The sequence below is a fragment of the Monomorium pharaonis genome, chromosome 6, assembly GCF_013373865.1.
Source record: "Monomorium pharaonis isolate MP-MQ-018 chromosome 6, ASM1337386v2, whole genome shotgun sequence".
Lineage (NCBI taxonomy): Eukaryota > Metazoa > Arthropoda > Insecta > Hymenoptera > Formicidae > Monomorium > Monomorium pharaonis.
The window spans coordinates 12,845,892-12,978,781 of record NC_050472.1 but is presented as its reverse complement, the minus strand read 5'-3'; the positions used below and the strand labels follow the sequence as shown (position 1 = coordinate 12,978,781).

General features: G+C 35.8%; 2 protein-coding genes across 2 annotated transcripts; both read right to left on the bottom strand.

Moving 5' to 3' along the window:
* Positions 1-27,137: 27,137 nt before the first annotated feature.
* Positions 27,138-129,182, bottom strand: LOC114254534. The gene is made up of 8 exons (XM_036289055.1): positions 128,460-129,182; positions 106,164-106,209; positions 105,938-106,080; positions 30,210-30,336; positions 29,946-30,053; positions 29,600-29,673; positions 28,671-28,987; positions 27,138-27,312 (listed from the first exon to the last, which is right to left on the bottom strand). The coding sequence occupies exons 1-8, from the start codon at positions 128,559-128,561 to the stop codon at positions 27,138-27,140; spliced, it is 1,092 nt and encodes a 363-aa protein (XP_036144948.1). The 5' UTR covers positions 128,562-129,182.
* Positions 80,224-83,826, bottom strand: LOC105838291. The gene is made up of 4 exons (XM_036287935.1): positions 83,526-83,826; positions 83,129-83,387; positions 82,967-83,022; positions 80,224-81,457 (listed from the first exon to the last, which is right to left on the bottom strand). The coding sequence occupies exons 1-4, from the start codon at positions 83,588-83,590 to the stop codon at positions 81,451-81,453; spliced, it is 387 nt and encodes a 128-aa protein (XP_036143828.1). The 5' UTR covers positions 83,591-83,826; the 3' UTR covers positions 80,224-81,450.
* Positions 129,183-132,890: the final 3,708 nt, after the last annotated feature.

The following is a 132,890-nucleotide window of genomic DNA, read 5'->3' as shown; positions in this document are numbered from 1 at the left end:
TTAATTGTTGTGCGGCGCGGAAATCCGCGCCTGGCGCCCAGAAAATTAGAGCATTTTTGGAGTTACCGTTCACACAGTCTACCATTTTCGAACGTTACCGATCTCGCGAGGAAGCGTTACCCGCGAGCTGTTAGAGAAATTATTATTAATTATTGTTAATTGGGCGTAGCCCCTCGGATCTGGCGGTTCCCGACGGAAAGTTACGTCGCAGCGGTTACTGGTAAGTAAGAATAGATCCTAAGGATTGTGAAAAAACTGTCTTTTCTGGGTAATGGTTTGTAGCAATTTACTGTCATGCCTTTTGGCCTTTGTTCCTGCAAGTTTCGAACGTCTTATGAAGAAAGTGTTAAGAGTATTAATTTCAAAAATTTTGTATTTGGATGATGTTATTATTTTTGGAAAGGATTTTAAAGAAATGATGAAAAATTTGAAAGAAATCTTTTCTTGTTTTTGAGACGCAAACCTAAAAGTTAATCCAAAGAAATGTGTATTTAAAAAAAAAGTATAATATTTGGGACACACAATTTCTGCAGAGGAGGTTGCAACTGACCCGGAGAAGATTTCTTGTGTTAAGCAATGGCCGCTTCCTAAGTCTTGTAAATACATAGTTTTCTCGGTTTTTGTTTTTATTATAAAAGATTTGTTAAGAATTTTTATTGTATTACTAAACCTTTATATATACAAATTGACAGAAGAGAGTTGTAAATTTCCTTGATGAACTGAGTGCCAGGAGGCATTTGAAAAATTGAAATCTGTTTTAACTTCTTTTCCGGTTTTATCTTTTCCAGTAGGGAAAGGGCAATTTGTTTTAGATATTGATGCCTTGAATTACAGCATCGGGACGGTTCTTTTTCAGTTTTATAAAGAAGAGGAGAAGGTTATCGCTTATTTTAGTTTGTGTTTAACAAGGCGAAGCGGAACTATTGTGTCACAAGATGGGAACTTCTGACTGAGATCAATTTTATCAATTTTTTTCATCGTTATTTATATAAAAGAAAGTTCTTGATAAGAACTGATCACGTTTCGTTGCGATGGTTGACGTCCTTTCGGAATCTGGAGGGGCAACTAGCAAGATGATTGGAACGTTTACAACAATATGATTTCGATATTTGCTGTCGCAGCAGAAAAGGACATGGAAATGCAGATGGCTTATCCAGAATTCCATGCTCGGAATTATCTTGCCGCTATTGCACCAAAGTGAAACTCAGAGAAGCATCTTCCAAGGACGAAATCTTCGGGCGATTGATTTTTATTCAAAATGGTGTACAAGAATGGCGAACTGCGCAGCAGCAAGATCCTATCATCTCCAAAAGATAACAGAATAAAGAGGTCGGAAGGCGACAAGTATGGCAAGAAGTTGATTCCGGGACTTGCTTCGAGAAGATGTACTGGAGACACTGGAGTTATTCGGAGATGTTGGAAATGATCGAGGCAGTTTTGTATAAAAGGTGGACTTCCCCAAGCTTACAAAAGAGCGTCTTCCAAATTGTTGTGACTCAACAAAAGGTGAAGGAGGTTCTAGACGAGGCACACGATTTTTCTAGCGGTGGACATTTCGGTATGAATAAAATATTTCAGATTCGCAAAAGATTTTATTGAGCAACTTGTAAAAAAGATGTTGAAGAATGGTGTAAGTTCTGTTCTTGTAAGATCTGTGTGGCGAAGAAAGGTCTTCTCCACACAAGAAAAGGACACCTCTACACATTTATAATATGGGCAGAAGACTCAAAATATCTACCTCTATCCTTTGAGAGGATAGAGATAGATATTCTGAGCTTTCTGCCAACCTCAATACAAAGAAATAAATATCTTCTAGCGGTTGATTGCTTTACAAAGTGGCCTGAGGCTGTTTCCCTTAAGAATGAAAGAGCTAGTTTAGCAGCTAGATCCCTGATCGACCAAGTGTTTTCTCGTCATGGAATTTCTTTGGAATTGCATACAGATCAAATTAGGAATCTTGAGTTTCAATTTTTTCAGGAGGTGCCGACATTTATGGGAATTAGAAAGACTCGGACAATTCCTCTTCACTTGCAGTTTGATGGACAAGTCGAATGATAACACCGAACGATTCTAGAGTATTTATCGAAGTTTATTTCTGAAAATCAAAAAGTTGGGATCTTTCTTTGTTTGTTGGCTTTTTGTTTTTCAAAACATGAAGCAACCAGAGTGTTTCCAGCAGAAATGTATTTTGGGGCAAGATCTACGTTTGATTTTCTGAGAGGAAGTCCTTCTACTTCAGAGGAAGAGGAAGAAGAAAAGTTACATACTTCAAATTAAATCCAGGAATGTTAAGTCTTGATATGATCGTTTATTCGGATATGTCATGCGTGTTCTCTGTTCGAGTCCGTTTTCATTAATAAAGTTGCTGAAATTTGAACTACGGCTTGGTTTTCCGGACGTTCCAGCACGAGTGAGTATGTGCGTGAGTATTTTTTTTGTGCTGCGGCGCAACAATAATAAATAGTAAGTTAAGGATTGAATTCCCATGGCATCATATCGTAAATTTAATTCTTTCCTTTCTTCACTATGCGTGGTCCACAGAAGATTGATATAAAAATATTTAGAAATATCTAGATAATATCTTACCAAATAATTGCTTGGTATCCTCCAAAGTTAAAAAATGAACGCTACATTGTACAAAAATGTTAAAATTTATAATTAATAAAAAATGTATTGTTATTTTTTAATTATATTTTATAGCATTAAAAAAATTATTAAAACAATAAAAAAATTTTTTTAAAAATAAAGAAAATCAATTTAATTGAGATACAGACTGAAAAAAAATCACAACTGGTTTCGAACCCAGCTCGAATAGCAAAACAGTAAACACGCACTTAGCACTTGCAGTCACCGCGCTTCATGCCGAGAAGTGGCTTTCCATTGTATTTACTTTACCGGCCGAAAAATGCACATTTAGATGCAATTTTCTCAGAAACTAAGGCCTATTCACCCAAAAACCAAAATATGGTTTTTGCTTTTCACCTCCCTTTTTGAAGGTACTGACTCATTCAAAAGTAGAATTACCAGTACTTTCTTGTAAGTCGCGTAGCGTTTTAGCTCGATTTTATGACGTTTACTTTGCTGTGGTCTGGTTCGTCAACAAACTCACATTAAGAAATATACGACCTTTTATCCATCTTCCTTCTTTAGAACAATAAGAATACGTATCTAGCGCTTAGAACACAGAAACTCTTTCTTTCATAAACCTATCTTTATCTCGTATAATATGCATTTTTGTTTTAGCGCCAAAAGTTTTCCTCTTAATTCTGGACATTCCCGAGTTTATTTTTGTTAAATAGATACTTATTCACAACGTTTCCAATAATTTTTGTCCTTTCCGGCGAGGGGTGAAAAAACGGGGTTTTTTAACATTGTTTATTCGATGGAAAATTTACTTCTCTGACGATGTCACGGTAGGTTATATTATTAAGTTATATTTATGAGCAAGCAAGGAAAAGCGAACGTAAGGCAATGTATCGCGAAATTGATAATCAAATTTGATGCTAGCCAGTCTACTGAGGATCCATTGATTACCAGCCTATTGAAAAATTATCGGTAATCGTGTCAAAGTGTTGATCATCTTCAACGTCTGCAAAATATTAGTTTTGAATATTGCATTGTTTATACAGCAGAGTAATTGCAAACCATAAAAAGTTTATAAAAACTTTTATTAAAAATAATACGATAAACAAGTCAATATATCGAGCCAAGACAAATTTTCCTACTATATTATAATTTATTAAATAAACATTATATAATTATAAACGCGACTAAAAACCAGTTGTGTTAAAAAATGTTAAATTTCGAAACGTTTCGACTATACTTACAAGGAAACGACGGATAGAATTGTTTCTCACCGATTTTAATGAGTTTTGAATATGTTGTAGAACATGAAAAAATATTAGACCCATATTTTTTTAGCGGCGTATTTCGATGTTTAGGGGTTGAAACTACCCCTCGAAAATAACGCATTTTTCCGTTTTTGGCGAATATCTTTAAAAATCCAAGGTTTATGAAAAAATGTTTTATACAAAAGTTTTATGGAATTTTATACTCTTTGTAACGAGCCGTATGGGCCGTGACGTATGTATACTGGTACAGGGCCGTTACCCCCCTCCTCGCGTGGTCCCCTCTCTCTCGCTAGCTCCTCCACTCCGTACCTCCGCTCTCGACGGTATAAAAGCCGACGCGCTCGTGCGATAGACACCGAGTCCCGGCCGACGCATTGAGACGGCCACATCCTCCTGGTGGAGTGAACCAGATATCCTCGAGCGTGCACTGAACGCCTGTCTCTCACTCCGAACGCGCCTTGAGCGTTCTCCTGTCCGCGCACTGAGCGGCATCCTCACGACCCGAATCCCGACACACCAACGGCCCGCGCACTGAGCAGGCCATCTCGCCGGTCTCCGACTCCCTCGTAATGAGAAAAAGCCGGAGACACTCGCCACCGGGAACCGCGACCGAGGAGAACAGCTGATCGACAAACAGCTGACGCCGCGCCGAGGGCCGGACGCGACTGCGCACGCGCCGCTACCGGGCCACAGGGCCACCACACGTCACCGACCGACGCACATTATCCGCGCAGGACCGAGCGCCCCGACGAATCCGCGTGCCGCCTTGCGCCGACCGAGCGCCGCCAGCGAATCGGCACGCTACCCGCACCGCCAGCGAATCCGCGCGCCCGCCGAGCGATCGACCGCTCCAGCACGACAGCGGAACACACCGCCAACTATAGCGAGCGCACCACCTCTCACCAGAGGAGCTTTGTACATATTAAAGTAGGGACCTTGTAACTATTAGGGTAGGAATAACTATTTTGCAATAAACCTAGAATTAGTCCAACACGACGCCTACTTATTCAATCGAGTCCGCCGCCGAACCCTGAATTCCCGCGGCTATCCGTAGTAAAACAGATTCACGGTTACATCTTTACAACAGTACATTTAGATTTTTCAAAATTTCAAACTTTTTAATTTACCCCATCGCCACCGCTTTTTTTTACATTTTGAAAATTCTGTAAGAACAAAAATTAAAGAGCATTAAAAGCAGAATTCATCTATATATAATAATATATAAGTTCCATCATTCTGAATTATTGGCAAAACAAGATGATAATCTCGTGCTATAGGCGCCGCGTTAAAAGTTGCGTTATTTCTTTAGTCGCGTTACATGTAATAACTGCTTCTCCTGTATATATTTTTATATTAGAACATAAAAACGGATTAATCTTACATAATACCCAACGTATTACACGGTATAAAGCATAAATGCATATATATAACAAAAGTAGCATATATGTATATATATAAGCTTAAAATGTCTGCTGTCAAAATTTTGTTTCAATATATATTTTTTATATTATTAAATTTTGTTATAATAAGATATAAGTTTAATAATATGAAATATATACAGGGTAAGCCATTTTAATTAACACACGCAATTATTTCGGAAACAAAGCATTTTAGAGAAAAATGTTTCAGACAAAAGTTTTATGGTTTCGAGGAGGCCATAAGATGGTATCATTGATTTGACACTGAAGAGTCATTTGAAGGTTACGTGAAGGTCACTTCAATTTTTTTAAACCGCAATCCCTATTTTTTATTGCATTTTTTATTCTTGTAGCTTGCCTCGAGAGCTTTCTGAAACACTATAAACAAATGTCTTTTTATGAAGCACTTTTCGAGTTATAAAGCTCCGAACTTGTAATATTTTGATAAAAATACAAAATACCTTGTAAAATATTCACTTTCTGATAGTTTTATCTTACATTATTCGACCAATCAAGCAAGACTCGAGCATGATCCAGCCAATCAAGGCAAGTTCCGAGCATGATCCAGCCAGTCAAGGCAAGACCCGAGCATGATCCAGCCAGTCAAGGCAAGATCCGAGCATTCTTTTAGCATCTATCGCAGAAACTGTTCAAAGTTGTCATCTTTCCGAAATGGTCGACCGTTTTAAGTAAGATGGCTTTTGGTATCGCTCTACAAGCAATTCGAATCCGTTCGATCATGTTTTTTCTTGTCGTCGGTTCTCGTTCGTATGCGACATTTTTTAAATATCCCTACAAGTAAAAATCAGGAGAAGTCAAATCTGGTGACCGGGCGAGCCATGAACTGGACCACCTTGTCCGATCCACCTGCCATTGAAGTTTTGATCCAGAAAATTCTTTACGAATTGTGCATAATGTGGTGCCGCACCATCCAGCTGAATCCACATTCGCCTCGTCTCCAAATTGACTTCTTCGAGTAAAACAGGTAAATGATCCCTTAGTAACTCCAAAAAGACATATCTGTTCATATTCTCTTAAAAAAAAAATGGACCAATGAGATAACCGTTGACGATTCGACACCAAACCATTACGCATCAACGATGTTGATTATCTACTTGTTTATGCCAATATCGATTGGCATCTGACCAGTAATGACAATTATGTGTGTTCAATTCTCCGTTATTTTTAAATGTCGATTCATCGGAAAATAGAACATATTTGAAAAAATCTGCGTCATGCGCAATCATCCGTATGGCCCATCGACAAAACAGTATACGCTGTTGCATGGCATTTGAAGTTAGAGCTTGCGTTAATGTAATATGGTATGGATGATATTTTCTTTTTCTCAAAATTCTCTCTCTCTCTCTCTCACAGTTGTTCTCCGTGTGTATACCGTGTGACGTGACGTTTTTCGTCAGTCACAAGGGCCGGATGGCCGGGAAAGGTCATTTGGGGCCGCTTATTACTCCGAAAGGGAGAGCGGCCTCTCATTTTCTGAGTAATATTTCTTTTAGTATTAAGTCACTTAGGTATCCGCTAAGCGGAAGTCGCGATCCGCGGGAGAAGTGGTGTGCCACGACTACCAGTTGTAATTAATGGAGCAGCCGTCGAGGGAATGTTAATAAGAAGCATAGACGACCGAGCGGCGGGGCCCCGGACAGCCGGAAAACAGCGAGTAAGGGCAAGTATTTACCTACAGTACCGAGGTACGTAGGAAAGTCGAGGGACAAACACTGCCGCTGTATCTTATTATAGAGAAAGGAGCAGCAGTCCGGTGCAGCCTGGGATGACGCCGGGGAAAGAGCGTGCGCCTTTACACCCGGGTGGAGGAAACCCCAGCCGGAGCGATCGTCACAGCCTCACGGAATAAACCGGCCTGATCAACCCCGAGTCGGCCCAGCAGCCGCCGATACGACGAGGAAAGACATCGAGGCGTGCAATCCGCATTTTTTTAATGGCGCGGCGTCACGGCCAGAGACGCCCTCGGACGCTGAAATCCTGCAGGACTGGCGAAGAACCTCCCATCGATTAGCGATCGGTATACGCGCGAATCAAAGCGCGATCAATGCGCGGGCCGCTGCCGGCGTCCGCGGCACCCCCGATCGCTCACGGTTCATCACTGTTCGGTGAGACATCCACAAGAGCGGTTCCACGGCCCTCGATGACGTCAACTTCTGTAAGGCCACCACTTCGACCACGCGGTAAGGGCGGAGACGGCCGGCCCGGCATTTCGTAAGACGTAATTACCCTACCGAGCGTTCGGTGGGCGAAATAATTGTATTCTGTTTGTACCCTGCGTAGCAGGGCCGTGTCGATCTCCGCCTCGTATAGATTACTAATTGCGCCTATTGTCTCCTCCCTCGGGGAGTATTTCGAGCCGACAGTCGATCTCTGTATTTATGTAAGAATTAAAGTCTCGCAACGGGATAGTGCGTAGATTGATATCATCGGGATTCACTTGCCACATACCGAGAGTGAGCCAGGTGCACAGTACCGAGGCGAGCTTCCGTAGATGAGAATATCTACACGGAATGCGCATATTACGTCGCAGTCTATCCCGTCTATTGCTAACGTCGCGTGTCGTATTGTTAAATGTAGAGTGTAGCCTATACAGTGTAGTTTTCGAGATATTGTAAATGCCAAGTTAAGTACGATACCGCCGTACTAAAGAGTCATGTCAAATAATTAAAATGTATTCGTTGTACAACGTTGTTGCCATCCTAATTTCAATACACGCTTATTATACTTATTAATTCGATCTAGTTATTCACGCAAGACCTCTCCTCTCCTATTCCGCGTACCGAGAAAAAACCTCGCCCCTCTGCCACTTCGTGTAGAGGCAGACTAGCCGGCATTTGGCCATCGTGCAAAGTACCGAAAGTTTTGCGATTTTTGTACGGCGCGGATTCCGCGTCTAGCGCCCAACTGATAGTAAAGGAAGTGACGAGCACGACGAAGTTGTAGACGCCAAAAAAGTAACGTCGCAACCGATTTGTCTAGCTATTTGACGACTGCTAATATGAGGATTAATGTTAATAGCCGCTAAGATAGCGAAAACACATACATCGTTATCACCATATTCATGATTTACGCGACAACGGGTCAACTTACCTTGTTGGGCTCTTATCTTAAAACGCCGTATGACAGTATCATTTGGATGTCGTCTGTTTGGGTATCGATTTTGGTAAAGTCTCGCAGCTTGACGATAATTGCCAAAAGCTCCCAAAACTAGTAAAATAGAGTGAGGCCCGATTGCGCACATAAGCGATTGGACACAGTAGTATTTCCCGTTTGGACACAGACCCGATTGGACACGGACCCGATTGGACACGGACCTGATTGCACACCGACCTGATTGCACACGGACCCGATTGCGCACCGACCCGTTTGCACACGGACCCGATTGCGCACCGACCCGATTGCACACAACCCGTTTGCACACGGACCCGATTGCACACCGACCCGATTGCGCACCGACCCGTTTGCACACAGACCCGATTGAACACGATACGATTCCGCATCGCAGAATAATGCAAAAACAACCTGGATAGTACAGAAAATTTAGAATAAATTTTTATAAATATTTTACGAATTTATTTTTAAAAAACATTTTTTAAATTATATAATTGTTTTCATAAATTATTTAGAAATTATTATTAACAATATATAAAATATATTTTTAAAATGTACTAAAAAATATTCATGGTATATAAGCTCGAAATATTTTTGTATTTTTGTATAATAACATAAATATTTATTTTTAATATTTTCATAAATATTTATCATAATTATTTTATACTTGGCAAACTCAGACATAAAAATACGTATAAAATATTTATTATAATATCTTTTTTTCTACATATCTTATAGTCGCAAACCTATGTGGTGCAGAAAACGCTTTGTGCACACACACACACACACACACACACACACACACACGGGGGGAGAGTGCAAGGGGGGCTTTGCCCCCCTCCTGCACCCACCCCGTTCAAGTCGCTAACCCATGTACTATCTGAAATGCGGAATCGTATCGTGTGTAATCGGGTCCGTGTGCAAACGGGTCGGTGCGCAATCGGATCCGTGTGCAATCGGGTTGGTGCGCAATCGGGTCGTGCGCAATCGGGTCCGTGCGCAATCGGGTCCGTGTGTAAACGGGTCGGTGTACAATCGAGTCCGTGTGCAATCGGGTCCGTGTCCAATCGGGTCCGTGTCCAATCGGGTCTGTGTCCAATCAGGAAATACTACTGTGTCCAATCGCTTATGTGCGCAATCGGGACAGTCCCAGTAAAATATCGACAATTTCTGAAGAAGTATAATCAGCCATCGTAAAAGTTCATAAGCTTAATGGTTTGAATTAAAGTTGCTTATAATAATCAGCAGTAGTATCGGATTTTGATTAAATAGTTAGTTAGGAATATCAATATGTAATTCAGTGCAATATCATTCTTTAAAAAAGAAGTCAATGTAGTTATTGATATAAGCAACTGGGTTTGAGAAGCTGTGAAAACAACTGATTTTAAAGAGTCGCGAAAACGGGTGGCACTTACTTGGACATAGTTCAAATGGGCACGGTGCTTTTGGACACGATATCTTGCGCACGGTTCAAATGACCACGGTGCACTTGCACACGGTGCATTTGCACACTGTGCATTTGGACACAAAAGAAATTTTATTAAAAATGTACACCAGTTATATGCACACGTAAAATTTGACCACCGGATATTTGCACACACAAAAATACCCACCGTTCACTTGGACACGTAAAAGTTGTACACCATTTATTTGCACACCGCCCACTTGCACACCATTCACTTGCACACCGTTCACTTGCTCACCACTCATTTGCACACAAAGAAATGCGCATCGATTATTTGTACACGGAAAGATGCGCACTGATCATTTGCACACGGAAAGATGCGCACCGATCATTTACACACGGAAAGATGCGCACTGATCATTTGCACACGGAAAGATGCGCACCGATCATTTGCACACGGAAAGATGCGCACCGATCATTTGCACACCGTTCATTTGGACACGGTGCTTTTGGACACTGTTTATTTGCACACCGCTCAGTTGCACACCGTTCAATTGCACACCATTTAAGTTGCAAACTCATGTGGTGCAGTGAATGCTTTACACACACACACACACACACACACACACACACACACACACACACACACGGGAGGGGTGTAAGGGAAGCCTTCGGCCCCCCTCCCGCTTCCACCCCGTCCAAGTCGCTAACCCATGTACACATTGCAAACGCAGCCACAATGTATGAATATTTAATATGCGTTTGATTGAACGGTGTGCAATTGAACGGTATGCAACTGAACGGTGTGTAAATAAACGGTGTGCATCTTTCCGTATGCAAATGATCAGTGCGCATCTTTCCATGTGCGAATGATAGTGCGCATCTTTCCGTGCGCAAATGATCGGTGCGCATCTTTCCGTGTGCACATAATCGATGCGCATTTCTTGGTATGCAAGTGAGCGGTGTGCAAATGAATGGTGTGCAACTTTTACTTGGTGTCCAAGTGAACGGTGGGCATTTTTTCGTTTGCAAATATCGGTGGTCAAATTTTACGTGTGCATATAACTGGTGTACATTTTTAATAAAATTTCTTTTGTGTCCAAATGCACCGTATCCAAATGCACTGTGTCCATTTGAACCGTGTGCAAGTACACCGCTCCCAATATTGGCTATGTCAATATTGACCACATGTCAATATTGGTCACGTCAATATCGGCCATGTCAATATTGGCCACGTTAATAATGACCACGCGTAATATTGCCCACGTCAATATTAGCCATACGTTAATATTGGCCAATTAGAATCTCGTTTTGCGTGGATACACACATACACACACGCGCGCGCGCGCGCGCGCCCGTGCGGAGGGGGTGCAAGAGGGCCTTCGGCTCCCTTCCCGCGCCCACCCCATCGGTAGGGCAGAAATGCGTGTCCGTTATTAATGTGGCCATTATTGACGTGGTCAATATTGACGCGTGGCCAATATTAACGTGGTCATTATTGACGTAGCCAATATTGACATGGTCAATATTGACGCGTGGCCAATATTGAATAAAATCAGAATTTTTGCGAGATTCTCTTGTAAGTTTAAGCTTAAAGGAAATAGGAGAAACCCTAGAAGAAAAGAACAACAATATATTTAAAAACAAATACTTTTTATATCCTACGAGACATTATATCCTACGACGGACCATTATAATAATTGTAGTAATAGCAGTAGCAATAGTAGTGTGGACAGCGAGGAAAAATAAATTGCGTGGACAAAACAAAACGACAAACGAAAATCAAGGACAAAGAAATGATGCAATGTTATATTAGAAAATCAGAACACAATTGTAAACAAAAACTGTAACGTGAAAAAAGACATAAAATTGTAAAATAATTCTAAAGAAATTCGCTGGCCCCTCATTTTTTCTTCAACGGAGGAGGGAAGTTACGGGCCGGATTTCCCTATCTGACCTTATAACTGACTTATGTAAGCTGCACTTAAGCATTCGGCTAAATATAATATGTAGCAAAATAATAAGATTGCGCAACGCCGAGCGCGACAATGGACAATAAGCGCAACGGCCCAATTAGAGCCGGATAAACGAAATTTGGACGCAGCAGCCTTGCCGAGTAACAGAAACGCTGATCGGCAAGTATGCATTTTAACTTATAAAATTGGGATAAAAAGGAAAAACCCAAAGCCAAGAAGGACTCAGTCAGAATCAATCTGTCGCGTGATTTTGTCGCGTAATAATGTTGTAAAAATAATCCATCGAGTGAAGTTAAGCTGTAAAATAAAGTGGAAATAATACCCGAAACGTGACTACCTTATTAAACTCCAGTCTCTGGGAACGCGCAATCAAATAAACAGAGTGGCAACAGTTGAAAACAACGAGTGGCTTTCACTTGGACACAGTAAAATTGGACACGGTGCAGATAGATACGTTGCAAATAAACACAAAATGATGTACACCGTACACTTCTACATCATAAAGTTGTACACCGTAAGTTGTACATTGTAAAGTTATATACCATAAAGTTGTACACCGCAAAATTATACACCGTAAAGTTGTACACCGTACATTTCTACATCGTAACCGTGGCCACACACACACGGGAGGGGGGCAAAGGAAGGCTGAAGATCCCCCTCTTGCACCCACCCCGCTGATAGGAGTGCCCTAAACAGAAGGGTATCGAAATATACGGTGTACAACTTTACAGTGTACAACTTTGCGGTGTACAAAATTCCTGTGTCCAAATAAACCGTGTCCATTTGAACCGTGTACATTATTTTGTATCCATTTGCAACATGTCCAATTGTACTGTGTCCAAATGAGCCACTCCTGAAAACAACAGTGATTTTATTTGAAGTAATTAATCCATAATAAAAACGATAATAAAAAATCAGCGGTGCAAGACCCCCGACGGAAAACGGACCTCTACGTGTCCGGAGCGTCACGATAGTGATTTTAGCCATCTCCAATGTCATACAATCATCTAAGATATACATACAAGTTTCGTCATTTTGATAATCCTCTGATAAGTCACCAGTGAGATGTAATGTGCTTCCAACCAGTTAGGTAAAAGAACCGTATAGAAATTCTTACTATGTGTCCCCTGAGTTTGTATATGAAAAATTTTTAAATTATTATTTGATTTAATAGCTAGCGAATTAATCTTACAAAGTATCAGCAGAATATTGCTTATTTAAAAATGACGGTTAATATTTAATGTCATTGTGATGTGTTGTGCTTCAAAAAATATCATCGGAATTATTTTAATCACAAACATGTCGCAGAATAAAACATCATAAAATAGTGTATATACGACAAACCTTAAGGTCGTCATCTTACCCCCATTTTCCTTACATATTTAATATTATAACTTAATATTATAAGCTATGCTGTTCTCCGATTAATTTTACACTGATGTTAATGATTAGATGGATGCTGTACTTATGATAAGAAGTTATGCGTCGATTATTGATGTTGCAAGGATAAAAACTTTATCTTTTGTTGCCGGAAATTTTTAAAACTCTTAAATCATTCCTACATTATAATGAAACATAAAATATTACACATCCCATGTTTCAATATTTGTGTTTAATCATAATTTGGGAATATTTGGGGAATAATTCTTTCGTGCACAATTATAATTTTAAATGTTTTAAACATGTTGCGACTGAAATATTTATCTCAATTATTGCACAATTTATTTCTGAGTTTAATTTTACAAATGTGCTGTTAAGATTCGCTATATCGCTATTGTTATGCCAACATATTATTTTAAAATTTAATTGCGCAAACATTTATTAATGTTTTATAAAAGTTTAATGTTTCTATACCTATTTTCTCAAGTATGCCTTCATAATGACGGATTATAAATTTTTTACAATATTTTGTCATACAATTTTATAAATCTTTTTTTATCAGGGATATTATAATCTCTTTTATTTCATTTTTGTGTTATACAGCAATCGTTTTCTAATAAGCGCATAACAACCTTGTGTGAGTACACACCTGCAAATACTTTAAAATTAAAAGCTGGTATTCAAGTTGCTTATTAAAAAACTATTGCTGTCTAATACAAAAATGAAATAAAAGAGATTTTCTTTCATAAAATACTCATACTGTTTATAAGACGCTTAACAAAAATGAATGATATGCAAACAAAATTACCTTTACAAAGAAAAGATAGAAAGATTGGCTTGCGACTTGCACGCGTTGTTCTGTTTGCGCGTAAGAAACGAACTTTATAATCTTAATAGAGAGTACAGTAGGTCAAAATCTCTTAACGGTATATTGTATTGTGTATTTTTTGTAGAATCATTATACATAAAGGTCGGTATTTATATAGTTCGGACTTGAGTTTTAAGATGATTTTTAAACACTGTACGAACATTTTATTGGCTATGGAGTATGCGAAAAAAATTTTTATATAAAAACGTATAAATATATAAAAATATGTTTATATATGTTTATACTAGTTTCTTTTCTTTTGTAAAATTTTATTTGGTGTAAAAAAATAATAATTATACCGAAAAGACAAAAACTATTTAAAAATTTTTATTTTTACATTGCTTTTTTTACAAAAAACTAGATATAAAAGATAAGTAAAATTTATATAATCACATATATTCTATGAATCAAAAATATATATGATTGTATTATATTATAAGCATTTTTTTATTTCTTCAAACTTAATTTTTTGTAAAAGAAAAAACAATATAAAAGTTTTTTAAATTAGTTTTTGTTTTTTTAGTATAATATAATTATTATTTATTTTATACCAAACAGAAATTATACAAAAAAAAACTGGTATAGGCATGAATGGATATATTTTATATATATTTATATGTTTTTATATAAAACATTTTCCCAGGTATCTAAAGAGGAAGCGTATTGGTCAAAAGTCAAGTCGACGCTAAGTATTTCAGAAGCCTATAACTTCTGAAATCTTTAAATTACTTCCTAAAAATTTAAACTGCAGAGGTCGGCAAGAAATGCATTTTTCGGTCGATTTCAGCAGGCTCCGCTATTCTTGTTAAAATGTGAGGTGAGCGGATTTAATTGTAGAACAAATTGTTTTCTATATCTTTGTCTTTTCTTATACTTATAACTATTTAATACATGTAGTCCGCACGGCGTTCTCTTCTGCGTTCTCTTCGTACATTCCCTTCATTCTTATGCCTTTACGCACTGCTCTATTTCTACTAAGTGTCAGCACTCATCGGCCCCATCTGTGTACTCGTTACAATATAAATGTACATTCACACAAGTGTTATGAGTGACACACTCATAACGATAAATAAGGTGTCAGTAGCACGATGACGTAAGTCGGTCAGCTGCAGCAGTCAGCATCAAGCGCATCGCGCGAGGTTTCGCGCAATCCGCTCGACAATTAACGCAATGCTCCTTAGACAGCACTTGCAATAATTTGGAATACTGACCGATTTACGCCCTCACGCAATCCTCCCCTTCTTTCGATCCAACTACCGAATTATCGGATATATAAACCGGCGAAAGAAGGTGAGGAGCGGGTCAATCCGAAGTAGACAAACTAAGACAACACACGACACTCTGCTTTGCGGGGTCATGTATCGCCGAGATAACTTATTGTAAATACACAACCACGACGCTCTGCTTTGCGGGGTCGTGGACAACGAGCTCATAGACGCGACACTCTGCCTTGCGGGGTCGCGATCTATTCACTGTAACTGAATACAAGAATAAAAGTGTTCAATACAACTAACGGTGTGAGTGACCAAATACCTTCCTCGCGAGATCTCTGGCAGCGATCCCAAATCGTACTCACAACGAGTGGTACAACCCAAGCATTCAAATACGCCTCTTTACATTTATATTATATATTTAGTTTTACATCAGTCTTTTTTTATTTAACATTTAATAAACGTCTGAACTTTTCGAACTTTTCTTTACTCAGCATTTTGTAAAGATGTCTGCAATATTTTTATCAGAGTTAAGCTTAAGTACATCAATGATACCCTTTCTTACATATTCATATAAATAGTGATAATGAACTTCAATATGCTTCGAGTTCTTTGTGAAATTTCCGTATTTTAATATATTAATCGTTTTAGAATTATATTTATAAATCTTTATTGCTTTCATTAGATTTATATTGAATGTTTTTAATAACTCTTTTTTACAAATTTCAATTCGCTTATTGCCCCTGACAATGGTACATACTCTGCAAACGTAGACGCTTTTGTCACACACTTTTGTTTTTTTTTATTTCCAGTAAATTACATTTCCAAATAGTGTAATTACATATCTTGAGGTAAATTTGCTATTTAGGTTATCATCAGTGCAATTGGCATCTACGAAACAATCTAATATTTAACAGTTTTCATTTTTTATGAAATTAAGTCTTTTGTTAAATAGAAATATTTTAATATTTGCAAAGCATATTTATAATGCGTTTCATTGTAACAGTTTTGGAATCTACTTAAGTAATTTACACTAAAGTTTATATCAGGTCTAGTGCTTGAATTATATATAACAATGCTCCTATCAAATTTCGATATTGGATATTTCGCTCGCATGTATCAGACTTTTCAATTTTTAAATTTACTTCCATAGGAGTACTATAAAGTTCACTGTTTTGTAAGTTATATTTTCTAGCTAATGACTCAATATATTTCTCTTGACTTAGTTTTATTTCATATTTAGCATAATTATAATCTATATTAATGCCAAGATAGAGGCTTCCGCTTCCGGTGCGACGTATGCAAACACGCGTTTTTTTCGTGAAAGCATTGTCAGTGTGCATAGAGAGAGTAAATGTGAGTGCAAGGTGAGAATGTGCAAGGCAGAAAGAAAAGAGTGAAGAGATTAAGTAGAAAAAAAGGGTTTAAGGATAGAGAAAGTGCATATGAAGAAAGGAGGAGGTAAAAAATAGGAAGCGAAGTGTGACTGTTAGAGTATAGAATAAAAGTTGTAAGAGGAAAAGTAAGAGAAGAGTAGGTGACAGTTAGACATAGAGTATAAGTAGATAGAGAGGAAAGAGTGTGACCAGACGGGGGAATCTAGAGGGCGCAATCATGGAGAGAGAGCTAGGAGTAGGTAATATAATAGAGAGGAAACAGAGGGAGAGATGTAGTAGTATAGGGAGCACAGGTAGTATAGATGAATATATGAAAAGAAAAAAAGAGGGACCAGAGAAAGAGAAAAGGGAGAGTGGGAGTCTATTTCATAGAGTAAAAAAACGCCGAGATCTCCGATAAGGGTAAAAGGAGAGAAAGGGGGTGGGAAAGAAAGATAGAAAAGATGGAAAAGAAGGGGCGGGAAGTATAAGAGGAATAGAGGATTTGAAAAGGATGATGGAAAATAAGTGACAGGATCAAAAGATAAGGAATAAGAAGGTAAGAGGGGGGTTAAAAGTCTTAGAGGAAAGGATGGAAATGATGAGAAGGGAGCAAATGGAAAGATGGCAAGAAGAAAGAAAGGAATTAATGCGAAGAATTGAGGAGTTAGAAAAGAGGGTGAGGGAGATGGAGGGAGGGGAGAGAGATAGAAATAGGAAAGGAGGAGGAAATATAGAGGAAGGAATGAGGAGGTTAGAGAGAGAAATAAAGAAGAGAAAAGAGGGAAGGAGAAACCTGATAATTAAAGAGTTGGAAGTTAAGGAGGGAAAGAAGAGAGAAACAATGAAGGGCTTGTTGAATGAGATAGGAGTAGAAGCAAAAATGAAGGAGATAAGTAGGGTAGGGAGGAAAGGAAAAGACGTATTGTTAATAAAATTAGAAAATAAAGAGCAGAAGAGAGAGGTAATGAATAAGAAAAAGATACTAAGAGGACGGAAGGAAAGGATAAAGAAGGATTTAACATGGAGGCAAATGAAGATGAAATGAAGGTTGGAGGAAATAGCAAGGGGAGAAAGAGAGAGAGAGAGAGAGTGAGAGAAGGAGAAGAGCGTAGGTGAGTTATGGGAAAATAAATATTAATGGAGAGTTGTGGGTATGGGGTGAAGGCGAAGAGGTGTTAAGAGCTTAAAATAAGGGAAGATGAGCGGAAGGGAAAAGGAAGAAGGGAAGAGGTAGAATTGGGAGATAGAAGGGGAGGAAAGGAGAAAGGAAAGAAGAGAGGAATGAAGGGCATGTTTCTGGAACGTGGCCGGATTAGCAAACAAAGACAGAGATTTTTGGAAGAGATTGGAGAAATGGGAGGTGATAATGTTGTTGGAGACATGGGTGGAGGAAAAGAAGTGGAGGAAGTTAAAAAGGAATATGCCGAAAGGATATAAATGGGGAATGCAATTCGCGGGAAAGGAGAACAAGAAATGAAGGGCGATAGGGGGTATTTTAATGGGAATAAAATGGGAGTTGCTAGAAAAAGGAATGGAGATAGAGACGAAAGTGGAGAGGATAATCGTGGGAAGGTTAAAATCGGAAAGGGAAAGACTGAGAATAGTAGGAGTATATGTTAATGGCGATATAAAGAGTGTTACAAGTTTCAAAGAGATGAGTAGAAGAGAGAGAGAGATGAGTAGAAGAGAGAGAAAAGGGGATAGTAACGTTTATGAGGAGGATTTTAATGCGTGAATGGAGGGAAAGGGGAGGCGGGTGAAAAAAGGGAGAGTGGGAGGGAGAAGAAAAGGAAAAAGGAAAAAGATCGAAGGATAAGAAAATTAATAGGAAGGGAGAAAAATTAGTGGAATTTGTGGAGGAGAGAGGATGGAGTATCTTTAATGGAGGGATTAAAGGGGATGAAAAGGAGAGTTTGCGTATACGGGAAATAGGGGAAACACGATTATTAATTACGTTATATGAAATGAGGTAGTAAGAGATAACATTGTTAGGTTAGAAATAGAAGAGAAGATGACTCGAACCATCATCCTGTGGAGGAAGGATGGAGGAAGAAGGAAAAAAAGAAAGAAGAGAATGGAAAGGATGGTGGGGTGAGGAGGGGGCGGAGTTGTTTAGGAGGGAAATGGTGGAAGGTTGGAAGAATATGGGTTTCAGAAGGAATGGGAAAAGTTAGGGTAGAGAACGGTAGAGAAAATAGAGGAAGAAAGGGGGTTAGGAGGGAGAAAAGGAGGGGATGGAGGAATGAGAAATGCAGGGAGGTCTATAGAATAGCAAAAAGAAAGCTGAGGGAGTGGAAGAGGGGGAGAGAAAAAGAGCAGGAATATAAAAGAATGAAAAGAGAATATCAGGAGTTATGTAGGAGAAAGAAAAGAGAAGAAGGAGAAAGCTGGATGAAGATAATCCAGGAGGCAAAAACAGAGGGACAGGTGTGGAGATAGTAAATAGGGAGAGAAGAAAGACAAGAAGGGTGAATGAGGGAATTGAGGAAAGGCAATGGAGAGATTATTTTATGGACGTGCTGAGAAGAATAGAAGGGTGGGTGGGGGAGAGGAGGAGAGAGAAGGGTTGAAGAAAAGGAGATAAGAAGAAAGGAGATGGAAGAAGTAATATAGTGGTTAAAAGGCAGCGGGAGTAGATGGAGTGGTAAATGTATGGAAGTATGGGGGGGGAAGGGTGAAAGATTGGATTTGGAATTTCTGCAATAGAATATGGAAAAGAGAAGGGTGGCCGGAGATATGAAAAGAGGGGGGGTGATGGTTCCGATTTTGAAGAAGGGAGAGGGAAACGTAGTGGGGGGTTATAGAAATGTGACGCTGATGCCAACGATATATAAAATTTACGCGACAATACTAGCAGAGAGGCTAAAGAAAGAGATAGAAGGAAAAGAGATAATCCTGCATAATCAGACAGGCTTTATAAAGGGAATAAAAACGATGGATAACATATACGTTCTAAACTATCTGATTAATAAACAAATTGATAGCGCTATTTGCAGATTTAAAAGCAGCGTTTGATACAATGGATAGGAATGTACTATGTAGGACAATAAGAGAGAGAGAGAGAGAGAGAGAGAGAGGGGGGGGAGGGAGAGAGAGAGAGAGAGAGAGAGAGAGAGAGAGAGAGAGAGAGAGAGAGAGAGAGAGAGAGAGAGAGAGAGAGAGAGAGAGAGAGAGAGAGAGAGAGAGAGAGACAGATTAGAAAGGGACTGGTAGTGAGAGTTGAAGAATTGTTGAGAAAGACGCAGAGCAGAATAAGGGTGAAGAAGAAGGTTAGCAGAGAATTTTGGACAGCGAGGAGGCTAAGACAGGGGTGCCCATTAAGTCCGATCTTATATAATGTATTAATAGCAGATTTGGAAGAAAAAATAAACAGAATGAGATGGGGAGAGATAGAATTAGGAGGTGAAAGAGTATATACGTTAGCTTATGCAGATGATATAGTGTTAATGGCAAAGGAGAAAGAGGAAATGCAGAGTATGATGGAGAGATTAGAAAATAACCTAGATGAGAAGGGTTGGTCCTAAATATAAAAAAAACAGAGATCATGAGATTTAGAAAAGAAGGAGGAAAACGGAAAAAGGTGGATTGGAGATGGAGGGGAAAGAAAATAGAAGAAATAAAGGAATTCACGTACCTGGGATATGTATTATGTATTACAAAGGAATGGCAGACAGGAGGCACATGTAAGAAACAGAGTTAAAAAGGCGGCAACAGTAATGAGGCAGGTGTAGGGGATTGAGAAGAGGAAATTTGGGAAGGATTGGAAAAGGAGAATATGGGTTTTTGATAAACTAGTGTGGACGTTATGAGTTATGGGGTGAAAATTTGGAGGTGGAAGGAGAGGGAAAAAGTGGAGAGGCTAGAAAAAAGGTATCTAAGGTGGGTACTAGGAGTAGAAAAGAGAACACCAGGGTATATGATAAGAGAGAAGCTACAGAAGGACAAATTAGAGGGAAGAGCAGGGAAGAGGGCCTGGAATTTTAAGGAGATTGATGGAAGGGAAGGGAAGTTTGTTAGCGAGGGAGTGTTTAATAGAAATAAGGGAAAGCTGGAGTAGAGGAAAGGTTAGAGTGGGATGGGAGAAGGAAAAAAAGGAATTTTTTTAGAGTAAAGAGGTAGGGATGAAGGAAAGGAAGAGAAAAGGAAAACGGGTGGGAAAAAAGGCAGAGAGGGGACAGATAGGAGAAGATAAGGGAATCGAGGTATAATAGATGGTACAGAAAAATTAAAAGTGAAGGAATTCCAGGATATTTGAAAAAAAGGGGGAGAAAGTAGGTGGCAAAGAGTAGCGAGATTCAGACTACGGAATGAGATAAGGGAGAGTAAGTACTGGGAGGTGGAAGAAGAGAGGATGTGTAGGTTATGTGGAGGAGAAATAAAGTTGAAAACACGTATGGAAAACGTGTAGAAATTGGGGAGCAGAGGGAGGAGGAAGTTGGCAAGAGGAGGTAGGCAGGGTGTTGGAAGATGAGGGGGAGGGGGAATGGTGGATGAGGTTGGTGGAAAAGGAAAGGCGGGAGAAATGAATAGGAGATGGAAAAAATGAAGAGGAGGGGGAAGAGAGTGAAAGAGAATGAATGATAAAGAAAGAATAGAGATGTATCTGACTAGAATATAGATGATTGTAGGATAAGTAAAAAGTTGGGAGAAAGTATAATAAAGCAAGAGGAAGCGAAAGAACCTGATCTAGAAAAGGCGCGCGCGCGCGCGCGCGTGTGTGTGTGTATGTGTATACAGAGTGAAGTGTTGAGGCATGAACAGGCGAATGGCATGCGGAAGCACTTCTAGGATAAGTTAGTTATAAGATAGAATAAGTTAGTATATAAGGTGATTTTTTTGTAATGTTTTTTGTAGTAATGAATTGTAACCCTGAGAGAAAGCAAAATAAAGAACTAATTAACTATTAATGCCAAGATATTCTTTTACTTAATTTCTTCTTTATTTTTACCGCAAATTAATAGATCATCAACAAATATTATTAAGTATATAGTGTTTTCTCTATCGGCTACTGTATATAAATGGTAATCTAGATTGCTTTTCTTAAATCCTAGAGTTTTTTAAAAGTTATCTAAGCTAGTTCATATCATGCTCACTTTCTTTTAAACCATACAACGCCTTCTTTAACTTACATATTTTATTTGTATCGTCTTCATAACTTTTTGGTTGTTGTACATATATTTCAGAATTTATTTTATTATTAAGAAATGCTATTTCTACATTCATTTGCTCTATTTTTAATTCTATTTGACAACAATATGCTAATAGAATTTTCAAAGTTTGCATTTTTGCTACAAAACAATATATATCCTTAACTATTTCGGTCTATTGAAATTCCCTAACTAGCTTAGCTTTATACCTAGTATCATACATTTTTGTATATATTTATTTAACATCTAGAGCCCTTTTATTTTGTACATTTTCTATTAGATCCTAAGTCTTGTTTTTCTTTAAACAATTAATTTTCTTACCCATAGCTTGTTTCCAATATATACGTTCATCGCTTTCTATCGCTTCCTCAAATGTATTTGGTATATCTGCGCTACCATAATTTACATAAACACAATTGTTTGTTTATAATAATTATCATATCTCTGAGTTTGATTTCTTTCACGCTTAGATCTTATTTCACATTTATGTTATTATTTTTACTTTTACCTTTATTTATTTCAATTTTAGTTTTACCTAACTTTGAGTTTGAGTCTCTTTCCTCACTGTTATCCGACCTTTCATTTCTACTATTTTCAGTGTTACTCTCATTGTCCGATTTCATTTGCATTTAAGCCAATACATTTTACATTTTCTTTTATAATATCTACATGTCTAGTAGTAATTATTTTATTAGTTATCAGTACCCTATATCTTACATTGCTATAACCTAGCAAAATCCCTAGATCTGCCTTCTTGTCCCATTTTGACGTTTTCTTTTGTTCTGGTATCTTTACAAAAACTTTACTTTTGCATATAAACGCAAGTGTTTTACCTCTGGCTTTCTTTTAAAAAATATTTCATAAGGTTTTCTTTTCAATAGCGTTTGCTAAGGTACAGTTTTTCAAATAAGTAACTGCACAGACTATTTCTGACTAATATTCTTTTTCTACATTTGCTTCAGTTAATAAACATTTAGATATATTCATATTGGTTCTGTTAAATTGTTCAGCTGATACATTTAAGGGGCCGTCTACATTAGGAGGCCAAAATTAAGCACTTTTTTATGATTTTTTTCTAATGAAACTAAGCAATAGATCTTTCTGCGATTTGTATCACTTATTGTGCATGTCTTTAGATATTCAAAACAATTTTTATTACAAAATTTTATTTATTTAATTATAAGTTGTAAGCAAAAATGCACAACTACCTTAAAAAATTCCTTCCACACTGCGTACAGAATAACATCCTTTAGAATCGACTGAAAGAAGAAAACCAAAGTTTTTTGTAAAGTTTATGAGTATAGCTTTTAAGTGAACCTAAGAAAGCCATACATTTATTATAAAAAATTTATAAAAATGGCATTTTGAAAAAGAAAATTGATTTTTTGTGAAAAATTTTTGACTTTTTTAAAAATAACTTTTCTTTTAACATGACTTTTAATTTATATTTTAGGTTGACACAGAAGATAATTTAATAATCTTTAATTAAAAAAAAATAGAAGTGGATCCGTCCATTAGTTTTTTTTTAATCGTGTACGCAGTTTCGAAAAAAGTGATTGCGAGAAAAACGCATTTAAAGTTTTCGATCAAAGAAAAAGGTTGATAAAAGCTTGCTAATGATTGTTTATCCGTACTTTTCGATTAATCTGCTATCCCTGCTCCATATAAAATGTCCTCAGTGTTCTCATACAATTCATTCTTTTTTAACAGCCGTTGTTTGTCGTAAATACGCCTTTCCTGCGCAACATATCTGCTATGACGATTTTGGCTAATCATGCGATTTTCATTTATTCTATCCGCAACATCTCTGCATACTGGTCCAATAATTATTTCCATGCATGACATGATTAGAATCGACAAATAGCCCTCATTAAAAATTCCAGCAGCTATGTAAGCAGCAATTTCATTAATTTTGCGGCCGCAACGGAGGTGTTTTGGGGCAAATCGCCAAATCGTCGCATTGAAACTTTCATTGGCATTTTGTGTATATCCACCTAAACACCTTTCAAGTAATTCTTTCTTTGACAGATCTTGAAATATAGGTAATATATTGTTAGCAACATCCTTGTGGAGAGGTGTTGGGTGGATATAGTTATGGCCGAGACTTTCTGCGCGACGAAACTTACACCAGCTGGTTTCTCCTATGAGGCAGTTTTCATGTCTTGCATTTTCGTGGAAATCATATGCAAGTATGTTGCTATAATATTGTTGCGTCGGAACGTCGAAAGACACTCCCGCACTCACACACACACTCGCGTCAAGAAAATCAAAACGTCTATGGAACTCAAAAAGCTTTATTGCAACAGAGAAAGCGCGTGACACGTCCTCCTCGGCAGGAGTCCGACGTTAAACTGTCTACAATATTTGTTTACAAAATATTTCCCGGCAACCAGCCGTTCAATTCAATTATTTTAATAACAAATTCTTCCGGCAACCGGCCGATCGAAAATATCGATCGGTCCGTCAGCTGACTGGCGCTTCAGGGGTGTATCGGGCGACACGCGGCACGCAACAATATTACGCCACATATTTTCAACAGAATCACTATTTCTCATTATTGCAAGGCCGTAATATTTTGTAATTTTTTTTATAAAAGCATCCGTCAATTTTCCTTTGCCTCCGAGCTTTCTCTCCTTCTTTATATTACGTAGCCTAGTGCCCATGCGCTTTTCTACATGATTTACGCACTCGCTTTTGACAATAATGTGATCATCTCCATACGGATTCAAATCTAGAAGCGCTTTAAACGTCTTAGAATCGCCGTCGCCTATGTAATTTATGTGGCGTACGCCATACTTTTCTTCAGAAATAGAGAACATCTCTTTCATAGAATCTACTTCCATCTTGCCAGAACTTCCAATATGATTTGATGAGCATTCCTCTTCGCGCGTCTTGTACCATTCTTTGAATTCTTCGGTGTTTTCTTTACCTCTCCAAGCTACGCACGACTGACAGAAGCTACTTTTGACGACAAGATCGATCACTTTACTGCTGTAGTAAGCAATCAACGTTGTCACGCCGTATAAGGAAGTAAAACCACGCTTTTTCCACGATCCATCGCCGGAGACCTTGAAATCATTACAGGGCCGCTCTTTTTTTTCATTCTCTTCTCTTTCTTGTTTCACGAAATCTCAAACACATCGCATCAAAGACAGTTTTTGTTGCTTCACGTATGTGCTGTGTAACTCTTTCGTATGTGTTCTTACTTAATCCTCTGCTGATATTCATCATAGCGCAAAATAAATTAAGACCGTGCAAACCAATGCCCAAAAGTCTCATAACAAACACTATACGATGATTAATTTCATAACCAGTATGCCGTAATGGCCCAGAATGAATAAAACGAATATCACACGCGCACTTAACTGCAATTTTAAAACCAAGCTTGCGGCTTCCTGCTTCTTCAAATGTTATATTACGCTTGCAAACTTTACACATAACAATATCCGTAATGGCTGAGAAAACACTGACGAATTCAATTATTCTATAAAAATAAGTGAGTTTCACAAACATCTTCATTGGAAGCTGTTGTCAATTTACGAGCCGACGCGCTTTCTTCTACGGACTCGTTGCTCTTATCGCTGAATTGATTTCCGTGAAATCGTCTCTTCTTCGGCCTTGACGTTCGAGTTATATCATTCTTTCTTTTCGGATACGAAGCCATTTTTATAATCACTGATTAATTGACAAAACTAAATAACTCAACACTGAAAACACAAAATACGTGCGCGCGCGCGCGTGCTGATACAATTTGAATCTATACGGTTCAAAAACACATTGAAAGAGTGTACTCGCAGTGTAACGTACTACACTTTCGCTGTATATGATGCTTTTAAGAACGCCAACAGGTATCTTTTCAAAGACCGCCAGCATACACATTTTCAAAGACCGTTAGGGATTTTTACTTGCCGTCCCGCTCGGAGCGCTCGGGACATGCACTGTACGTACTTATTTCGACCTGATACAATTCGAATCTATACTTGGGATTTTAGGGGCATGTTCTACGGATGAAATACTATCAATTTAAGCAAAAAAATTCGATTTTTTTACCCTCTAATGTAGACGGCCCCCTTAATTCATGTATATAAGTCGGATACGTATTAATAGTGATATCCCTTTTTTTTTTGCAAAGTTATACATATGATTATTTACATATTCTTTTCCGTTATTGCATATTGTCAGTTAAGTTTTCGCTTTCGTTTACAAATTCTATTAAACAATCAAAAACTTCAGCTTTAAATTTTATTGGATAAACTTTAGCTATTTTACTGTAATCATCAATAAATAAAATAAAGCATTTTTCATCATTTAATCCTGTTGTTTGAAAATTTCCACATACATCTGTATAAACAATTTTTTAAACTTCTTTTGCTAGATTTCTATGATTTTCAAATGGTATATTATGCATTTGATTTTCAATACATTTTTTACATTTCATGAATTCTGACTTTAATTCATTTGATATACCTTCTAATAATTGTCTTTTACTTAATGTATTTAAATAATTGACATGATCCAACATTCGGTGCCACTTCTCTTTTTGACTTATGATTTTATTACTACTTGAAACACTTACATTAATGTATTCAATTTCACTTTTTATTTTATGCAAATTCTTTTTCTTCCAAGCTACTGCTATAAGGTTATTATAATTATTATGTATTCTTGTTAATTTACCTTTAGAGACAATAGTATCCGTAATTCTTCTATAGCTAAGTAAATTTGAATGCATATCCCCGTAGGAAAAAATTATGCAAAAATTACTACACAAAAAATTGCATATTTTTGTGCATAAATTTGTGCAGTTTTTACAGATTTTTGTACAAAGTTTTCGCCTTAAGAATTTTTCTGTAGAAAATTTTGCAAAATTTTATGTAATTTTTTCTGAAGGCAAAAAGTTTTAGAAAAGATTCATAAAATTCTGCAAAATATTCTACAGAAAAATTCTGAAGGCAAAAACTTTGTATAAAAATCTGTAAAAACTGCAAAAATTTATGCACAAAAATATGCAATTTTTTGTGTAGTAATTTTTGCATAATTTTTTCCTACGGGTCTTTTACATAATATACGTTATTTATCCTAATCTCCATTTTATTTCCGAATGCTTTAAACTTGTTAATAACTGTAAATGTACCAATTCTTGTAGCTTGAACTACACTCTTATTATCTAAATAAACATTTACTTTTTTAAATTTAATACATTGATTGAAATAACTTTCATTATTTATAATATGGTCTGTACATCCGTTATCTAATAGCCAATTAATTTCGCTTTTATCTAACCTATTTCCTTGATCATCCTTATTCGCCATGTTGCATTTCACTATCGTGATCCACGCGCTCGATCCTGGCTCGTAGTCGTGCTGTTGATTAGCGCGGTATCCTCCCGGATTGCCGCGATAGCTGCCGCGTCCCCTTCCTTGATTCCTTATGTAATGGCTTCCGGTGTTTCCTCAACCATGTGTTGATGGTCCTCCATTGTTTGCCTTTGTCTGCTTGGCCGCCATGATGACAATCCTTTTTCATATGTCTAGTTTTGCCACATCTGTCCCAGCACAGAATATAGACGCAACATTACACAGAAGTAACATGTGAGATAACAAATGTTACCTTACAATCGTGTTAATGCAATCTAGATTGTTATCCGAGTACAATATAACGTTTATATTAATTTTTACATTTTTTTGTTATTTATTCGCAATATTGAAATAATAGTAACATAACAACACTTATATAACGGATTTTATATTGAAGTTATATTGATATTATATAATATTTTATATAATATTCGTATTGCGCAATACAGATCTATTATATTGATATTATATTTAAATTACGCGAGAAAGCTTTTGGCAGTGCCATTTCGTGACGCGATACATATCCGCTGCCGGTGTTCTGGCAGAACGAGTGTGATGGTGCCGGTGTACTCAAGCGGTGTTGACTTAATTGTTAAGTGTGATTAACGCGACGGTGCGACGATTCTGAGTTTCAGCGCGATCCAGACCATCTACCAAGCCCAAGGAAGTCTTATCGCTGTGTCTTGCTGCATGAGACACAAGATCTATTTTATCCGAGGCAATCCTTTTTATTTTTCCATTAAATTTTGTACTAAATTTACAATTTGGCAGTAGAAAATATTGTACAGCTATATTTTGTAATTATTTTCAATAATATGTAATTGATCATTCCAGATATTCAGTTTGCAAGATTGAGGTTAGTCTGCAAATTTATAACAAATTTAATAAAACCATTAATCTCAATATAAGATTACAGTCATATAATTAAAATATAATTGTTGCATAACATTTATGTTTTATCTCAGTTACATGTTATAGTTATATTTATATAATATAACTATAACATTGTATGAGTGGGAAATTACAATTAACATAGACGTTACATGTAACGCACATATTATATTGCGTGTTACTTCCCGTTTTATTGTGCCAACATTGATGTTATGTAACTGTGTTTGCTGGGATAGTACTTATGTTCCATTTTCTTTCTTCCAGTTTTAGCAACAAATGTATTTGATTTCTTCCCCATGTACTCGTCCTCCTTGTTTTTTAATTCCGACATTTAAATTTTAATGTCAACATATTCAACTGTTTGGTCTTCTTTTTTCATAGCATCTATTATTATCGTAGAACCCAATATGACTATAATTTTCGGGTATCGTAGCATATAATTTAAATTTTCTTTTTCACTTACTTTTGCTTTTGCAGTTTTCAGATCATTTATTGCCTTTTCGAATTCACTGAAAAACGTCGCTGAATCATGATAATCTTTCAACTATAATTTTTCAAGTTTGTTTCTGCATATTATCTGTAGAGCCGTTGACCGTTTTTGGTACATTTCGTCGAATTTCTTCATAATATCACGCTGTGGTTTTCTCGCACGAACTCTAACTGTTTATCTGAGATTGCACTATAGATATAATTAATTGCCTTCAGATCATTTTCACCCCGTGTCGAAGTATCACCTGGTGCCTTCTCACGTGTAATTACTTCAGCGCAGTTCTTGAACTTCAAGTATGTTGTAATTCTCTTTTTCCACATTGCATAGTTTTCTTCATCAAACACCGGTATCGTGATTTTGTTCTTCGCCATCTTGGTCTTTGCCTCGTGTGTCGACTTTTCCTGCATAGTCAACCACTCCAAACTCCGATTTCCTTTTCTTTTTGCTTGGCACTTATACAGCCTCAAAACTCGAACCACGCTCTGCATGTTAAAATGTGAGGTGAGCGGATTTAATTGTAGAATAATTGTTTTCTATACCTTTGTTTTTTCTTATATTTATAACTATTTAATACATGTGTTCCGCATGGCGTTCTCTTCTCTTCTACATTCCCTTCATTCTTACGCCTTTACGCGCTGCTCTATTTCTACTAAGTGTCAGCACTCATCGACCTCATCTGCGTACTCGTTACAATATAAGTGTACATTTACACAAGCATTCTAACAATTTTCTTTGCCCCGTAGTGCCACGCGCAATTTACGAACCTCGCACAGTTTCTTGCCGACCTCTGATTTAGAGTGATATTCTTAAAGGTATACTATCAAATAGAGCAAAAAAAAATTAATTTTTTGATTCTGAGAAAGTAGAACCGTTTCTTAATATTTCCACATATATCACACATTAAAAATTAATACTGATTCAACGTTTAAAAAGCATTCACACTTTAATGTAATATTGCAATTGTTAAGTTTCAGCAAAATATTTCATTAATCTGTGTCAGAAATCTCTCTCTCTCTCTCTCTCTCTCTCTCTCTCTCTCTTTCTTTCGCTCTCTCTCTCTCTCTCTCTCTCTCTCTCTCTCTCTCTCTCTCTCTTACCTTTCTTAAATCAAAATTAATCAAATCATGTTCCTGTGACCAAGATAATATATTATAGTTACAACTCTGATCTAAAACATACAAAAATAAAAAATATAAATTATATACATAAAACAATAAACTATAATAAAATATAATTTATAACTTTAAATGTATATGTATATATGCAGAAATAATTATTATCCAATAAACACCGAATATAACAGTTATAAAAATTATAATGTTATATGTGTTATATTATGTTATATGTATGGTATATAACATTACATATGTTTATTATACTCGGTTATATATAGTTATATTTGTATTTATTGAGATGTTGCGTATTACGTGTATGTGTTACCTTCAGAAGGTTTAAAAATAATTTCCGCTCGTAGCTGGCACACATTTTTACTTTCTTCTTTAATTTTTACAAGTGAAATATGTTCTACTGATCTTGGTTGATAATCAACTGCAATATAAATTTTAAATAGTCTTTTTTTTTCTAAAAGAAAGTTGTAATAATTGCGCAAACTTAATATTTTAAATAGCATAATATTGTTAATTTATACAATATCTCTATGCGATTGAATTACAATTTACAAGGTTTTACTTCAGAGGTTAATACCTGCGTAAGTTGAAAACCAATCCGATGTTTCGGGTAATGAAAAGCCGTGTTGTGTAATTCTGTGTAAACGATAACGATAAAGTGTATCTGGTATCAAGTTTGAAAATGTCGAAAATCCATCCTTGCTCTACGGAAGAAAATTATCTTAGAAGAAAGGTGAAAAAAGTATAAAATGTTTCAAAGAAATTTTACTACAAATTTTAAGTAATCATTCTTTGATTCTTGTGTGAAAGGTGCAAACGAATAAAAAAGAGAAAACAAATATGAAATTATTAACGTCATTGCGTATTGTTTGTTTTGACTTACAATAAGCTTTTTCGGTTAGTTTCTATATAGGCATTCGTCTTCCTTTCCCAGAATATCTTTTTTAAAATCCTCCAAAATTTAGAGCGTCCGGAAAATGTGTGAGCCCGCGAAAATTTTTTCGAAAGTGTTTTGTATAATTAGTGTAAATAAATTAAAATGTAATTTTCTGATTAATTTATGCAAAATAAAAATTAGAAATAAAAACCAAGAAAATAATTTATTAACTCGCATAGGTCCACAACTAATTGTAAATAACTAGGTTGTTCGATTCAGTGCCATTCATTTCATACGTTTCAAATATGATTAAATGTGTGAAAAAAAGTTTTGACAATTTGCTTAAACATTCAACGTTTAAACTACGAAAATGTCATAAATGTCGTTAAAAATAATAACACAAATGGATTCCACGGGAAAAATTATTTAAAAATCATGTACAATTTTATTTTTCAAATTACTGAATTTGTTTTCAAATTATTATAATTATTATAAATAATATCCCAAGAAGAACATTGGTTTTTGCCCGTGGCCATATTATCAGCGATTGTAGGTTCGTAACTAGTAGATCCATTGCATAAAATCAAAAATTTGAGACATTAAAACAATTTTTTAAATTATTTATTTAAACAATCATTGTTTAAACAAATTATGAAAATATCATAATATGTTAATTTTCTAATGTGTTGGAGCCAATATTCTCCCTGAGATACTCTTTATAATAATTTTAAAACAAATTCAGTGATTTTATTTTTAAAATCACTTCTTTTAATCCCTTAAGTATCAGGCAAGAAATACGCTTGTGCCAAGAATGCTATCAGTGATATAGACTTAGAAATATAAAGTAAGTCACTTTTTCGGGATTGTTGAAGTGTTGATCAAGAATTTAAAGTCAAAATTCCAAAATTAAAAATGGTTGACTCAATATAACGGATCGAATATTTGAAAATTTCAACCTTTTTCGCTATCTGTGCATAAACATTTTTATGCGATAAATTCCTTAGCTTTAGAATTAAGGGTTTTTGTGGTCGCTGATTATGAACTTGATGTCAGATTTTGAAAATTTAAGATGGCTGATTCAATATGACGAATAATAATTTCAAAAATTTTTTAATTTTCGTAAAAGTTAATATTTCGAGGTTTTTGTGGTCGCTGATTATCAATTTGACATCAAAATTTCAAAATTTATAATGGCGTATCTCATGTGTCGTATAATAGTTTTAAAAAATTGTCAGGATTCCGTAAAAATTAATTTCTAAATATTTTGAAATCCAAGTAGGTGATGCACCATGCTCAGGAGTGACGAGTAACTTCATCTCTGTCCGTGTCGTCACCCTACGTCGCTTGGGCGACGGGGCGATCGTGATTTCGTATATTTCACTTAAATAGAAAAGGATGGGCGCCAGGTATGAGAAAGCGTACTAAAACCACTCTTTCGCGGAATGGGCGTAATTACCTTCCAAACGGCAACGCAAAATAACGGGCGAGTAATCATATGCGACACGGATGTGACGGCTCTGATAGCCGAATACCTAGCCTTGAAAATTGGTAGAGGGAGAGGTTCGGTACGGGCGGATGGAATTGGGAAGGCGAGAGAATTATTTAAGTAGAATGATTTAAAACAAAGAGAATCAAGCGACGCGGTAGCGGCGCGACGCCAAGTACATAAAGAATCCTGCTGCATGATGCAAATGACCCAAACTTCACTGCGCAAATGTCACGCCGCTACTAAGCTTTATCTGGAATTTAGCTGTCAAATTCACTTTTAGTTAAAATATCTCAGAAACTAAAATCATAATCAAAAATCTAATGGCAATTTTGTTATATGTATAATATTGATGTGAGTTTTCGATTGGGGAGCGTCCCAGATGCGCACAGTAATAAACGGACACAGCAGGCTGAGTGAAATGGACACAGTAACAAACGGACACAGTAATAAACGGACACAGTAACAAACGGACACAGTAATAAACGGACACAGTAATAAACGGACACAGTAATAAACGGACACAGTAACAAACGGACACAGACCAAATGTGCACACTGCACATGCGCACGGACCAAATGCAATCCATGTACATTGCAAGCAGAGTCTACATAGGTTAGCGACTTGGACGGGGTGGGTGCGGGAGGGGGGCCGAAGGCCCCCCTTGCACCCCCCCCCGCGTGTGTGTGTGTGTGTGTGTGTGTGTGCGTACAAAGCATTCACTGCATCACATGGGTTTGCGACTTTCCATGTGCGCATGTGCAGTGCGCATTTGGTCTGTGTCCGTTTGTTACTGTGTCCGTTGGTTACTGTGTCCGTTTGTTACTGTGTCCGTTTGTTACTGTGTCCGTTCATTACTGTGTTCGTTTGGTCTGTGTCCGTTTGTTACTGTGTCCGTTTCACTTAGCCTGCTGTGTCCGTTTATTACTGTGCGCATCTGGGACTCACTCTTCGATTGCGACCACTCCGAGTAAAATTGGTACACTCATTTGTGAGATCTCGTAATCTTTTGCGCGAAAAAGCTCACTTGGATTATTTTTCTTATTCTCATGTACACACACACGCAAAGCCAGTTTGTCGTTCAAGGGGCTTCACAATGTGCCTACATACAATTTTATAAAACCAAAATATATAAAAAATTATTTTATAATGCAAATAGTGAATATTGGTACGCGAAAAAAGTCTAATAAGTTAACAAAAATAAAATAAATATATAATATAAACAAATAAATGATATATATGTAAATGTCAAAAATATTAATAATAAAATATCAATAATAAAATATTAAAAATTAATAAAATTACAAGCTTCTGAATATTCAAGTTATAATTACAATTATAGATATATAATATATGTATAATAGAGAGAATAAAAAGATGGTGAAAGAGAAACGAGAAAAGGAAAGAAAAAATGAAAAAGAGAAGTGCGAGAAAATGAAAGAAAGGAAAAAGGGACAAAACGAACAATTTTATAATTTCTACTTAACTTTATCTCTCAATGCAAATAAATATAAAATTATTAGTACAATCTTTCATCACAATCAAAGTATAATCGATGTACATTATATGTACATGATATGTACTAAAAGCGCAAAATGAGTGTTAATAAATGATTTAAGTATAAAGAAATGCAATTGGCCTCAAAATGCTAAAAATGCATTTATATTTTTTGCAGAACAAATAAAATCAAATAAATTATGGAAAATATATACATATATACATACATACATATCAAATTAACATATTTAAAAGTATGTATAATGAAACTTAATGTAATTAAAAAAAAAAGTAATTCTTTAATTTTTACAAAAAGGAGTGAAATCTCATAAAAAAATCTTAAAAGGTAAAAAAAATACGCCAAGTACATAAATGCGTGCTTTCCAAAATAAATTTGAGATCAATACAGTTAGGCAAGTATATTTTAAAAGACAAAGAAATTTATTAAATATCTATTTAAAAATTGCTTAAACGGGCTTGATGATTAAATGATTAAATGATTAAAATCAACCAACGAGATTATAGTGAAGTAAAAACTTGGCGTGCCCGGCTCGTATTTTTTCTGAATTTCCAAGGCTCTATGTTATTGATATTGATAAATATATATACAAGAAAGTAATTAATGTGACTCGGATATTGCTTTACTATCTGTCAGTTTCTGCTTTATTATATGTTATTACTTATATTCCCATTTTTCAAATAATTTGTGAATAGAACCATTTTTGAATGCGTTTATATACTTAACATATCTTTTTTAACTTTGTTAGGCGTATCCAAAATTTGCGACTCTGCTCCAATTCGGCAAATATCAGCGGATGTTGAAGCGGCGACGAGTGCGGTTTCTTCCGTAGGCAGGAAATAGCTCTCTTACAGGTAGTGGTGATGCGTATCAATTTCTGAAAAGAAGAATACATTTTGAGCAGTTTCCAATGAGCAACGCGTTGAACGGCGGCAACCAATGTATTGGTCGGACTTTCCTCTAGGTCGATGTCGTGAGCGGGCTTGCTTCCGATCGATGGCCAGGAAGATGGCAAGCCATCTAAGACCTTCCCATCACAATTCGTGGTTGGAGAGAGCTTGTGGCGTCAGGCCTCTCGTAGCGCAATCCGCAGTATTCTCTTTGCTGGGCACAAATCGCCACGTTACGTTTGGCTGAGTTTCGTGGATGGCAGTCACGCGGTTTTGGACGTAGTCCTTCCTACGTCTTGGGTGACCGTTCATCCAAGTTAAGGTCACAGCAAAATCTGTCCAACAGGTTTTTGAAGAGCGTTCCCATTCAATTGCTGGCATTGTACTTGTTAATAATCACGCTAGGATCAGGACGGCGTTGAGTTCTAGGCGTGGAATGGAGAGTCGCTTGATCGGGGCAATCTTGGTTTTTGAGCGCACTAGGCGTGTTGTAATGTTTCCATCTTCAGTATAGACTCTCACATAAACTACAGCGGCCAATGCTAACTGCGAAGCGTCAGAGAATCCGTGCACTTTAACTGATGCATTGGCACGCATGTCGCCTATCCAACGAGGTATAGATAGTTGATAAAGCTGCTGTAAATGAAGTCGAAAGTTGTTTTACCGTTGTTGCAATTCAGATGGAAGAGAATTGTCCCATCCTGTCTTAATTAACCAGGTTTCTTGAATAATGATCTTAGCTCAAACTAAAATAGGTGAAATTAGTCCCAGTGGATCGTACAGTTTAGCTATTTCCGAAGAAATTACTCTCTTGGTTGGCGTGATTGAGTTGGGTGTTGGTGTAGCTAGAAAATGGAATGTGTTCGTCTCTAGTTTCCAGATAAGGCCAAAGATTTTGCACAAGGTAGGCTCGAACTCCACCACCGGTACAGGTTTGTTGTTAGTTTTCGGTAAAACTTCTGGATAATTGCTGTTCCATTTTTGCAGCGGGAACTGACCGGCTTGGCATAGTTGTGTCAATTGACGTACAATTTCTTTCGCTTCTGTGATTGATTCCGCTCCTCCGAAGATGTCGTCCACGTACTTCTCTTTCGTTAAGGGTACTATCTCTTTTGGGAGGCAACTGCCTTCATCCTCCACCAGCTGCTGGATCGTATGTAGAGCGAGAAAGGGAGCGCAACTAAGTCCGTAGGTTACGGTTGTAAGCCGGTAATCGACTGGGCGATTTTCTCGTACCATAGTATTCTCTGAAGATCCCAATCGTCACGATGAACTGCAATCTGTCGGTACATTTTTACTATATTTGTTACAAATAGAATTCGCTGAGTTCTCGACCATAGTAAAACTTCTGCTATGTCTGTTTGTAGCTTAGCACCTGCGTGCAAGATTGAGTTGATAGAGAGACCGCTACTCGATTGATTAGAACCATTAAATACCACTCTTAACTTCGTGGTGCTGCTGGATTCTCGGAGAACTCCATGATGTGGTAAATAGAATACCGGAGAGGAGGATTCTTCAATGTTGATCGCTGCTACCATGTGCCCCATGCGTTTATATTCTGCGATGAAATCAGAATATTGTTTTTCATACAGGATTAAACTTGAATTTTCTTGCTAATCGATTCAGGGTATTGAGCGCTGTTATTCTTCACTCTCCCAAGAGTTTGGGGTCCGATTTTAATGAAAGCCAAACGACATATCTCTTTGTGGCGTCCCTACTGTGAGAGGACCGAAAATGCTGCTCGCATTCTTTTTCATCTTCGTTGAGTTTGGAGATTCCGGAGCGGAAACTTCTTCTTGCGTTCAGAATCGAGCGATGAGTTCTTTCAGTTTGTAGTCTGGGGTGCAGTGATATGATTGCACGGCTAATGGTTGTCCAGAGTTGAGATTATTCCAGAGAGCACCCAGCTGAAGATTGTCTTTTGTGTGAGCAGTTCTCCTTGAACCAAGCGAGGCAATATCACTGCACCGTAAGTTATCTGAGCCGATTATGATGTGGATAAAACCTGACGAAGCAAAGTCCGGGTCCGTTAATTGCAGGCCATCAATGTGCGACCATGATTGCGATTTTGAGTCGTAGGCTGGCAATTTGGTTGTTAACCTAGGCAGCACGTATGCGTTAACAGTACACCTTGAAGTACTATCGTGAATAGAGTAAAGTTGCAAGGAGACAACTCCCTTGGTGTGACCGCAGAACTTGCCACCAATTCCGATAAGCGGTATGGATGCCGCTGACCGCTTGACATTCGCACGTTGTACCAAATCTTCCGAAATGAAAGTTAATTCAGATCCTTGATCGATTAGTAGGCGTACCGCGTGGAAGCCATCGTCATCCTTCTGAAGTAAAGTTCTGCTTGTGGCAGGTAATGTGAGTCGTCGAGGAAAAGGTGCTTGTCGGACTTGATGAATGCATGCCTTTAATTGTCATTCTGATGACGGCTTTGTCTCCTGGGGCCTCTCAGTTACATCCTTTGATTGACGTAAGATTTTGCAGAAACGTTTTCGTTCTGGTGTATAGTTGTATGGTGCTTCTTTGCACATTTCAAGCATCGTTTGTTTGAGCTACATTTGCTTGCAACGTGAGCGTCGAGGCAATTGAAACACCTTCGATGTTTCGAGATCAAGTCTTGTCGTTGCTGGGCGGTCTTTGCTTGGTAACGCTCGCATTTCGCCAAATAGTGCGCAGATTCACACAGTGGACATTTCCCGGCATTTGCATGGAAAGAAGTAGCGACATAAGCCGCAATCTTAGAGCGGGATTTTTCGTAAGAATTTGTAGAATGTCCTTTACTCAATCCGGAAGTTGAAGGGACCAAGCTGATATTTTCCAATGCTCATATCCTTTCAATAAAAAACTCGTTGAATTCTGAGGTCGGGTATGTCGTTAATGATCCGAGCTTCATTTCCCACATTTCGCGAGATTGCGAGTCGAGCAATTTTACGAGATATTGTAAAATTAATGGATCCCATTGTTCCACAGTGCATTCTAGCGCACGAAGAGCACCGATAGATTCCAACGTGGTCGTTTGAAGATTTCTTAATCCTTGAGCGCGCTTGACTTTCAACGGCTTTATGTCGTAGATTCGGTTTATTTGAGCGGATATCAAAAATCGCTTGTTTTCGTACGTTGATAACAAAAGATCCCATGCAATAATGAAATTTTGCAGGAAGATTAGAAATTAAGCGTGATGCTTCTTCAATAACGCATGTCTTTAAATAATGCATTTTTTCTGCTGTGACGTGACGTTTTTCGTCAGTCACAAGGGCCGGATGGCCCGACCGGGAAAGGTCATTTGGGGCCGCTCATTACCCCGAGAGGGAGAGCGGCCTCCCCTTTTCTGAGTAATAGTTTTTCTTAGTTCGTAAGACTTAGGTATCCGCCAAGCGGAAGACGCGATCCGCGGGAGAAGTGGTGTGCCACAATTTTCATTTGTGATTATTGGAGCAGCCGACGAGGGACTGTCAGCAAGAAGTATGGACAAACGAGCGGCGGGGCCCCGGACAGCCGGAAGACAGCGAGCCAGGGCAAGTAATTGCGTAAAGTACCGAGGTACGTAAGAAAAGTCATGGGACAAACACTGCCGTTATACTCTATTGTAGAGAGAGAAGCAGCAGTCCGGCGCAGCCTGAGACGACGCCGGGAAGAGAGCGTGCGTCCTTACACCCGACGACCAGGGTGGGGGAAGCCCCAGCCGGAGCGGTAGTCACGGCCTCGAGGAATAAGCCGGACGGGGCCTGATCAACCCCGAGCCGATCCAGCAGCAGCCGATACGGCGAAGAACATCGAGGCGTGCAATCCGCGGCCTTCAAATCGCGCGGCGTCACGAACAGAGGCGCCCTCGGACGTTGGGACCCTATAGGACTGGCAGAGGATCCCCCATCGACTAACGATCAGTGTGCGCGGATAGAAGCGCGATCGATGCGCGGGCCGCTTGTCCGCGGCGCCCCCGACCGCTCACGGTTCGTCACTGTTCGGCGAGACAACAGAGAGAGCGGTTCCACGATCCTCGACAACGCCAACAGCTGTAAGGCCACCACTTCGATCACGCGGTAAGGGCGGAGACGGCCGGCCCGGCATTTCATAAGACTTAATTACCCTACCGAGCGTTCGGTGGGTAAATTGCAATCGGAATACCGAGAGTAGAATCACCGCGTAGCAGGGCCGTGTCGATCTCCGTCTCGTAGCGATTAATAACAATTTCGCCTAGTGTCTCCTCCCTCAGGAAGTATGTCGAGCCAACAGTCGATCTATGTATAAGAAATAAAGTCTCGCGACGGGATAGTGTGTAGATTATTATCACCGGGATTCACTTGCCGCATACCGAGAGTGCGAGCTATGTACGCGTTACCGAGGCGAGCTTCCGTAGGAGAGAATACCTACGAGAAAGACGCGCAATTCGTCAAAGCCTATCCCGTCTATTGTTAAAGTAGCGTGTTATATTCTTAACTTTTGTGTGTAGCCTATAGAGTGTAGTATTCGATACGTGTAAATGTCAAGTCAAGTATGCGACAGCCGTGCAATAACGAAATGTCGAACGACCATTACATATATGTCAGATAGAATTATCGATATCTCCGTTTTCAATATACGATTCTTATTTTCATTAATTCAGTACAATTGGACACGTTGCAATTGCCCACTGTGCTATTAGACACGAAATATTGCACCCCGTTCAATTGCGCACTGTTCAATTGCGCACAGTTCGTTTGGACACAATTCGATTGGACACCGTTCGATTAGACACAGTTCGATTGAACACAGTTCGATTGGACACAGTTCGATTGGACGCAGTTCGATTGCGCATCGTTCGGTTGCGCACCGTTCGATTGCGCACCGTTCGATTGCGCACCGTTCAGTGGCGCACCGTTCGATTGCGCACCGTTCAGTGGCGCACTGTTCAGTTGCACACCGTTCAATTGCACACCGTTCAATTGCGCACTGTCCAATTGCACACCGTTCAATTGCGCATCGTTCAATTGCACACCATTTAAGTCGCAAACCTATGTGGTGCAGTAAATGCTTTACACACACACACACACACACACACACGGGGGGGGTGGTGCAAGGGGGGCCTTCGGCTTGGACCCCGTCCAAGTCGCTAACCTATGTACACATTGCAAGCGCAACCATAATGTACGAATATTTAATATGTGTTTGATTGAACGGTGTGCAATTGAACTGTACGCAATTGAACGGTGTGCAATTGAACAGTGCGCAATTGAATGGTGTGCCACTGAACGGTGCGCAATTGAACTGTGTCCAATCGAACGGTGCGCAATCAAACCGTGTCCAATCGAACTGTGTCCAATCGAACCGTGTCCAATCGAACTATGTCCAATCGAACGGTGTCCAATCGAACTGTGTCCAATCGAACGGTGTCCAATCGAACTGTGTCTAATTGAATGGTGCGCAATTGAACGGTGCGCAATGTTTCGTGTCTAATAGCACGGTGGGCAATTGCAACGTGTCCAATTGTACTGTGCGCCATTGAACCTCTCCCGTTACTAATTACTGACTACTAACTGGGGTGAAAAAACACTACTGCAAAATTTCTTCAAAATTTGGTTTTATATATACAGAGTCTTATAGAGGGAGGATCCAAATGTAAATGGTTCAAATATTCTGATTGGTAGGACTCTTTTTCAGGATTATGTGGTGGGTGAATTAGTTTTCTAATTGGAGAAATAGTTTTTTCTTTTTGACCAATCATACGTTGAGCCGAAAGTTTCTCTGTTTTCTCCCACATTCCTTTAATTTTATCGAAGGAATGCGATTCAACGCGTAGGTTATCTTCCCTTTGGGTTTAAAAGATAAATAGTTCTTTATCGTGCCAGACGGGAGCGTTCCAGATGCGCACAATAATAAACGGACACTGCTGAGTGAAACGGACACAGACCAAATGCGCACAGACCAAATGCGCACGAACCAGATGCACACATGACTACATAAGAGTCATTCAGTGCTATAAATGTCTTTCTTTTGATCATTTCTCTAAAAATTGTAAATCTTCCCCACGCTGCGGGCATTGTGCGGATATCCATGAAACAAAGGACTGTGATAGGAGAAGTGAATCTCCCACTATGGCAACTGCGGGCGCGGGACAGCAGATTTTGGAGCTTTTCCTCATTTGGTTACAGACAGCAAGAGATGTCCAATTTTGAAAAAAAAATTACAGATAAAGTTAACAGTACTAACTATGGTTAGAGACCTGAACACTGAGGGTTTGGAAAATCTGCGAATGTGCCACGTTAATTGTCAGTCGCTGCTAGCGCATACCGATGAATTTCGCTCCTTTTTTGCCTCCTTAGGCTATTACATAATCTGTCTCTCGGAGACCTGGCTTAAGCCGTCTCTCTCAGATCGATTAGTCACTCTCCCGGGCTACTACTTATTGAGGAGGGACAGGATTGGCAGAGGGGGTGGTGGTGCAGCAATGTACATATCCTGTTCCTTTCGAGCCAAGATCCTGCACCAATCTGAGGATGAATATTGCTGTCGAGCTGAGTACCTTATGGTTGAAGTATCGGCTGACCGCTTGAAGTTGCTCATCGCCGCAGTATATCGATCACGGCACTGCGGTTATCTTTCAGAATTCTTGGACACTTTCACCGAGCTCTCTGCTTCTTACAAACATTCAGTCATCTTCGGTGATCTCAACGCTGATGTAGGTTCCAACACATATGATTCGAAACAGATTCGGTCATTTATTGCTTCTACTCAGCTATATCTGGTGCCTTATGGCCCGACACACCATACTCGTATATTATCCATACTATTGGACTTGTGCATCATCGATGATGAGGATAGACTCATGTCTTTCTGTCAGAAGGATGTCAGCTTCCTCTCTGCGCACGATTTAATAGAGGTCACGTATAAAACCAAGATTGAATGGCATGTTGTGAGCACTAAGAGAGTCAGAGATTTCCTCCTTTAACCTTGACAATTTTTTAAATGACCTTGACTCTTCTGCTTGGGACTCTTTATATCGCGCCGACAACATCGACTCAAAGGTTGAAATATTCAACAGGCTGCTACTGAATTGTTATGATAGACATGCTCTGTTTACACAAATTCAACCCAAACACCCGCCTGTCCCCTGGTTGACGAGTACTATTAAGAGCAAAATGAGGGAGAGGAATCTAGCAAGAAGAAGATGGAGGAAAAACAAGTCGGATGCTGGTTATGCTATCTTCAGGACTCTCAGAAACGAGGTGAAAACCATAGTTGACGCAGCTAAGCGTGAGTATTATCGAGATACTTTCGGTAATCTTCGGGAACCTAATCTGATTTGGAGGAAGTTGAGGTACCTCGGATTGATCGGGCAGAAAACTGAGAGTAAGGGGCTCTTTTTCTCCACCAAAGAGCTGAATAAATTTTTTTCTGCCTCTGCGAAGTCTCCTTGGCTGGGGCCTCCCGATGCTGTGTACCTTGGAGAGGAATTGTACTGCGATAATAAATTTTACTAAAAGGACATCTCGCCGCAGGATATACGTAAGGCCCTGTATAAAAACAAGTCAAACGCAACTGGATGTGACGGTCTCCCCCGAAGCCTTATTGTGAGAGCGCTTCCTGGTATCTTACCAGTTCTGACGCATGTTTATAATTTCAGTTTTGCCAATGGGGTTTATCCGCAGCTCTGGAAATCGGCTCTTGTATGCCCGCTGCCGAAGGTCAAGTGCCCATCGGAACTCGGTCATTATCGACCCATTTCTATATTGTGTTCAGTCTCTAAGATCATCGAGTGCATTGCGGCCGAGCAGATTAATCATTTCTTAAATAAACACGACCTGTTGGACCCTTATCAATCAGCTTATAAGAAGGGTCTCTCAACCTAGACAGCGCTGATTAGGGTTCTTGATGATGTCAGGCGCGCGGCGGACGAGAGAATGATCACGATTGCAGTATTCTTTGACTTCACTAAGGCTTTCGATTGTGTTGATCATTATCTGCTTATAGAAAAGCTGCGAAAGTTGAATTTTTCGTGTTGTCTTGCACTGGATATGCGCCTACTTAAATCTTAGGAGTCAATCAGTCCGTGATCCGGTCTCTGGTGAGACCTCGCCCAAGATGTTTGTCAGCGGGGGGTTTCTCAAGGCTCGGTTCTGGGGCCACTGCTCTTCACTCTTTATTTGAATGATTTTTGCAACACGCTTCAGAGTTGCAAATATAACTTTTATGCAGACGATTTGCTCATCTATTGTCACGTCAAGCCTGGCGATTTGCATGAGACCGTTTGCGTAATGAATGCTGATGTTGAGAGAATAATTCACTGGGCGACCGTTAACGGGCTATCAATTAATCCGAAGAAAACATCGGCTATGATCATGGGCACTGTAAGATTCGTGAACAGCATCAAGCTCGATGAGTTACAGAATGTGGTGGTGGGCGGCTCCTCGATACCGTACTGTGACTCTGTGGTGTATCTGGGTCTCACTCTCACTTGCACCCTCTCATGAAACAACCACACCAAGAAGATCTCCTCCAGAATACATTCATCCCTGCATCAGCTGAAGCTGTTCAGGAAACTCATGCCGCGGTCTCTGCATAGGTTGGTGACTACCCTTGTTCAGCCTCACCTGGACTATTGCTGTGCGTTGTTGACGGATGCCACAGGGGAGCAGGATCAAAGGTTATATCAGGATCAAAGGGCCTTCAATGCCTGTATCAGGTACATTTTTCTAATGAAGTGGGATGAGCACGTTTCGGAATACTACCGTGCGCTGCGTTGGCTCAAGGTCAGGGCTAGACGTATGTACTTGTCGGCTACCTTACCTACAGTATATTGCAACTGAAATATCCAATCATCCTCTATCAGAATTTTGAGCGCAGGGATGCCACAAAGGCTACAAGGCCACGGAACGAGGAACTGTCGGTCCCCTAGTGTCGCACCGAATTCTTCAAGCGATCGATTTCATGCATTGCGGCGGCTTTTTGGAACAGTATTCCACCCGAGGTTTGCTCCTTCGAAGTTTTCAAGAAGAAACTGCACGACCATTTGCTTTGTTCGCAAAGTTGATAATACTACCGGTCCCTGCCAGGATGGCATGTTGGAACTATCTCTGCGTTGTATTTTTTGTATAAATTTCTTCCTGTATTTGTTCGACGCAATTCTAAATTTTGCTGTATTTTCTTTGTATAAATTTTCTTTTCTTTTATTATCTTTGTCTGATACAATTTTTAACAATGTTATATTACTTTATGTAATAATGTCTCAGCGCTTGAGAGGTTTGATCCTAGAGCGCTTAACAAATAAAGATATCTCTCTCTCTCTCTCTCTCTCTCTCACTTTCCCTCTCAAGTACTACGTACACAAATACAATAAATATTATCACTTTTAACAACATTTCCAGTTCGTACTATTCTATTTCTATTTTGTGTAATTTAAATAAAATTTTAACAATTTCTTTAACACTTTTAACATTAAACACGATATGACATTCAGAGAGAAAGTATCGTGTTGATTATTTATTGCCGGTCTAGTGATAATTTTCGCTAATTTTGTTCTTCAAGCGTGTTTAATAATAAAAATATAAAGAAATAATTATTGTTAAAATTTTATTTAAATTACACCAAATGGAAATAGAATAGTACAAATGTGGAAATGTTGTTAAAAGTGATAATATTTATTGTATTTGTGTACGTAATACTTGAGAGGGAATGTGAGAGGGAGAGAGGAAGAGAGAGAGAGAGAGAGAGAGAGAGAGAGAGAGAGAGAGAGAGAGATTGATTGATTGATCTTTTATTAGCTTTCTCAGCTATTTTCAATACATATATATACAATTTTATGCTACATCATTAAAAACAAACTCTTTTAGCATTCGTTTAAACATTTCTAAATGATTACAATGTTTAACTTCGGGTGGTAATGCGTTGTACATTAACACACCCTCATAAAATAAACTTTTTTGCGCGCTTCTTGTTTTTCGAAATTCAATAACAATATCCCTTGTTTGCCTAGTTTCGCGTTCTCCCTCTACTATTCTAAGTCTATTACTAAATTGCTCCGGCATCATATTATTTAAGATCTTAAAAATAAACATGCACATATTGTAATACAGCCTTTGTCTTATGGTCATAAATTGCAACGCTTGGTGCATACATTTAACTTTGGTACGTCTGTCACATTGCAATGCATATGACTCTCATAGCTCTATTTTGCGCTATTTGGAGCCTACTTAACTGTGTATCTTCCATATCCATTAGTAGCGTCGCACAATACTCAAAGTGAGGTGCTATAATTGTCTTGTATATCGTACATCTAGTGTACGAGCCGAGATAAAGTTCCCTATTCTATTTAAAAAACTTATTTTCTTCCCTATTTTCTTTAACATGTAATCACAGTGACCGCTGAATCTAAGTCTATCATCAATAATTATGTCCAAGTACTTTATTATTTCTACGCGCTCAATCTCATTTCCATCCAAACATCTCACAATAGTATTGGCTCTCAATTCTTTCCTTATACCTCTAACTAACATAATTTTGTTTTCCCCGCATTCATCTTTAGTTTATTAATATTCATCCATTCCTCCACTACGTTAAATGCAATATTCAATTTCCTCTCTACCTCTGCACTACTCTCACCTGTTACATATATTAAGGTATCGTCCGCAAACATTTTTATATTACACACATCCGAGCAAACGTTAACAATATCATTCATATATATTATAAACAACAATGGGCCCAATACCCAACCCTGTGGCACTCCGTATTCCGTAGTCAGTATCTTAGACCATCTATCATTAAATTGAACTTGTTGCATCTTTTAAGTACGATCTAAACCATTCTAGAACTGTTCCTGTAATATCATACTGGTATAATTTCTCTAATAATCTTCCTCTATCAATTGTCTCGAAAACCCGTTTAAGATCTACAAAAATAACTCCTACTATTTGTCTCTCACTAATAATCAATTTCCATTCATCTATAACTGTTTGAATTGCTGTTTCACACGAATAATTTTTCCTAAAGCCCGACTGATGTTCCGTTATAATATTATTACTTTCTAGGTAGACCTCAATTTGCTTTTTAACTATTATCTCTAATACTTTTTCATATATTGGTAATATATTAATAGGCCTATAATCACTTGCCCTCTTAGGTTTCTCTACTTTTGGTATTGGAATTATCGTGGATGTTTTCCATTCTTTCAAAGAGAGAGAGAGAGAGAGAGAGAGAGAGAGAGAGAGAGAGAGAGAGAGAGAGAGAGAGAGAGAGAGAGAGAGAGAGAGAGAGAGAGAAAGGTGTCTACTAAAATGTGTGAAATACTTATCCATAATATGTTACACTCTTTGTAATAACACATAGAAAAATGCCCCCCTGTTGATGTGACGATGTGACAATAGTGTTGCGCTTCTTGCGTCGCGCTTTCGCACTCGCCAGCTCTACAAACTCTGTACACAATTGCGCACTCCCGTGCGCACGAAATAGGATAGCACGCTTTCTTAACCTTCGTATACCCGCTTAAAAAGTGTAACACGTATACCCGCATACGGTCTGTGAGACCGAGATTCCTAAGTCCATTTTAGCATGTTTTTAGTAACGTGTCATCATAAAATTAAATTTACTATTAGTTGAGAGTATGTTAAAACATATCAAACAAAGTTTTATAGATAATATTTACTTTTATTAGCTAATAACAGTCTTTTATTACAGCCATTGGTAAGAAACAATATTCTTATGAACTACGAAAATTTGAACAAAAATATATTTTTTATCATATCAAATTAAAAAAAAACTCTGAAATCTTAAAGAACAGTTCGTAAAATAATAAAAAAAAACAAACTAAAGTACTTAACATTGCTCAACATAGCAGTCGGAGCATATCATAATAGCATGTTCCATACAAAAATATTTTTTACAAGAAACGCAGTTGTAGCGAGTCTTGCGATTTTTTTGGCGTTGCAATAATAACAACGACCTATTTTGTTATTATTTGTTGTCACAGTAGATTCGGGACCATCTAATTTGCAAATTTCAGCAAGCCTTTGCCGTATCAGTCTTGATAGATAACTGTTCACAGCACGTCTCCTCAAATGTGCGTTTATGAGATCATAAGATAAAGCTTCCAAAAAAGACCTACGCTTTATTTTTTTGTTGTTATTGTTTTGCACATATATTATGTACGAATTTATTCCTGTTACATTCATTAGGCTGTAAAATACCACCATGGGCCATCTGTTAGTACCTCTTGCGACATTGTAGGTTTCACACATTTTATCCACCGTATCAACGCCTCCCTTAGTTGCATTGTAGTCCATAATAATGTCTGGTTTTCCAGTTTCTTCATTAATTTTTGCATCATCATGCATACTAGAAACTAGTAGAACATTCTTGTTTTTCTTTGGTATATAGGAAACTAGAGTGCAATTGCTTCGGTGTCCAAATAAGCTTGATTTTTCCTCACGGCCTCTAGACTCGATGAATTGCTTAGGCAGTTCTTTTTTATTTTTTCTAATAGTTCCGATGACGGTCAATCTGTATTCTCGCTGCAGAATATCGATCAAAGGAATACTTGTAAAAAAATTATCACATGTGATATTGCGACCGCTATTACGAATAATATCACTAAGACATAAAACCAAAGCCTTGGAGGAATTATCCACCGAATAAGGCCCATCAGGCTGCTTTCCAACATATACTTCCATCTTTAGCGTGTAAAAGTGTTTAGCATCTGTCAAAGCGTAGATCTTTATACCATACTTATTAGGTTTAGATGGAATGTATTGCCTAAAACTGCAGTGACCTCTAAACGCTTCCAACTTTTCGTCGATTGTAACAAACTGTGATGGACAGTAATATTTTTTTAATGACGCTACAATCTCCTCAAACAAGTCACGAATTGGAGCCAGTTTATCTATAGAAGCTCGTGCGTCTCGGGAATCTTTATCATCAAACTTTAGACAACGTAAAAGTAAGTAAAAACGGTTCCAACTCATAGTCAAACGAAAGATCTCTGGAGAAGACCCATCAGTCTTGAATAAATCTTTGGCATTCAAACAGCTGTTTCTTCTAACACCAGCAAAATATAAAAGTCCTAGAAAAGCTTGAATTTCAATTTCATCAGTCGGTGTGCAGTCTCTTTCTCTTTCAAACTGAGGTAATATACGTTTTATTTGTTGGTTGGTGTACTTTGTAATCGAGTTTATTACATTTTCTGAAAAAAATAAGTTTCATATGCCACCTGGTTCTTTCAAATTTTTAGCTTCGCCTTTTACACCTGGTAACTAAGTCACAATATTCTTAGCACGTCTTCTTACTGTTCTTATTGACGGAGCATTTTTATTCCATTTTGTTTGGCTATCTTTGCCAAGGTAGTAATTATTAGAAGTTTGTTGTAACTCCTCCTCACTCTCAGAATTACCTTCTTGCTCTGTATCACTACTTTCTTGCTGCACTTCAATATGATCCTCAAAGTCACTGTCGTTTTCATCCTCATAATTGGAATCAGAGTCACCCTCTTCCAAAAGCCTTCTTATATGTTTCTCGTCCATTTTGAGGTTATATAATGTACCTATAAACAAATTATAAATATAGTATATAATGTAAACCCAATAATAACAAAAAATAATATATAATTATAGGAGGTACTCAAAATATTACTTACCAAAAATTGTGACACCTATACCCGCGTCGGTCTAACAGACCGATCGGTGTCGTGAACGAGTATACGTGTTGTATGCACGAACGATCGTGCCGCACTGAATTGAAGTTGGCAATGAATCATGCAGCTAGCAGTGAGCTCGAAGCGCTAGAGTCTTTTGTTAAAAAAAAAATAAGGCAAAAGTAAATCGTCGGTCTGACAGACCAATGCGCGGGTATACGAAGGTTAAAAGAACGGAATTTATTCAAAGCACTCCGATACACGAGCTTGACAGCTCGAGTACCGACATAAACAACAATACGACAACGCTCTTCCCCATAGCAACTAGCTGACTCGGGCGACGCGTGCAGTACGCGTGCAACAATAGATGAGGCACGATGCGTCTTCTATAATATATTTTAGCGATAATTATGCTTAGAGATTAACGTTCAACATCACATATTGTCAATACAATTCTAAGTTTTCTTTCATGACGATAGAAAACTTAGAGTTTCTTCTATCTTTAATTGCATTAAGAATTACGATAGATTTTCAGTGATTCATTTAAAATAGAAACACGAGAATCTAATTGAATTTTATTTGATAATCCATCACTTCTCTAAATCAAAAAGAACAAATTTAAAGAAATTATATCATTTTCTATCGTGCTCGCATTTTCTGTTCATTAGAAAAGTTTGTTCCATTGTTGCATCATTTTGATTAAATATGAAGAAATATTTATGAATATATCGTGTAAGAGAAAAAAGATAACGTTGAGAGAACTCGATGTGGCAAGTATTATAATAGACGGATAAAAAAAAACTATCAATTTGAGAATCAATCGTGAATTTACGATAATGATTTTACGAATAAATTTGCGAATTTTTATCAATGTTTTCATCAAGGATTTAACAGTACGATGCAATTCGATAAGAAACAAAGTTAGAATTGTATGATACTGTAAATAAGATATTTGAGAAAAAGAAAGAGTATATCGTCAATGTATCGAAAACTTTCATTAATTTACTATATTCACAATTACGATAGAAATTAGATTATTTAAAGATTCCATAAGTTTCTATCGCTTTCTCTCTTTCAACTTTCTCAGTCACTGAAGTTTATTACGGTTTTAATTTATCCCTATCTTTGCTAAATAATTTTGTCAAGTAATTGCGAATGTGCGTAACGACGCGAGTCTAGGCGCGGTGCGGTGGGATGCGAGAGTGGCCATTGATGCGAGTCTAGACGCGGTGCGGCGGGACGTGAGGGCGGTAAAGCACAGGCAGCGGCGCCGCTTCTCCTCCTTCCCCCTGCTGCCGGCAGCCAATGTTTGACACAATGGGCCGCGCTACGGCTCGAGCGGCTCTTTCTACAGCGCGCTCTCATTCGCACAATTTGAAAAATTAATACCTCGATTATTTATAGACCTAACCCCAAAAAATATTGGACTTTTATGTTCATCTCGATCCCTTCTACCTTTTTACAAGAATTGACCCACACGTGCTTTGGGACACCCTGTATATATACAATATATATACAGAGAGTCCCAGAGCATACTGGTCACTGTTCATAAAAAGGTAGATGGGATCGAGATGAACATAAAAGTTCAATATTGTTGTGGGTTTGGTCTGCTAATAATCGAGATATAAATTTTTTAAATTATGCGAATGAGAGCGCGCCTTGCGCGCCGAAGGAAGGGCTCGAGCCATAGCATGGCCTACTGTTTCAAGCATTGGCTGCCGGCGGCGGCGGGGGAAAGAAGGAGAAGCGTGGCGTCGTCGCCGTTCCCACGTCTCGCCGCACCGCGCCTAAGCTCGCGTCGATGGCTGCTACGCACACTCGCGATTACATGACGAGATTATAAATTATTAATAAAAATAGGACAAATTTAAATCGTAATAAACTTTTGTAAATAAGAAAGTCGAAAGAGAGAAAGCGATGGAAATGTATGGAACCTGCAAATAATATAATATTTGTCGTATCAAATTCTCTCGTTTTTTATAGAATATTAAATTAACGAAGATTTATCACGATTGATTCTTTATACATTCTCCTTTCGTAACCATCTTATTAGAAAATTACGAAATGCACGAAATACTATCCCTAATATGCACTCTTTGTAAAATAACACGATAGAAAAATATTCACGTTTGATCTGACGACTTCAGGATAAATTATTCGATGCAACTTCTACGGTAATTATAGGTAATTAGAGATCAATGTTATGTCAAGTATCGTTAATATGGTTAACTAGAAATGATTTTTTCTTGTATATGATAGGGAACTTCGAATTTCTTCTATCGTTAATATATTATAAGTCACTGAAAATCTGTCGTAATTAGTAATGCAATTAAAGGTAGAAGAAATTAAGTTTTCTATGGTTATAAAAGAAAATCCTTCGTTGTGTTAACAATACATGATATTGAACATTAATTTTTAAGCATAATTATCATAGCATCGCGCCTAAGCTATCGTAAAATCGTTACATCAAGAGGGAATATTTTTCTGTGTTATTACAAAGAGTGTAACATACTATGGATAAGTATTTCGCGCATTTTAATATGACACCTCTCTCTCCCTCTCTCTCTCTCTCTCTCTCTATCTCTCTCTCTCTCTCCCCCTCTTTCCCTCTCAAACACTACGTAGTACACAAATACAATAAATATTACCACGTTTAACAACATCTTTAGTTTGTACTATTCTACTTTCATTATGTGTAATTTAAATAAAATTTTAACAATTATCATTTCTTTATATTTTTAGTGTTACACACGATCGAAAAAAAAATTATCAAAAATTATCACTAAAACTGCGATAAATAATCAGCACGATACTTTTTTTCTGAGTGTCGCATCGTGTTTAATGTTAAAAATGTTAAAAAATAGTAATCTTGTTAAAAAAATTTTATGACATTTAATGAAACTCTAATAATATTGATTGGAACTGTTGTTGAAAATGACGTTTATCGTGTTTCTGTAAATACTTTAGAGGGAAAGATATTCCTGCTAAATTACAAAGTATAAAAGTACAAAGTTCAATTTTACATACGAATCAAGAGTAAATAAAAAATTCAATAATGAATAAAAGAATTCAGAGTTTCTTCTACCTTTAATTGCATTATTAATTACGACAGATTTTCAGTGACTTATAATGTATTAACGATAGAAGAAATTCGAAGTTCTCTATCATATACAAGAGAAAATTCTTTCTAGTTAACCATACTAACGATATTTGACATAACATTGATCTCTAATTACCTATAATTACCGTAGAAGTTGCATCGAATAATTTATCCTGAAGTCGTCAGATCAAACGTGAATATTTTTCTATCGTGTTATTTTACAAAGAGTGCATATTAGGGATAGTATTTCGTGCATTTCGTAATTTTCTAATAAGATGGTTACGAAAGGATAATGTATAAAGAATCAATCGTGATAAATCTTTGTTAATTTAATATTCCATAAAAAACGATGAGAGAATTTGATGCGGCAAATATTATATTATTTGCAGGTTCCATACGTTTCCATCGCTTTCTCTCTTTCGACTTTCTTACTTACAAAAGTTTATTAAGATTTAAATTTGTCCTATTTTTATTAATAATTTATAATCTCGTCATGTAATCGCGAGTGTGCGTAGCAGCCATCGACGCGAGCTTTGGCGCGGTGCGGCGAGACGTGGGAACGGCGACGACGCCACGCTTCTCCTTCTTTCTCCCGCCGCCGCCGGCAGCCAATGCTTGAAACAATAGGCCGTGCTATGGCTCGAGCGGCTCGAGCCCTTCCTTCGGCGCGCTCTCATTCGCATAATTTAAAAAATTTATATCTCGATTATTAGCAGACCAAACCCACAACAATATTGAACTTTTATGTTCATCTCGATCCCATCTACCTTTTTATGAACAGTGACCAGTATGCTCTGGGACTCCCTGTATATACAGGGTGTTTGGTAAAGATTTATGCAATTTTTATAAGCAGGTAGAGCGCATTAAGCTGAACATAAAATCCTCATCGTTTTTCCATTTTCACAATAGTTAACGAGTTATAGACTTGTAAAATTTTCTGTATTAGCCCGGCCTACCGGCAAATGCAAGCACGCCGAGCGCCCGACCGCGGCGGCTGCCCCTCCATAGCGCTTGAACCTTGAGATTGCTAGGCGCGCGGAGGGAGTTGTTACAACAAGCAGCAATGGCTACGCACAATGTGTACGTGTACATACATGTGTACAAAAAAATATCAGTTCTAATGCTTAAAGAAGCAATTACTAATTTTTTTTTTTTTTAATAAATAATGATTATTTTTAATAAAACATTTTTTTTTGATGATAGTCTTAAATGTCGTAAACTGTCATAAATTTTAAAAGAAGCTATTATCATGTGCTCAAAAACAAATTTATCCTTCTTTAAACAACATTAGAAAATTTTATCGATTAAAATGGAAATAACAACCAAATAAAATGTTTGTTTCAACTTTATATTCTTAATTAAAAATTAAATAACGAGGATATTTATATTTTTAATAAAATTAATCCTTGTGATAGACTTATAATACACGGAAAAAACTTTATGGTAAAAATTACTCTGGTAAGTAATAAACGCGTGACAAGGAGAAATTATGAAAATTTTTATTACGTTTTTCATCAAATTACGATAATATTTACATTACTTATATGATATAATTCTCTGAAATTTCTTCTTACAGTTCGTGGTTACTATCATAAATAATAAATCATATATAATTTTACTACAAAATTTTCTCCGTGTAGATTTACGAATATATGAATTTATTAAATGTTTGAAAACTTATAAACAATATTTATTTAATTCAAGAAAATTTAGTATGTAATGTGTGTGTATTTGGTGTACGTGTGCGTGTGCGTGTGCGTGTGTTTGTGCGTGCGTGTGTTTGTGCGTGCGTGCGTGTGTGTGTGTGTGTGTGTGTGTGTGTGTGTGTGTGTGTGTGTGTGTGTGTGTGTGTGTGTGTGTGTGTGTGTGTGTGTGTGTGTGTGTGTGTGTGTGTGTGTGTGTGTGTGGTGTATGTACGTACGTACGCGAGAAAAGAATAATCACTTTGTGACAGGAAAATGAATAATCATTCCTTAGTTCGCGATTTTATATCACTATTATTATTCATACTGATTACTATACAATACACGCACACGTAGAAAAATATGATTCTAGTTTTAAGAAAATCAATTATTCATTTTTAATTTTATTCTTTTTTAATAATTATCTTATTTTTAATGGTTAAAAAGAATATTATATTGATAATAAACACCTCACTTTACACAAAACAAATAATGTTTAACATTTTCGTGTATGTATCACACACACACACACACACACACCAAATACACACACATTACATACTAAAATTTTCTTGAATTAAATAAATATTGTTTATAAGTTTTCAAACATTTAATAAATTCATATATTTGTAAATCTACACGGAGAAAATTTTATAGTAAAATTATGTATGATTTATTATTTATGATAGTAACCACGAACTGTAAGAAGAAATTTCAGAGAATTATATCATATAAGTAGTGTAAATATTATCGTAATTTGATGAAGAACATAATAAAAATTTTCATAATTCCTCTTTAGCACGCGTTTACTACTTACCATAGTAATTTTTACAACAAAGTTTTTTCCGTGTATTATAAATCTATCACAAGGATTAATTTTATTAAAAATATAAATATCCTCGTTATTTAATTTTTAATTAAGAATATAAAGTTGAAACAAATTAAGAATATAAAGTTGAAACATTTTATTTGGTTGTTATTTCCATTTTAATCGATAAAATTTTCTAATGTTGTTTAAAGAAGGATAAATTTGTTTTTGAGCACATGATAATAGCTTCTTTTAAAATTTATGACAGTTTACGACATTTAAGACTATCACCAAAAAAAATTTTTTATTAAAAATAATCATTATTTATTAAAAAAAATAAATTTAGTAATTGCTTCTTTAAGCATTAGAACTGATATTTTTTTGTACATATGTATGTACACGTACACATTGTTCGTAGCCATTGCCGCTCGTTGTAACAACTCCCTCCGCGCGCCTAGCAATCTCAAGGTTCAAGCGCTAGGGAGGGGCGGCCGCCGCGGTCGGGCGCTCGGCGTGCTTGCATTTGCCGGTAGGCCGGGCTAATACAGAAAATTTTACAAGTCTATAACTCGTTAACTATTGTGAAAATGGAAAAACGATGAGGATTTTATGTTCAGCTTAATGCGCTCTACCTGCTTATAAAAATTGCATAAATCTTTACCAAACACCCTGTATATATATATATATATATATATATATATATATATATATATATGTATGTATGTATAATTTGTATATTATTTGTTTATTTTAATTCGTTCTTTGTTTATTTTTAGTTTAAAAGTGAAAACTACGTTTTAGTTTTTAGTGAAAAATGATGATTTCCTATATACATAGCAGAGGAAATAGTAAAACTTTTTCTTACTGAAACTACAGCCACATATTACATCCCACCAATTCCAAAAAAGTTATCACGTATTGGGAAATCGGTAATTTCACGTGAAAAACTAGTGAACAAATATTGGAACAAAATACGTGCTTAGAAACGAATGGAAACCACTAGCAGGCGATTTACATGGAACTGAAAGTTCGGATTCAGATAAAGGTAAGTCTAGTTTTGTAAAAATCTATATATCTGTCAACTCAAAATTACATTTTACTCATTAAATTAGCCGAATATTTACATACTAAATTCTTTATTATTTTATAGAAGCTATTCTTGAAGCTAATGCATGATTGCAAAATAATTTAATGCCATGGGAAATTGTTACAAATTGAAAACTCACTGCTAAATATCGACGAAAATATATTAAATTAAACCGTGATTTAAAATTGTCAAATTTTTGAAAACTAAGCCATTTTGAAACATCCAAGTGCATGTACGTTAATTGAAGAAGATTACTCTCGTTTAAATTTATCAACATTAGAAATAACATTGGAAAGTTGGAAAACTTTTTTAGAAAAATTTTGGCTGTTCGGCCACCAAAGAAAAATGATGATAATGCACAAATTTTGATGGAATTGATTTAATGCGATAAATTGACAGACAGTAAGTATATTGATTTCTAAATAAATATACATTATATTTACTTTGTGGAATTATAATTGTCATTTCATTAAATAGATACAAAAATTATTCTACAATTAAAATTTCTCCCACATCTACTTTCACCTAAAAGCCGAATTCGTTTGAAAAAAAGTCAATGGAAATCCTCTATATCTGAATGTAAAGACAAGGCATTATTATTTCAATTACTGTAAATATCATATTAGTATTAATATTAATATTTACCGGTATAAGATTACACTTTATAATATAATTGTTATAATATAACTTTTTGCAGTTAATAGCAGATATTACAAAAATACAAGGATAAAAAAGAAAAAAGCTGCAGATCTTGGAATTACATTGCAACATTTCATCATCGCTGTTTGCCCATCCAACGATATTTCTGACATTTTTATATCCATTGATGACACTTTATACAAGGTACCGTCAGCTCTAAAAGCTGTAGACTTATGTTATAAAATCTTCCAAGTTTTTGACGTCGAATATCCAATTGAAAGCGCTCACATTTGGTTGTTATTTCAAATGGTTTTATATAATTATGAAAATATAATTTAGATAAGATGAATATAACGGAAATAATAAGTGATGTGACATTTCAACATAAGGATACATAGACAGTCATTGATATAAAAAAATTATTTCTCTACGTTTTAGTTTTTGAACAGCTAATATTAAAAAATCTTCATGTTAAAGTCTTTGTTATAATATAATGCTGGAAAGAATTCAAAAAAGTTTCTTTTATTAAATTTTGATAATAAGGTTGAGAAAATACTCATTAAAATTTTACGAAAAATTCTGATTTTGTTTAACTTTGTTTAAAATTTTACTTTTTAGAGATACTATAAAATATAGTGTATACAAAAAACTTTTGTTTCTAATTGTCTTAAATAAAGTGTATGCAAAAATGTTTTACTTTTAATTGTTATTACAATTTTTCCGATTAAAGACAGTATCGAAAATAATTCCATACCCATTTTGCGAAACAAAATCTTATTCCGAAACTTGTCTTACTAAACATGTCAAATTGTGCCATAAGACTTTAATATTATCAGTCTACAGTTGTTGCATTGAAGGATGTAAAAGAATTTTTAATAGTTTTTATTTATATAAAAAACACTTTCAAGGTATTTAAGATCACTGGGCAAAGTACAAATCGATCGGAATAGAAGTCCTGAAAATAATTCTTCTAATCTTATAGAACTGGAAAGTTTAAGTTCTAATCTTGTGTCCTCGAATACAATTATTCAATCTCCATAACCGGAATGTTCATTTCACGAGCCTGTAATTTTCATTATCGATGCTTTCGAATCCGAAGTACAAAAGAAATCGTTTGTTTCACGACTTTATTCGGAGTTAAGTCTCACACGATCACTTATTTCCACCATGATTGATAAATTGAAAAATCTATATGGTTTAACTTTTATATCGATTTTAAAATAAAAATGTACATAATTCTAAAGATGTTAAACCGACTCTTTCAGATTTCACTAAGATGTTAACAATATTACAACACGGTTTTGATCATTTTCAATCCGATTACCACTATTTAAAATATTAAAAAAATGCAAATACTCTGATAAAACTACAATCGGTTAGAATTCATGCACGAGTAAGTTCTCGCTTTATTGGGGAAAAACGCAAAGCTATTATTTCAAATTCAGAAATTCAAGTAATATCGATGAAAATGGTTCTAAAAAAATTTTTAGAAATACCAAATGTTTTATCTCCAATTTTAGAACACAATGAAGAATGCAAATCAAGTAAATCAGTAATTTTAAACATCCAAGATATTCACCATGGATGTTTGAAATTATTGATTTACTTGAATTATGACAGAGCATTGAGTCTGAATTTGTAGATAAAACTGTATTTCCGTTAATCTTATACTTTGACGATGTCAATAACACTCTTGATTCACACGCTGATAAACGAAAGCTTGGTACCGTCTATTTTTCATTAAAATGTATTTCATATAAATTTAATAGCATGTTAGAAAATTTATTTTTTGCTCAACTCCATTAAACGAAAAATCACAAGACTGCTGATAACATGAAAACATTTCATAATATTATCAATCAAACCAACAGATCTTGGGAAATACGGATTAACTGTAAATGTCGATAGCCAGCAACGAACGATTTATTTTTCTTTATTAACAATACTTGGTGACAATCTAGCTTTGAACGATATTTGTGGTTTTACAACAAGCTTTAACTTATAATATATATGTAGGATATGTACACAAAATTGAAAGCCGCAAACAAGTAGAAGAAAATAATCAAATGCTACGAATTAAATAAAATTATCTAAAAGATTATGAAGATTGCTCTTTGGGAGTGAAAACTAAATGCGTTGTTAATAAAATACCGAAATTTCATATCATAGAAAAGACATATTTGTTCCAACGTAGTTACAGTTTTCAGTTATTAAATTCGAATAGATAAGTGTCGCAAATAATTAAGTACAATTTTGTGTTACGACTTGTAACACAAAATTGTACTTAATTATTTGCGACACATACTCGTCGCTGTATTAATTAATTATTAATAAACTCGCTCGTTCTCTTTTCGCGGCGTTTCTATACGCCGTTTTTCGACCTGTTGCTAGAGGGTTTTTCCCGCGGTCACAGACCTTTGGCCCGTGCACTTGGTTAGCCAGCAATTGCTGGCTACGTGCATTCCACCGGAAATCAGGAGATTTCGGGTGGCAATCGGGTGGTAATCGAGTTACATTGGCCGGTGCGACATCCGATGTGAAGGCCGGACGGTGTCTTCGCGCGATGTGTCATTCGACACCCTTATGGCTCGCGCTATTCTCGAGTGTTGCACACTCACACCAGACTAAACGGACGGCGTTTTCACTGTCTCGGGGCATCGGCGCTCGCATAGCGCAGCGCCCTAGAAAAGAAAGAGACTGCCGGCCCTTTTATAGCAAACAAAATAACATTAAACAATTTGTTGATACAAGGCAGCGCACGCGAAGCATAGTTTCGTGAAGCTGGAACTACATATTTTTAACCGCATAGTGGAAAATTCAAATTAGAAATTCAAACAATTAAGAGACGTTGGCGATAGATGCGCGGCGAGCGAATAAGAATTATGAATAAAGAATAAGGGCTATCCATCAAGCGTAAAATCAACGTTAAAAATCTAACGATTAACAAATTAGATGACAGCCGATCAATGATTTATCATCAGTGTTTCCTAGCCCTTCACCCCCGATCATCCTCACATATATACAAGCCGGCATTTTCAGTCCAAATTCGGATTTTGCTTCTTCAATTCGTTTGATTCGTGAGTCTGTTAGAATATTTCGTGATTCCGTGTATTGGACTTACAAAGTTTCGCGATCTCCACGTATTGGATTTATAAAATTTTTAGGACTTCGATATTCGACCTGAAGTATCTCTCGGCTCCGACTTTTAGTCTTTCGATCTAATAACGTTTACAAGAATCAAGGCGAGTCCCGTTCATCTGCATTAATTGTAATTCTGCATTAATTCTAGCTCCGTAGACTCTAGCGTGTTTAACTGCAAAAGACGTATCGGGAGATTGTCAAAGTGCGAGTTCCGCAGGAATTTTTTTTTAATTATAAAATGTGAATTTAACTTGCATCGTTCCAAGGCTTATTTTTTCTTTCCTTTTTTTTTAGTTTACCCACTGGGGTCCCCATCTTTTCCTGTCGGCGATATTGGGGAGGAGGAGGAGCGCTTTTTTTTAGAGCGCTCCTTTCGTTTTTAGGATGCGCACTCTCTTGCGTTCACTCTGTTAGTGCAGTCAATTCCGTTCACTCAGATTGAGCGCTACCAAGCGTTTCCATAGAGTCCCGGGCCTCTGGCGTTCTCTTTCTCATTCCAAACTCGCTTTTTTAGAGGAGACAAGTTAGCCAACGATGCGGGGAAGTGCGCCTTCACTAGGGTTTATTCATCCCTGTCAAACGCCTCTACGAAGCCAGTGGCTTTAGCGTAGGCGCGGGAATCGGCATGCTGCTGAGCGTACCGCCATTACAGATAGCACTGGGGCAGACACTTCGATGCTGCCGCAACCAGGCGCCTCTACCCCCATGCATGGTGATAGATGTTTGTTTCTTCTCCCCTCTCTCCGCCTCTCCTCAAAGCACCACCTCTCCCCTTTTTTGTTTTCTAATTTTTTTTGCACTACCATTTTTTGTTCAAAATTATATTACTTATCGTGCCGGATTACTATTACACTCAAAACTGAAATGGCATTCGGTTGTGCAACATGGGAAGATCACGGCTAAGGGGATGGCGGATCCAGTTGAAAAGGTTCCAAGACGAGCTCATGGCCCACGGAGAGTTCGACCCTCGGGTGATCTAGCGCCCGCTTCCTCCCGAGCTGGTGGTACCGCCGACTCTCTCCCTCCTCAGGAACTATTCGGACTTGTTGTGCCGACGCCAGCGGCACCCGGAGCTACTTCATTAATACCGGCCGCGATCCCTGAGGCCCGGGCGAAGGCCGATTACGCAAAACCAATTACACAGGTACACAAAAAACAGTGGTTGGTCCGGCGAACTAAACTAGTCAATCCTTATGTATTTTGATCTGTTGAATCCGAATCCAAGGTCAGAATTGCAAAGTTAGCTCGCATTTCCTAACTTAAAAAAAAATTTTTTTTTAAATGTTGGTCCGGCGGACCAGACTAGTCTATCCTTATGTATTTTGACCCGCAGAATCTAAATCCAAAGACAAAATTGCTGAATTGGCTCATTTTTTTCTAACCTCAAAAAAATTTTTTTCTTTAATTTTGATCCGGCGGATCAGACTAGTTTATCCCCAAACAGCATTTTGACGTCCGCCCGACGTTAAGATAAACACACTTAACATTGGTATCCAACGTTTTCGCTACGTCTCGACGTTTGGGAAATCAAATTTAAGTTATACCAACGTTGGGAGCCGACTTATATGAGTTAAATTGAGGTTACATTTTTTTCTACCAGTTTTAACGTTGGTGTAAGTAATTTTTGTAAACTTTGATTTCATACACTCTGCTAGACCTGAGGTTATTTTTTTACACCACGTAATATTTTAGGTGTAGTTTTCGTGTTTCTTTCAAACCATACAACGGCATTGGTGTAATAAATGTCTCATAATACGTACTTAATCAATTTGACACAAATAAAATGGCTTTAGAGGAAAAATATAGCTTGCGTAGTCTTTGATACTATTGTAATTTTGCCATAAATACACAAACCCAGCACTGAAAATTTATAACGAAACCCACTTTATTGATAAATGTGGAAATGATAGATCGAAATTAGACGAATCCCTTCTAAAATATTCCAATTTACTAAATATTTTAATTAAATAACTAAAATTTTCAAAATGTAGATTTTTATTTTTTTTATTAAAATTACTTGTAAAATAGACATGTTGTCAAAATTAACTTTAACAAATATTATTTAAATCCTTCAAATTGTTTATAAAATGCGTAAAAAAATATTAATCTAAATATACTAAAAAAGGACGGATTATTTGTCTTCCTCTTTGAGGAAGAACAAATGAAAATGGCGAAGTTGGCGTTCCACACTATATCAAACTTTGCGTAGTAAAAGGTGCGATAAATTTTACTAAGATTTGTCTTCTCGTATAAAATAATGAACTTTTTCAGACTTTTGCAAACTAAGTAGTATACCACTGTAGGCAAAATTGTATCTATATTGACTAAAAATCTTAACAACCCTTACAGAAAAAACAGTACAAATAACACTAAAAAAAATACTCAAGTTGAGTATAATTTGGGACAAGGAATAAACACTCAATTCAGTGTAAACGCTCATCTTGAGTGTTCGCTCTTTAATTTACTTTAATTAGAGTGTTACTTTCAACTTGGATGGTCGCCATCTAATTAAGTGTTAATTTCAGTGTTAATCCTAAATTTAAGAATAACACTAAAATTAACATTCAATTGGATGGCAAAAATCTAAGTTGAAAATAATACTCAAATTATAATAATACTCAAAGCCAGCTGAACACTCTAATTGAATGTTTATTTTAGATATTCGTCTTATGCCCATTTTTACCAATGTAGATTAACTTTAATCTCGGTTAAACTTGTTTTTTTTGCTTTTGTTTTTATTTAATATTTCTTAATCCAATGTTTGAGAGTGCACACTCAATATTAAGTGCCCAGATAGGAAAGCATACAGAAAAATTTTAGCAACATTTTAATTTCTAAATGTAATGTAGGATATATTGTGTCATAAATCTACTTTTTAAAATCATTGATTCTAAATTTAATTTATGTAACATGTAGCAATTTTTAAAAAATCAATGCCTAAAATACATCTTTGCATAATTGTGATATTAGTGAGTCTCATCTCTGCATAATTATTGCTAAATACATTTCAAAAATTAATTTTGTAATTATTGTAGAAATTATTACAATATCAAATTGTACAATTGTTACTTAAATATTCTTAAATGAAAATTTTACAAAGAAACATGCATACTATTTTAGTATCATTTATAAATAGATTGACAAAATGTGAAGTTTACAATTATTGCATAAAACATAATCTGCAGAAATCTAGTGTTCGGTCATTTCTCAAACCCGCCCGAATTCGCCCGATACTCAGCATTCTCAAGCACAGGTCGAAGAGTGAGGCTCTCCTTTACGAACTCTCTGTGCATTCGGCGTTCAGCATACAGCCACTATTTTCAGCTTATTTTGTTAGTGTATTTTCTTTGATTTTCAATTCGTTCTCTTTGGTAAATCTCTTAAACAAGCATAAACGAGTGACATCGTAAATTTAGCTGCGATTATTTACTTGTACAAACGCGGACCAATTTTGGGTGCTTTTATTATTCAGCAGGTAAATTATGTATATTTTATAGCCATTATTAAAGTTATGTTTCATTTGATAACTGTTGTGCTAACATTATTCGGTGCTGTTATAAAAATAAATATTAATATAATATAATAGATATTAATAATAAATATAATATTAAAAATTTATTTCTTAATACAATATTACACGGAGAAAATTTTCTTGTAAAATTTATCTTCAAACTCTGATAATTATGAGATAATGTGTGACCTTGAGGAATTTTACTATACTTTTTAGTAAAATTGACTAAAAGTATAGTAAAATTTACATTATCCCACAATTACCAGATTTTGAAAGTAAATTTTAAGAGAAAATTCTTTCCGCGTATAGTAATTACGCAAATAAATTGAAAATGTATTTTTCAATACAATGTCATAATAATTACGTCAATAAATTAAAATTTATTTTTTAATACAGCGTCGTGATAATTACGCAATAAAATTTGAAAATTATTTATCAATACAATGTCGTAATAATTACGTAAATAAATTCAAAATTTATTTTTTAATTCAATGTCGTAATATTTACGCAAAGTAATTTTCAAATTTGTTTTCATCAAAACATATGCGTTTTGTAGTCTCACTTGCAACAATTATTGCGAAATTGAGGTAAATAGAAGATGCAATAATTGTGTATTTATTTTGCAATTTTCCTATCTGGGTGTATACCTTCAACCGATAGATATTGAGTGTACATCCCCAACGTTTCAGTGTTCATATTTTATGTTGGAAGTATACACTCATTTATTGATTGTCATACCCAAGTGTTGAAAGTATATTTTTAAATATTCAGTATTTAACCCAAACTTCAGTATAAACCCAAACTTTGGTATGAACACTCAATCATTAGGTATACACACTCAATGTTCGAGTATAAACTCAATTTTTAGTTTAAATACTCAAGATTTGAGCGTATACATCTAAATTTGAGAGTAAACTCTCAAAATCGAGTATTAACACTCAATTTTGAGTGTAAACTCTTAAAATTAAAATGTTTTTTCCGTAAGGGAATCCTTACGGAAAAAACACTAAAAATAACACTTTAAAAAATACTCAAATTGAGTATAATTTGGGACAAGGGGTAAACACTTAACTTGAGTGTTCACTCTTTAATTCACTTTTAATTAGAATGTTATTACTCTCAACTTGAATGTTCGCCATCTAATTGAGTGTTAATTTCAATGTTAATCCTAAATTTAAGAATAACACTGAAATTAACACTCAATTAGATGGCAAACATCCAAGTTGAAAGTAATACTCAAATTAATACTCAGAGCCAGCTGAACACTCTATAGTTGAATATTTCGGTTGAACTTGCTTTTCTTGCTTTTGTTTTTATTTAACATTTTCTAATCCAATGTTTGAGAGTGCACATTCAATATTAAGTGTATACCTTCAACTGATAAAAATTGAGTGTACATCCCCAATGTTTCGAGTGAATCCCAGATGCGCACAGTAACAAACGGACACCACCAATCAAATTCTATAAATTCATCATAACTCTAACCAACCCAGCAATCTGATTGGTAGTGTCCGTTTGTTACTGTGCGCATCTGGGACGCTCCTTTCAAATATTCAATATTTAAATCCAAACTTTGTTATAAACACTCAATCATTGGGTGTACACACTCAATGTTCGAATATAAATACTCAATCTTTAGTGTAAATACTCAAGATTTGAGCGTATACACCTAAATTTGGGAGTAAACTCCCAAAATCGAGTATTAACACTCAATTTTGAGTGTAAACTCTCAAAATTAGAGTGTTTTTTCCGTAAGGGAAGGTCGCTAAACTATCTTAACATGTCGATAAAGTATCGATTAATTGAAAATTTTATACTAGATTTGCGAATGCGTCGTATATCTTAACTAAATTCGACCTATGCATACGCATCTATGGTAATCTAGGTTGTGGTTATGGTATAATTCCACACAGAAGATAATATGTATTACATATCTAATGGTTATCCTCGACAGATATTAGGGATATCCATGAATATATAGAAAATATTCATGGGATATATAGATCAATATCCAATTGACATCTATAACAGTATCTAGTGGATATTTATGTAGATATCCACTGGATATTCTATAGATGTCGACTGGATATTGATCTATATATCCTATGGATATTTATTAGGTTGCATATTGCGGACATTTGGATATTTATAGCATGTCTAATGGATATTTTATATATATTCATGGATATCCTTAATATCTGTTAAGGATATCCATTAGATATGTAATACATATTACGTGGTGTGTGGGAGGATGTCATAAAGATCATCAAAAGTGGGTGAAGGCCCGTCGAGCATGCTCTGAGAGGTCCTATAGTTACCACAGAAACACCCTCATCGCTGGAGAAGTCTAATTTTAGACTTGTTTCTTGCACTGTGGGTGATAGCTGTTTGGTGGACATAGATATGTAGATAATGTGTGCATATCCATTAGATATCCCTGCTAGTTATTCAGAAGATATAGATATTTAAGACATCTATTAGATGTCTACTAGTTATCCATAGTAGATATGAACATCATATAGATATGTAGATATTTATTAGATATCTATTAGATATTTTGTTCTGTGTGGGATGTAACCCCGCACAGACTTTTGCATAACTCATAACATAAATGCATAATAAATTCGATTGGTTGAATTTCTTATGCACTTTCTTTTCAGTTTTTTCATATTCACAAATATTTAACTTCTGCAAACAAGTAAAACGTCACATCAAACCAAATGCTTTATTTACACTCATATCTCTATTCTCTTTTAGGCAGAATTTGTTATCATTTCTCGTGATTTCTTAACGTCAGTCAGAAATAACCACAGGCGACGTTTCACAACGTTAGCGTTTTACAACATTTGATAACAAAACATTGGTTTACGTTGGGAATTACGTATTAAAGTCGCCCGAAAAGTGTAGTGCAGTGTATAACGTCAGGCCAACGTTAAATACCTTAACGTCGGATAATAAAACTTAAACCGTTTTATATTTGAAAAGTTGGAAAAGTGATTAAAAAAGCACGTCGTAATTTTAACGTTAAGACAACGTCTAAAAAACGTTAGCATTATTTTTTAATTATAAGTTACATTTTATAACTTTCTTAGACCGCTTACAATGTTGTGATTAGTAGAAAAGTAGTCCATAGTCAGAAAGTTAACCGAAAAATGCTATTTGGGTCTTTATGTATTTCGACCCGCTGAATCCAAATTCAAGGTCAGAATTGCTGAATTGGCTTATTTTTTCCTAACCTTAAAAAAACCTTGTAAAAGCAGACCACAAAAGTCAAGATTACAGAGAAAGGGTGGCGGAAATGATGGAGAACTATAGAAAACTACGTTGCTTAATGAATCTTAAGTTACATTTTTTGGACTCTCATATCGAATACTTCCCAAAACATCTAGGTAATTATAGGGAAGAACAGGGAGAAAGATTTCATCAGGATATCAAGGAGATGGAGCATCGATATTAAGGCAAGTGGAATGTGAACATGATGGCTGATTTCTGCTGGACGCTCAAACAAGATGTTTCTGTGAAAGGGAAGAACCGTAAAAAAAAGCCATTGCACAGAACTTTCGAGAATAAAAGAGTTAAATATAATAGAAAAAGGAAGTGAATTTTCTACGCTATTCATTCACAGAAATTCAGACCTTTGATACGTATTAAATTTTCCCTGAGTAATGTGGTTACGCAAGCTTGCACGCTCCGGATTATACATTTGTGACCCAAAAACTGCTTTTACAAGTGTCTTTTTGAGGTTAGGAAAAAATGAGCCAATTCAGCAATTTTGACCTTGAATTTGGATTCAGCGAGTCAAAATACATAAGGATAAATTAGTCTGGTCCGCTGGACAAACATTAAAAAAAATTTTTTTTTGAGATTAGAAGAAAATAAGCGAATTCAGCTATTCCGACTTTGGATTTGGATTCAGCGGTTCAAAATATACAACGATAGACTAGTCTGCTCCACCGGACCAACACTAAAAAAAAATTTTTTTTGTGGTTAGGAAAAAGTGAGCCAATTCAGCAATTCTGACCTTGGATTTGAATTCAGCGGGTCAAAATACATAAAGATTGACTAGTCTAGTCCACAGGACCAACATTAAAAAAAATTTTTTTTGAGGTTAGGAAATGCGAGCTAACTTTGCAATTCTGACCTTGGATTCGGATTTAGTGGTCAAAATACATAAGGATTGACTAGTCTAGTCCGCCAGACCAACCACTTTTTTCTCTGTGTGCCTGTGTTATCATCGCTGTAGAACCGCTAACCCTTAGGGATTTGTACCCTTACGGAAAAAACACTCTAATTTTGAGAGTTTACACTCAAAATTGAGTGTTAATACTCGATTTTGGGAGTTTACTCTCAAATTTAGGTGTATACGCTCAAATCTTGAGTATTTACACTAAAGATTGAGTGTTTATACTCGAACATTGACTGTGTACACCCAATGATTGAGTGTTCATACTAAAGTTTGGATTTAAATACTGAATATTTAAAAGTATACTCTCAACATTTGGATATAACACACAATAAATGAGTATATACTTCCAATATAAAGTGTGAACACTGAAACGTTGGAGATGTACACTCAACATCTATTGGTTGAAGGTATACACTTAATATTGAGTGTGTACTCTCAAACATTGGATTAGAAAATATTAAATAAAAACAAAAGCAAGAAAAAGTTCAACGTTCAACCGAGATTAAAATTAATCTGCATTGGTAGAAATGGACATAAAACGAATATCTAAAATAAACATTCAATTAGAGTGTTCAGCTGGCTTTGAGTATTAATTTGAGGATTACTTTCAACTTGGATGTTTGCCATCTAATTAAGTGTTAATTTCAGTGTTATTCTTAAATTTAGGACGAACATTCAAGTTAAGAGTAATAACACTCTAATTAAAAGTAAATTAAAGAGCGAACACTCAAGTTGAGTGTTTACACTGAATTAAGTGTTTACCCCTTGTCCCAAATTACACTCAACTTGAGTATTTAGCTGGGATTTTTTAAATGTTATTTTTAGTGTTTTTTCCGTAAGGGTATCCCCGCGACAATGACGCTACTTCTTTAAAATAATAAAACTCCATAAACGATAAACTCTGTTATTCAATTTCTTTTTTCCCTCTACCAAATAGCGTCTAGATATCTTGGGAGAACCCCAACTACCTACAAATTAATTGCCAACAGCACCGATTGCCAACAAACCGTTTGCCAACAAATCCTTTACGCACAGAACCGTTTGCCTACAAATCGATTGCCTACAAACTCTTTTGCGCACAAGCTCAATTGCACACATGGCACTATTGCCTACAGCTCAATTGCCTACATGGCTCAATTGCACACATGATATTATTGCCTACAGCTCGATTGCTTACGTGCTCTTTTGTGCACAAATTATTATCAGATGTCTTCGGATTAATTAATTTGTGCGGATTAATTAATTGAGAACGATTGGAGATGCGAACTCGGGATAAGCACTACTGTCGTCGAAACACTTTGGAGAGTCAATGCGTATCATAAATTAATTAATTAACTAATTAATTAATTAATTAATTAATTAATCTTAAAATATTCACATCTCGAGAACGTTGGAGATATGAACTCGGGATAAGCACTACTATTGTTGAACACAAAGTGAGTCAAACGAATCGACACCATCGGCGTCGCGGAAAAGTGGTAACAATACCGCTCGAACACGAGCAAACTTCTTACGTCTACACGGCCTTTTTTATTACGGATAGATAGATGGATAAAGTACAAGAAAACCCTTCTTATATTTGTATTAATATTCTATTGCCCTTTTTATTATAGAAAATGGATTTTCACGGCCTTTTTGTATTATATATAATATAGCCTATATAATTTTTTGTATTATTTCCATCTTTTTTTATTATGGATATATGGATGGATGGATGGATGGATAAATAAGTTAAAAAATAAATGGATGTTACCTTTTTAATTATTATTTGTTAAAACTTATATCCCATACTTTTTAATATTGCGCAATTGTACGTGCATATACAATTGCGTGCATATCTGCGAATAAAAATTGCATATTGTAATCTATATATATGCAAGAAACTTTCAATGTAATCCCAGGAAACCCCATTGTTACATGTACGTTACATGTAACATTGTGTTTGCTGGGATATTATGTCGTAATAACGCGTATAAGTACATTAATTGTATTCTTTCCGACATAACGGACATTTTTGTACCTGCATTCGTGGTTTGCAGTCACTGCAAATACACAAGTGCCCACAGGGCACAAATATCCCAGATAGCAAGGTGTCATCTAATTGACGGCATTTTTTGGTCATTTTATGACGAACCAAACGTCATAATGTCGAGATAAAATGACGTCTAAATGTCGTAAAACTGACGTACATTTGTCTCATCTTAACGACGTCATATATTGACGTCAAAAATACGTCATTATTTTCATATTATTGACGTCATTTTCAAGAAGCTAGTATCGTACATTTGACGGTATTTTATTGTTATTTTTATGATAAAACATAGGTTTTTAGATTACATCTAATAAAGACGACATTTTAACGTCATTTTTATGACTATCCCAGATAGTAAAAGCCGTTATTTTGACGTTTTAGAAAACATTTCGGGTACATGTCCTATATATGCAGTATGTATTATGAAAATATCGAAATAACATAATTATAATGTAAAAAAAAAATTACGTTGTTTCTCAACAAGCATCGTGACCCACCATACCATAGTCACATTTGGGATTGCCTAACTTCCGCGGTCACCTATCCAACTTTGAACCGCCGTCGACGTTGCTTGATTTCGAAGATCGTACGCTACCTAGCACTTTGTAATGATCCATGAACACTTGATGCTCATGAATACATATTTGTTATAGATTAGTTCAATAGATGCGAGAAACATGAAACTTGTAGTTAACTAATATTTTTATAAATAAATATAAATTTACAGGTTTTTTCCTGATTTTTACATATGCGAAATAACATCCCATATAGCACAGAAACCTTTCAGAGATATTTCAAAAAAATTTCAAGTGAAAAGTGAAACATTTCAGAAACGTTTCCAAATGTTTCTGAGACAGCTCTCAGACAGCTCTGAGATAGCAAAATGTCCGCGATGCTTGCACTTGAAACGTTTCTGAAAGTGTACTAAAAGGTTGCTGAAACATATCTGCAACCTTTCTGAAAACATTCAGAAATGTTTCAAGTGCAAGGATCACGGACATTTTGCTATCTCAGAGCTGTCTCAGAGCTGTCTCAGAAATATTTTAAAACGTTTCTGAAATAATTTACTTTTTATTTGAAACATTTTTAAAATATCTCTGAAAGGTTTCTGTGCTATATGGGTGCACCACACGCAGAAAAAGGATTCGTTACCAAAGCTAAAATTTTTAGCCATGAAAGATGTGTCTTTAAGACACAATAATAAATATCACGTAGGCCCCGAGAGCTTAATACGATAGCATATATAGGTTGATCCGTTTTCTGTTACCGTGGTCTGCTTTATGTAGCTTGTGAAGTGTGAATTGCATTACGAGAAAGGTGCCGCGTGCGTCACCTAGTGACGGTTCGCGAACAATATATGTGCTAGATTATTTCATAAGAAAGTTGTCAAAGACAACTCAACTGAAAGTTTTCAAGATAGCGTGTGGAAGATGTCAAAAATAACTCAACTGAAAAATTTATTAAATTATTTTATGTAAAAGGTTTCAAAAATAACTTTCTTGAAAGTTTTCAAAATCTATGTCATGTGAAAGGTTTCGGAAATAACTTAATTGAAAAGTCTGTAAAAATATGTCAAATAAAATGTTTTAGAGATAACTCAACTAAAAGTTTCAAATTTATTGCATGTAAAAGATTTCAGAAAAAACTCTTTTGAAAGTTTGTTAAATTGTTTCATGTGAAACGTTTCAGAAATAATTAAACGGAAAGGTCTGTAAAAATATTTCATACAAAAGGTTTCAGGGATAACTTGTACTGAAAGTTTCGACAAATTCTTTTCATACGGAAGGTTTCAGAAATATTTTTGTTGAAACATTACAAATGACATATTACAGAATTCTCTCAGAACTGTTGCACATGAACTGTGAAAGGTTGAAACCTTTCTGAAAGCTTTCTGAAACAATCTGTGCTATATGAAAGGTGGAATAACTTATAAAAATATATTTTTGCTGTTCTTTTGATAAAGCTAAATTATACCTCAGACAAAACGCAATATTTATAAAATATTTATAAAATATTTATAATATTTATTTAAATATTTTATAAATATTTATCCAAATATCTTATAAATGTTTTTGTGGTCTTAGATTTGCCAAATCATAAAGATTTATCATAAATATTATAACAAAATTTATGAAATATTTATAAATATTTACAAAATATTACTTATACAAATCTTTATCTTTTATTTACCATAAATATTATATAAAATATTTAGTCTATATTTTAATATGTTGAATAAAGATTTTTTTTTTCGTATATTAAAATGTGTAAAATATTTATATAATATTTTGAAAAATAAATATTAATAAATATTAATAAATATTTATCATAAATATTATGTGCTGTCTGGGATGATTCTAAAATATTGATAGTATTAATTGTATAAAATACTGTATTAATTTTAATAATATTGTTTATTAATCAATCTTCAAATAATGATTAATAGTTATAGGTAGCAAGATGTCGTCCACTAGACCTCAATAATTCGTCATTTGAAGTCAAATCGTCAATTATTACAAAGAATTATAGTTAACGTCAGTAATTAGTCACTAATAAAACCTTTTATTAATACGTCGTAAAATGATCAATTAACTGACGTTATTAATTAGTCAAGAATATGATGTCGGAAATACGTTGTAGGATGGATAAATGACTGACGTAATTAATAGGTCAAAAAATGATGTTACTATTACGTCTTAATTTGGTAACACGTCCGCGACTTTAAATGACGAATTATTGACGTCGTATTAACGTCACCTTGCTACCTGGGATATGAATAGCTATTGTATTTAAGCATGTACACGCACCGGCAGAAATGGTGTCCCGCGACGTTCAGCGCGCGGCGATCACCCACACACGCGAAGCGTCGTACGTGTTACTAGGCGCGCGGAGGAGCCGGGGAGATGGAAGAGGAGCGAAAAAAGTGGGGATCGCGCCGGTGTTGCATCCTTCACCAACGTCGCACGTTGAAGAAGGATAAAGCTAAGATGAGTGAGAAGACGTGATACCGACTCGATGGTGTCCCAATATCCGTTTCACTCGCACTCGATACTAATATCGTCTCTCGCTCGCCAATACCGATGCGTCGTGCTTTCCTTTTTCTTTGAGAGACGGCTATCCGAGTGCACGAAGCGTCGACATTTATTCTATTAGCATGTCATTCATTACTTTATATTATGTAAAGTGATAAAATTTAATTTAAAAAAACACAAATTTTTATTGAAATGTTAATTATGTTATACATAGAAAGAAAAAAATTAACGTTTATCCCAATTAATTATTGATTCACTTATGATTGCGTAATAATGCTTCTTTTTCATCCCGTAACAAATTTTTGTGTGAAATTATAACCATCGTTACGGATAATTTTCAGACTCACTATAAGAGTTTCTTATCCTTAGTATATATTTACAAATTTAGAGTATAAGATTAATTTCTTGTATTGTAAGTAAGCTTGCAAAATTGAATTTACAATTAAATGTAAGTGTATAAAAATAATGATAGTGATAAAAGATTATAAAGTTTTAAACTTATCTTATCATTAGTCTTTTGTTTAAATTAAAATATATATTTTGTTAATGTTGCAAGGAAAAGGAACAGGCAACAAACGATAATCAAATATTTAAAATATTGTCTAAATTTATTTAATTGAATTGATAAACATATTGCATTATTTCTGTTATGTATTCTGGAATTAGTTTGATAAAATTGTCAGTTTTTGAACAGATATAACTGAGATTTGGTAAGTTTATGTATTTTTGGTAATTATTCAGTTTAGGCACTGGTATTCAAATATCGATGTAGTTGTGCTTATTCGATACAATTTTGCTTAAAACGAACGAATCTGGCAAAAAAAAGCGTCGCTCTGCCCCGGAAAGCGAAATAATAATCGCTAAAGTTGACTAATATTCAGGTTATGAAACCTGTCATACCGACACGATGTAATGACTTGAGCACGCGCAGCGATCATATTCTCACGCTTTTAGTCACAAGCGCATGCTCTGTTTCAAGTCATGGTAAAAATGCGCGAATTTCAAATGTCTATATACATATTTTTACAAGCACAATCTTTTGTGTGGAAAGTCGCAAACCCATGTGGTGCAGAGAATGCTTTACGCACACACACACACACACACACACACACACGGGGGGGTGCAAGGGGGGCCTTCGGCCCCCCTCCCGCACCCACCCCGTCTAAGTCGCTAACCCATGTGGACTTTACTTTGCTTGCAATGTACATAGGCAACCCATGTATATTGCAAGCAAAGTATAAGGCCACATGGGTTAGCGACTTGGACGGGGTGGGTGCGGGAGGGGGGGCCGAAGGCCCCCCCTTGCACCCCCCCGTGTGTGTGTGTGTGTGTGTGTGCGTAAAGCATTCTCTGCACCACATGGGTTTGCGACTTTCCACACAAAAGATTAGCAAGATCCTTACGCAAGGATTGTCAATGATGGTTGATTATTACTAGATCATATGCTAATCTTTACAGTATTTATTATTTTTAGTATATGTAGACTCATTTATTATTAGTTACTATTAGAATACAAGGAAGTCGTTAAAAGTACATATACATTTTAAATTCGCGCCTTTATTTCATGCACATATGACCACCGAGCATGCGTATATGGCCGCGAAGCATGTACATATTACTGTAGAGCATGCGCACATGGCCGCGGAGAGTGCTCTTGTCGCTACATTTCGTCGATATGACAGATTTCTTAACCTGAATATTCGACAAATTTTACGATTATTATTTCGCTTTCCGGGGCAGAGCGACGCTTTTTTTTGCCAGATTCGTTCGTTTTAAGCAAAACTGTATCGAATAAGCACAACTACATCGATATTTGAATACCAGTGCCTAAACTGAATAATTACCGTATTTTTTAACTGAATCTAGTAAATAGCATATAAAATTTAATTATGTTAAATGTTAGACGAACAAAAAATTAACTTACAATCTATCTTACAAACTACAATTAACTTACAAACTATCAACATTAAATAAATCTAAATGTTAAAATAAAATTTTTATTATCTTTTAAAATTATTATTTACATATAATTAAAGTTTCTAATTAAAAAAAACATTATTAAACAAAACAGTTATCGTATGAGTTATTAAATAAATTTTAATAGTTTTTCTTGCGCTTCCAAATTTGCAATATAAAATTAATATTTCTTGTTACTAATAAAATTTGTAAAATTAAAGTTACAATTAAATATAAAAATATACTAATAATAAATTAAAACATAATTGTGTTACTTGTAATGAAATTATAATTAACGTGTTACTTTTACCACCGACGAGAGACTATTAAATAATCTCTCGTCGATGTTTTAACCAGCCTACTGGCCGGAAAATGCCGACCAGCCGGCTTTCTAACACGTGAGACAGCCGTCTCTATTTGCGATGTGAAAATTTTATTGGCCCTGAAAAGGACCGATTGTGGTGTTAGCTGCGGAAGCATTAATAATCCGTCCAGTATCCAGACCGGTCAATAACTTGATTGAGTCGATTAGGCATCGAATTAATCAAGTTTGCAAGAAAGTCTGGTCGGAACCGAAGTTCTTCCCAGATTTCTTTTGTGTGATTAACTAACGCTGCTACCGTCCTCTCCCTTCTTGGTTCCCATCGTCGAACCATTTGTGCCCAGACATTTTCGATCAAATTTAGATCTGGTGAACGAGCAGGCCAGTTAACCAACTTGATCTCCGGATGATTCCGAAACTATGCCTGCGTTTCACGCGAAGTGTGGACTCCAGAATTATCCTGCACTAATCGAATAACTGGCATGTCCTCTACAGAATAAATTGCGCGTGGAAGAACTGATGGAAGGACTGATGGAAGAAAAACATCTTCCAATATGCGAATGTAATCTGCAGAGGTCATTCGTGGAGGAGTCTCCACCAGCTCTCCGATTGTAGTGCCATTAATCCAGCCCCACAATGAGCATGAAATTCTCCCACTTCTGTAAAGAGGCACAACATGGTTCGGATGCAACCGTTGATCTCGTGGTCGCCATACGTGAGGTATGCGGTCGGCAGACGATACGAAGAATTTCTCATCCGTAAAGAACGTTGCCTCCCATTCCTCATGGCTCGTCACCAGGTTTTCCAAAGCAAACGCGATGCGCTGCTCCCGATGAAAGGGAGTCAGCGGAATTTTGCGGGCTGGACGGTAACAGTGATATCCAGCTTCGTTGAGACGTCGCCGGACGGTCCTATCGGATACTTCGACGTTCGTTGCGTTGATCACCTCTTGGATGGTGCCAAAGGGTTGATCAGCAACTGCGGCAACGATAGCCTCAACTTCTTCTGGTTGAGTCTTTCGGGGAACCCGATTATTTCGACGATGATCATGCAAAGCATGATCACCGCCATCCGCAAAACGCTGTATCCATCGTCGGACAGTTTTCACAGAACACGAAATTTCAGCAGCAATTTCAGCTACTGATCTTCCGGTCTGCCACTGCCCAACAATACGACCTCGCATCTCCAGACACAAGTTTTTAGGCATCGTTATCACAATTGCAGAATTACGTCCGCTCAGTGCTATGACACCACGATAAATAATTTAATAAGCAAAAGTAGTAACAAACATTTGAAATATGCGGTCTCCTAGTAACAAAACAACAAGCAAAAGAAGAAAAAAGAACGATACATATGGTTCACCGTGTGAGTGAGACACATAAGCTGGAATGAAAAACTATTAAAATTTATTTAATAACTCATACGATAACTGTTTTGTTTAATAATGTTTTTTTTAATTAGAAACTTTAATTATATGTAAATAATAATTTTAAAAGATAATAAAAATTTTATTTTAACATTTAGATTTATTTAATGTTGATAGTTTGTAAGTTAATTGTAGTTTGTAAGATAGATTGTAAGGTAATTTTTTGTTCGTCTAACATTTAACATAATTAAATTTTATATGCTATTTACTCGATTCAGTTAAAAAATACATAAACTTACCAAATCCCAGTTATATCTGTTCAAAAACTGACAATTTCATCAAACTAATTCCAGAATACATAACAGAAATAATGCGATATGTTTATCAATTCAATTAAATAAATTTAGACAATATTTTAAATATTTGATTATCGTTTGTTGCCTGTTCCTTTTCCTTGCAACATTAACAAAATATATATTTTAATTTAAACAAAAGACTAATGATAAGATAAGTTTAAAACTTTATAATCTTTTATCACTATCACTATTTTTATACATTTACATTTAATTGTAAATTCAATTTTGCAAGCTTACTTACAATACAAGAAATTAATCTTATACTCTAAATTTGTAAATGGATAAGAAACTCTTATAGTGAGTTTGAAAATTATCCGTAACGATGGTTATAATTTCACACAAAAATTTGTTACGGGATGAAAAAAAAGCATTATTACGCAATCATAAGTGAATCAATAATTAATTGGGATAAATGTTAATTTTTTTCTTTCTATGTATAACATAATTAATATTTCAATAAAAATTTGTGTTTTTTTAAATTAAATTTTATCACTTTACATAATATAAAGTAATGAATGACATGCTAATAGAATAAATGTCGACGCTTCGTGCACTCGGATAGCCGTCTCTCAAAGAAAAAGGAAAGCACGACGCATCGGTATTGGCGAGCGAGAGACGATATTAGTATCGAGTGCGAGTGAAACGGATATTGGGACACCATCGAGTCGGTATCACGTCTTCTCACTCATCTTAGCTCTATCCTTCTTCAACGTGCGACGTTGGTAAAGGATGCAACACCGGCGCGATCCCCACTTTTTTCGCTCCTCTCCCATCTCCCCGGCTCCTCCGCGCGCCCAGTAACACGTACGGCGCTTCGCGTGTGTGGGTGATCGCCGCGCGCTGAACGTCGCGGGACATCATTTCTGCCGGTGCGTGTACAACACGAGCCTTGTATGGGTTCGCTTGATACTGAATCTGACGGAACAGGATGATAAGGTAAATCATTCGGTTCGTCATATAAATTAAGACCCCCGTAGTCATTTTCTGGTATATTAAAAGTATGTTCATTTGTCAAATACATAGAAAAATTTGTTACTAATAATAACAATATTATTAAGGCGATGCTGGAGCTGTCCTGTTCTACCGAGTTAAACTAATGCTCTGTCTCACAGTCTCACTCTTTACACTCTTCACTCTCATTCCGCACGCACACATACATATGAGATTTTTAAACACTGTAATCTTTTATACTAAAGCTCCTAGCACCTTTTATACGCAGCAAATGTTTCAGACTTTGTACGTATGAAACAAGCATGGCCCGGACTTTGCATTACAAGAAAGAACAAGGCAGTGCTTTCAGAAACGAGCTAGGAGCTTTAGTATAAAAGATTACAGTGTTTAAAAATCTCATATGTATGTGTGCATGCGGAATGAGGGTGAAGAGTGTGAAAAGTAAGACTGAGTGAGACAGAGCACTAGTTTAAAGTCGCTAAAACAGGACAGTTTAGTATTCCCTTAACATAATTAAAATGTATACATATACACTGTCACGACTTTTCCTAACCGGGAAAGCCGCGATCAAAAGCCACAAGGTCGGCGGGTCGACTGATACCCGCAATGTTTGGCTCGTCGCGCTTGAATCTCGGTTACACGCTATCGCGAATGATGGTTGGGCGCCAGACGCGCACTACGACGCGTCAATTCGCGAAATTCGCTAGACCCAAACGGCTTCGATCCTCGTGCGACGACCTCGGCCAGCTCTGCCTAACGGTAGAGGGGCGGGGCTGTACGTAAAGGAGCGGGCAACGTCTACGACACGAAGGGGCGGACGACATACTAGAGAAATCAACTCCGTACTAAATAATTAACAAAAATTTATTCAAAATAGATGTAAGAAGTGAACAATGATATCAACGGGACGCCGCTGATGCGCTATACCGCCGCGATCGACAATGACGGGCGACGGGATTTTCCGCGCACAAGAAGTTTCGGGCGTTCGAACGTGCCGACACTCCCGGCAACGATAGACCACGACCGCAAGACTCGCGAGGGTCGAAAATCGTCGGCCGCCGCCGCGTCCTGCTTCGTCTCGAAACCGGAAGTCCCGTCCACCCGCTACTCGCGACACGATGCTCGCGCGAGGCTTTGCGGCGCACGCGGTCGAGGGGAATCTCCGACGGAATCCGAGCGTCCTCACGAGCGTCTTCCCCGTGGCTCGGCACGTTGGCGTCCCGCCCGCTTGCATCCGATAAATCCCCCAACTAAACACGCGCACGCATAGCCGCCCCGCGGCCTACACGATCCACGCACTAACGCGAAAGCAGATGCAGAACGGACCCTGAAACACCCCGCTAGCCGGCAACCGCTCCCACGAGAACATACACACAGCGGGCCACCTCACCGATAGAATCCCGGACGTCGTCACCTCCTCAGCCTCCCGGCTCGTCCCGGTCACTCTCGCTTGGGCCTCGCACCGGCCACACCGATAATCTTCCAGGAACCCGATACGCGACTTAACGGCAGGACCGCTCGCACGCAAAAGCGGGGTGAATCGCGGTCGATCCCGGATCGACACTGCGAACCCCCATTCGGTCATGCGCATTGTCTCCGCGCCGTGACCCAATTATGGCAAGGCGCGCAGTCCTGCGACCGCAGGGACGTGCGCGCTGTAATTCTTCCGGGGGCCTCGCAGGCCCCCGCGAAATTTTCCTTCTTCCGCCGGGCCACCGCCCGCGCCGAGGCAGCGCACGCCGTGACCTCCGCTCCCCGTGAGAGGACCCAACGCCTCCCCCGATGAGTTTAGTCTCCTCGAGGCTTCTCCGCAGGCCTCCGAGATGCCCTGTCGTGGTGCTGACAGGCGCCGCCGCTCCAGCCTCCGGCCGTGGCTTTCCCGGGCCACGCCGGGCCCCCGTGCAGGCCGCGTGCTCGTCTCTCCCGGCTGCCGGTGGAGTCCTCCCTCCTTCACCGCATCGCTATCGCTCTCTCGTCCTCTTTCACTTTCCCGCCGAATTCCCTAGTGAGGCGGTCGCCACGCAAAGAAACAAGTTATACAAAATTAATAGCACGCTCGCCACGCTTGTCGCGATTCCCCCTGGAGATCCCCTCTCGCTCCTCGCCTATGGGGCAGCGAATTTCCACCAGTCTTGCGCCTGCTACCGCCCGCCAAGTACTCGTTTCTCGCTCTGCACAGTTTGCGTCTTTGTGATCACTCTTTATTTTAGAGCCCTCGCGCCTCATCTCGCATCACGAGAGTCGGTAGATTACGATTAATCGTGTCGCGATCTCGGTTTAACTCTGTTACTCGACCTTCCTAGTTTAAGTTTTTGTATTGTGGAATTTACTGTTCTTTTCTCGAGGGTGATCGAGGCGAGCGCGTTCTGTGAGTAGGTCTTCGGCATTACCGACGATTTTTGTGATCGCGCCTGCACTTCTGCTTTGCGGCAAGATCTCCGTCGTTTGCGCGCTCCAGATATCCGTTCGGGATCACGCGTAGTTCGGCGTGAGGCAAGATTTCCGTCGCGGATCGATCTGGCAGATATCCAAAGTGCAGAAAAGAAGATTTCCGGACGCTCGCGTGTTATCGACTCAGCTCGCATTCGCCGTTCGCGCTCATTTGTGATCGCCTCCTCCCTCGAGACTGACTATTGTGCTTCGCAATAAATTTGAAGTGACAACTTTGTGTATGTTGTACGACTTCCTCTTTTCTGCCTGTTCCTCCAGTGAATCTTTGAATTCACGTGACGCACCCTCCGCGCTCAGCGCTGCGCGGTTCGCCGGCGTGTCGCGTGTCGAGACATTCTCTCTTTTATCGGCACGCTCGCTCGCGTTCAATATTCAATATCATAAATAAACCTTAATAAAAAGTTTCTTTAAAATATTTTTTAACGCTCTCCGTCACAGTGCTATTGCATTCCCTCATACTTTTTTTAGTGCATAGTGTAGAGCAGATTTTTGCAATTTACCTTTTTCCGATATATCTCGAAAGGTATTGGAGATATCAAAAAATATTTTATACAAAATTTATGGTAACAATATCTCTATCTAACTACATTAATAAAATTAAAAAAAAATTGTTTAAAAAAATTTTTTTTTAAATCTAATTACGGTAGTTAGATAGAAATACTTTTACTGTAAAACTTTTGTATAAAACATTTTTTAATATTTTGTTTAGTTTACAAGATATATCGAGAAAACGAAAAATGTCTCAATCTTTTAAGAGTGGTTTCACCCCTTTAAACCGTTTTTGGGCAGCTACGAAAAATTTCTAAATTTATGTATTTAACTCCTCTACATTTATGCCAAGTTTCATTAAAATCTGAATTTTCGAGTTCGCGAGGTTCCCTTGTTAGATTATTTGCAAAAGTCATATTATAAAATATATTAATATTAAATGCGCAATAATGTACAACAGACAAAGTAAATGATAAGCAATACATACGGAGAAAATTCCAAATATTGGGACGAGCTACATAAAATTTGCAAAAAATTGCAAAATGAAAATTCTCTACAAAATTATTTGTTCGTATGGATACACCAAAAACGGAGACTTTGTCCTTTAAGGGGGCCGTCTACATTAGGAGGCCAAAATTAAGCACTTATTTATGATTTTTTTCTAATGAAACTAAGCAATGGATCTTTTCGCGATTTTTTTCACTTATTGTGCATGTCTTTAGGTACTCAAAACAATTTTTATTATAAAATTTTATTTATTTAATTATAAGTTGTAAGCAAAAATGCACAACTGCCTTAAAAAATGTCTTTCACACTGCGTACATGATAACATCCAGTAGAATCGACTGAAAGGAAAAAACCAAAGTTTTTTGTAAAGTTTATGAGTATAGCTTCTAAGTGAATCTAAGAAAGCCATACATTTATTACAAAAAATTTATAAAAATGCATTTTGAAAAAAAATTGATTTTTTGTGAAAAATTTTTGACTTTTTTTTTAAATAACTTTTTTTTACATGACTTTTAATTTATACTTTAGGTTCACACAGAAGATAATTTAATAACCTTTAATTAAAAAAAAAATAGAAGTGGATTCGTCGATTAGTTTTTTTTTAATCGTGTACGCAGTTTCGAAAAAAGTGGTTTCGAGAAAAACGCGTTTAAAGCTTGCAATCAAAGAAAAAGGTTGATAAAAGCTTACTAATGATTGTTTATCCGTACTTTTCGATTAATCTACTATTCCTGCTCCATATAAATGTTCTCAGTGTCCTCATACAATTCATTCTTCTCCAACAGCCATTGTTTGTCGTAAGTACGTGTTTCCTGCGCAACAGATCTGCTACGACGATTTTGGCTAATCGTGCGATTGTTGTTTATTCTATCCGCAACATCTGTGCATATTGGTCTAATAATTATTTCCATGCATGACATGACTCTTGGAACCGACAAATAGCCTTCATTGAAAATTCCAGCAGCTATATAGGCAGCAATTTCAATGATTTTGCGGCCGCAATGGAAGTGTTTTGGGGTCAGTTGCCAAATCGTCGCATTAAAACTTTCATTGGCATTTTGTGTATACCCACCTAAACATCTCTCAAGTAATTCTTTCCGAGCAGGCAATGTACCTTTTCAAAGACCATTAGGGATTTTTACTTGCCGTCCCGTTCGGAGCGCTCGGGACGTGCACACTGCACGTGCTCTTTTCGGCCTGATATAATTTGAATCCATACTTGAGACTTCAGGAGCATGTTCTACGGATGAAATACTATCGATTTAAGCAAGAAAAAAAACATCGATTTTTTTACCTTCTAATGTAGACGGTCCCCTTAAAGGCAGCCAAGTAGGTCTTAAATAAAAAGTAAATTACAACACTACTGGATATTGTGTCGATATCGTATCGGCTTCCTCTTGAATTATTTACAATCCTTGTTCGAACATGTCAGCCGGAACCAACGGTAAAGCCATTGTGAGACCAAGAACTTTCCTTGGAGCAGGTGTTAATGTTAAGCCTTTCCAATGTCTTAATACTTAATGCACAACAAATATTTAAATAAAAATTAGCAAGCATGTTAAAATGAGTAGAAAAAAACTTAGATTATCAAATATTTATTAAGTATTAAAGCATTATTATTAAAATTTTATACGTACTTGATTGAAATAAAACCAACAACTGGTTAATCGTGCATCTGGAAAAATCTCTCTATCATTGCCACGCGTTCATAATCACTCATGACTGATCGTACTTCTTGCAGTGCATTTGGACGCAGCTCCTTTACTTTCCGCCAAATTGCACTACACATTTCCGTCGTGTGTTTTTCACACAATGCAAAGAGAACAGCTATGCCCTGAAATGAACAGATATTATACCAATTAATACACTTGCACATCTTATATTTTTGTCAAGAAAAACGGATAAAAGTTTTATTAACATAAAAAAAAAAACAAATTAAGAGATATAAAATTTGTATAATATTAAATTTAAATTATATAATACTTTTTATTAAATTTATATAATATACACTGGCGCAAAAAAAAACGAGACAAAAATTTTGACCGATTTAGGCAATTTTCAAAGTGATGCAACTTTGCGAAAAATCATCCAAATTACATGTACTTTTTTTTTAATTAAAGGGCAAAGACTCTATAAGAATCCCTAGGCGAAAGTTTGATTTGTTAAGTGCGAACCCTTTGTATCGCATGAAAACCAAACATGTTTTTTTAATTGAAAAAAGTAAAAGTTTGTTATCATTTTTCACAAGTTTCTCATTAAAATTTGGCTAATATTAATCAAGATTTTTAAAGTTCATTCTTTTCTAAGTAATTTAAAAAAAAATACATGTCGATACGATGTTTTTTGTTGATTGCACATGAGTTTGAAATTTGCATTGCATTTTAGGGTATTTTAGCAAATAAATACGGTATTTTTTGAATATCATGAATTTTGAGTATCAATATGATATTGCACATTGATTTTATTCGTGTTGAACTCAATCATACCGCTGTCATCAAAGTGACCTGATCTGCACCACGTGGAGAATGACGATCGAATTTTGTACATCATGTGGCTCTGAAATTCATCGGAGGTAATTTGTACTTACTGATCTGAATGTAACGGATAGCTGACGCACCAATTTCACTGAAGTCAACAGAAGATCACATTCATCTATACTCATAAACCCACACATACACGTAAACGTACATATACACATACTCATACATAAAAAATAAAAGTTTAAATTTTATTTTAAAAAATCAGTCTTTTCAGGGCCACATAATGTACAAAATTCGATCGTCATTCTCCACGTGGTGCAGATCAGGTCACTTTGATGACAGCGGTATAATTGAGTTCAACACGAATAAAATCAATGTTCAATATCATATTGATACTCAAAATTCATGATATTAAAAAAATACCGTATTTATTTGCTAAAATACCCTAAAATACAATGCAAATTTCAAACTCGTGTGCAATCAACAAAAAACATCGTATCGACATGTATTTTTATTTTAAATTGCTTAGAAAAGAATGAACTTGAAGAATCTTGATTATTAGTCAAATTTTAACGAGAAACTTGTGAAAAATGATAACAAACTTTTACTTTTTTCAATTAAAAAAAACATGTTTGGTTTTCATGCGATACAAAGGGTTCGCACTTAACAAATCAAACTTTTGCCTAGGGATTCTTAAAGTAGAGTCTTTGCCCTTTAATTGAAAAAAAAGTACATGTAATTTGGATGATTTTTCGCAAAGTTGCATCACTTTGAATATTGCCTAAAAATCGGTCAAAATTTTTGTCTTTTTTTGCGCCAGTGTATTTTAAATTTATAATACTTTTCTCTGACGTACAACTTACCGTATCCATATACTGGATGTATATAACTGCGCAAATAATGGCATTCGAAGAACTACCTGAATATAAAAATATATTTTTTGAACAATTATGTATCTTGACATATTTTGCTTCTCTTTTTTTTGCCCCAGCTCGTGTTAAATAATAAGAAATCACATTGCTCACCTTAAATGTACCATCCATATAAATTTCGGTTGTCGATACCAAAAGATCCAATAGAGCATCACTCGCAAATATAACTGCCCTATAACCATCGTCAGATAATATTATTCCTTTAAAAATATATTGAACTGGTGGATAATTCTTCAATACTACATCTAGTTCAACAATAGTTTGCGGTGTTTCCGGCCTTTGACGTAATTGTTCCCTGTTGAGAAAGTTTCTCACAGTGGAATAAGATACATGTACAGCTGCTACTGGATATCTGTAAAAAGCAATTGTTTATAATATTACGTCTTCTAAATTATGTTCTATTATTTTGTTTTCCTCGCCGTTTATAATATCAATACAGTTTTTCATTGCGTGTTTTATTTTTATTCCATGCTCAACAATTTACACTTACCTTCGGCATACAGTATCAAATATCTCTTTCGGTTTCATCAATGTTTCCTGACACATTTTCAACATCTCCTATTTAATTTTATTTTGTTCAAATACTGTATCATCTGGCGGATGATTGTGTGGTGATTTCAAAATATACATCCCATTAGGCTGATGGGCCAATAACGCGTAACATTCTAAACTTCGACGCGAGGAGCATCGATAAGTTCCTTTGCAACGTTTATCCATGTGATAAACATAATTGTCGTAAATAAATACGAACGTATCAGTACGTATTCCCGAGCGTTTCTCCATAATCCGACTGATATAAAAACTGAAAACTATATTGTTTATTAAATGAATATTCGCTGAAAACTATATTGTTTATTAAATGAATATTCGCTAAATATCTTTTCTAAATACCCAGCAAACACAATGTTACATGTAATGTACATGTTAGTTGTAATTTCCCACTCGATAATATAAATACATTATAACATATGTGTTATATGCACTTACATTATTGAGTGAGAAATAACAACTAACATGTAAGTTACATGTAACATTGTGTTTGCTGGGTATACACTCACATTTTTTTTCTTCGTAACGAATGTTCTTCTGTAGGCTACTTGGCGATAGGCAAGGGATAAAAGGAATAATAGAATGATACGTCTAAGGTCAGTATTCATAGTCGAGTCATAGATTTTAAGATTATCTTAAGTACCGTCTTAAGGGGGATGTTTAAGGGGTCGGGTCATGCGAATTCGGCTCGCGTTTCCGCGGACGAAAGAGGCGAACGCTTAGAAGCCGGTTTTAAGTTAAAGCCCAATACTTTCGATGGAACAGTTTCGCCACAGGAATTTCTCTTGCAGTTTGATTTAGTTGCTCGTGCGAATCTTTGGAATGACTCTTTTAAAGCCATCGCTCTCGCTTCTTGTCTGCGGGGTAAAGCACGTTCTGTTTTGGAGTCTGTTCAGAATCTCGAAAATTTAGAATTCTCGGAATTGAAATCCAGGTTAGAATTACGCTTGGGGAGACGCGTTTCTCTCAAAGTTGTTATACGCAGTTTGCAAACCGTAGACAAAAATTCGGGGAAGATTTTGCTACTCTAGAAGCAAAATTAGAGAGACTCTCTTAATTCGCTTATCCTGAATGTTCTTACGCAGTGCGCGAGATAGCTTGCGCAGAATTTATTTCGGCGCTTTCAGATCAAAATATTTAAAAAACTTTGCAGTTGGAGGGAATTTCTTCTCTTTATGCTGCGATTAAAAGGGCAAAAACTTTAAAGATTATCCTTGGAGAGAAACGCGAAGGAGCAGGTTCTTATTTTAAAAAGCGAAATTTTAATTTTGAAAAGAAAGCTGCTTCGGAGGAAACAGAAAAGAAAAAGGAAGATAGTGGGGAAGGAAAGAAACGTTTCGGGAACAAGGTTTCTAAAGAGTGTTGGACTTGTGGGAAAATTGGACATTTCCGGTCTGAATGCCCAATGAAAGGGAAAAACTGGGTTTAGTTGGACTTTTCAGAGCGAGTTCAACTTCCGCGAGAAATGCTCCAATGATTAGACGTATGGGAAGTTGTTTCTTTAATTCTGTAAGAGAGGAAAAATTTATTTATTATGGAAAATTGGAAGGAAAAACTTGTTCCTTCAAGATTGATACGGGTTCCGATGTTTCTATTGTGAATTGTGAGTTTGTAAAAAAAGAAAGTAAAAAGTTAAAAAAGAAATCTTATGTTTTTAAATATCCCACGGGGGAGACAGTCCCTGTAAATTACAGAGTTTTTGTAAAGATTGAATTGGGGAAATTTTCTTTGAAAGTTCCAATGTTTGTTGCTGATATTAAAGATGATTGTTTGTTGGGAGCGGATTTTCTTGAAATTATCAATTTACAGGGAATTTTCGATGCTGCTTTTGATTCAGAAAGTTTGAATAAAAGTGATTCTTTTTGTTGTTCTCAAATTATTGAATCTGTAGAAAAAAATCCTCTTTTCTTGAAGGAACTTGTTGAGAAAAATTTTCATAATTTAAATGAGATAGAAAAAGCTAAATTTGCCAATTTCCTAAATAAATTTGAGGATGTTTTCTCTGAAAACATTGTCGCGGGGAACTGTAATATAGGTATGCATGTTATTAATGTGAAAAATTCTCTTCCCATTAAGCAGGTTCCTCGGCGTATTCCCATTCAAATGCGCGGGGAGGTTAATAAAATTGAGGAGATAAGAGCTCAAGGCGTAATTGAGGAGTCACAGGGCCCTTGGATATCTCCCGCAGTTTTAGTCCGGAAAAAAGATGGAAGTATAAGATTTTGTGTGGACTATAGAAAATTGAATGGGTTTACTGAGAAGGATTCGTATTCTCTTCTCAGGATTGATGACATACTCGATCAGCTCTCAGGTAACATCTGGTTTTCCACCTTAGATTTAAAAAGTGATTATTGGCAAATAAAAATTCGCCCTGAAGATAGAAAAAAGACAGCTTTTTCCATCGAAAACGGGCTTTGACAATTTACGGTGATGCCTTTTGGCTCATGTAATGCTCCTACGACTTTTGAGCGTGTAATGGAAAAAGTTTTACACGGTTTACTCTATAAAATTTGTTTAGTTTATCTCGATAATGTTATCATTTATGGAAAAAGTTTTTCTGAGATGCTTGAAAATTTAAAAAAGGTTTTCTCACGTTTACAAGAAGTTAATTTGAAAGTTAACCCAAAGAAGTGTAATTTTCTAGAAAAAAGTGTTAAATATTTAGGTCATATTGTTTCCGAACACGGTATTACTACTGATCTCGAAAAGATAGCTGCTGTAAAAAAATGGCCTGTTCCGCATAATAAAAAGCAATTAAGGAGCTTTCTCGGATTTTGCTCATATTACAGAAAATTTGTTAAAGGGTTTTCTACTTTAGCCAAATATATGCGCTTACGGAAAATCGAGTTCATTTTGTCTGGGAAGAAAATTGTCTTTCTGTGTTTAAGGAATTAAAACATAAGTTATCTTCTTCCTCTATACTTGCGTTTCCAAAAGAAGAAGGGGAATTTATTTTAGACACAGATGCTTCTAATCTTGGGATAGGAGCAGTTCTTTCTCAAAAACAGGAAGGAAAGGAAAAGGTCATTGCTTATTTCAGTCGAGTTCTCAACAAAACCGAGCGAAACTATTGTGTAACACGTCGCGAATTGTTGGCAATTATAGAATCTTTAAAGTCTTTCCGGCATTACCTTCTTGGGAGGAAATTTTTAATTCGGACAGATCATGTTTCTTTAAAGTGGTTGTTATCTTTTAAAGATCTGGACGAGCAGTTGGCTGAAGGAACTTCAACAATATGACTTTGAGATTCTGCACCGGAAAGGATTAATTCATAAACATGCTGACGGACTTTCTAGACGTCTTTGCGAATCGAGCGGTTGTGGTTATTGCTCTAGGGTAGAGGAAAGGAACATTAAAGGAAAAGGAATTACTGTTGCTCGAATTTCTTTTTCAGAAGATCTTTTAAAAGAATGGCGTAAGGAGCAGAGGGAAGATCCGACCATTTCTATCTTTTACCGTGCCAAGGAGGCAGGAGTGCGTCCTGCTCGTTCGGAGCTGGGTGACGGAGACATTTCGGCTCAAATTTATTGGAATTATTGGGACGCCCTAAGTTTAAAGAATGGAATTTTATATAAAAGGTGGACTGCTCCTGATCTTAAATCCAATGTTCTTCAACTTATGGTCCCTCATAGGAGAGTAACTCAAATTTTGGAGGAAGCTCATGACTCTCCAACGGGAGGACATTTTGGCGTCAATAAAACTCTAGATAGAATCCGGAAGCAATTTTTCTGGGCTACTTGCAAACAAGACGTTGAGGAGTGGTGTCAAACCTGCAAGGTCTGCATTTCCAAAAGAGGTCCTTCGGGAAAAGGGAGATTCCTCTTACAAGTTTATAATGTGGGAGCTCCATTTGTTCGAGTTCAAATGGATATTTTGGGCCCTTTGCCTTCTTCTAAAGCCGGAAATAAATATTTGCTCGTTATCGTCGATTGTTTCACTAAATGGGTGGAAGCCTTCTCTCTTAAGAGCATTAGGGCAAAAACTGTAGCGGAAATTTTTGTCAGTCAGGTGATTTCCAGGCATGGAGTTCCCTTAGAGATTCATACAGATCAGGGAAGGAATTTCGAGTCAAAACTTTTCTTGGAACTTGTGGTTCTTTTAAGGAGCTGAAAGACGAGAAATACCTCTCTCCATCCTCAGTCTGATGGTCAGGTGGAGCCTCAGCATCAAACAATTATTAATTATCTTGCAAAATTTGTTTTAGAAAATCAAAGGGATTGGGATCGTTAAATTCCCATCGTTTCTTCTCGCTTATAGATCTTCATGAAACTACTGGAGTCTCTCCCGCGGAGATGTATTTGGCGTGAGATCTAAAATTGCCCTTGGATCTTTTACGAGGGAGCCCACCGGAATTTAATGAGGATGCACAATGTCCGATAGGATATGTAGGAAATTTAAAACGGAAATTAAAGGAGTTACATTCTATTGTTAGGGAGCATATGGACATCAAGTCTTCTCGCGTTAAAGCTTGGTACAATCGAAAAGCTAGACTTGTTTTCTTTCATGAGGGGCAGAAGGTTTGGTTGTTTAATCCTCAAAGAAGTAAGGGGAAAACTCCCAAATTGCAAAACAATTGAGAGGGCCCTTACATTGTAATTAAGAAGCTTGGTGATGTAGTTTATTGTATCCAGAAATCTTCTAGGCAAAGAAAGAAAGTAGTACATGCTGATAGACTCGCTCCTTTTTCTGAAAAATGTATTTAGGGGTTTTAAATTTTGAAAGTCGGAGCCTTTTCTTAAAATTAGAACATAGTTAAGGAATTTAATTTTTCAGTTTTTCTGTGTTGAAATATTTCTTGTAGATTTCTTCGAGAGAAAAAGAAAACTCAAGACTTAAATGGAGTTCTGATGCTGACGAAGGGGACCGATGCAGGGGATCTTTTGGGCGGAAGCATGGACCTCTTGTTTATCTTCTTGGGCCCTTATCGGGTTGGCTATTGGAAGTCTTTTTAAAAGATATTTTTAAAAGAAGACCGCTTCGCCCACGGTTTTTTCCTTGTGGTTTTCCGTAGAACGTAGGGCAAATACCGAAGCGGGGACTAGGGGAGTCCTTTGGGACGGCAGGGCCACGGGAATCTATTTCCCCCCCCCCCTTGTCCGAAATTGCTCAAGTTTCAGTAGCAGCGTCCAGGGAAAAGGGAGGAAGAGGAAAGTGTCTGGGAGCAAAGGAGGAAGAATTCGGTCACGAGATAGACGTAAAGTTTCCGAGGAAAGCACTAAAGCAAGAGTTCGCAGCAGCAGCTCAGGCTGAGCGGGAAGAAGGCCTCGGAGAACTTTAGCCTTTCAGAAAGGATCGGAAAAATTTTCTTATAAGGAAACCCGGACTTGCGGATTGACGGGACGTCAATCCAAAAGAGGGAGAGCAGTGTTGCGCCCGAGTCGGGAGATCGTTCGGTGCATCGGGATTTCTCCGTGGAACGTAAACGTTGTCCCTTGATTACGGATGTTGACGCGTTGTCAAGGGAGAGTTCAGCTTGAGATTTTAAGCCAAGCGGATATTTACGGTTATACTGTATCTCTACGAGAAAATAAAGTTTTAAGTTTAAACGAAACAGCCGGCTATTTCTTTTGCGTAACAGCGTCGCGAGTGGGAGACAGTGCAACAATATAATATCAATATTAATTAAAAAAGTTGTCATAGCATCTTATTAATATTATTCTATTCTATGCTTTAATTTATATTTTGTTTTTCAGATTTTTATGATAAAGTAATAATGCAATAATGTTAAATTATACCCATGCATTCAGCATCGCATACAGCACAGTTACAATTGCAGAAATATTTCATAAATATTCCAATATAATAATGAAATATTGCATATACCTTGCGAAAGGTTGCTGCAATACTGTTGCAACATTAAAATGTCTGCCCTGAGTAACATTGCAATGCAACATCACAGTAATCTTCCAATGTACATAACCAATCAAAACATAACAATTAATGATTACTAGTACCTATTATATTTTTGCGCTATAAAAGACACTTTTAAACAATTATGATAAAAAATTAAAAACAATAAAATTTAATAACGCTAAAGTAATAAATTAACCAATTAATATTGAGAATTTTTTAAAAGTCAGAATAGTAGTGACTGGTTTGTTTATTTGTTTTAAAATTTTTGCTACGTATTTTAACTTATAATATGTTTTAAAAATTTTTGAATAACAAAGTTTTTTTTTGGAAAACAAGAATTTCTTACTTTTTGTGTGATGTATGATTGTAGAGTGAGGCCCGATTGCGCACATAAGCGATTGGACATAGTAGTATTTCCCGATTGGACACGGGCCCGATTGTACACGAACCCGATTGCACACAAACCCAATTGCATACTGACCCGATTGCACACCGACCTGATTGCACACGACCCGTTTGCACACGGACCCGATTGCGTACCGACCCGTTTGCACACAGACCCGATTGCACACGATTCCGCATCGCAGAATAATGCAAAAACAATTTAGATAGCACAGAAAAATTTTATAAATATTTCACGAATTTATTTTTATAAAACATTTTTTAAAAGTTATATAATTGTTTTTCATAAATTATTTAGAAATAATACAAAAATTATTATTAACAATATATAAAATATATTTTTTAAATGTATTGAAAAATATTTATGGTATATAAACTCGAAATATTTTTTATATTTTTGGATTATAATAGCATAAACATTTATTTTTAATATTTTCATAAATATTTATTATAATTTTTTCATACTTGGCAAACTCAGACATAAACATACGTACAAAATATTTATTATAATATTTTTCTTTCTTATACATATTTTATAGTCACAAACTCATCTGGTGCAGAAAATGCTTTGTGCACACACATAAACACACACACACGGCGGTTGCAAGGGGAGCTTCGTCCCCCTCCCGCACTCACCCCGTCCAAGTCGCTAATCCATGTACTAGCTGCAATGCGAAATTGTATCGTGTGCAATTGGGTCCGTGTGCAAACGGGTCGGTGCGCAATCGGATCCGTTTGCAATCGAGTCCGTGTGCAAACGGGTCGTATGCAATCAGGTCGGTACGCAATCGGGTCCGTGTGCAAACGGGTCGGTGCGCAATCGGTTCCGTGTGCAATCAGGTCCGTGTGCAATCGGGTCTGTGTCCAATCGAGTCCGTGTCTAATCGCGACTGTGTCCAATCGGGAAATACTACTATGTCCAATCGCCTATGTGCGCAATCGGGACAGTCCCATGTTTGTATGTATACGTATATATGTAATATATATTATATAAATAAAAAATATTTATAAAACAGACTATAAAATATATGTTTGTCTTGAACATTTGTGAAATATTGCTGCAACATTTCTCATGAAATGTTACAATTGCATGTTCTTGCAATGTCTCTACAATATTACATTGTAACTTAAAATGTTGTAATGTTTCTGCAACATTCTAAAAACTTTTGTGCTGTATAGGATATGAATAAACTGAAATATCTATTGTCACACAATAGTTACCTATTATTTATTATAAAAACGTAATTTTCATCACATTTTGCAGCTTTCTATATGGTAAACAATTTTGCAGTTAAATAGCACTAAGATTATTTGATAATTGTACAGAATAGGTACTTTTCCGAATTTTGATATTTTTAACTATCTTGATAAACAGCTTTTTTGTGACTCCGACAACGATAAATAATTAATTGGGGGAGCCCGAAAAATATGTAACTTATTAATTTTTTTGAGCATTAAAAAAAATGGTTTTTCGTATGTTTTGACATAACAAATATATAGTGGTTCTTAAAAATTTTGACATATGTTGTCAAAGTCCTGAGTGACCTTGAGTAGACGTCGCTTGTATTTTCTAAAATATCGTCATGAAAATAACAAAAAAGCAGGTGGAAGCAGTAGGTGTGTGTGTGTACACACACACACACACACACACACACACACACACACACATACACGCGGGGTGCAATATACATAGGTTGCCAATGTACATTGCAAGCAAAGTAAAGTCCACATGAGTTAGCGACTTTAACGGGTTGGGGGCGAGAGGCCCCCTTTGTACACTTGCGTGTGTGTGTGTGTGTGTGTGTGTGTGTGTGTGTGTGTGTGTGTGTGTGTGTGTGTGTGTGTGTGCGCGCGCAAAGCATTCTCTGCACCACGTGGGTTTGCGACTTTCCATGCAAAAGATTAGCAAGATCCTTATACTTCCACGCACTTTCATATGCATTTGTATTATTATATTGTTACTAGAAATCACATGTAGGAACTGCTTCAATTTGGGCACTTAATATGCCATTAGAATACAAGGGAATCATTACAAGTACACATACATTTTAAATTCGCGCCTTTATTTCATGCATACGTAACCACCGAACATGCATAAATGGCCGCGAATCATGTACATATGACTGTAGAGCATGCGCACATAGCTACGGAGAGTGTTCGAGCTGTAGGCAATAGTGCCATGTGTGCAATTGAGCTCGTGCGCAAAAGAGTTTGTGGGCAATCGATTTGTAGGCAAACGGTTCTGTGCGCAAAAGATTTGTTGGCAAACGGTCTGCTAGCAATCGGTGTTGTTGGCAATTAATTTGTAGGCAGTTGGGGCCCTTCCGTCTGATCCCAGCAGGCGTCCCAGCGAGAAACGGTAATGAATTCGACATCAATTCGACGTCGAATCGATGTACTATTTCTCACTGGGCGTGTCGTTGGTTCAAGCAATGCTGGACAGTATCCACCCAATGAACAATATGTTGTCAAAAAAATTTTTAAAAGATATCCTAGCTGTTTCTGAACCTGATAACATAAAGAACTTCTAAAAGATAACATAATGATGTCAGAATGTTAACCAATGCTCCGTTTTTTTGAGAACAGAAAGATATCACGAAACTGATATCTAAAAGATTTTTTTAATTGGATATATTTTTAAAGTAGTCAAAATTTGTTAGCATATATACACTGGCGCAAAAAAAACAAAACAAAATTTTTGACCGATTTTTAGTCGATCTTCAAAGTGATGCAATTTTGCGAAAAATCATCCAAATTACATGTACTTTTTTTTAATTAAAGGGCAAAGACTCTACTTTGAGAATCCCAACGCGAAAGTTTGATTTGTTAAGTGCAATCCTTTTGTATTGCATGAAAACCAAACATGTGTTTTTTAACTGAAAAAAGTAAAAGTTTGTTATCATTTTGCACAAGTTTCTCGTTAAAATCTTGCTAATATTAATTTAGATTCTTAAAGTTCATTCTTTTCTAAGCGATTTAAAAAAAAATACATGTCGATACGATGTTTTTTGTTGATTGCACGCGAGTTTCAAATTTGCACTGCATTTTAAGGTATTTTAGCGAATAAATATGGTATTTTTTGAATATCATGAATTTTGAGTATCAATATGATATTGCACATTGATTTTATTCGTGTTGAACTCAATCATACCGCTGTCATCAAAGTGACCCGATCTGCACCACGTGGAGAATGACGATCGGATTTTGTACATCATGTGGCTCTGAAATTCATCGGTGGAAATTTGTACTTACTGATCTGAATATAACGGATAGCTGACGCACCAATTTCACTGAAGTCAACAGAAGATCACATTCATCTATACTCATAAACCCACACATACACGTAAACATACATATACACATACTCATACATAAAAAATAAAAGTTTAAATTTTATTTTAAAAAATCTGCTTTTTCAGGGTCACATGATGTACAAAATCCGATCGTCATTCTCCACGTGATGCAGATCAGGTCACTTTGATGACAGCGGTATGATTGAGTTCAACACGAATAAAATCAATGTGCAATATCATATTGATACACAAAATTCATAATATTCAAAAAATATCGTATTTATTTGCTAAAATACCTTAAAATGCAGTGCAAATTTCAAACTCGTGTGCAATCAACAAAAAACATCGTATCGACATGTATTTTTTTTAATTGCTTAGAAAAGAATGAACTTTAAGAATCTGATTTAATATTAGCAAAATTTTAACGAGAAACTTGTGCAAAATGATAACAAACTTTTACTTTTTTCAATTAAAAAACACATGTTTGGTTTTCATGCGATACAAAGTATTGCGATACTACATGCGATACAAAGGTTCGCACTTAACAAATCAAACTTTCGCGTAGGAGTTCTCAAAGTAGAGTCTTTGCCCTTTAATTAAAAAAAAGTACATGTAATTTGGATGATTTTTCGCAAAGTTGCATTACTTTGAAAATTGCCTAAAAATCGGTCAAAAATTTTGTTTTGTTTTTTTTTGCGCCAGTGTAGTTCCTATTTATATTTAAAACATTTATATTTAAGACATCTTGTTTATGTCAACATATTTTCTTTTTTCTTTCTTATTTATGATATTTAAAAGAGATCTAAAATATGTCAACATATAGATTTCTTATTAATGATATCTAAAAGATAATATTGTAAAGGTATTTTTAGGGAAATTATTAACATATATATTTACATAATATTTATATTTAAATAATAGCTGTTTATAAAACTTGAGGTTTCAATATAACCTAAGAAGCTGGTATGGTAACGCATTTCACTTTTCACATTTTCAGCGTTGCCTTTACTGATTGGTGTATACTTTTAGAACTAACGATATACACCAATCACTGTTGCTCACTTTTCACATTTTCACAGTGAATGAGTTCACCCAAGAACTGTAATAGACCCCCTGGGCACAAATATATGAGTAGCTATAATGTTTAAGCATGTACAACACGAGCCTTGTACGAGTTTGCCTGATACTGAATCCGACAAAATAGAATTGAAAGGTAAATCATTCGGTTCGTCGTATAAATTAAGACCTCCGTCGTCATCAGCTGGTATATTAAAAAGAGAGCGCCCCGATTGACCACGTCCTAATTAACAACAACTTTTCTAATTGGTAGTCCAACAGAAAAACTCTAAGCATTTAGTGTTATAAATGGTTGTGGTCAATTGCAACGTGGTCAATCGGGGTGCTCCCTATTAAAAATATGTTCATCTGTCAAATACATCAAAAAATTTGTTACTAATAGGCGATTTTTGGCGATCGTTTGGTACACTTTGATACGTGTATCAAACGATCCCCCAAAATCGCCTAATATAGCGATAATATTATTAACATAATTGAAATGTATACATATACACATACCTTCATTTATCATTATCATGTAACGTACATGTAACATTGCGTTTTCTGGGATTACATTAAAAGTTTTTTGCATATATTTAAATTACAATATGCAATTTTTATTCGCAGATATGCATGCAATTATATATAGTATGTATGTACAATTGCGCAATATTAAGAAGTATGAGATATAAGTTTTAACAAATAAAAATTAAAAAGCTAACATCCCCATTTACCTTTTAACTTATTTATCCATCCATTCATCCATCCATATATCAATAAAAAAAGACGGTGGAAATAATACAAAAAATTATATGGGTTATATTATATATAATACAAAAAAGTCGTGTTATATTATATATATAATACAAAAAGACCGTGAAAATCTATTTTCTATAATAAAAAGGGCGATAGAACATTAATACAAATATAAGAAGGGTTTTCTTGTACTTTATCCATCCAGCTATCCGTAATAAAAAAGACCGTATAGACGTGAGAAGTTGCTCGTGGTCGAGCAGTATTATTACCACTTTTCCGCGACGCCGATTGGTGCCGATTCGTTTGACTCACTTTATGTTCAACAGTAGTGCTTATCCCGAGTTCGCATCTCCAACCGTTTTCGAGATGTGAATATTTTAAGATTAATTAATTAATTAATTAGTTAATTAATTAATTTAGGATACGCATTGACTCTCCGAAGTGTTCCGACGACAGTAGTGCTTATCCCGAGTTCGCATCTCCAATTGTTCTCGGTTAATTAATTAATATGCACAAATTAATTAATCCGAAGACATCTGATAATAATTTGTGCACAAAAGAGCACGTAGGCAATCGAGCTGTAGGCAATAGTACCATGTGTGCAATTGAGCTTGTGCGCAACAGAGTTTGTAGGCAATCGATCTGTAGGCAATAATATTATATGTGCACCATAGGTTGTGCGCAAAAATTTATGTGTGCAAACGTACGGCGTCTTTTAATTTTTAATTTGTGGACAAAAGAGCATGTAGGCAATCGAGCTGTAGGCAATAATATCATGTGTGCAATTGAGCCATGTAGGCAATCGAGCTGTAGGCAATAGTGCCATGTGTGCAATTGAGCTCGTGCGCAAAAGAGTTTGTAGGCAATCGATTTGTAGGCAAACGGTAAGTAGGCAAATTGTAGGTTCTGTGCGCAAAAGATTTGTTGGCAACGGTCTGTTGGCAATCGGTGCTGTTGGCAATTAATTTTTAGGCAGCTGAGGCCCTCCCGATATCTCCCTGTAACCGCTCGGTATGGAGATTCACGAATTGAAATACTACACGCTAAAAATCTCGCCAGACATAACAGTGGTAACAAGTTATTTTGTGTCATCGTAATAATGTTTTTTATTTAATTAATTGGACTATTAAACTAAATAATTTAGTTGGATCAAACACATTTTGCGTTTTCCAATAATTTTTTTCTCAGTTTACAAATACATAGAATAAAAATTAATATTGAGGTTTTTACCTTTTATTAAACGCAATGTTTCCCATTATACTTCCTTTTTAAAATACTTTTTCTGAACACTTAGTTAATAGACCTGGCATAAAAGTATGTAAAAATAATTTTTTAAAAATTAATAAAAAAACAATTAATAAATATCAATAAATAAGAAATTGAAATGTTATTAATGTGACTTAAAATAATTATTTATTTAAACTTGCATCCAATGGAGGGTTATAAAAATATAATATAAAAATATAATATAAAAAAATATATGAATGTATTTTTTTGTATGTTAACATATGTTTTATTTATAAATAAAATTTTTATAAATTGTTTAGTTTTCAAGAAAATTGGAAATAAAAATGAAGATGAAAATTCTGCCATAGAATTTCATAATTTAAACGACCTATTAACTATGTCTGACACAGAAAATACAAATAAAGATTTAATTATTCTTCCACAGCATCAAAGATGTGCTAGTCACACAAATCTTTTTGCAAAAGATACGGAAAAGCTTTTAGAAGATAATGTTTTGTACAAAAAGAAATATAGAATAATATTTGGCAAATTATCAAAGTTATGGAACAAACAAAACCAGTATACACAAATCGCAGATAAAATTAAAGGAACTTACAGAATTTATTAAAAAAATGTTATTACAAGGTAAAAAGTTTATAATATTTTCATTTTTTATATTATACATTTATAATTAATAATAATAATAATACATATTCTTTAGACTCTTCTTTAGTATATATTCTTTTAGACTATATGTAAACCAAGTCTTCTTGGCTATATTATACTAAAGAGAATAAAGATTATATATTTTTTTAATAATAAAATTCACCAGCTTGTAAGATGCATAAGCATAATATATATAAGTAGAAAACGGTCAAAGACAAGCATTAAAAACGGTTGGTAGATTTAATTCATTGAGAATTTAATTTCAATTCAACATCGCTTATTGATGAAGAAAAAGACCGATGAGAATAAAACGTACAGTTTCGGACTTATTTGTCCTTCTTCAGCATATAATGTGTCCGCAAGAACTACTCAAATGTCCGTTAGTACAACAAAATAATATCTGGATATCGGCATATATACAATACATGACATTATGATAAACATGTGAAAACTTCACAAAACGCAACCTATGTGGATCTTTGCCAATTATTAATGTCCGTTCTTTAGTAATATATGATTGTGGGGTCTTTCTGAGTTCTTTTGATGCAAGACCAATTTTGAAAGAATATATATATTTATAATTTTTATATTTTTATTTTTCTTATAATATTTATATTGAATGTTGTTCGCGCTCGAGGTTGAAAATCGTCGCGAACCTCGAATGATCATTGAAAACCGCAGGGTCTCAATGAGAAGGCTCAGGGACTTAAGGCGTGGAGAGGAGAAAAGGAGATAGAGAATCTGATGGAGACGCAAACGGTGCGACCGGCGAGAGAGTAAGAGAGAGAGAGAGACAGAGCGAGCGCGAGGAATCGGGAGAAAAGAAGCAAGCGAGTGCGGAAAATGTGATCAGGACACGCGGATGACGGATGCGTGCCTCGATCGCGAGCTTGAGATAGTTGAGTGACGTAATCGTTCTGTTATTGGCACTCACGCACTGATCGCATCTAAGAGTCGGATCTTTCACTACTCTTTTTCGCACTCGTCTCTATTCGCGCGATACGATACTCGCTTGACAGTTTTCGCTCGTCTGCCGGTGCCGATCCCGGCGCGATCCACCGATGGCTTCGAATCCGGGGAGACGCGAGGCGCAGAACGTGATTTCCACGCAAGGCATCATGCCCGAAAATCGGGTTCACATTATGATTTGCACTAGCAGACCACGAGGGACACATCACACCGAGAACGGCTTACCATACAACAGAAAATTAGAGCGATTCTGAACAAATGTAAATATCGATTTTTGGGGGGAATAATAAGAATTATTATTTTCTAAATTTATTATTTTTTATTTTATTTTATTTATATTAAATTCATTATTTTTTATTTTTTATTTTATAAATTTATTATTTTTTACTTTTATATGTGGAATTTTATCTTTGATTGTGTATTTCAACTGGTGACGTTATTATAAAATAATACTGAACAAATTAATTCAACAATGTTTGGATTACTGCGATTTGCAAAGATTAACCGATGAAAAAATTAAATTTTGAAATGAATACTGTCAGGTAAATTACAACTTAATGAGTATATTTTTTGTAATATTCTGCATGAAAAATTATAAAAATAAGATAGCTAAAAATTAAATAATTTATAAGATTTTTTAATACATCTATTTTTATGTAAAACGTACAAAATATCTTGTAAAATATTTAATTTTTAATAATTTCATATTATAATATTTTGTACACAAATTAATGAGACAAGAATAAATATGTAATTTGCTACATATTTTTTTTTACAATTATGCGTTTTCTTTACACTAATCAATTCGTCTTATTATTTTATGTACAAATGTATTACGATAAAATTATTGAAAGTTAAATATTTTACAATATTTTAATTGTAAATGTTATTATAGTTATATTGTAGATATTTTATAAATTATGTATGATACCATATCTTAAATTAAGATATAAAAATATTTTATAAACCCTTCAATTTTTGGCTATCGTTGATTACTTTTTATGCAGAATATTATAGAAAATCTACTTATCTCATTTGTATAATTTTTATTTATTATGCAACTATGTAATTATCTATAATCTTCTCGATTTATATTAAATAATGAAACTTTTAGCACGTGCGTTAGATATATTACAAAGTAAAATAGTATGTATACGGGATATTTCCTGCCTGTTTTAAATACTTTGCAACAAAAACTAAAAAACATATCAATGAATTGTAAATCGCCTAACGGTCTACATCGAATCTTAGTGGTGAATATAATTCTTTTATATTAAATTTAATTTTCTTAGTTTTATTTTAAAATTTGTTGCGCCTTGCGGTACAACAAAGGATTTTTGCCGTACCTTGCGGTGCGACAAAAGATCTTTCGGGATTCGTTACTGCCCAAGGAGTAGGAACTCGCGGAAAGAGGCGGCTGTTGTTGGCAGGGTCCTCAAATCACTCACTCACTGATTCTAAGTTAATTTGATATAACAGATTTATTTCACTGTGGTTGTACATTGGTTGCAGTCGACGAAGGTGCCGCGTCGTATTACACTTGATTAGGTACGGCGCGTGACTCGGAGTTAACGCGTCGTATCTTTGCTCGCTTGAGATTTGCTTGCGGCTAAGTCCCGAACTCATACTTCACTCGTGCGGGCCGTACGTATCGGCTTGATTTCTAATCACTGATCCCGCTGGCCGCTGTTCGGCAGCAGCTTAAATAGTGTCGCGGATTTAATTATTAGTGGGGGCATCGGGCTCTCCGCATGACCATATACGGCGGGCGGGAAATATTTGCGAGCTTAGCAACAATTGCCAAAATGCAGGTGTGCATTTCCAGTGGCATGATTGTTGCTAAGCTGGCTTCGCTAATTCTTTAAGGTAGCTGGTGCGTTGCCCAGTGCGATGACCGGCCGGCAGCGCACGAGGCATATGTCACCTGACACCTTATGATAGCGAGCCTTCCTCGGCGAGCTAAATGATAATTTGAATACTTTATTTGTAATATAATTTTATTGGTTGTGTTCCGCTCACAACAAACTAAATTAAAACTAAAAAACTTCAATAAATCTAATTTTACATATTGTCATTAAACTATTTAGCAAGGTTTAAATAAAAAAGGAAACTATTTAGAAAGGTTTAAATAAAACGTATTTATTAATTAAGTTATTTACACATGTTACTTAATTTCAAATAAGGATTTGATTAACAAAATGTTTTTTATTTTAAAATATTGGTTTAAAATTACTGATTTTAAAAAACCAATGTTGTTTATTTACTATTTTTAATTTTAGATTCCTTACGTCCTACCGTAAAAGTCGTATATGACAAAATCGTATGTGATCGCGTGCGTGCGTGCGTGCGTGCGTGCGTGTGTGTGTGTGTGGACCCAGTGATAGGGTGGCAATGTTTTTGGGAGAGAAAGAAAGGAACCATGGCGTCATGGTGTTGTACCTTGCGGTGCAACAAAATGATTTTGCCATACCTTGCGGTGCGACAAATAATCTTATTGGGTTCGTTGCTGCCTTAGGAGTAGGAACTCGCGAAAGGAGGCTTTCGTTGGCAGGGTCCTCGAGTCACCAACACACTTGTTATTAGTAATTAACAAAAGAGATATTTATTCTCTGTAGTTACAAGGCAATTCTTTACACTTGCGATCAGTGCCGTGTCGTTTTACTCAGAGGTGATAAGATACGGCACGCGGCTCTGAGATAGCGCGCTGTAGATTCACTCACTCGAGAAGCGTTGTGACTAAAAAGGAAACCTCGCGAACCCGTAAATTCTGATTTTAATGAAACTTGGCATAAATGTAGAGGGGGTGAATACATGAATTTAGAAATTTTCAGTTGGTGCCTAAAAATGGTTTAAAGGTGTGAAACCACCCTTCAAAATTGAGACATTTTTGCGATTTTTCGATATATCTCGTAAACTAAACAAAATAAAAAAAAATGTTTTATACGAAAGTTTTACAGTATAAATACCTTTATTTAACTATGCTACTAATATAAAAAAAATTTTTTGGAAAAGTAAATAGCATAGTTAAATAGAGGTATTTATACTGTAAAACTTTCGTATGAAACATTTTTTAATATTTTGTTTAATTTACGAGATATATCGAGAAAAATGTTTCAACTTTAAAGGGTGGTTTCACCCCTTCAAACCGTTTTTGAATCAAAATAGAAAATTTCTAAATTCATGTATTTACCCCTTCTACATTTATGTCAAGTTTCATTAAAATCAGAAAATTTTCCGTTTGGGCTTATAAACGGCTTGAAGGAATAAAACCACCCTTTAAAGGTTGAGACATCTTTTTGAGTCTTTTTAACAGTTGCGCAATATTAGTCACGTTGTTTTCACATAGTTCATTCTGGCTACGTCACATATTTCACATTCAAGTTTTATATTCGTCATGTCGCAATATGTATCGTATATGAAATGGAAATCACGTATCTTTATTAATAATGTTACGCGTCATTTTCACATCAGTATCAAATCTAACGTGTGCTTGATCAGTACATCAATATCACATCTAACATGTATTTAATTTTTCCGTTAGATTGTTTTTAATTAAGTGAAGCATAATGTTACACATAAATGTTGCGAATGTTCTTAATATGTTAGTAATTTTCTTTCAAATTACACATATTCCACCAACGCCTATAAATAAAAAAGAAATACAATTACGTGATGTGATAAAGGATATTATAACAAATGCAGTGGATGACTTATCATTTGATGTACAGACTGATACTGCTTTAGAATTTCAAAGTTATTGGGAAGTGGATTTACCTGACATAGAATATGTAACAAATAAAGAGGAAGAATTTTTAGAAAATGATAATGTTGATTATGAACCTGATAATGAAGAAAATTGTGAACCAGGAGACGAAATTTTAAATAGTAACTATAAAAGGAAAGCCGTCGAATATTGGAAAAGTGGGAAAAAAGGCCGATACTCTCTTTCAGCAGTGCAACATCGCTTCAGAAAAGTCAAGACAGTACAACAATTATATCGATGGGAAAATAGTCTACAAAAAGGAAGTAATCGTAGGGAAAAATTGTAATATATGTCCCAATATATTTTACATCATTCTAAAGACGCTAATGATGAACAACAGATTATTCATAATTTGGATCTGCGACGATGGGCGTTAGAAGCGAAAGAACAAGTAGATCTTCCTTCATTTAAAGCAGGAGCAACGTGGATATTAAATTTTAAAAGAAAATATGGAATTGTATCCAGGAAAATGACAAAATTTATAAACCGTTCTACAATGAGAGATAAAGAACAATTAGAAGCTGCATGCCAAGAATTTATAAGTACTGTAAAATCTTTTATTGATCTTTTTGGAATAGAAAATATATACAATGCTGACGAAAGTGGATTTAATTTGGAGATTCATTCAGGCAGAACGCTGACCATACAGGGTGTTAAAACAATTGAAACTCTAATTCAATCAACGTCAGCAATAACACATAGTTGTACAATAATGCTTAACCTTAGTTTCTGTAGACGGAAAATTACAATCACCTCTCTATTTGGTTTTGAAAGAAGCTAGTGGAAATTTTGGTCCACGAGTTGAAAAAACCTTGTTCAGGCCTGCAAACATTTATATCGCTGCATCGAAATCGGGTAAATTAACTGGAGAACACTTTCAATCTTGGTTTACAAATGTATTTTTACCCATAAGTGGAAGCTTCAGTGTGCTATTATTAGATTCTTGGACCGGACATTGTTCCGCTAGGCTACAAGAATTTATGCCATCTTAAGATAAAGATGTACGGATTTTTAATAATACCAAAAAAAAAAACCACAGGAATGATTTAACTCCTTGACGTATATAGATTTAGAATATGGAAAAACTTTGTGAGAACATTTAGTGATCGAGTTACGTTGTTAAATTATGATATTAATTTACATTTAAAAAATAATATCATTAAATTACAATTGTTAACGCATAGACAGATGTCCTCTCCACGATTCCATGATCTTTTCAAGTACGCCTGGTTTAAAAGTAGCTATATCGAAGAACGGCCGTTCGGTTCGAAGACGGCCCAAAATTTTTTGGGGAAAAGTAAATAGCATAGTTAAATAAAGGTATTTGTACTGTAAAACTTTCGTATGAAACATTTTTTAATATTTTGTTTAGTTTACGAGATATATCGAAAAATCGCAAAATTGTCTCAAGGGGTGGTTTCACCCCTTTAAACCGTTTTTGGGCACCAACTAAAAATTTCTAAATTCATGTATTCACCCCCTCTACATTTATGCCAAGTTTCATTAAAATAAAAATTTACGGGTTCGCGAGGTTCCCTTGTAAGTACCGAATTCTAAGTTCGTATGCTAATCTCGCGGGCCGTATGTATCGGCTTGATTGACTATCACTGATCCCGCGGCCCGCTGTTCGGCAGCGGCTTAAGTAGTACCGTGGATTTGGTATAATAGTGGGGCAATGGGCTCTCCGCATGACCATATATGGTCATAACCGCGCGCATCTGTCGCGCGGGAAATATTCGCGAGCTTAGCAACAATTGCCAAAACGCAAATATGCATTTCCGGTGGCATGATCGTTGCTAAGCTGAACTTCGCTAAATTCCATGCGATGCCCGGTGCGATGGTCGGCCGGCAGCGCACGAGACATGTTACTTGACACCTCGCGATAACGAGCCTTCCTTGGCGAGCTATTCTAATCTATCTTTTATAATTTAATTTTATTCTATATTATATTATATTATCGGTTACGAGTGTTTCGCTCACAACATCGGTCACAACGCCGACGATGTCTTCGAAAACTACCGTCGATTACGAGCTCTTAACGTTTAATACATAAAAAGACAAATATATATTATACATATTATACATATTATACGTATTATATGTATTATACGTACTATACGTATGTACCTGTAACATTGAACTTGTAAAAAATAAAAAATTTATAAACGTATATTCAACTTTTTTCATCCCTCACGCCTCTTGATTTAGTACAATACTGTGAGCAAAGCGACGAACGTAAGCGAGAGCGAAGATTGTGCTGCGAGATTGAATTGCGAGTAAGAGCATACGGTTAGGTAGAAGTATGAGAGAGAACGAAAATAGCATGAGAGAACATGAGAATTATGCGGCAATGGGTAGGTGCAAAAGAGAACTATCCAGAGAGGAGGCAATAGAAAAAGTATGTGTGTTGTTCCTCCCTCACCTCTCTAATTTTTTAAACAGCTGGGTATCGTCGCTAAACCACGACCTCGAATCGCATCCCTTGCGATGTGAGAAAGATGTATTTAGTCTCTCGTTATCACTCACCCGGGAAAATGTATATAATACACAATACGATTTTTAAATCCGGTGTCACGATCAGTTAACATGACGGATGATGTGAAGGAGAGTAAGTCGGAGGATCCCTTGGAGCTGGGAGGAATCTTAATGACACGGAGCCGGAAGATTCTGTGAAGTCGGAGGTCTCATGCAACCAGCTCCTAACATGTCGCTCCTGATGTGTTTAACATTTCGGAGAATCTGCCTGCGGATTTTGCAGGGGGCCTCTGGACGCATTGGTGGAGTCAGGGGTGAAAATCCCCAAGGGCCTCAGCGTGAGGGTGCCCCACGCTTTTTCGACGCGTACCGCTGTGACCATCGCAAAGACTCGTCGAGTAGGAGGACATTTTTTGGCGTTTAATTTTAGTCTTTTCATGTTTATTGTTTTTTACTATTTATTTTTGGATCTTTTGTTTTCCTCGATTTTTGAATCTTCAACGGTGAATACCCACTGTTTTTTTATTTCTTCTTATTTCTTTATCTATCGTCGATAGCTACAAACGTAAAAGAAAGCTGGAACGAGAGACCGAGAGACACAGGCAATGGATGGGAGCGAGAGCGAGAGACACAGGCAATGTGTGAGAGCGAGAACACACGAGAATACGTACGTGATGGGTGGAAGCAAAAGCGCGCGAAAATTCGTACACGATGGGTGAAACCGAAAACGGGAGCGAGAATACGTACGCAAGAAAAAAATACGTACGCGATGGATGGGAGTAAGAACATATAGCTAGGTGCGTGTGTGTGTGTATGTGTGTGTGTTTTGCATGTGTGTGTTTGCATGTGTGCGTGTGTAAAAGAGGGTGCAAGGGAGATTGCAAGAGAGAAAAAGATTTTAAAAAAGGAAAAAGGAAAAGAGAAAGAATGTAGATAGCATGTTGTACAGCAAGTAAACGTAAGGACTGTATTACAATGGGTAGGAGCGAAAGCGAAGATAGCATGTGAGAACGAAGAGATTATGCCGCGATGAGTATAAGCAAAAACATATGACTGGTGTATGTGAAAGAGAGAGAGAAAGAATGATAGAATGTAAATAGCATGGTGTACAACGTGTAAACGTTACTATAAACGTAATATTATGAGGATAATATTACAATGAGAGAGAGCGGGAGCGCGCGAGAATAGATTTTTAATAGTACCCCAATTTTTAATGGTACTTTTAAATAAAGATTTATGTAATCACATCTAATAAGCAGCTTTTTCTACAAAAAATTATCCCCCTTCCTCGTGATATCATACCCACAATACCGACTATCGGTGTTGGTTTTCAAAGATGGTCATGTTTACGCGGTTCTTCTCTGCGTCGAGACCTCGCGTCATCCCTCCTCGCCACCTCTTACAGAGAGACAGTGACATGCGCGCCACCTCGCATCTAAAACCGACTTATTTTATTTATCGTTATGGTTAATAAACATTTCGCATTTTCAAAGGTGTAATTGTCTGATATGCAGAACATCAGTTTACTTCTGATAAGCGGTTCTTTCTGAAGCTCCGGGTGACGTCATCCCTCCCCGCACCTACAAGTTCCCCCCGCACACCCGCACCCCCCTCGGAGCTCTTGAGTTAGAACCCCCCTAGTATTCCTACTCCTGTTAATAACTCAATAAGTAATAATCCAAAATTGGTAAAGTATCTTTTAATTCAAAATTTCATCCTCTTTCACTTCCTATTCTAGGACTCCCTGTATACGTAGATTTTAAGCCCAAAAATTGTCTTTGAAACCATTTTATCTTCTATTTTTTTCTATTTTGATCGTGTAGAGTGTAAAGCGAATAAGACCCAAGCTCAAGCTTATTGTAAACATTAAAAAAACATTTAGTAAAAATTTACCACTGTGGCTATACCCCAAGTGTCGACAGTAGTGCTTGGTTGAATGATGTAGCTTCCGGGATTATGTTTAATTACTAGCATATTTATTCCTCTACAGTGTAAAGCAATGTTTGCGTCAGCTTTCTCTCTTGTTCTTGGATAAGCTATCATAAAACGATTTTAATATAATATCTAAAAATATGTTCTACATTTTAAACAAGCACAAGCTTTATATGGATTTACTTACCCTCAAACTCGCCTGTAAGCTGCAAACAATCATTTCGGTATGACTTCTGAAAGACGACAGAGAAAAAATTATGTTCGAGATCTGTGTAATAGTTAGATATAATTATATGAAGAAATTTCGTCAGTACCGCAGTCTTGATATACTAGACTGTTAACTCCCCTGTGTCCCCTATATCCCCTATACGTATTCCAAAACTTGTCTCTAAGCATTATGCATATTACATAGCATGATCATATGACATGTCACGTAATAATATTGTTACGCGCGCCGCTCGGTATACTTTTCGACCGCGAGTCAGCTGTCGGATCGTCGATATCAAGACTCAGAGTGCAGTCACATGGGGCCAGCGTACAGCGTACCAGCGTAAAGGAATTAGACCAATCATAAGGTTTACGTCCGTTTTGTTAGCACAGACATCGACTATTTCATGGAGCGTATTTATGTCAGCGTAAGAATTAATAAGCCAATCACAATGCCTTATGCAAAGCTCATTTTCAAAATGGGTACTTAAGAGATTTTTTAATTGGTTTATAGATCATAACACTGGCGTAAATACGCCCCGTGGGACAGTCGATCTCTGTACTAACAAAACGGGCGTAAACCTTGTGATTGGTCTAATTCCTTTACGCCATACGCCGGTACGCCGAAGGCCCCACTTGCACCCCCCCCCCCGTGTGTGTGTGCGTGCGTGCGTGCGTGCGTGCGTGCGTGTGTGTGTGTGTGTGTGCATGCGAAGCATTCTCTGCACCACATAGGTTTGCGACTTTCCACGCAAACGAAATGCTCGAGATTCTCATTAAATACATATACACTTGAATTTCGCGCACTTTTTGCATAATTGTGTCCAAGGTCTGTAGATGACCAACGGGAAGGGGAAGGAAGGTCTTCCCTGGAGTCTCTATACAGAGAGTCATGCCATCTCGATTATTGTCTTGATTGATCTCGACAAAACATGGCGTCATCAATAGGATGTCTCGGATTTATACCATACTCGCGGTATAATTCAACTGGTAGAAATATAATAATAAGGAAACAAACTTGTTAAAACCGTTTTATTGATAGGAAAATATAAATAACACAAATTTATTAAATATAGATTATTTAATGAACGAATGCATCGCCATAGTCTTACTATTATATATTTTAGTATTTAAGCGCTCTTTCTTACAATCAATTTTTATTCGAAATGAAATATAACGTTTCATAATTTTGTTAAATAAATTACAGCAGGTTTCGAGCGTATTACAAGTAATATGAGCCATTTTTATAGTTAAAAAGTGTATTAAATCACAATTTTAATTTTTTATATATGGTACATATCTGTATAATTACTTCCATTTCGTAAAAGTAATAAAAGATTGATTTATTAACAAAAAACAATGTTTGTGATTTATAACATCTTAAATGTACTAATGTCGCAAACTTAATATTCGCATCAAATGTTTTTGATCCAGCCGATTGAATACACATGTCACAAACTGTAGGCAACTTAGAAATGGAGTACAATATAACCAGCATGAGCATACAATATATTTAAGTAGACATTGTCCATATAAATCCGTATATTTTCAACGTTAGGAGGAAGTACAGGTATGTCGTATGATATATTATACTTTTTCTGTTTTGGACCGTGCTTGAAAAAACTAACAAGAAACCCTTATCGTGTTCATAATTCGTGTATTTTACAACTTGCAAATACTATGAAACGCACAAAATTTTTAAGCTTTGTTTAAATTGTAATGCATTGGGCATAGGAAATTTTTTTCGTATGTTTGAAAATAGGTTTTCAATGCAATCTTGAGTAAATCTAGAACCTAATACATATGAATATTCCCGTTCATTAATTAAATAAGTTGCCAGTTCTATAAACGATGTTGTAGTTATCATAATACCTGATTGTACGGGTTTAAATTTTCCATCTTGACCGATTTGAATATTAGAGAACAGATCAATCACTGATTTTAAAAAGGCTATATTTAAAAAGTCTCATTAAATATTATATGCAAATGTTCTTGTCCTTCCATTTTTCCTAATGCAGTAGAATAGGTGCGAGAAGTAATCACAGTAAACCATTTCGACACTATTTCAATAAAGAGAGCAGTAACATTATATTCATTGTTGTTACGTTCTTGTCCTATAAATTGCAATGCACTACTAACATGTCTGTTATATAAAGCGGTTGCCTTATTAACTCTCATTTTGTTGAAATTAGTAAGAGAAATAGTTGCACGATCTAATGTTGGTGCTAATTTAAACGAAAGGTTTTTTTGTACCGCTACTAAGTCTTCGATATGTGAGCATTTAACAATGCATGAAGATAGTTTGTGCAGTTCTGCGAATTTTGGTGGCACTATTATATTTTTATTGTTCACCAACGCAGTTCGAAGATTCTTTATAAGATGTGGAGCATTCGCAAAAAAGAACAGTTTACGACTGTTATCTAATAGATGTGGCACCGAATTCTTAATACCAGAGTATTTTGTTGCTGATATATGTGAGAAAGCTTTCCACATGCCTGATTTACCGCTCCCATGTCAGATGTTACACTGTGAATTTTAAGATCTATGCATTCGGATTTTTCGATTATTGTAAGAATAATTTCGTGTAAACGTGTGCCATCAAACCCGTCAGGAGTATAATAGTAAGCTACAATCTGTTTCCATCGTGTAAATAAATTGCATATCATAAACACCAAACCATGAGTAGCATGAGGCATCTTTCCTATAAGTGTACATGCAATCATTAAAGATTAAAAAATAAAAGCGAGATAGGTAATATGGAAATAGAGCATTGGAAAATGTGATAGGTTACACATTTTAAGAGGAAAATAGAGATTGTGATAGCAGTAAAACATAAGAATCTGTAACATAACATTACATTGCTGTTCGAATGACAGCTCTATTGTTATATGTAACGTAACATGTAACAGTTACATAACATATTATACGATGGAGTTGATATTCTAATAATATAATATTATGTTAGACTTATATATATTTGTGGTTTAGTAAGAGTATGTTTAAACGGCTTCAAATTTCGATGTAGTAATGCTGATATTATCAAAAGACACGGTAGTGTCTCACGCCAAGCGCAGCACGAGACAAACCGTGTACGCATTTAGATGTCCAGGCTTAATTTATTCCCACCAAGCTAAAATAATACTTAATAACTATGGAGTGAAATAAAAATCAAGGATTTCCATTAATACCAATATACAATTGTTTTATTTTTACGGTTGGCATTATCATCAATGTTATGTAACTCCGGCGTTAATCGGACCGTAAAAAGCTGCGTTCGGAAACGTCACCCGAGTGTTCTTGGGTATCATTCTATCCTTGTCTCACATTCAACGAACAACAATGATAGAATGATACCCGAGAGCACTCAGATGATGTTTCCAAACGCAGCCTAAATGTAGTCTCTGATGTTTCTAAAACAAAGGCCGGTATTCATAGTCAAATCTTATTTCAAGATCGTCTCAAGCAATGTCTTAAGATGCTAATACGACTCTGTGATTGGCTGATGGCATCTTAAGACAGTACTTAAAATGATCTTAAATATAAGATCGACTATGAATACTGGCCAAAGAGTTACCATGTTTGTCAGGAATTGTTGCATATCCAATAGTATGATTGGTGCTAGAATCTATTTTTTCTCCTGGTGTCAAACTCATTTCATCAAGGCAAATCGTTTTGTCTTTCATCTGAAAAACATCCAACCTTCTCCTTCATTAAGTCGAAAACTTCATTGCAAATTCCATTCTTAAACGTGATATTTTCCAGTCGTCTGTGCATAGTACGTTTTGAAGGCAAAGGAATATTTTGTTGTAATAATTCCCTGTAGCCATTATCTCCACATGTCTGTTTTAGCCGTAGTGCTTTTTTAATGGTTTCTTCTGACCAATGACACACATAGCGTTCTTTATGTTTAGCTTTCAAATAACATATCTGATCTTGACGGAACACTTTATGCAGCCAATCGTCTTGCTCAGACCTCTGTTCCCCATGTAATTTCGTAGTTTTTCTCAATAGCCGTAAACGCTTCAGAAGGATTCGGTTTGTCTTTTCTTTCTTATAGAAAATAGTATTTGCAATCTCTAATTTTTTATTTGCTTTATCCAGTTTTCTTTTTAATTTCTCCATACTATCTGCATTTGTTGCAAGTGTTGTTGAGTCACCTGTTGAAATCTCCATTTCATCTATTTCATCATTTTCATCTGTTGGCAACTTCTCTACATCATCGACGTCTGCGAGACTTTCAGGTACAGATGTAGAAGGACCTTCTACATCTATGCAATCATCTGCGATATGTACCATGGTTTCGTCATGAATCTACACAAATGTATAACTATAAGTAAACAATTTGCTTAACAATAACACTATTAACAACTTTACTTACATGATGAAAAATTGTTGGAACGGCATTTGATTGTAGTTTTTTTTTCCATCCACGCGTACTGTCTCCCACATTTCCGCCGAAAAGTGAGTTTGTAAAAATAATCTCCGCTTATCTTCATATTTTGATTTCTTTTTATAATCATAGAATATATATTACTTACTTCGCATACAAATAAATTTTTTGTTACTCGCCACTTTGATGTTTCACGACTATTGTGCATATTGATACTCTCAATCCACTTTGCCTTCCGCTCCACATTTGCTGGAAAACTTCCCCAGAGAACATTATGACGTCTTAAAGACGTCTAAAAGACGTCTTATATTTCTATAAGACGTCTTATAAAACTATCAGAAAGACGTCTTTTAGACGTCTTTAAGACGTCTTATGACCCGATTTAAGACGTTTTTAAGACGTCTAAAAGACGTCTAATTTTTTTTATTTATGACGTTTTTGAGACGTCTTATATAATAAATTATTTTAAACATCCCTGGCGAAAAAATTTCTACAAAATTCTAAAAAACTACAAAAATTTACAAAAGTGTTCCAATTCTGGCATTTTTTTGTAGTTTTTACAGAAAAACTAAATTTGAAACACACTTTTGTAAATTTTTGTAGTTTTTTAGAATTTTGTAGAAAATTTTTCCACCAAGGATTCCAAAAGCTAGGTTTATTATTTTTTATTTTTTATTATTTTAAACAAAATACTTTATATTTATATTTCATTATTTTTATTTTATTATTAAGATAAGTTTTTTTATAAATAAAAAATTTTATATTATATATTTCAATTTTATTTCATGTTTTCGTGATTGGAAATTACAGAATTTTACAGAGATACTGGATTCAGTCACATATTTTACAGCAACTTAAGCGCAACACTATTATCGTCCGGTTTATTAATAATTGTCAAAAACTGTTGTCAGAAATGTTGTCAGAAAGGTTAATTATTTCCAATAACAGCCTACACACGCGATACGTACGAGAGTTAAAAAGTTGTGTTGTATTAACGTATCCACACTCGGCTGCGTTACACAGCAAACCGGGACAAAACGTCCCAACACACACGCGATACGTGCAAGAGTTCAAAAATTGATACGGGATAAGCACGTCGATCGACTTGATCGCATCACACGGCAGATTTGGTTATGTGCGTCATTCGACGTCTTAAAAACGTCTTTCTCAGACGTTGTAAAGACGTCTAAATGGCGTCTCAAAGAATATGTCTTAAAAAGACGTATTTTAGACGTCTTAAAAGAGACGTCTAAAATAAGACGATTTTAAGACGTCATAAAGACGTCTTTTAATAAAGTCTCAAAGACGTCTCTTTTAAGACGTCTTAAAGATGTCTTTTAGACATGCGTGTTGTCTGGGTCGCATCGAAAATCCTTTTTCGGTGGAGTTCGAGCAATTTAGTACGCAACAACCAGGCATTTTCTATAAAATTTGTATAATTTATAATGTACAATCAATACAATTTTATAGGTTACACTCTGATGTTGGCGAAAAAACATCCATTATTATATAGTTCTTATATATTTTACTTTAACTTTTATAACATTATATTGTAAATTACCTTTTTGACTTGTTTATTATGTCGTTTTTACACACAATCGCTTGGTGATAATTTTACACACAATCGTTTGACACTTCTGTATATTTAAGATGTTTTGTCGAACTAGAATGAGATGGCACGACTCTCTGTATAGAGACTCTAGTCTTCCCATCCATTGTTATACATTTTGGCCACAAAATGGCCGGGGCCAATACGATGTATCAATTTCACCTTCCCCTTACTACTACTCACTCACTCTTCTCGTACAACAAACACTACACATGCACTTTATGACTCCAAAATGGCGCTTATGCGATGACCTTCCTTCCCCTTCCGTTGTTCATCTACAGACCTTGATTGTGCCTACAGAGCATGCATCTACAGCTAAGAAGCATGCAAATGTGACCGCTGCGCATGCTCATGCCATTACATACTGTCGGTAAATTACGGCTAACTTCTACGAATTAAATAAAATGTATTTAAATCACTCACAAACCTTTTTAATCAAACTTCATAACTTTTCATACAAACTTTAAACAATTCCATATAATAACTTTGTTCAATTAATATATTCCTGCTAAATTTCGGGTGGAAAAATAATTAATTAATTACAAATAAACGAATGACTCACAAACCTTTTTAATTGCACTTCAAACCTCTTTATACGAAATACAAACGATTACACATAGCAATTATTTAAAAAAACGTTCACTTCCGGTCAAGTGTAAGCGAATTTCGTCAGCGAAAAATACGTATCATGGAAATCCAGTCTAAGGGCTCCCGCATAGACTTTGCATAACGCATAACATAAATGCATAAGAAATTCGATTGGTTGAATTTCTTATGCATTTTGCTTATGGATCTATCAATTTGCTTGTGTACATACGTTATGCGTTATGCAAAAGTCTGTGCGGCCGCCCTAAATGTATCAACAGTCATAATGTATAAATATTCAAGATGTGCTTGATTTAACTGTGCGCGATTGAACGGTACACGATTGAACCGTGCGCGATTGAACGGTGCGCCATTGAACGGTGTGCGAAAAAACTGTGCGCGATTGAACGGTGCGCAAAAGAACTGTGCGCAATTGAACCTTGTGCAATTGAACTGTGCGCAAAAGAACCATGTCTAATGTAATACGTTTATTTATTTAAATAAGTTAATAATATGCGTTGTGTCCAAAAGCAACGGTGTCCAATCGAACGGTGTCCAATCGAACGGTGTCCAATCGAACTGTGTCCAATCGAACTGTATCCAATCGAACTGTGTCCAAACGAACTGTGTCCAAACAAACACACACACACACACGAAGAAGGTGCAAGGGGACTTTCGGCCCCTCTCACCCACCCCGTCGGTAGGGGTGCCCTGGGCAGAAGTGCGCAAAAGTACGATGCGTACTTTGTTGATGATAAATTACGACTTAACTGACATAGTTATTTCTCAACAAAATACGCATCGTCCTTTTACGCACTTTTGCCCAGGACCCCTACTAACGGAATGGGTACGGAAGGGGGCCGATGCCTTCTTGCATCCCCCCATGTGCACGCGTGAGTGCGTGCGTGCATGTGTGTTATTACAATAAAGAAGTGTCGTTTAAGTGTACTTCTCGATCATGCACTGTGACAACTGTCAATGTTTACTATTATTATTATCATACAATTTATGTTAATAACTTTTTAATGAATGCCATGGATCACTTTGCGTTGAATTAAAAAATCAATTAATTTATCATAATATTGCAAATATCCAAAAATGTATATTATTTTCTAATATAAAACCACGTCAGAATATGTAATTCGTTATATCAAACAATATTAACAGTTTAATAAACGATGAAGCGAGGATGATAACTAGAATAACTGTAAACACAGAACAGACTTTGATTAAAGCAGAGAATTCTCTGTGGTGCAGAACAATGTGGAAACAAACATCTTGTTTGGCGTAGAAAACATGGAAATCCTTCCTATTACACACATTCCCTCCACGCATTTTTTATACCACATAGAGAAAAACAACATTTGTGACTTTCCACGCGAAGCGAGGTCTACCCACACCTTCCCCCTGGTTACAGAGTAGAGCAGAACCTCTCTCCCGCCCGCGCGTTTTTTGCACCCCATCTTCACCCCTGCTTCAAAACTAATGAAATTGAAGCAAGAAATTAAAAAAAAACTTTTGTATATAACTCAGAAACTAAGACCGAGCGGCGATAACATATGTAATTAAATAAAATTATTTAAAACAATTAGGTGAAAACAGATAATTGTTATTCATTGTTAACTGAACTTAAATAAAAAGAATCTTAATATTAAGATTATGACGCTCGCAACGGCGCGGTAGTGGAATCATTTCATTCTTGTTGTCAAACATTAAACAAGGACAAGTAATGTTCGCGAGCGTTGTAAATGTGGAACGCGCTCAAAATATATTGTTGCAGAATTATAGAAAAAATAAAATAAAATACTGTATAACACATATATTTACACGTAACCTCTTCCTCTTGTCGCAAGTATACATGTCACGTGAGTTATAGATTAACAGTACAACGACAATCAATTTATCGAAGAATTTTCTCCATATAGAAATCTCGGAAGTGACTATATTACTAGAACGCTTAGATAGCTATATTAGCAAAGTCTCGTTTAATTTTGTATAATTTAAAATATGTACACCCGCTCAATGAATACAACAATGTTTAAAAAATATTTTTTTTAATGTTCGAGAAACATTTTTAAAAACACTTTAAAAAACATTTAAATAATGGAATAAGTCCCTTTTTCCTCATGAAAAAAAAAAGTTTATTTTACATTAAAAAAATATTTTTTTATTATTTAATAAATATTTATTTAACGTTTAATAAAATTCTTTTTAAATATTTACTAAACATTGCTTAATGTTTAAAAAACAAAAAATTAGTTGCATTATTTAATAATTTTGGTAAATTCAACGTAATCTAATCAATTTAGTATCGCTTGATTTCTACGATAATTTAAGGGAGAAAACTATATATGTTTCAGCCAAGCCACAGTCATACCTGTTAGAACATATTTAATTTATACGCCCGAACAAACGATCACCGATTTAACTGTTACCCACCGTCGACGTTGCTTGACTTCGAAAATCGTATGCAATCTAACAATTCGTAATGATCCATGAATACTTCATGTTTATGCATACATATTTGTTATAGATAATTTCAATAAATGTTGGCAGAAGGATGAAACATGTATAGTTAACTCTTACAATTAAACATAAAGTTTTATAGTTCTTTACTGATTTTTGCAATTGATATGCAAATGCAAAATAGCTGCATGTTGAATAACTTATGAAAAGATCTATTTTTGCTCTGTTTAAACGGAAGCGTCCCAGATGCACACAGTAATAAACGGACACAGCAGCGTGAATGAAACGGAAGTAACAAACGAACACAGTAACAAATGGACACAGACCAAACGGACACAGTGCAAAACGGAACAATAACAAACCACATTCCACATTCTCTACCCTCCTCCTTTTACTTCCACTTCTTTGCTTCCTCATCCTAACTCCACCTCCTTCCTTCCACCCATAACTCTCTATTTCACACTACCATTCTCCTTCCTTTCGCTCTCTCTGCCCTCGCCGACTCCACCATCTTCTGTTCCTTCTTTCCTCCAAGTTCAAATCCTCACTCATACCCCCCACTTCTCCCCTCCTCCAATGTATTTTTTCCTAGTCCGCCACATCCTTCAGCTCGGTCATTACCACGTACTTTTTCGCCTTGTCCACCTCCCTTCTTTTCACCCCCTCACCCAATACCCTCTTTATCATTTCCTCTACATAACACTTTTTTCCTCATTATCCCCCTCCATTCCTCTCCATACCAACCTCTTCTACCTTCTCTTTCTCTTCTCCTCCAGCCTCCTTTCCCTCTCCACTGGCTCCCTCCTTTTCTCTCTTTTTATCTCTTCCGCTCTCTCTTCCATTCTTATTCTGGCACTCTCCTCCACCTCTTTTCTTCTCCTGGTCCACCTTCTTCGCTCCTCTTCCCAATTGTCCTCTTCCTTTTTTTCCATCAGGCGCCACCAATCCTCTCCTTCCCCTCTCCTCTCTTCTTTCCCTTCCTCCCCTTCTTTCCTCTCCACTCCTGGTATCTTTTCCTTGCTTAGCAACCTCCTCCCTCTCAAACTCTTCCTTCCTCTCTTCTTACCTTCTTTCTCGCCTTCCATCGCTTCTTCTCGGAACATCAACTGTTGCTTCTACTTTACTCTTTCTTTCTTTTCGCTCCTCCTCTTCTTTTCCTTCTACATCACCTCCGCGCTGCCTCTTATCCTTTTCCCTCCTCTTTCTCTAACACCTTCTCCGTTTTCCTTCCATACTCTTCTTCTCTGTCTCCTCCTCCAACGTCTCTCCTGTCATTCTCCTACTTAGCTGCCCCTTCTCGTATCTCCTCGTCTTCTTCCTCTCTCCTCCTTCTCTCCCCCCTTCTTCGCCACTACTACTTCCTTCTCCTCCGCGTCCTTGTCTCTTTCCTTCTCCTCCACACTCTCTGACTTCTCTCCTCTCTTTCCACTCCCCCACTCAACTCATTCTATCCTTCCATTCTCTCCCTTCTCTCCACTCTCCTCTCACTTTCCCTCTCTCTCCTCCCGTTTCTCTCTTCTTCTCTTCTCCCTGCTAGCAATTTCCTCTTCTTCCACTGTCTCTGTCCTCCTCCTGAATTTCTGCTCTTCCGTCCTCTCACTCTTCTTACCTTCATCTGCTTCCTCCAACTCTTCTCTTGCATTACCCTCCGTTCCTTTTCTTCCTCTCTTCTCTCCCTTTCATGTACCCCCTCTCCATCCTCTCTCTTCCTTCTCTTTCTCTTCCTCTGCATACTTCCTCGCACATCCTTCTCATCAACCTTGTCATCTTCTCCGTGCTCTTTCTCAGTCCCCTCAATCCTCCCTTCATCTCCTTCAGCTCGGCACAAACTTTCACTTGCTCCTTCTATCATCTCCACCTTCTCCTCCTTTCCCTTACTCTTCTCACTGTCCATATTTCTCTTACTCGCTTTCTTCTTCACTACCATTCTTTCAACTTCTAACCTCCATTAAGTTAATATTATAAAAATATCAATTAATTACACAGGCACACAAAAAAAAAGTGGTTGGTCCGGCGGACTAGACTAGTCAATCCTTATGTATTTCGACCCGCTGAATCCGAATCTGAAGTCAGAATTGCAAAGTTAGCTCGCATTTTCTAACCTCAAAAAAGAATTTTTTTTTAATGTTGGTCCGGCGGACCAGACTAGTCTATTCTTATGTATTTCGACCCGCTGAATCCGAATCCAATGTCAGAATTGCAAAGTTAGCTCGCATTTCCTAACCTCAAAAAAAAATTTTTTTTTTAATGTTGGTCCGGCGAACCAGACTAGTCTATCCTTATGTATTTTGACCCGCTGAATCCAAATTCAAGGTCAGAATTGCTGAAATGACTTATTTTTTCCTAACCTCAAAAAAAATTTTTTTTAACGTTAGTCCGGCGGACCAGACTAATCTATTTTTATGTATTTTGACCCGCTGAATCCAAATTCAAGGTCAGAATTGCTAAATTGGCTCATTTTTTCTTAACCTCAAAAAAAAATTTTTTTTTAACGTTGGTCCGACAGACCAGACTAATCTATTTTTATGTATTTTGACCCGCTGAATCCAAATTCAAGGTCAGAATTGCTAAATTGGCTCATTTTTTCCTAACCTCAAAAAAACATCTTATAAAAGCAGTTTAGGTCACAAATGTATAATCCGAAGCGTGCAGGCTTGCGTAACCACATTATCCGGGGAAAATTCCATACGTATGACAAGTTTGAGCTTCTGTGAATAAATAGCGTAGAAAATTCACTCCCTTTTTCTATTATATCTAATTCTTTTATTCTGGAAGGTTCTGTGCAATGGCTTTCTCTTACGTTTCTTTCCTTTCACAGAGACATCACGTTTGAGCGTCCAGCAGAAATCAGCCATCATATTCACATCCCATTTGCCTTGATATCGAAACTCCATCTCCTTGATGTCCTGATGAAATCTTTCTCCCTGTTCTTCACTATAATCATCTAGATTTTCTGGGAAGTAGTCGATATGAGAATCTAAGAAATGCAACTTAAGATTCATTAGGCAACCTAGTTTTTTATAGTTCTCCATCATTTCCGCCACCTTTTGTCTGTAATCTTGACTTTTGTGGTTTCCTAAAAAATTTTCTGTGACACCTTTGAAACTCAGCCATGCTGCTCTCTCATCTTCATTCATTTTGGTAACAAAATTGTCGTCTCTCAACATTTTACGTATTTGAGGTCCATCAAAAATTCCTTCTCGCAATTTTGCATCAGAGATGTTGGGAAATTTTTCTTGTAAGTACTGGTAGCATTCACCATTTTTATTCAGAGCTTTCACCCATTGTTTCATGAGTCCTAATTTGATATGAAGAGGTGGAAGAAGAACTTTTGAAGGCTCAACTAACGGTTCATTTATGATATTTTTAGACCCAGGTTGCAGAGACGTTCTTGTCGGCCATTCTTTTCTAATGTAATGGTTTGTTCGATCTCTACTATCCCATTCACATAGAAAGCATGGATTTTTTGTGTAACCTGATTGTCGACCCAATAATATGGTGAGAATTTTTAGATCCCCACAAATTTGCCACCTATGTTCTGTGTATTTAATTTTTTCAAGAACTGTTTTCAAGTTTGTGTACTCTTCTTTTATCACTACCGAGTGCGCTACAGGAATGGAGGCATATACATTAGTATTGTGCAGCAATACTGCTTTCAAGCTTCTCTTAGAAGAATCGATAAATAGTCTCCACTCATCAGACTTGTAACATCCAGGTTTCAGTTTGTTCATTAATCCGATAACATCGTGACAATAGACTAATGAATGTTCCTCATCTGCAAAGAAATATTGCCGATATTCTCTTTCTCTGTCACGATAATAGGAGGTTTTCACATTTTTCGCCTCCTTAACATTGTGTTTCAACCAGGACGCCAAAAACTCTGCTCCATCTTTGGGCAAACCCAAATCTCGAACAAGATCGTTCACCTTCTCTTGTGTTATTTTTCTGGTTTTTTTTGATATATTATACGGAACATAGTCATCACCATCAGTTGATTTACTTAAACTTTTAGTCTCGCTCTCAGTTTCAATCTCAGATTCTTCCGAACTTCCATCAATCTCTATTCGATTGAGTTCAGAAGTAATACTTGTATCTATGACTTCGTCGTTTGTTTCGTCGGATGCTGATATATATATAGGTTTCGTTAAACTCGAAACATTGGCGTAGCATAATGCCGACTTTTTTCTGTTGTTTATTCCATTTAGACTTGTCATACAGAAATAGCAATCTTCTCTGGTCATCGGTTTCTTCCATATGGCAGGTACTCTCATTCTCAGTTTTGTCTTGTTCCTTTCACAACTTCGCAACATTTTATAACAAGAACTACATATTTTCTTGGGAACCCAATTGGATTCTTGGTTTGCGATTTCGATACAGAAGGAATTTTTGTAGAGATCTTTGATTTTGTCATTAATGTTTCTCCGGTTTTGTGGTATCTCATATCTGCTACAGATGTAGCAGAAGTTATTTTTATCTGTATCACACTTATGATTTGATGTTGTAGCTTCTACACGTAAATCCAAATTTACATTTAAAATTTTTCTTGCGATATTAGACTCTATGGTAGCCAAGTTACCCACTACCATAGAGCTGCGGCCGCTTGATGATGACGACTGCGGGCCCGCTTTCCCACCCTGACCAGTCGCCGATACTGGGTTTCCGACACCCTGCATCGTAAAAAGATTTCCTTCTGCCATGACGGCTCGAACTCCCTCTCCAGGGACTTAGCCAGAATAAACCCGTTGCCCACCGTCACCACGTGGAGGTGCCCTGGGTGCAGAGGGAACTAATTAAGAACCGATTGTAGTAGGCTCAAATACAACATCAAATCATAAATTGGATAAAAATACTAATATGGTTTGCTACAACCGGAGAAACATTAATGACAAAATCAAAGATCTCTACAAAAATTCCTTCTGTGTCGAAATCGCAAACCAAGAATCCAATTGGGTTCCCAAGAAAATATGTAGTTCTTGTTATAAAATGTTGCGAAGTTGTGAAAGGAACAAGACAAAACTGAGAATGAGAGTACCTGCCATATGGAAGAAACCGATGACCAGAGAAGATTGCTATTTCTGTATGACAAGTCTAAATGGAATAAACAACAGAAAAAAGTCGGCATTATGCTACGCCAATGTTTCGAGTTTAACGAAACCTATATATATATCAGCATCCGACGAAACAAACGACAAAGTCATAGATACAAGTATTACTTCTGAACTCAATCGAATAGAGATTGATGGAAGTTCGGAAGAATCTGAGATTGAAACTGAGAGCGAGACTAAAAGTTTAAGTAAATCAACTGATGGTGATGACTATGTTCCGTATAATATATCAAAAAAAACCAGAAAAATAACACAAGAGAAGGTGAACGATCTTGTTCGAGATTTGGGTTTGCCCAAAGATGGAGCAGAGTTTTTGGCGTCCTGGTTGAAACACAATGTTAAGGAGGCGAAAAATGTGAAAACCTCCTATTATCGTGACAGAGAAAGAGAATATCGGCAATATTTCTTTGCAGATGAGGAACATTCATTAGTCTATTGTCACGATGTTATCGGATTAATGAACAAACTGAAACCTGGATGTTACAAGTCTGATGAGTGGAGACTATTTATCGATTCTTCTAAGAGAAGCTTGAAAGCAGTATTGCTGCACAATACTAATGTATATGCCTCCATTCCTGTAGCGCACTCGGTAGTGATAAAAGAAGAGTACACAAACTTGAAAACAGTTCTTGAAAAAATTAAATACACAGAACATAGGTGGCAAATTTGTGGGGATCTAAAAATTCTCACCATATTATTGGGTCAACAATCAGGTTACACAAAAAATCCATGCTTTCTATGTGAATGGGATAGTAGAGATCGAACAAACCATTACATTAGAAAAGAATGGCCGACAAGAACGTCTCTGCAACCTGGGTCTAAAAATATCATAAATGAACCGTTAGTTGAGCCTTCAAAAGTTCTTCTTCCACCTCTTCATATCAAATTAGGACTCATGAAACAATGGGTGAAAGCTCTGAATAAAAATGGTGAATGCTACCAGTATTTACAAGAAAAATTTCCCAACATCTCTGATGCAAAATTGCGAGAAGGAATTTTTGATGGACCTCAAATACGTAAAATGTTGAGAGACGACAATTTTGTTACCAAAATGAATGAAGATGAGAGAGCAGCATGGCTGAGTTTCAAAGGTGTCACAGAAAATTTTTTAGGAAACCACAAAAGTTAAGATTACAGACAAAAGGTGGCGGAAATGATGGAGAACTATAAAAAACTAGGTTGCCTAATAAATCTTAAGTTGCATTTCTTAGATTCTCATATCGACTACTTCCCAGAAAATCTAGATGATTATAGTGAAGAACAGGGAGAAAGATTTCATCAGGACATCAAGGAGATGGAATTTCGATATCAAGGCAAATGGGATGTGAATATGATGGCTGATTTCTGCTGGACGCTCAAACGTGATGTCTCTGTGAAAGGGAAGAAACGTAAGAGAAAGCCATTGCACAGAACCTTCCAGAATAAAAGAGTTAGATATAATAGAAAAAGGGAGTGAATTTTCTACGCTATTTATTCACAGAAGCTCAAACTTGTCATACATATGGAATTTTCCCCGGATAATGTGGTTACGCAAGCCTGCACGCTCCGGATTATACATTTGTGACCTAAACTGCTTTTATAAGATGTTTTTTTGAGGTTAGGAAAAAATGAGCCAATTTAGCAATTCTGACCTTGAATTTGAATTCAGCGGGTCAAAATACATAAAAATAGATTAGTCTGGTCTGTCGGACCAACGTTGAAAAAAAATTTTTTTGAGGTTAAGAAAAAATGAGCCAATTTAGCAATTCTGACTTTGAATTTGGATTCAGCGGGTCAAAATACATAAGGATAGACTAGTCTGGTTCGCCGGACCAACATTTAAAAAAAAATTTTTTTTTGAGGTTAGGAAATGCGAGCTAACTTTGCAATTCTGACATTGGATTCGGATTCAGCGGGTCGAAATACATAAGAATAGACTAGTCTGGTCCGCCGGACCAACATTAAAAAAAAAATTTTTTTTGAGGTTAGAAAATGCGAGCTAACTTTGCAATTCTGACTTCAGATTCGGATTCAGCGGGTCGAATTACATAAGGATTGACTAGTCTAGTCCGCCGGACCAACCACTTTTTTTTTGTGTGCCTGTGTTATTATATAAATATTTGTTCTAAATCATTATTTTAAATTATTAATTATTGTAACATAAATATTAAATCAATATTAAATAGATATTTTTTTTTAATATTGTTTTAAATGATTTTTTTAATGTAAAATAAATATTACTTAAATAATTTTCTTAAATCATTATTTTTAATAAAAAATTAATAATAGTATTTATTTACATTAGCAATTCTTCACCGATTTTGATGACCTTCAAATATGTTGTCAAGGTCATCATTTTGAACAACTTTTCCCTATACATCCCACATAGAAATGAAACCTCCAGTAGACGTCTAATGGACGTCTGCCATGGAAGTTTAAACTTCCAGTGGACGTCCATTAGACGTCCTATATAGAGCCATTAGAAATCCACAGTTCCGCACTGTGGACGTCTATTAGACCTTCAATAGAGGTCGTCAAAGAGGTCTATTAGACGTTGTGTGGATCATTAACAGAGGCTTCACGGAGCCTCGATGGATGACTTACGGACGTTTCGTGGATCATTAATAGAGGCTTCACGGAGCCTCGATGGATGATTGACAAAATAAAAATTTAAAATAAAAATTTTATTTCTTTTAAATTATTTTTATCAACAGTACATACTAAATTTAGGACAAATTTTTATTAATTAATTAAATTTAAATTAAATTATTTTATTTTATTCTTACTTGCCTCTGGTTTTGAACCCGGGACTTTAGGATTACAAACCTTGTACTCTATCTGCTATGCCAATTTGACTCATCGATATTCGTACTTGTTATTGTCTACATATACATATATGTTATAAACTGACGCAATTATATTATTTTTTATAAAAGCAATTAAATTTTGCAAAACATTAAAAATAAATAGCATTAATTTATTTACTTATTAATTTCATTGTTAAATTTATCTTTTTCCATAACCTTAATAATTTGATGGAAATTGCGATCTATTTAGCATTAATACTTTGAAGCGTTCAAATGGTTAATTAGATAATTTTAACTATATAAATCATATATTTTAAGAAAAATTGAATAGTTTATTATTCTGTTTTTGTATTCAGTACATGATAAATTTAGATTTTGTGCATTTTTTTGTGCGCAGTAATTGTAGACAAACCGTTATTTTGGAAAACATTATCTTTATGATAATTTTTTTAAATATCAAATAGATCTCTCATTCAGGATGCTATAGTGTTGTCTGATTTCTGAGTCAACTACGACGCGCATGGACGGCTCAAAAATCGGATAGCATTGTGATATCTTTTATGAGATATTAAGCTGATATCATTTAGCTGTGATATCATAAGGATAACATTTTCAAGAAACTTAAATGAAACTCTTCCATGAGATATCTCAAAGACCTATCTTATTAGACGTCTCTGATAAATGTTACCATTTGGACATCATTTCCAAGATATCTAAATGTTTTCTTTAAAAAGTTCTCTTAAAGTTTTCATTCTGACAAGCGTGTTGTCTGGGTAACTTTTACCATGAAAATAAATGTTCCATAGAGCTATGGAAGTTTAATGGATCCTTAATGGACGTCTGTATAACTTCCATCATGGAAATAATGTTCCATAGAGCTATGGAAGTTTAGTGGATCCCTAATAGACATCCATCTAACTTCCACTATGGAAGAAAACATCTAATGGAGCTATGGATGTTTAATGGATCCCTAATGGATGTCTATCTAACTTCCACCATGGAGGTAAACCTCCAATGGAGCCATGGACGTTTACTGGATCTTTAATGGACGTCTGTCTAACTTCCGCCATGGAGGTAATCCTTCAATGGAGCCATGGAAGTTTACTGGATCCCTAATGGACGTCTACCTAACTTCCGCCATGGAGGTAAACCTCCAATGGAGCTAAGAAAGTTTACTAGACCTCTAATGGACGTCCATCTGACTTCCACCATAAACATAGACGTCCCATGGATCTATGGAGGTTTAATGGACGTCCATTGGACATCCACTGGACGCCAATTTCTATGTAGGTACACCATTTCTACCGGTGCGATAATATGTGCATGTATTTATAAGGATCTTGTTTTGTGTGAATAGTTGAAAAATGATGTGGTACAACAGAGAACGCATAGGCGGGGGAAGGGTTTCGCCCCTCTCCCTGCACCCCATCCCCGTAATTTTTCCTAACCTAACCTAACCAAAACATTTTAAAGTTGCTATTTGATTAATGCAAAAACATTGGAAACAAACAGCGTGGAAAATCACAAACCTATGTGGTATTATACAAGCGTGGATGTCGTTTACTTTACGAAAGGCACTGATATCATGTATCGTATTTATGAAACGTAAAGTAAACGACGTCCATACTTGCACAGTACCACATAGGTTTGTGACTTTCCACGCTGTTCGTTTCCAATGTTTTTACATTAACCAAATAGCGACTTTAAAATGTTTGGGTTAGGAAAAATTACGAGGAGGGGGTGCAGGAACAGGGGCGGAGCCCCTCCCACGTTCACCCGTTCTTTACATAACCCTTTGCGAATTTCCATGCTTTAAAATTTAAGAATAATAATATTTATTAAACTTTTTCGTCAACTTTAACTGTTAATATCTCTCTTTGCGAGACAGAGCAACGCTGTTTTCTGCCAGATTCGTTCGTTTTGTGCGGTGAGGAATGAGCTCTCCTTAAGTATTATATTACCAAAACGTTCTAGTGCAAATTAAAAAAGTATCATATTTATTAAACTTTTGTGTTAATAATTTTTTGAGTAACTAAAAAACTAAGGCCGAGCGGCGGTAACATGTATAGGAAAAAGTTGTTCAGAATGATGACCTTGAAACATATTTAAAGGTCATCAAAACTGTCGCTAATGTAAATAATTACCTTAATAATTTATAAATATTAAATAAACGTTAAATGAACGTTTTATAAATATTTTTTCTAATTCATTATTTGAAATAAATAATTAATATAAAACAAATAATTAATAAATATTATATAAATATTACTTGTGCAAGAAACGCTAATAATGAAAATAATTAAAAATAAATATTTAAAATACGTTTAAAAAATATTGTGTTTTCATTGGGTGAATAAAGAGTTAAATAACAAAAAAGTACTCTACATACATTTGGATGATGTCTCTAAGTTCTAAAAAATGAGAAAGTATGCGTAATTAAATATCAAAATGTATTTTACAAAAGTTTTAAAATTCTCGAAAGTAAAAATGCCTTATAACAAATGTTGATTGTTGTGTTTTGTCATAATGTTACTATATGACGGCAGACTACTAAACAAATGATACCATGAATAATTATTAGAATTCGTCAGCTAATAACGGAGATAATATAATTGGCCATATTATCACCTTTTCCTCCACATACTACATGTCTGTAGAATTTTAGCAATATCAGCGGTATATGAGCTATTCTTACCAAAAATATTTGTAGTAACCATAATATCACTATAATTTATTGTTATTTTTGGATCCAATGATATATTTATAATTATTTGACAATATAAATTGTAGTTTGTTTAAACTATATTGTAATTCTCATTATCATAATATTAGTCTATGCAAATTATGATATAATTACCATAAACGGAATAGTGATTCATATAGTAAGTTGTACTATACAGCAATCATTATAAGCATCATTATAAACATATAATTATTATTACCAATATTATAGTAATAATTATTATAAAAATGATATTCCTGACTATAATTATTTTATGTAATTATATGCATATTATGAAATTACTTTTCTCAGTGTAAGGGAGACCAAGGATAGTCGGCCAACTTTAAGTCTTGTATTTTTACATTAAAAATTGTGAGATTTATGAGTAAAATGTGTGTGTGTATATATATGTATAAATTAAATATATGTGTGTATATGTATTATATATATATATATGTGTGTGTATAATATATTATATATATATATATATATATATATATATATATATATATTATATATATGTATGCACACACACACACACACACACACACACACACACACACACACACACACACACACACATTCATTTTATTCATATCACAAATATCACAATTTTTAATGTAAAAATACAAGACTAAAAGTTGACCTACTATCCTTGGTCTCCCCTACATTGAAAAAATATAACTTACTATATTAATCACTATTCTATTTACGGTAATTATATCATAATTTGCATAGACCAATATTATAATAATGAGAATTACAATATACACATATATATATATATATATATACACACACACACACACACACACACACACACACACACACACACACACACTGGCGCAGAAAAAAAACGAAACAAAATTTTTGACCAATTTTTAGGCAATCTTCAAAGTGATGCAACTTTGCAAAAAATCATCCAAATTACATGTACTTTTTTTAAATTAAAGGGCAAAAACTCTACTTTGAGAATCCCTACGCGAAAGTTTGATTTGTTAAGTGCAAACCTTTTGTTTTGCATGAAAACCAAACATGTGTTTTTTAATTGAAAAAAGTAAAAGTTTGTTATCATTTTTCACAGGTTTCTCGTTAAAATCTGGTTAATATTAATCGTGGTGCACATCGGGTCATTTTGATGACGGCGGTATGATTGAGTTAAACACGAATAAAATCAATGAGCAATATCATATTGATACTCAAAATTCATAATATTCAAAAAATACTGTATTTATTCGCTAAAATACCCTAAAATGCAGTGCAAATTTCAAACACTCGTGTGCAATCAATAAAAAACATCGTATCGACATGTTTTTTTTTAATTGCTTAGAAAAGAATGAACTTTAAAAATCTTGATTAATATTAGCTAGATTTTAACAAGAAACTTGTAAAAAATGATAACAAACTTTTACTTTTTTCAATGAAAAAACGCATGTTTGCTTTTCATGCGATACAAAAGGTTCACACTTAATAAATCAAACTTTCGCGTAAGGATTCTTAAAGTAGAGTCTTTGCCCTTTAATTTAAAAAAAAGTACATGTAATTTGGATAATTTTTCGCAAAGTTGCATCACTTTGAAGATTGCCTAAAAATCGGTCAAAAATTTTGTTTCGTTTTTTCTTGCGCCAGTGTGTATATATATATATGTATATAAACACATATGTTATTCAAAAATCTCACAATAATATGTATATATAAATGATTATAGACATTTATATATATATATATATATTTTATTTTATATATCTTTCCAAAGTAAAATTTATAAGAATTTTTTAAAATATTACTTTCGCAAATTGATGTTTATAAAGACTTGCGCGTATGCTATTTATGCACACGATCGTTAGTAAGATACTCCGAGCGAATATATTACCATTTTACATCGCAAATTTTAACTCATTAAGAAAAACTTCGTTTCTTTTCAATAAAAACTATACGTTATAAAAATGACAAACTTGTAAGTACCATTTTTAAAGCTAATTGTAAGTTAAACGCGATTGTATACCTTTTTTAGTTTCTACTTTTCAGTGATATTGACACAGGTTTAAAAACAAATATTTAAAATGTGTTAAATTGTATAATGAACATGCGTACGTTTATTTCGATTTGTAGGTTTGGGAATAGATATAAATTTTTAAAAAGAGAAAAATCGTTTTCTTTTGTTTAGGAAGATGCGTTTAACCACGGAAATCTTGGCTTAGTACAGTTTGAAAATAACTTTAAGGCAAATCAGCATTTCGGATCGTTTATTTGTTAGAATTATCTCACAATTGTTGATTTTATTTTGAATGATTTTTATCTCAATATGCATCTCATTGTAACATACATTGAATTTTACGTTCGCTAGAAAATTTTTTATCTTGAATGAACTGTTATGTTTTCGATAGAAAATTATGTGTAATACATCACTTGCCGCTATGCTTTTCTCAAATTTACTTACTATTAGAAATTAAGAGGTGGCTTACAGGCAACATGAATTAACCTTACGTATGATGAATAGTCAGTGTGAAATAAAATTCCATACGAATTTTAATTTATTTTTTAAATTCCAATCCAACTTTTTGTACTGCAGGATGAACTTTCATTTTTACAAAAATAAAAAAATTAACTTACATTTTTATAAAACGTTAAACAGCCGGCGGTATCCAGAGCTTCTTGAAGACGAAATCCATGGGTAATAATAATACAATAAAATAAAAAAAACTTGAACAGCATTCTGTTAACTTTGTAAAAAAAATGCGCACTTATTCAAGGTTATTGTTAATTGAGAAATATTTAGATTTTTAAGATAAAAATACAAAATTTTTCACTTCTTCTATTTTGAGTTTATATAAATATATTTATTACTTTATTTATTTTCAATTGACTATGTATTGTCAATCATATAATTTAAAGTAAACCTTCGATAACCGATTTATTACTTATCCCACAAAATATTAATTACAGATAACACAAGTATACATAATGTGAAATAAATACTTTTGCACGGTGTTGTTATTCTGTGAGAATGCATAAAATATCACGCACTAAAATACTTCATTTTTAAAACATACGTTTTAACTGTAAAATCACGTTATATTTTATCATATACGTGGCACGTATTCGAATTAAATGATCTTTTTATAATTAATAATAATATAAAAGTTGATATAGCTGAAGAACGTGACACAAATAAGTCCACATTTGAAAACGTTCAAGTATTATTCCAACCAGCACATATATTACGGTAGCTCCCTACCAGTGTACGATTATCTTGTACACTGTACGATATGCTAATAAAAGGTGGGATCTGCACTCCCACTTATCCTTCTGCTATTGCTGTTTGTCATTTTTGCGAGAGGTAAGTTTAATTTATAATATTTAGATAAAATTTGGAATTTTTAATCAATTTTAAAGATTGTATCTAATAAGTGTATATAGGAATATATCTATAAAAAGATCGCATCCACACACACACACACACACACACACACACACACACACACACACACACACACACACACACACACACACACACACACACACACACACACACATATATATTTTTTTTTATTCTTAAATCATATTTTTTAAACAAAAACTAAAAATAAAATTTCAGAAATATAAATACAAACTAAAAAGTATTTTTTACCAGAAATTATATATGCATATGTAGCAGTTTTTTGAAATCTTTTTAAATTTTGTAGTAATTGAGTTTTTCATAAAATAAACAAATATGAATGTTTCACAAAATAAATCCCAAAACCGACATAATAGGCAATAATGCTACATTTTGCTTTTTTCTCTTTCATATAAGTTATTTATATAAAATATTTAAATTAATGTATAAAAAAATTTATAGGTTGGTTCGTAACCGGCCGGTATTCAAAATCTTACTTCAAAATCGTTTTAAATAATGTCTTAAGATGTTAATATGATTCTGTGTTTGGTTTATGATATCTTACTTACGATAGTACATTATTTACTCATTTATGTCAGTATTCATAGTGAAGTCAGTATTCATAGATCGTCTTAAATACTGTCTTAAGATGTCATTAACCAATCACAAAGCCGTATTGGCATTTCAAGACGTTAGTCTTGAGATCATCTCAAAATAAAATCAACTATGAATATCTTAATTGATAAAATGAAAAATTAACAAATCGGTTACCATGCGTTAATCACAACAAATCACTATCAATCATAATTAATTTGGCATGCAAAAATTTTTCGAAGAAAGAAACAATTCTTTACGCGACGAACACACAACGCATGTTCAGACGATAGTAAATAATCAACTGACTTCATTGGTTATATCTGGTCAAATGTGAACGCGTGATTGATTGAAGTTAGAAGTCAGAATGCGGTAATTCAAATTTAAAATATGCATGTACTACATTATCTATTAAAAATTATACGTTTAAGTATTTTATCAAAATAATTTTCTCAAGTATTTTATTTACTTTTGATTTTTTTATAATTTTTAAAAATCGATTGAGGCAATTAATCTTTTATAGCAACCAAATATTTTATTTAAAAGAAAATTCTTTCATAAGTGAATAGTATGGAAATGTGATACAATTTAAGAGAGAAAGAGGAAAAACTTTTACTTAATTACTTCATATGCATTTTCATACTCGTATTTACTTTATAGCGGATCCACGATAAAATTGCTTCAAAGCAATTAGCAGATTACTACACTGAAAATGTATATATGTTATATATATTATATATTATATATATATATTGGGTGTGTATATATATATATATATATATGTATGTATGTATGTATTATGTATGCGTAAATATATTAATACTTTCTCTCTTTCTCCTTTATAAAAAAATGCGACAATTTCTAAAAATCATATAAATATTTTTATAGAATCACGCAAAAAATATCCATATTTAATTACATATACGATCGTATATAATTATATACAATTATATATAATTATTTTTGCTGGGCATTGTATGTTTTATACACTGAGCAACAAAATTAACGCAATAAAAATTTTTACCAAAATTTCACTCAAATTTAAATAATCGTAACTTCGCGAAAACTTATTCAATTCGAAAGTTCTTTTTTTTATTGTAAAGCTTAAAGTCTCTACTTTAAAGAGCATTTATCAGATTTTGATCTTCTCCTTTTCCCTTTTCGGCATTTCTTCAAAAATGAGAATGTGTATTGTCTTCAAAAATTTTTATACTTTGACGCGCTCCATGGGGTGAAGTGAATTTTTCTCGTAAATTTTATAAAAATTATCGTAAAATATGAACTTTTCCCTACAAATTGAAAAAAAATTGAAGTTTGTACGATTTTTTTTGGCGAAGTTATTAAAATTTAAAGAAAAAATGGTCAGTATTTGTGTACTACGTAGTGCTTGAGAGGGAAAGAGGGAGAAAGAGAGAGAGAGAGAGAGAGAGAGAGAGAGAGAGAGAGAGAGAGAGAGAGAGAGAGAGAGAGAGAGAGAGAGAGAGGTGTCATACTAAAATGCGCGAAATACTTATCCATAGTATGTTACACTTTTTGTAATAACACTGAAAAATATTCCCTCTTGATGTAACGATTTCACGATAGCTTAGGCGCGATGCTACGATAATTATGCTTAAAAATTAATGTTTAATATCATGTATTGTTAATACAACGAAGGATTTTCTTTTATAACCATAGAAAACTTACAGTTTCTTCTACCTTTAATTGCATTATTAATTACGACAGATTTTCAGTGACTTATAATGTATTAACGATAGAAAAAACTCGAAGTTCTCTATCATATACAAGAGAAAATCCTTTGTAGTTAACCATACTAACGATACTTGACATAACATTGATCTCTGATTACCTATAATTACCGTAGAAGTCGCATCGAATAATTTATCCTGAAGTCCTTAGATCAAACGTGAATATTTTTCTATCGTGTTATTTTACAAAGAGTGTATATTAGGGATAGTATTTCGTGCATTTTGTAATTTTCTAATAAGATGGTTACGAAAGGAGAATGTATAAAGAATCAATCGTGATAAATCTTCGTTAATTGAATATTCCATAAAAAACGATAAGAGAATTTGATGCGGCAAATATTATATTATTTGCAGGATTCATACGTTTCCATCGCTTTCTCTCTTTTGACTTTCTTATTTACAGAAGTTTATTACGATTTAAATTTGTCATATTTTTATTAATAATTTATAATCTTGTCATGTAATCGCGAGTATGCGTAGCAGCCATCGACGCGAGCTTAGGCGCGGTGCGGCGAGACGTGGGAACGGCGACGACGCCACGCTTCTCCTTCTTCCCCCCGCCGCCGCCGGCAGCCAATGCTTGAGACAATAGGCCGTGCTATGGCTCGAGCGGCTCGAGCCCTTCCTTCGGCGCGCAAGGCGCGCTCTCATTCGCATAAATTAAAAAATTTATATCTTGATTATTGATAGACCTAACCAAGACTATATTGGATTTTTATGTTCATCTCGATCCCGTCTATCTTTCCATGAAGTATTGCACACCAGATTTGGGACACCCTGTATATATATACATATATATGGACACCCTGTATGGACACTTTTTTCCGAACCACATGGATTCCGAGTGCGATCCTTGCGAATTCCGCTCACCTTTACCAAACCTCGAGAATCCCGTGTGCGATTCTCAACAGTTTTCATCTTCTTTTAATCTCGAGGATCCCGCATGCGTTTTCAATATCCATCCTTTACCCTCTCACGACCTCGAGGATCCCGCGTGTGATTCTCGCCATCCCTTATCCTCTCACGACTTCAACCATCCCTGTTTTCCTCACGTAATCATTTAGTAAACCCTTCGACTATTTCCTTGTTCCGCTATAACTATAGAATTGTTTACCGTTATAACTATAGAATTAAAACGACAAAATCTTTTGTTTTTCTTTCTCCGCCCACCAAATACTTATATAATATCTGTACAGCTCATACATACTCATTATGCGGTTTAAATTCGATTATACCACCGTTATTACAAAATTAGCAAATTACGACTTCAACGCCTATTTATATTTTTATAACATTTTGAAAAATTCAGAATAAATACTTTGT

Excerpts from the sequence above, each read along its gene's own strand:
- LOC105838291 (XM_036287935.1), bottom strand. The coding sequence starts at position 83,590 with ATGTTGAAAATGTGTCAGGAAACATTGATGAAACCGAAAGAGATATTT. Across the intron at positions 83,388-83,525 it reads TTTGATACTGTATGCCGAAG|ATATCCAGTAGCAGCTGTAC; the intron begins GTAAGTGTAAAT and ends TGCTTTTTACAG. Across the intron at positions 83,023-83,128 it reads ATATGGATGGTACATTTAAG|GTAGTTCTTCGAATGCCATT; the intron begins GTGAGCAATGTG and ends TTTTATATTCAG.
- LOC114254534 (XM_036289055.1), bottom strand. The coding sequence starts at position 128,561 with ATGCTGTTCAAGTTTTTTTTATTTTATTGTATTATTATTACCCATGGA. Across the intron at positions 30,054-30,209 it reads TTGGTTTTCAACTTACGCAG|TTGATTATCAACCAAGATCA; the intron begins GTATTAACCTCT and ends TTTATATTGCAG. Across the intron at positions 27,313-28,670 it reads ATCTCAGATAAACAGTTAGA|ATGTGGCAAAACTAGACATA; the intron begins GTTCGTGCGAGA and ends GTGCTGGGACAG.